The following is a 144,179-nucleotide window of genomic DNA, read 5'->3' as shown; positions in this document are numbered from 1 at the left end:
AGATACCCCCTGATGTCATCCCACTGTCCCACATTGTCACCCTGTCCAACCTTTAACTGCCCCTGCTCCATCCTCCCACAGGCATATGGACAATGCACCTGTGAGACTGAGAACTGGACTCTGCCATGGACATTACTCCACCCCCACCCATCACCGTTTTACTATCATGTACCTATATGTAGCACTTGAAATAAATCACGTATTGCACGTACAATAACAGGAGTCTGCTTATATTTTACTATTATGTATCACACATAACGGTGCTATTATGTTCTGTGACATTGTGATGACAACATACCAATGACAACAAGGTGTAGTCCATGAGCAAACAAAGCAGAAGTCACGCAGTTGGTCAAACAGCTCTGAAAAGTGAATGGAAAGTCACAATTCAGTTAAGAGGAAATGGTGGGGAACACAGAAAGTAGAGATGCAGGAGGCCTGAAGTAAATGTAAAATGGCGTGGGTGATTCTTACCTGTGTGCTACTGAAAATACTGTTGTATAACTGTGTCCCTGTTGTCCGTGTCGTCCCCGTCGTCTTCCTCCTCTTCACTCTCCACAGGCTCCACAGCTGGTACAACACCACCATCTGGACCATCCTCCTGCAGGAAAGGCACATGGCGTCGCAATACAAGATTGTGAAGCATACAGCAGGCCACGATGATCTGGCACACCTTCTTTGGTGAGTACATTAGGGATCCACCTGTCATATGCAGGCACCTAAACCTGGCCTTCAGGACCCCGAAGGTCCTTTCTATTATCCTCCTAGTTCGCCCATGGGCCTCATTGTACCGTTCCTCTGCCCTGGTCCGGGGATTCCTCACTGGGGTCAGTAGCCACAACAGGTTGGGGTAACCAGAGTCACCTAATAACCACACACGGTGTCTCTGTAGCTGTTCCATCACATAAGGGATGCTGCTATTTCGCATAACATACGCGTCATGCACTGACCCAGGGAACTTGGCATTTACATGGGAGATGTACTGGTCTGCCAAACAGACCACCTGGACATTCATCGAATGATAACTTTTTCTGTTTCTGTACACCTGTTCACTGTCTTTGGGGGGAACCAAAGCCACATGGGTCCCATCAATGGCACCAATGATGTTGGGGATATGTCCAAGGGCATAGAAATCACCCTTCACTCTAGCCAATTCATCCTCCTCAGGGAAAACAATGTAGCTCCGCATGTATTTCATCAGGGCAGACAACACTCTGGACAAAACCTTAGAAAACATAGGCTGAGACATCCCTGATGACATGGCCACTGTTGTCTGAAAAGACCCACTTGCTAAAAAATAAAGTACTGACAGAACCTGCACCAGAGGGAGAATCCCTGTGGGTTGGCGGATGGGGGACATCAGGTCTGGCTCCAGCTGGGCACACAGTTCATGTATAGTGGCTCTGTCAAGTCGGTATCGAAGTATAATATGTCGTTCTTCCATTGTCGACAGGTCCACCAGCGGTCGGTACACGGGAGGATTCATCCTTCTCCTCGCAAGTCCCAGTGGACGGTGCCTAGGAAGGACAACATGGAGTACAGAGTCAAGCAACCCACAGGTTTGTTCACACAGCTTGCACAGTATTTGAATCGCTATGCAGTGAAAGGCTTGTATGAGTGGCAATGCAAGGCCTAGGCCTGTGTGATGCAGTAGAAATTAAGCCACGTGGGTCCTTGAAATGGCGGCTGCCTGACCTGAGAAGTGTGACAGTGGGATGTGAGGTCAATGCGCTGGCGTGGCACACCGTGGCGGTAGGCGGCCGAAGACCGCGGTGCGAAGGCGCATTGGTTAACATTGAACCCTATGGGTTTCATTAGCCAATGACGATGTGCGCCGGCGGTCGCGGTACGCACCGCGGCGGTACGCACCGCCGCGGGCGTGACCGCCATTTTCCATCTGATTAATCACTCGAGACCTGATCATCCACAGGAGAGGACCTATACTGCAAGTGCTGCTGTGACCTCGGTCTGGAAGATACAATGGCTGCTGCGACTGGGGAAAGGGCCCCTGCCTTCACTTCTGAAGAGTTGGAGAAACTTGTGGATGGGGTCCTCCCCCAGTATGTGCTACTCTACGGTCCTCCAGACCAACAGGTAAGTACACTGGGTGCACGTTGAATGGGCTATGCCTGTGTTGAGTAGGGTGGATGTAAGATGGTGGGGAGGGGAGCGAATGAGGAGTGCAACGCACGACAGATGAGAGCATGTGCCACATGGCAAGGTTGGGGAGGGGGGCCTAATCACATCTAACATGCAGAAAACTGATGATATTTCCTTTACCACCCTGTACATGTCAAATAGGTCAGCGCCCATCAGAAAGTCGACATTTGGCGTGCCATCGCCAAGGACGTCCGGGCCCTGGGGGTCCACAACAGACGGGGCACCCACTGCCGAAAGAGGTGGGAGGACATCCGCCGCGGGACCAGGAAGACCGCCGAGTCACTGCTGGGGATGACCTCCCAACGTAGGAGGGGTGCCAGTCGTACCTTGACCCCCCTGATGTCCCGGATCCTGGCGGTGGCCTACCCCGATTTGGATGGGTGCGTGAGGACATCACGGCAGACACAAGGGGGTGAGTATCAGCACATTCTGCTATCTTTGCGCGCAGTGGAGGTGTCTGGGTTGGGGAGGAGGGCTGTGGGTGACTTTAGGCCAGGGCGCTTTCTGTAGTCTAGTCCCCTCCTTTAGGCATGGCCCTGTGCCCCCGCCCCCCACCTCTGTAGGGTGCCAAGTACAGCCATCCATGGTCCGGCCTCACCTATGTGTGCATTTGTCGTCCATAGACCTGTAGGCCTAGTCACAATAACTGAGTAGTGTACCCCGATTGCGCGGCGTAGTGCAGGAGGCTCCTGTGTCTGTCCTCTCCGACAACGGTGTTGACAATGCATGCACTCAACCTGTCTTTATTTCTCCCCCCACCCTTGTTCTTTATCTTCTTGTGCATGTGTGCATTAGCATCATCAGGCGGAGGAGAATTGGCATCGGAGCACGAGGGAGCTGCAACTCACATGGCCCCGGTGGGCCATGCTAAAGACACCGAGGTCACCAGTGATACGGAGGGCGAGGGGAGCTCCACAACGGGGACCCGTGGAGACGTCAGCGACACCGACACGTCCTCAGAAGGGAGCTCCCTTGCGGTGGTGGCAACATCTGTGCCCCCCGCCACAACAGGTACAGCCGCCACCCAGCGCACCAGCCCCGCCCTCCCAGCAGCCCCTCAGCCTTCGCTCCGTGCCCGCTCGCCCAAGAAGGCGGGCATCTCCTTCGCCCCAGGCACCTCAGGCCCTGCCCCAGTTACCCCTGCTGCCCTCAGTGAGGAGGTCATTGACCTCCTCCAGACCATCATTGTTGGGCAGTCTACCCTTTTGAATGCCATCCAGGGTGTAGAAAGGGAGGTGTATCGGAGCAATGCATACCTGGAGGGCATTCATTCGGGTGAGGCTGCCCATCAACGATTGTTCAATGCTCTGGCCTCAGCACTGACGGCAGCCATTGTCCCTGTTTCCAGCCTCCCTCTTCTGACTGCCTCCACCCAGTCCCAGTCTCCTGTTCCTCAGCCTATCCCATCCACACCATCTGACCAGCCTGCACACACCTCAACACCCAAGGGCAGCTCATCCAGACATAAGCACCACAGATCCCACAAGCATTCACCCAAGCAACATCCAGATGCAGACATGCCAACAGTCACTACCACCTCTGTGTCCCCCACCTCCTCGTCTCCCTCCTCCCTCCCTGTGACATCTCCACTCACACCTGCATGCACACCACCATCAGCCAGTTCTTCCATCACCAGCACACCCTCCAGTACAGTCCGCACACGTGCAGTCACCACCCCCACTGCCATTTACACGTCCCCTCTGTCCTCTCCCAGTGTGTCTGTCATCCCCTCTTCCAAAACACACAAACGCAGGCAGCCACCCACCCAACAGCCATCCACCTCACGACAGCCTACGTCACAAGCACCTGCACCCAAAGACAGCACACCTGACTCTCCTACAACCACATCCTCTTCCTCCACTCCCATTACCACTACACCTACCCGTCCCTGTCTTTCCAAATTGATTTTCCTTTCCAACCTTGACCTCTTTCCAACCACTGACCCACCCCCTCCATCTGGTAAGAGTCCTAAGAGCACCTCAGCCACCACCAGCCCTGCATCGAGGGCGAACATTGTGCACGGGTATTGGAGTCCACCTTTTCCCAGTGCAGATACATCGGCCAGCAGCATGGGGACAGCCAGCCCACCCCCTGGGAAGAGAACCCGGAAGACAAAGGGCTGGCGCGAGAAGGCTGACACGGCTGCCACCAAGGAGCGTAGTCGTGGGCCGTCACCTGCCACAACATCAAGGGGAGGCAAGGGCCAGAAAGCCTCATCGAAGGAGGGCAAGGGCAGCAGGGCGGAGAAGTCAGCCAGCAGGCGCGTGGACCAGGAGGGCCCCACCAGCCCCATACCGGGTGTGACGGAGGACACCCACGGGCCCAGGACTCCATCACAGGAGGGGCCAGCAACCGCACGGTCGGAGGGCGACTAAGCAGGGAGTCCTGGCCAGGTCTGGCTCCCTTGAAAGACAGGACAAGCACCTCTGAACAGGGCCCCGCCGTGAAGACAGGCACCGCTGAACAGGGCCCCGCTGTGAAGACAGGCACTGCTGAACAGGGCCCCGCCGTGAAGACAGGCACCGCTGAACAGGGCCCCGCCGTGAAGACAGGCACTGCTGAACAGGGCCCCGCCGTGAAGACAGGCACCGCTGAACAGGGCCCCGCCGTGAAGACAGGCACTGCTGAACAGGGCCCCGCCGTGAAGACAGGCACTGCTGAACAGGGCCCCGCCGTGAAGACAGGCACCGCTGAACAGGGCCCCGCCGTGAAGACAGGCACTGCTGAACAGGGCCCCGCAGTGCAGAAAGGCACCGCTGAACAGGGCCCTGCCGTGAAGAAAGGCACCGCTGAACAGGGCCCCGCCGTGCAGAAAGGCACCGCTGAACAGGGCCCCGCCGTGAAGAAAGGCACCGCTAAACAGGGCCCCGCCGTGAAGAAAGGCACCGCTGAACAGGGCCCTTCCTGTCAAGCACCGCTCCGCTGGGCCCTTCCTGTCAAGCACCGCTCCGCTGGGCCCCGCCGTCTCAAGCACCGCTCCGCTGGGCCCTTCCTGTCAAGCACCGCTCCGCTGGGCCCTTCCTGTCAAGCACCGCTCCACTGGGCCCCGCCGTCTCAAGCACCGCTCTGCTGGGCCCCGACGTCTCAAGCACCGCTCCGCTGGGCCCTTCCTGTCAAGCACCGCTCCGCTGGGCACTTCCTGTCAAGCACCGCTCCGCTGGGCCCTTCCTGTCAAGCACCGCTCCGCTGGGCCCCGCCGTCTCAAGCACCGCTCCTCTGGGCCCTTCCTGTCAAGCACCGCTCCGCTGGGCCCTTCCTGTCAAGCACCGCTCCGCTGGGCCCTTCCTGTCAAGCACCGCTCCGCTGGGCCCCGCCGTCTCAAGCACCGCTCCGCTGGGCCCCGCCGTCTCAAGCACCGCTCCGCTGGGCCCTTCCTGTCAAGCACCGCTCCGCTGGGCCCTTCCTGTCAAGCACCGCTCCGCTGGGCCCCGCCGTCTCAAGCACCGCTCCGCTGGGCCCCGCCGTCTCAAGCACCGCTCCGCTGGGCCCTTCCTGTCAAGCACCGCTCCGCTGGGCACTTCCTGTCAAGCACCGCTCCGCTAGGCCCTTCCTGTCAAGCACCACTCCGCTGGGCCCTGCCGTCTCAAGCACTGCTCCGCTGGGCCCTTCCTGTCAAGCACCGCTCCGCTGGGCCCTTCCTGTCAAGCACCGCTCCGCTGGGCCCTTCCTGTCAAGCACCGCTCCGCTGGGCCCCGCCATCTCAAGCACCGCTCCGCTGGGCCCCGCCGTCTCAAGCACCGCTCCGCTGGGCCCTTCCTGTCAAGCACCGCTCCGCTGGGCCCTTCCTGTCAAGCACCGCTCCGCTGGGCCCCGCCATCTCAAGCACCGCTCCGCTGGGCCCCGCCGTCTCAAGCACCGCTCCGCTGGGCCCTTCCTGTCAAGCACCGCTCCGCTGGGCCCTTCCTGTCAAGCACCGCTCCGCTGGGCCCCGCCGTCTCAAGCACCGCTCCGCTGGGCCCTTCCTGTCAAGCACCGCTCCGCTGGGCCCTTCCTGTCAAGCACCGCTCCGCTGGGCCCCGCCGTCTCAAGCACCGCTCCGCTGGGCCCTTCCTGTCAAGCACCGCTCCGCTAGGCCCCGCCGTCTCAAGCACCGCTCCGCTGGGCCCTTCCTGTCAAGCACTGCTCCCCTGGGCCCTTCCTGTGCAAGCACCGCTCCGCTGGGCCCTTCCTGTCAAGCACCGCTCCGCTGGGCCCTTCCTGTCAAGCACCGCTCCGCTGGGCCCCGCCGTCTCAAGCACCGCTCCGCTGGGCCCCGCCGTCTCAAGCACCGCTCCGCTGGGCCCTTCCTGTCAAGCACCGCTCCGCTGGGCCTTTCCTGTCAAGCACCGCTCCGCTGGGCCCCGCCGTCTCAAGCACCGCTCCGCTGGGCCCTTTCTGTCAAGCACCGCTCCGCTGGGCCCTTCCTGTCAAGCACCGCTCCGCTGGGCCCCGCCGTCTCAAGCACCGCTCCGCTGGGCCACGCCGTCTCAAGCACCGCTCCGCTGGGCCCTTCCTGTCAAGCACCGCTCCGCTGGGCCCTTCCTGTCAAGCACCGCTCCGCTGGGACCCGCCGTCTCAAGCACCGCTCCGCTGGGCCCTTCCTGTCAAGCACTGCTCCGCTGGGCCCTTCCTGTCAAGCACCGCTCCGCTGGGCCCCGCCGTCTCAAGCACCGCTCCGCTGGGCCCTTCCTGTCAAGCACCGCTCCGCTAGGCCCCGCCGTCTCAAGCACCGCTCCGCTGGGCCCTTCCTGTCAAGCACCGCTCCGCTGGGCCCTTCCTGTCAATCACCGCTCCGCTGGGCCCCGCCGTCTCAAGCACCGCTCTGCTGGGCCCTTCCTGTCAAGCACCGCTCCGCTGGGTCCTTCCTGTCAAGCACCGCTCCGCTGGGCCCTTCCTGTCAAGCACCGCTCCGCTGGGCCCTTCCTGTCAAGCACCGCTCCGCTGGGCCCCGCCGTCTCAAGCACCGCTCCGCTGGGCCCCGCCGTCTCAAGCACCGCTCCGCTGGGCCCTTCCTGTCAAGCACCGCTCCGCTGGGCCCTTCCTGTCAAGCACCGCTCCGCTGGGCCCCGCCGTGTCAAGCACCGCTCCGCTGGGCCCCGCCGTCTCAAGCACCGCTCCGCTGGGCCCTTCCTGTCAAGCACCGCTCCGCTGGGCCCTTCCTGTCAAGCACCGCTCCGCTGGGCCCGCCGTCTCAAGCACCGCTCCGCTGGGCCCTTCCTGTCAAGCACCGCTCCGCTGGGCCCCGCCGTTTCAAGCACCGCTCCGCTGGGCCCCGCCGTCTCAAGCACCGCTCCGTTGGGCCCTTCCTGTCAAGCACCGCTCTGCTGGGCCCTTCCTGTCAAGCACCGCTCCGCTGGGCCCCGCCGCTGGGCCCCGCCGTCTCAAGCACCGCTCCGCTGGGCCCTTCCTGTCAAGCACCGCTCTGCTGGGCCCTTCCTGTCAAGCACCGCTCCGCTGGGCCCCGCCGTCTCAAGCACCGCTCCGCTGGGCCCTTCCTGTCAAGCACCGCTCCGCTGGGCCCCTCCGTCTCAAGCACCGCTCCACTGGACCCTTCCTGTCACACACCGCTCCGCTGGGCCCTTCCTGTCAAGCACCGCTGGTCCATTGACAGTGCCGGTTCCGTGTGGTGCTGGTGTTCACGCTGCACTCTGGGCACCCTGCCTCCTCCAAAACCAGTGGAGTCGGGTATCCATCCGATGGACTGTGGCTTTGCACTCCCCAAGATGGCACAGTGGGCAACCCACCCACTGTAGAGACTTGTGAGACTGTGGCTTTGCACTCTCCAGGATGGCACAGTGGGCAATCCACCCACTGTAAAGACTTGAGAGACTGTGGCTTTGCACTCCCCAGGATGGCACAGTGGGCAATCCACCCACTGTAGAGACGTGTGAGACTGTGGCTTTGCACTCCCCAGGATGGTACAGTGGGCATGGAGGCCCCTCGTGGATCTGGCGTTGTGGACTCATGTGGCTGAGGTGCCCCCCCTTCCCTTCCCCCTGAGGTGCCTGTAGTTTTCTCATCTGATGCCCCAGCAGTGTTCTCTCCAACGGAATCTGGTCTCCTGTGTGGGCTTTGCCCATGTGTTTGTGGACATTGGCCCACGGACTGTGGAACTTTGACAAACTGAGCAGGACTTATTGACTATGTATATAGCTTTCGCACTGTTCATATTTTTCATTTTTATATTTCATATAGTTAATTTTCCATGACTTCAATGAACCTATTTTATACATAAATTTAAATTATCATTTTTATTTTGTCTTTGCATTTTTCCAGGGGGTTTGGGGGGTGTCACTCTGAGTTGTTGCTCTGCATTGGTGTGTAGATAGTTGGAGGGAGGTGGGGGGGTGGGTGCATGTGTAGCGTATGTGTGTGCACGTAACCTTTTCTCATCGCCCCCTCCCCTGTGTCGTAGGTGCAGTACTCACCGTTGTCGTCTGCGCCGGAGTTCGTACTCGTGGTAGATGAGCAGGTAGACAATAGCTGGTAGGATGTTCAATTTGGGTTCCATGCTGTCCTCCGTCCTCGTGGAGTGTGTATAGGTGAGCGTTTTCCCGTTCGTAGTCTGTTTCCGCCGTGTTTTTATCGGCAGGGCTCCCGGCCCGGAAAAGGTGGCGGATTGGTGAGTTGTGATAGGGTGGGCGGTACATTGTCTGCCGCCTGCCTGTTGGCGGTGACCGCCGCGCTGTTTGTCTGTCCCGCCGTGGCGGTCGGAGTGTTAAAGTGGCGGGCTGTGTTGGCGGTTCCCTCCAGGGTCACAATTCATTTTTTTTTACTGCCTGCCTGTTGGCGGGTTGGCCGCCGCTTTATCACCGACCGCCAGGGTTGGAATCACCCCCTTTATCTCTTCATGGAACTTCTTGTGCAGCGAAAATCGATTCACAGCCTGCTAGAGACGATGCACAGCCTGCCTTGTGACGATAAAATCTCCATGCAGCCGAACCAGGACAACACAGCCCGACTTCCGAGTGAAGAATCGACACAGCGCCTGTCGTGCCACAGAAAATTAGATGCATCGCCTACCAGATCGACGCAATGTTTGTGACTTCATCCCACACGCACAGGAGTTCCACGCATCGTCCGGGGCATCAAAGAGGAACCCATATCGCAGTGAGGAACTAAGACTGCGCGCCAGAAATCGACGCAAAGCCCCTTGCAGTGTGGAAAGAAACAACCCATTGTGTGTGCTACACCGGGAATTCCGACGCACACACTATTTTTTCACGCATCTCCTCCTCTGTTGTCTCCGTGAGTGTTCTTTTTGACGTAAACCAGAGACAACTGTTGATTTAGAAGATTTAAGACTCATTTTAATCTTGCAAAAATTGTGCTTATTGAATCTTTATCGTTTTGACCTTAATTTAACCAGATAAATATCTGTGGTGTATTTTTGTGATGTTTTCACTGTGTTACTGTATGGTTTATTGCACAAATACTTTACACATTGCCTTCTAAGTTAAACCTGACTGCTGAGTGCCAAGCTAGAGAGGGTGGGCACATGATAATTTGGACTGTATGTGACTTACCCTGATTGTGGTCCAATTTGGACAAAGATGTATACTTCTGCCAACTAGGGTCCCTATTTCGAACAACATCCCTCAAGAAGGTTCCAAAATTCACAGACAGACTCCCGGGAGTAACAATCAGCATGACAGGAAAGATAGATCTGGATGGCTTAGGTATAATCGAGGAGATGCTAAGCCTCCTCAGATGAACATGAAGATGAAGAGGAAGGGAAAAAGGAGGATAGAGCAATCTAATACTATCAAGGCCCTAGCTAAAACACTACCCTGTTAGAAAAACCCTGCATATAGCGAGCCTGAATGGAGAATGACTTAAGTTTAATGATCATGCATGTGGATGTAATGCCTCCTAGACCAAAATCCTCACACCCAACAACCTAAAGTCTACTTAAATCAGAGGCTGGAAGCAAGAAAGCAGCAGAGCCCTGAGATCAAGCTGCACAAGAAGGAACAACTGACTGTAAAGAAGAGCAATACTTCACCAGAGGCAACTACCCAGACAATTCAGATCTACAAATCTCTCCAAGAAGTGTTCACTGCCTTCACACCTGGCAACTACCTGAAGGATGGAACTGCCAACTTGTGATCAAATCCTTCTTGCTGCCATTGCAACAATCACCTGGGCTCACATTCACAAGGATCTAAGACATACTGTGAACACCAGATGATAAGCGTCCTAATGGTGGTCATAAGTATTCTGAGTGGACTGGCCATGTGATTCCTGGAATCAATCCACAATGGGGGGTAAGAGATCCCTAGATGCTGGTTCCCACCTCCCCTCAGACTCCAAACCAACAGAAAGCATGCTGACCTGCGAGAGAAGAGGCCTTTGAGGTGGGTAGGGGACCTGAGGAAATATTCACTCTGGAGCCAGAGCCTTGTATCTTGTCAGAGAAAACCACCCTACGGAGAGACACAGCGGAACTACTAGGTAAGCACCGAAGTCTCCATATGAAACCAAACCAATAGACTATAAATCAGAGGAAAGGGAGTGAGGATAAAGAGCAAAATAGGGCACCAAGCAGAGATTAGGCCATCCATCTCCAAGCCCCCAACTCTAGAAATTGGGACAGGAAGCAGTGTATGAGAGCATTGCAGGGGGTGGCATGTAAGTCCACCAGGAAGGACCCAAACATCCTGCAGACTTCAACAAAATGGTGCAAGCGAGGATAAAGTGGTTGAATGGAGGGTTTCCCTACTCAGATGATCTGCCACCATGTTGTCCACTCCTGAATATGGGAGGGTGACAAGGCCAGCAAGTGGTTTTCTGCCCAGTTCCTTATCTGAAATGGCAGGGAAACCAGAGCTAAAGAGTTTTTCCCTGACTGTTTCTCATATAAGTCTTTGCTATTGTGTATGTGATGTGGATCAAGTTGAACTGGCCCTGTAAATTAAGGGAGCAAACTAAAGCATAACCCATAGAAATGCTGCCAGTTCCCTGTATTTAGAAGAGTAAGGGCACACATACAGGAACCATTGCATCTGTGCTGATGGAGGCCCCAGATTCACACCCATTCCAACTTGATGCAATCTGTAAAAACACAGGAAGGGACAGCAAAACACTTGGCTTAAGGTTAGCAGGAATTAGGGGCTACTGTAAATCTTCTTCTACTGCTGAATGTCTGGGAAGAAGAGTTCCAGTTATTCATGCAGATGCCACACCAGGTAGCCCATTTTACCATGAAGACAGAAATTACCCGGGGAAGGAGCATAACATGAACATAAAGATATTCACACCATGATTGACAAGGTATCCACCAGTGGGCCTCCCCAATCGAAAACTCACCATGCAGACCCTCACTTGGAGTCAATCTCTGGCCAGAATGCAATTCTGAGCCAAAATGGACAGGTGATGCCAAAGTCTCAAGGCTCACGGAATAAGGTCACCTGCTTCCTAGGCATCAGCTTGCTGCTTCAAGCCCTCTAAAGTGGCACACCCTTCCTGCGCTTTGCAGAATTCTTCCCTGGTTGGCCCAACCTCAGCTTACCAACGAGCAAGCTCAGGCAGATCACCTAGGGCAGCAATAACCCCATTGGTTGGCTCAGGAGCATGCTCCTCAGGTGACCAGTCAACCTCTGTTATGCAGTTTCTACTCAGATGATGGTACTGCATGTTTAGGATGGCAGAATGGCTGAGCCTATCCACACCATTAGTAATTGTCAGCCTAACTCCTGGCTAGCTCTCAGTGCCTCACCTGAACTTCCAAATCTACTGGGGTGGCTGGTGATTATGGCAACCTGAACATGACACTCTGACTCCCCAGTGAAGTCATGGAAACAGATCTTACTCTTTTCATAATATCACTCATGCATGACAAGGCGATACACAAAAAGATGGGAGATACATTTTCAATACGTTTATTGAAACAATTGCAACCTGGCATATAGAGAATGAGCTGTGATAGTGAGGCACATGAAACAAAGCAAAGTAATCAGCATGGCAAATGTGGTGAGAAGATAAACAATCCAACCCTGGTTCATGTGATTCTAGATGTTCTGGAGGTTCCTACCTAATCCTAAATCTCCAATGGGAGCATAGCAGGTGTACCCTTCTGCTGGCCCAATCTAAGGGATTAGCCCTAACCCCAGACTTCGAAACAGTGTCAGGAGTCGGTCTATGGTGTAGATGGCAATCCTCTCAGGAGACTAATATGTCATAAAGCATGCATCCCATGATGGTCATGGCCAGAATACCCTGTGCCCCTTTCAAGTCAGTGGACTGTTTATATAATAAAACATACTGTGTTGGAAGGACAGTTCTGATACAATGATATGTCTAGGTGTTAGGAGCTGTATCCTGAATGGGCAACACAAACTAGTATATTTTGTACAGTGTTCTTAGCCTTCAACAGAAAGTACAGATTACATGTTGTGCAAAGGCTAACTAAACAAGCAACTCATACCACAGATTCTTAGAAACCTATCTTGCAAGAAATGCTTGTAAACATCTTTGCTAAAAGCAGCCTGACTAAAATTAATAAAATATTAAAATGTAAATCAAAGCTAAAACAGGGGTGACCAATACGGGTCCAAGAGGTCCTCACCACACCTTGACCATGGAAGCTTCAGGGCTGTTTTGCTGTGGCCCTTGCCCCTCACCTTTTTAATAGCAGTTTGGGTCATTCTTCCAGGCTCCACATGTACTTGACTCACTTCCGAGGCAACCATGGACTATGTAGCCATATAGACTCATTCAGGCAATCCTGAAACCTCCAAGTGTGACCTGAGCTCTTCCTCCTCCCACATAGTGTGCTCCAGGTCTTTACCCAACAATCTACAGGCATGGCAGGGCATGGACAGCTACTTTTAGAGAACCTGAGACCCCCCCCCCAAATGAAAGAGAACCAGAGCCATCAGTAAATGGCACTCACAATTGTCAGGAACTGACTTGGTGGAATGTGTTAGGGAGTACCTGCTCTGAGGACACCAACTGACACCATACAGTAGTCATGCTGGGAAGTGTGTCTCTCAGAGTCTCCACCCATTGCCCATTAATGGTGACCTACTGTGATGCGATTAATTTTGTTTGACCAATGACTTTGTGTTTCACCACTGCGCATATTAGTTGCTTAATGTTCACCAGTAGCACATTGTATGTTTTGTTCAGCCTAGCCGCCTATTGGCTTTGACATTGCATTAGCCATTACATTCTGTATTCTGCCTATTGGCTTTGACATGATATTAGACATTGCATTTTGTATTCAGCTCAGCTGCCTATTGGCTTTGACATGATATTAGACATTGCATTTTGTATTCAGCTCAGCTGCCTATTGGCTTTGACATGACATTATATATTACATTTGATATTTAGGTGAGCTGCCTATTGCCTTTAACGTGGAGTTAGACATTGCAGTTGAGAATCCAAGCTGTATTTTTCCAAGCTGTGTTTTTTCCACAAGATGAACCAAACTGTTTTTCTCACACCAGACTAGACCTGATAAGAGAGGGTACGTTTGGTGTTGTTCCTTTCTGCTCAGGCTTGGGAAGAGGAGGAGTCTAGGAGATCTGGCCAGTCTCCAAAGGCTTGCGTAGTTTTCCCAGGTCTGAGAGGAGGGGGCACGCTTTTGTAACGGATGACTCGGGCTTCAGAGAATTAGATTAGAATCTGCCTGACTTCAGGCTGGAACTTGGTGCCAGTTGCCAGTCTCCCGTGTGGGTAGATAATCTCTTTCTCGCAGTTGACCGGAGTCATCAACTTGCAGACCCCAGAAAGATGAAGCTGTAAACAGTTTCTCACACGGTGAAGTATTTGTTTTGCTTTGCATTCAATATCTTATCAATATCTTATAAATATAACCTGCTGTGTACATTGCAACTGTGATATATTTTGTTTTCATTGAACGTGTGCTTGAGATCTATTAATTCGTCTCTCACGAACTTGTGGGTGGGGAAGAATTAACAACAATAAAAGTCTTCTTTGAACTCAGAAGTGCATTCTTGATATGTTCTGTAAGCTCTGATTACGAGATAAGAAGGAAAGCAGAACATTTTGGTACCAGGAGTGGGGTTAGAGGCGAATTATAGATTTCTACGTGCACAATTTAAAAGTGTAATTGTTTTTTGTTGTTTGGAGAATTACAGAAGCACGGCAGACCATGTTTGAAAATGCATGTGTAGCTAAACTGCCTGATGGTGCTTTGAGAAACATGTTTTGTTGTGATGAAGCATATTTAGAAAATGTGCCTTTTGGAAGTGATGTTCCTTTTGTTTTTGACAGAATGGTTTGGATACTTTTATCTGCTTACAGAGAAATGCAGGAGAAATGTAGGCAGTTGGAACATGAAAATGAGAATTTACGTGAGCAAATTAGCCAGAATACATTAATTCAAGATAATGCTGAAAGTTATAAAAATGCTGTTTTAGAAGAATCTTTCTTTTCCCATTCCAGTAATGAGGGAGTTAAGACAGCTTCGAGCTACTCTGAGCCTCCGTGTGATCCCGGTTTTTTGGCAGTCAAAGTGCATTCCTTAACTGATAACACTGACGAGAACGATAGAGCTCAGAATGTGACTTACGAGTTACCGTTGCAAAATGAAGTAAAACGAAAGATTTGAGAGTTTTTTACTGTTTGTACTAATGCAAGAGACACCGAGTTTCATTAGCTTGTTTGATTTTTGGAAACAGAATAGCCCTCATCTGAGTGAAATCCTAACACTTTGGTATATGGTCACTGGAAAAAATTATATGCAGCTGCGCGCTTGTGATTTGGCAAATGAAATAATTCAGACTTTAGGTTTCTGCGCAGTGCAAAAGGCAAACACTGATGTACATGTAAATCAAGAACAAGGGAAGAAAAGAGTGCCCCTAGCTAGGATCATACACTGGATCTGGTACTTGCAATACAGGGCTAGAGTACCACAGGTAAAAGAGTCACTAGTGAAATTGAGTGCACCATTTGAATTCGTGTCCACTGAAGATAAAAAGCATGTTTGTTTTACTAATGATTCATTGACTGAAATGTTGTTTTATGGCACAGGAGAAGGAACAGCGTTGTACAATGTGTGTCAGATTTTAAAGCAAGAGCTACGTGAGATGTGTCATTTTTACGCTGATTCTTGGTTCATTGCCAATGGTTTAGCCGTTTGGTTTTCCACATGGCTTGCACCTAACTGGTTCAATTCCCTTGTAGATGTTAAAGAGAAAAATTCAGAGAGAGAAGTGTTCACCCAGAATTCTGACTTAGTGGGAATGGCTAAGTGGGTGCACCAGAAATGTGAACAGCTGGGAGAAAAAGCCACTTACAGGTGGGCAGAGAGGAGTGAAATGCACATTCCCCTAGATTTGATAAAAACTGTGCAGCAGGCACAAAAGCAATCTGTCATGCAAGCAGTCACAGAACAGTTGGGGAGAGGAAAGTTACCAGAACAGAAATGGCAAATGGATCAGGTTTTAGGGGGAGTGATTGCTGCAGATTACCAAGGAGAAATCGAAATTATGTTGATAACTAGAAAAGAATCTGATTTATTCATACAAATTGGAGACAGAATGGCCCAACTTGTCAAAAGTGCAGTGAATGGAGGTTTGGTAAAGAATGAGTCTGCCCCAGCCCCTCTGACAGTGCAAGAAAAGAGAAGCTGTGGTGCAGCAGATAAATACCTCTGCGCTGAGGTGTGGGTTAAAGCCCCAGGTGACCCTCCAGAACCTGCAGAAATTATAACAAAGGGCCCTAAAAACGTTCTGCTGATGATAAAACAGGGAAAGGAAGAGGAAGGGTACATTTCAAATGACAAATGTTATTTGCAAGAAAAGTCATACTTGTTTCTTTTGCAGATCCTACCACGTTTCGCCACTGTCCCCTAGTGTGCTGTGTGGTCCCCCTTCGGGTGTGTGCGTGTGGGGTCGGGGAAGGGACCGAACCCCCAACCTGAACCTGGCTGAGTAAAGTGCCAGCACCATGGATCCATTTTGCGCAAATGGCGCCTTCAGTTCAAGTTCAACTTGTTTGATTGCATTCTTCCACTGGAACTAAGCATCCTTAACAGTTACCTGTCTGTGTTTTCTCGTATGGAACTCTGACTTTCACTTACCTTCCAGCAAACCTTTCAGGTGGACCGTGCACCTTTACATGAGTAGAACTCATGCTGCATCAAATTGCTATTTTAGAGACACTATAATCTCATTCAGAGTATAAAAGTTTCAGTCTTTTCTGTGTAGATGTATCTGATGTGAAAGGTTATGAGATCAATGTGTTAATCCACTTCCTTTGCTTTACAGGGATTGCTTTGATCATTCAAATCTGACTTGCTAATAATGTTTTTTTGTTTGTGCTGATGTTTTTTTTAGTTTGAAACAAGAGATATGTGAAACAAAAATTCATTGGTCAAAGGGTGGAATGTGATGCGATTAATTTTGTTTGACCAATGACTTTGTGTTTCACCACTGCGCATATTAGTTGCTTAATGTTCACCAGTAGCACATTGTATGTTTTGTTCAGCCTAGCCGCCTATTGGCTTTGACATTGCATTAGCCATTACATTCTGTATTCTGCCTATTGGCTTTGACATGATATTAGACATTGCATTTTGTATTCAGCTCAGCTGCCTATTGGCTTTGACATGATATTATATATTACATTTGATATTTAGGTTAGCTGCCTATTGCCTTTAACGTGGAGTTAGACATTGCAGTTGAGAATCCAAGCTGTATTTTTCCAAGCTGTGTTTTTTCCACAAGATGAACCAAACTGTTTTTCTCACACCAGACTAGACCTGATAAGAGAGGGTACATTTGGTGTTGTTCCTTTCTGCTCAGGCTTGGGAAGAGGAGGAGTCTAGGAGATCTGGCCAGTCTCCAAAGGCTTGCGTAGTTTTCCCGGGTCTGAGAGGAGGGGGCACGCTTTTATAACGGATGACTCGGGCTTCAGAGAATTAGATTTGAATCTGCCTGACTTCAGGCTGGAACTTGGTGCCAGTTGCCAGTCTCCCGTGTGGGTAGATAATCTCTTTCTCGCAGTTGACCGGAGTCATCAACTTGCAGACCCCAGAAAGATGAAGCTGTAAACAGTTTCTCACACGGTGAAGTATTTGTTTTGCTTTGCATTCAATATCTTATCAATATCTTATAAATATAACCTGCTGTGTACATTGCAACTGTGATATATTTTGTTTTCATTGAACGTGTGCTTGAGATCTATTAATTCGTCTCTCACGAACTTGTGGGTGGGGAAGAATTAACAACAATAAAAGTCTTCTTTGAACTCAAAAGTGCATTCTTGATATGTTCTGTAAGCTCTGATTAAGAGATAAGAAGGAAAGCAGAACACCTACTGCCTACACTTAGAAGTATTGGCAGGCATGTGGGATTTTGGCGTCATCACCGTATCCTCCCAAGAAAACTAGAGTCTCCTCTGTCTGTTTCCCAAAGTTAACTGAGACTACCTCCTCCCCAAGTGTTACATTCACCAACCAAAGTGTCTGCCCACCAGTGGGGGCAGTGCCCTCTTAAGACATTTGGGCCCTCATTATGAACATGGCAGTAAACACCGTCGCCCGCCATGGTGATGGTGAACAGAAGACCGCCATTGGCGGTAAACAGAAACCCACCATATATTGATGTCAAAAACAGAAAATGCCAAAAATTCTGCTACCTGCAGCCACCGCCAGGGCCCTTGACGGCGGAAAGGCTGCACACCCCACCCAACCACTGCAAGCAGACAAATCTCCCACCCTCCAAATGCACAAATCACTGTGGCGGACAGTGGATGTCGAACGACCATTGGCGGTTCGGATCGCCACAGCCAGCAAGTGGACCCAACAGCAAGAAATGCACACATTGGCAAGTTTGAAACCCACACACCTGACACACACATCCACAACACTATAAAACACTTACACCCCCCCCAAAAACCTTTGCATCACCAATAGGACAACTGAGACTGACAACACAACACACATACATTGAATGCAACATCACACAAGTCACACACCCACCATACAATAGCACCCTCACCAAATCCACACAAGACACCACCCATAATACATAACATGGCACCCCCTAAGCACCCACGCTTCACGGATAGGGAGCTAAGAACAATGGTGGATGAAATACTCAAGGTCAAGCCACAAATCTTCGAGCACAGGTCCAGCACACACCCATCACCAGGTAGATGGAGTTATGGCAGACGATTGTCAGTAAGGTCAACGCAGTGGGAAACCATCCATGCATGAGGGATGACATCCGCAAGAGATGGAATGACCTGCGTGGGAAGGTGAGGTCGGTGGCATCCAGGCACAGAAGACTAGGAGAGGACCCCCACCTATAACCCCTGACTACACCAACTGGGAGTAAAAGGTACTGGCCATCCTGCACCCTGAGGGCCTCACTGGACTCACTGGAGGAATGGACTCGGGTAAATCATCTACAATTACTTCATATCCACCAAACCTGCAATGCATGTACCACCCCACCCCTCCAACTACCACCAGGACCACATTACAACACAGACCACAATCAATACATCCAGTCACCCTGCATGACCACAAACCCATTAACAGGCCCACATCCCGCCCCCGTGCACAGCCCCCTACACCTGCAAGGAATCACAATGGCATCACACCACCCACAATGAACCTCCACATCCCATGGAAAATGCAATGGCAACCCCACAACAGGTCCCTGCAAGGCCCAACAGGGGAATAAACTCTCACAAAATAGGGCAGAGCTGTGCATCCTGATTCAAATTAGTACATGTAACATATGTGTCCATTCCCCTACACAGGCACCACCACCCATGCCACCTGGACGGAAATGTCAAGAAGTGCCACCGCCCCACATGGAGACAGAGGACCCACTCATGACACTGGAGAGGGAAGTGTGGACAGTGAGGAATACCCTGGCCCGTCACACAGTCCTGGACTGTCACCCTCCAGCAGCCCTACCCAGGACACCACTGACACCCCTACCAACCGGCCACCAACATCAACCCTGGCCAAACAGCCCCACACCAGTGTCTCCAGGGCACAGACTGGTGGAACACAAGTACATAGGCCAGAGTCTCCACCTATTAACAGGCAGGATGACGATGGCCCCAGTACAAGTGGTACTGCCAGACCTGTGCAGGGAACAAAGGCACAGGAGGCTAGGCCCAATGGGAGGGTATCAGTGGCCCAGGGGGGAGGCTAAAGGATGGTTGCTGCAGCCCAGGAGGTTATCGCTGAGGTCCAGGGAGCATACAACCATACACAAGACAGGATGGGCCAGATCCTGGCCACCCTGGAGCAGAGTCAAAGGCTACAGATGGCCCAACATCAAGAGACCATGGAGAAGTGGAAACAACTCAATGCCACCATGGCAACTATAGCAGGGGTTCTGCAGTACCACTACCTAACCCAGCCTGAGACCCCACAAACCAGGAAGCCCCTACCACTGCCAGGACACAGACCAGCCATCAACATCAGCAGCAGCAACTGGACTGGTGGCACTGGCAGAGGACACACAGGAGACCACCACCCCTACCCATGCAGCACTCAAATGGTCCCTCAGACCCAGATATGGCACAGGAACACCTGCCAAGACCAAGGCCCCCACTAAGAAGTGACTCTGACATGGACTGTCTCCGAAGTATGCCACTATGCCAGCATCCTCACCCGACAATAGCAACATAACAACTTGCAAGGGACAGATGGACCTATACCTACTGCCACAAATCGCTGAGCCCATGTACCTAGTATGGACACCCAGCATTAGCCCACTCCCAATCTCTGTAAATCACACCAATGCATTTAGGACACCAAATAAAACACATGTACACCAATTTGTATGTCACCTCTCATAATGATGAATCATTTGTAAATGTGAATGCATTTGCCAGTAAATTCCATAATCAGACCTTTATTGTAGGAATGGCACCCCATGCACAACATTGTGTGGAGTAAACAGAAATGTACACTATGTTTGTCTCCATGGCACATGCCACCTTATTCTTCAGGTAACAGTGTCAATGACTACAGACCCCACGTCCCCATAGTGAATAAGTCAGACAGACATTATGCATTGCAGACAACATCATCAGTGAACAGTACCTCATAGTCACTGGAAGTATAGTTGGGTCAGCTGGTTCCTGGAGTGGACATCTTCCCCCTCATCATCCTCACCATCACTCTCATCCCCTCTCAGAGGAAGCTGGTCTGGATATACAGCACCTTCCTCCTCCAGTAGGGGGATAGCTTTCTTTACAGCCATGTTGTGCAGCATGCACACCAACACATCTTCTCAGGGACATAGCACAGGGAACCCCCAGAGAGATGGAGGCAACGGAATCTAGCCTTCAGGAGACTTATAGTGCGCTCTATCACCCTCCTCGTACGTCTCTGGGCCTCATTGTAATTCCTCTCTGCATCTGTCCTGCGATTTCTCAGAGGTGTAAGGAGCCATTGCATGTTGGGATATCCAGAATCAGCTGCAAAAGTGTGTGAAACAGGACTGTAACAAACTGCCATTACGTGCAGACAGCTTGGCTGTCAACTATGTACAGATTCAGTATCATACACACTCACCTATGAGCCATCCTCTGTCCCCGTGTAGTTGATCCATCATGTTTGGTAAACTGCTGTTTCTCAGGACAAATGAATCATGGACTGATCCTGGAAACAAGTCAATCACATGTGATATGTGCTGGTCTGCAGTACACACCAATTGAATGTTCTTTGAGTGGAAGTTCTTCCTGTTTCTGTACACCTGTTCACTTAGTCTTGGGGGGATGAGAGCTATGTGGGTGCCATCAATGGCACCTATCACATGGGGAATGTTAGCAAAGGCATAAAAGTCAGACTTGATGGCAAGAAGTTCAGCCCTTTGGGGAAACTTTACATATATCTGCAGGTGTACTACAAATGCATCCAGGAATTTGGACAGGATGAGGCTAAACAATGGCTGTGAGAACCCTGCACCCACGCCCACTGTCACCTGAAATGAGCCCGTGGCCAAAATGTGGAGTACAGAGAGCACTTGCACTTCAGTAGGGATGGCATGCTGATTCTGATTAGCCGGTCTCAGTACAAGATCCAGTAATACACATGGCTCATTGCTTGTTGTATGATTGAGTCTGTTGTTGACAATGATGTGACGTTCCACCATGGTCTCCAAATCAACAAGAGGTCTGTACATAGATGGGGCCCTCCCTCGCCACATGGGTCTGTACCTAGGAGGAGGAGAGAACACATGTGAGGGACACACATACATATGCACAACATGTTGTGTATTAATAACTGCTGTACAATATGAAGGTTACACACACAAGCGATGTATGATGAACAACTGTAGGGACATGTATGATGCAATACGTCTGGACTGTTGTGGGGAACAAATACTCATGTGCGCATGCGACTAAGGGCTGGGGTACATAGTGCCTGAAAGGGGCACATTCCCAGGAAATATCTGCATCGTGCAAGCAAAATGGTAGACTCCTGCCATCCAGATATGTAGGAGTGGAAGTGACCTCATTTCACTGGCGGTTGTTGTTATGGCATAAGGCGGTGTTCACCGCCATGCACCCATTCATTGGTTAACATGGTTGTCAATGGGGAAGCTGGGCCTATCACGATCGCTGTTGGAGGTGACGGTGCACACTGCAGCAGAACGTACGCCATGTCGTCACCCCAAGTTCACTTGACTCCCGGATCCTGTGCATGGAAGTACTCCACTGAGTGTGCTGCTGTGTCCTGACTCTGGTTACTCAAATGGTACGAGTCACAGGGGAAAGGGCCCTGGCCTTCACCACGGAGGTGCTGGAGAAGCTGGTGGATGGGGTCCTACCCCAGTATGCCAAGTTATGTGGGCGACCAGAGGTGCAGGTGAGTAGGCGGATGACGTCCATGAATGCGTGTGATGGTGGCAGTTGCCTGTATGCATGTGTGGTCGGTATGTACCTGCACAGGTGTAGATTGTGTTGCAAGTACCATGAGTGAGGTGGTGAAATGATCTTATGACGTGTCCGTCCCACAGGGGACGTATAGTCAGCTGTATCACATGGCCATTTCCTGAACTCTGTTTTTCTTTTCTGTGTGTCCCATACAGGTCAGCGCCCATCAGAAGAGGGCCTCTAGCAGGCCATCGCCAGGGAGTTACGGACCCTGGGGCTCTACAACCGGCAGATCACCCACTGCAGGAAATGGTGGTAGGACCTGCATCGCTGGGCCAGGAAGATCTGCGAGGCCCAGCTAAGGAAGTCCTCCCAATGAGGAAGGGGTGCCTGTCTGGCTCTGACCCCCCTAATGTGCCACATTCTGGCAGTGACATATCCAGATTTGGATGGACGCTTGAAGGCTGCACAGCAGCCACAAGGGGGTGAGTACCAACACCATTTCATGCCTCCTTGATGGATGTGTTTGGGTGCTGTAGTATGTATGGTGTCTAGTGCCAGGTACTCTGATAGGTGTCTGCAAGCATTCCTGCCCCCATGGGCACAGAGATGATTAGGGGCCGGTCTGCAGTTCATCGGGTCCTTGTGTCATGTGGGAGATGAGTTGTATGCTAGGGTTTTGGCCACTAGTCAGGGGCATAAGCATGACTATTGCTGTAGGTGCTGCGTGTTGGGGTGTAAGCTGGGTGGGAGTGTATGTGCACCAAATATGTACATCCATTCAGGTATTTACAGATATCTCTCATTTTTTGATTCCCAACCCCTGTACTCTTGTGTTGTCTGTGTACATCAGCATCTGGCAAGGGAGCTGTGGCACAGGCGAGTGGGGATGCAGAGGCCCACGGTTCCAAGGAGGCAGAGTCTACAGACGCCAAAGGGACCAGTGGGTTGTATGGCGAGGGGAGTACCACGGGGAGGCTACTACCACTGGCGGTAGTGACTCTGATACCTCCTCCAATGGGAGCTCCCTGGTGGTGGTGGACCCCAGTAGGCCCACCCATTCTGTGTCATTTTCCGCCACCCCCATTCCATCACCGCCATCCAAGTTGCTCCCCACCCAGTTGCCCGTGCCCGCTCACCCAGAACGGTGGGCGTCTCCTTCGCCCCAGGCACCTCATCCCCTGCCCGAGTCAGCCCTGCTGCCCTCACAGAGGAGACTATTGACCTCCTGAGGACCTTCTCTGTAGGACAGACAACCATCGTGAATGCCATCCAGGGGCTAGCAACCCAGATCCAGCAATGCAATGCCTACCTGGAAGGCATTCACGATGCCATGTCTGGCTTACAGACATCTTTTCAGGCTCTGGCCTCCTCTTTGATGGCAGCCAGTGTCCCTGGTCTTTCCGTCCCTTCTCCAACCACCTCTGCCCCTTCCAGTACCCCACTCCCTTCACCCATCCAGAGCACACGTTCAGACAGCCATGCACACACCTCAACACACAAGAAGCACACAGAGAAACACAAGCACCACACAGCCCGCCACAGGCATACAAACAGCCAACATACAAAAGCACACACAACAACATCCACTTCCCCCAGTGTGTCCACCTCTCCTGCCTCCCTGTCTGTCACCTCGAGATGCACACCCAAAAGCATTGCACCCTCAGTCACTGCTTCTGGCCCCATTTTTGCAGTCACCACAACATCAGACATCCAGATGCACCCAAGACACCACAACAACATTGATTGACACATGCAGCACACTTGAGGTACTGGGTTTTTCAGAACCGGTACTGATCCGGTAACCCAGTGGTGCCAGGGTACACCCAAAGACCTCGGGTACTTTCCTGATTCAGACCACAGAAACTCAGAGTCTTCTAGGTGAAGTCAAAGATCGAATTTATTGGCTGCAACCAAGTAACAAGCGTCCTAGCAGTACAACAGCACGGTTTGTATGTTCTCAGGAGACTGTGTGTCAATGCAAAGTCAGGTTTCCTTATATACAGTTTTTTAAGCTTCAGGCAAACATTCTTGACATTTTGGTTGGTCATTCACATGTTTTCACTACAAAGGAAAAAACAGTGTCATGATGAAACCTCATATTTCATGTCATCCAACCCATAATAAATTACCCGGCAAGGCCTAGTATTTTACATCAGATAAGTGTGGACCCCCAATAAAAACTGGCACCTCCCCCTCGTAAAGTAAGAAGAAGAAAAGAGCAGGTGCAGGTGTGAGCAAGATTAGGCAGGGTGTGTGAGTGATAATAAGGGTTTTATGGCATGGTGTGCCTTGATGCTATCTGATTCGGCCACTGGGAGAGAGACTGACCAAACAGGTTTGGCCTGAGGCAATGGTTCCAGCTTGCCCAGGTCAGAGAAAAGTCAATCAAGGTGTACGTGTCCTTGGAATCAAATCTGACTGTATTATAAGCCTATGTGAGGGCAACTTTTAAAAATGGCTGCCGTGTATAAAATGGGAGCCACGAGTGCAGGACGAAAATGGCGATTTCGAGGTGAAAACGCTGCTGGAATTGAGCGAAAATGCTCATGCTTAGTGTACTAGTCATTATCGGTCTTTTGATACTAAAATCGTACTGCTGTGGCAAAGTAAATTACATGGGTCCAGAATTTTTAGAACCACACACTCACCAGACCTGCAGACACCCAGACAACATCCATGTACACTGGCAGCCTGTCTTGTCCCACTGTGTCCACCCCCCTCCTCCCAAAACACTGAAATGTGCCCAGACACCCACCCAACACACATCCACCACACCTCAGCATACTGTACAGGCACCTGCATCCACGTCCAGCACACCTACACCAGTCACAAGCACTCCCTCTACTTCCACTCCCACACCTACCTCCATGTCCACCCCAACTGCCCCTAAAAAACCTTTCCTGTCCAGTGTTGACCTGTTCTAACCCATTGGCCTAGTCCATCCCATCCCTAAATGTGCCCACCTCCTTGCCCCGTCTACTCCTTCCACGTCTAAGTTCACCCCAGTCCACCCTTCCCATTCCTCTGCCCCTTCCCCAGTAAGCAACAAGCCCTGTGCTGGCACAGGTCCATCTGCCACCCCCCTTTCCAAGCCTGCTCCCCCACCTTCCAAGAGCAAACTCAAGCCCCCTCTACCTCCCAAATGTAAGCCCAAGCCCCCTCGGATGTAAGACCCCACCCCCACCACCTCCTGCCCCTGTTCCCTGAGGTGCCTGGCTGCCCCATTGATGTCCCTTTATGGTGGAGTACCATGTGCACATGTGGGAGTCAAGTTCGGGCCATTTGGGCCCTTCCGCCTGTTTCACAGAGAGTGGCCAGTGGCCTTATTTGGACATTACATTTTTCAATATTTATCAAAGTTTGAGTGCCTAGTGTTTCTGTTGGCACAATCTGGAGACGTGCTTCATCGTTTCATTGCAGGGGTGTGGTGTGCACATGTGTGTACTTTGGGCAGGTTGTATTGGCTTTGTGTTGGGTAAGTACCTCCTGTTCTGGTGTGTATGGCTGGTGATGGTGTGAGGGGTTGGAGGTGCGTTGCGGGGTGGGTTGGGTGGGTGGGTGTGTAACTGTGCCCTTTATTCCCTTGTTTAGTAGGTTGCAGTACTTACCATCTTCGTCGGCGGTCATGGTCGGAGAGGTATATGGCAAGGAACAGCACTGGCATGATTTCTAACTCTCTCTCCATGCCTGCTTCGGCATGTTGTGTGTGCCTACGGTGATGGTTTCCTTTTATATTGTTCTTTTCCACCAGGCTTTGCGTGGCGGAGGATCCCGCCACGGAACTGACGGAGGTCTTGTGCTTCATTATTTGTTGGGCAGGTGAGGCCTTTCTGACGGCCTGTGGGTGGCCTCTTTCATCGATGTCAGCACTGCTATGTTGGCGGTGAGTGGTTTTCATGCTGGCTGTTTCTCATGTGCTTCATTATTTGGCGGTCCGGACCGCCAGCCTGTTGGCGGTAGGTACTGGCGCCGCCAGTGGTGCGGTCTTTCCCGCCATGTTTATAATGACCACCTTTGTATCACATTTTGAGTGTCCATACTAGTAGCACTCTGTGCATTGGGCTGCAAATCTTCCTGTCTGATTATCAAAGAACCCCTTTTTTTTAGGCTGATACTGAGACTGGTTACCACTGTTCTCATTGAAATTAGTTTAAGGGCTTTTGAGAACTCTTTTTTCTTAAAGTTTTCTCCCCCCTCTTTCTTCTTGTGGGACCCCTGACGACCCTTGTCGGAGTCCCACCCCAGATACCTTCATGGACACTCTGGTGCTGGCCCTCCAGACACTGCAGGTATGCTGCCACATTCACTGCTGGACCCTGCCTGCTTGGCTTTGAGATCAAGCTCTTTCAAACTCAGTTTGTGAGCCAGTTATAACTTTTGCTCTTACAACTTTCTTTTCCTCCCTGAGCCAGGCCATTTCCAGCTGAACGCTCTTTCTTCCTTCCTCTCCACCAGCTCCTCTAAGCTCCTCCTCAAACTGCGGGAAGATACACTGTACCGTGCCCTGGCATGAAGCTCCAAATTAGGGTTCAAATAATCCCCTTGAGCAGACTATTGGCCCTCTTGACTAAGATCGAATTCCTTTCCTTGACTGTCCATCTCCTTCAGTTGCTGTAGCTAGTGACTGTTGGATTTCCACCCAGGCCCAAAGCACCTTTTGCAATTCCACCTTCTTGGTGATGCTCTTGGTTAGAAGTCACCTTTATAAACAGAACTTTTTGCGCTCAGCCACAGTGTAGGACTCCATGTTTGCCAACTCAAACTCCATGCCTGAAGAGGTGGAATCAGGCACAAAAAACAGAGATAAAAGTTTGAAAAATCAAAAATGCCAACCAGGGAGAATTTAAACTCAAATTGGTCTTTGATATGGGATGGTAGTGTACACCAAATCACTGTATGATGCTGCACATACACAAGACCAATCTTCACTGCTGATCACCTTTGTAAGAAATTGGGTTGTTGATTGACTGTGATGCGGGCATTGGTCAAGTCACAAACACAATCTCTGTCAGGGTAAGGCCCTAGCAAACGTCAAATTAACCTGTGCTTACCCCTGTAGTTTGGCATAGAGCAGTAAGGCTTAATTTAAAGGGAATGTGTAAAATATTTGTGCAGCATTTCAAGCAGCAAAACAGTTAAAACACCACACAAAAATCATCTCACACCAGGTTAAAAAATAGAGCATAATTTAATAAATCAAACAAGAAGCAAATAACAAATATCCAATTAGTAGAACTGGAAATATTGAATTAATTTTTTTTAAATAGAAAATAGCACCAAATGGTGTAAAGCTCCAACTGTGAATATCTAGTTGCGCTGCACCAGGACAACGTCACACGTTCGGGCCATCCGTGATAAAGGCCCATGCTAACTAAAAGGACACAGTTAGGTCTGCTAAACAGAGTACCTTAAATTCTGAGTTGCGGAGCGTGTGTGGATCCAATTCAAAGATGCATAACGCAACCGAGGTGATGCTGTGGCTCTGAGATGCGGCGAGGTTGCAGTGAGAGGTCCACTTGCATCAACATCGAGGATCCCATTGGCAGGCATGCGATGTGAAGTTCAGAGCCTGGGATGCAGCGTGCAGTTGGGGTGCTGTGTTGGTTCCAACAAGCTGCAAGGCATCCAGAGACATCATCCAGGCTGCCATCGACAAGAGATGCAAGGGCATGTACTGAGGATGCAATTAGGAAGATGATGTGGGCTGCGGCGGTGATACAAGTCTTTGTTAAGGGTCCAGTCCACTCAGAAGTGGAGATCCAACAGTTCTGTTCAGCGTTGAGTCATGCATATGCATTGTAGTAATTGTTTTTGAGAGAAAGTGTGTAAGAGATAAGTACTGTGACGAGTAGTTGAAAATTCATATTTTTCAAAAAAAGTTACGATCTTGTAATCTTGCGAGGCTCTCACAGGATCATGAGCAGTAGAAGGGAATAGGTGATCTATGAATACACTGTAGTATGCACACTTCCTACTGCAGGAAAGAGTATTATTAAAGAAGGTGTTTGTCAGAGTGTACTATTTACGCCCATCAGCTTTGTAAGAGTGGTAAGTGTGGATTAGTCTCTTCCCAAATCTTGCTATGCACACCCATTATGAAAGAGAGGGGTGTTAGCAAGAAGGACAGTCCCTGGATACAGCATACTAGACACAAACGAAATTTCATGCCTCCTTGATGGATGTGTTTGGGTGCTGTAGTATGTATGGTGTCTAGTGACAGGTACTCTGATAGGTGTCTGCAAGCATTCCTGCCCCCATGGGCACAGAGATGATTAGGGGCCGGTCTGCTGTTCATCGGGTCCTTGTGTCATGTGGGAGATGAGTTCTATGCTAGGGTTGTGGCCACTAGTCAGGGGCATAAGCATGACTATTGTTGTAGGTGCTGCGTGTTGGGGTGTAAGCTGGGTGGGAGTGTGTGTGCACCAAATATGTACATCCATTCAGGTATTTACAGATATCTCTCATTTTATGATTCCCAACCCCTGTACTCTTGTGTTGTCTGTGTACATCAGCATCTGTCAAGGGAGCTGTGGCACAGGCGAGTGGGGATGCAGAGGCCCACGGTTCCAAGGAGGCAGAGTCTACAGACGCCAAAGGGATCAGTGGGTTGTATGGCCAGGGGAGTACCACGGGGAGGCTGCTACCACTGGCGGTAGTGACTCTGATACCTCCTCCAATGGGAGCTCCCTGGTGGTGGTGGACCCCAGTAGGCCCACCCATTCTGTGTCATTTTCCGCCACCCCCATTCCATCACCGCCATCCAAGTTGCTCCCCACCCAGTTGCCCATGCCCGCTCACCCAGAACGGTGGGCTTCTCCTTCGCCCCAGGCACCTCATCCCCTGCCCGAGTCCGCCCTGCTGCCCTCACAGAGGAGACTATTGACCTCCTGAGGACCTTCTCTGTAGGACAGACAACCATCGTGAATGCCATCCAGGGGCTAGCAACCCAGATCCAGCAATGCAATGCCTACCTGGAAGGCATTCACGATGCCATGTCTGGCTTACAAACATCTTTTCAGGCTCTGGCCTCCTCTTTGACGGCAGCCAGTGTCCCTGGTCTTTCCGTCCCTTCTCCAACCACCTCTGCCCCTTCCAGTACCCCACTCCCTTCACCCATCCAGAGCACACGTTCAGACGGCCATGCACACACCTCAACACACAAGAAGCACACAGACAAACACAAGCACCACACAGCCCACCACAGGCATACAAACAGCCAACATACAAAAGCACACACAACAACATCCACTTCCCCCAGTGTGTCCACCTCTCCTGCCTCCCTGTCCGTCACCTCAAGATGCATACCCAAAAGCATTGCACCCTCAGTCACTGCTTCTGGCCCCATTTTTGCAGTCACCACAACATTAGACATCCAGATGCACCCAAGACACCACAACAACATTGATTGAAACATGCAGCACACTCACCAGACCTGCAGACACCCAGACAACATCCATGTACACTGGCAGCCTGTCTTGTCCCACTGTGTCCACCCCCCTCCTCCCAAAACACTGAAATGTGCCCAGACACCCACCCAACACACATCCACCACACCTCAGCATACTGTACAGGCACCTGCATCCACGTCCAACACACCTACACCAGTCACAAGCACTCCCTCTACTTCCACTCCCACACCTACCTCCATGTCCACCCCAACTGCCCCTAAAAAACCTTTCCTGTCCAGTGTTGACCTGTTCTAACCCATTGGCCTAGCCCGTCCCATCCCTAATTGTGCCCACCTCCTTGCCCTGTCTACTCCTTCCACGTCTAAGTTCACCCCAGTCCGCCCTTCCCATTCCTGTGCCCCTTCCCCAGTAAGCAACAAGCCCTGTGCTGGCACAGGTCCATCTGCCACCCCCCTTTCCAAGCCTGCTCCCCCACCTGCCAAGAGCAAACCCAAGCCCCCTCTACCTCCCAAATGTAAGCCCAAGCCCCCACAGATGTAAGACCCCACCCCCACCACCCCCTGCCCCTGTTCCCTGAGGTGCCTGGCTGCCCCATTGATGTCCCTTTATGGTGGAGTACCATGTGCACATGTGGGAGTCAAGTTCGGGCCATTTGGGCCTTTCCGCCTGTTTCACATAGAGTGGCCAGTGGCCTTATTTGGACATTACATTTTTCAATATTTATCAAAGTTTGAGTGCCTAGTGTTGCTGTTGGCACAATCTGGAGACGTGCTTCATCGTTTCATTGCGGGGGTGTGGTGTGCACATGTATGTACTTTGGGCAGGTTGTATTGGCTTTGTGTTGGGTAAGTACCTCCTGTTCTGGTGTGTATGGCTTGTGATGGTGTGAGGGGTTGGAGGTGCGTTGCGGGGTGGGTTGGGTGGGTGGGTGTGTAACTGTGCCCTTTATTCCCTTGTTTAGTAGGTTGCAGTACTTACCATCTTCGTCGGCGGTCATGGTCGGAGAGGTATATGGCAAGGAACAGCACTGGCATGATTTCTAACTCTCTCTCCATGCCTGCTTCGGCATGTTGTGTGTGCCTACGGTGATGGTTTCCTTTTATATTGTTCTTTTCCACCAGGCTTTGCGTGGCGGAGGATCCCGCCACGGAACTGACGGAGGTCTTGTGCTTCATTATTTGTTGGGCAGGTGGGGCCTTTCTGACGGCCTGTGGGTGGCCTCTTTCATCGATGTCAGCACTGCTATGTTGGCGGTGAGTGGTTTTCATGCTGGCTGTTTCTCATGTGCTTCATTATTTGGCGGTCCGGACCGCCAGCCTGTTGGCGGTAGGTACTGGCGCCGCCAGTGGTGCGGTCTTTCCCGCCATGTTTATAATGACCACCTTTGTATCACATTTGAGTGTCCATACTAGTAGCACTCTGTGCATTGGGGTGCAAATCTTCCTGTCTGATTATCAAAGAAACCCTTTTTTTTAGGCTGATACTGAGACTGGTTACCACTGTTCTCATTGAAATTAGTTTAAGGGCTTTTGAGAACTCTTTTTTTAAAAAAGTTTTCTTCCCCCTCTTTCTTCTTGTGGGACCACTGACGACCCTTGTCGGAGTCCCACCCCAGATACCTTCATGGACACTCTGGTGCTGGCCCTCCAGACACTGCAGGTATGCTGCCACATTCACTGCTGGACCCTGCCTGCTTGGCTTTGAGATCAAGCTCTTTCAAACTCAGTTTGTGAGCCAGTAATAACTTTTGCTCTTCCAACTTTCTTTTCCTCCCTGAGCCAGGCCATTTCCAGCTGAACGCTCTCTCCTCCTTCCTCTCCACCAGCTCCACTAAGCTCCTCCTCAAACTGCGGGAAGATACACTGTACCGTGCCCTGGCATGAAGCTCCAAATTAGGGTTCAAATAATCCCCTTGAGCAGACTATTGGCCCTCTTGACTAAGATCGAATTCCTTTCCTTGACTGTCCATCTCCTTCAGTTGCTGTAGCTAGTGACTGTTGGATTTCCACCCAGGCCCAAAGCACCTTTTGCAATTCCACCTTCTTGGTGATGCTCTTGGTTAGAAGTCACCTTTATACACAGAACTTTTTGCGCTCAGCCACAGTGTAGGACTCCATGTTTGCCAACTCAAACTCCATGCCTGAAGAGGTGGAATCAGGCACAAAAAACAGAGATAAAAGTTTGAAAAATCAAAAATGCCAACCAGGGAGAATTTAAACTCAAATTGGTCTTTGATATGGGATGGTAGTGTACACCAAATCACTGTATGATGCTGCACATACACAAGACCAATCTTCACTGCTGATCACCTTTGTAAGAAATTGGGTTGTTGATTGACTGTGATGCGGGCATTGGTCAAGTCACAAACACAATCTCTGTCAGGGTAAGGCACTAGCAAACGTCAAATTAACCTGTGCTTACCCCTGTAGTTTGGCATAGAGCAGTAAGGCTTAGTTTAAAGGGAATGTGTAAAATATTTGTGCAGCATTTCAAACAGCAAAACAGTTAAAACACCACACAAAAAGCATCTCACACCAGGTTAAAAAATAGAGCATAATTTAATAAATCAAACAAGAAGCAAATAACAAATATCCAATTAGTAGAACTGGAAATATTGAATTACATTTTTTTAATAGAAAATAGCACCAAATGGTGTAAAGCTCCAACTGTGAATATCTAGTTGCGCTGCACCAGGACAACGTCACACGTTCGGGCCGTCCGTGATAAAGGCCCATGCTAACTAAAGGGACACAGTTAGGTCTGCTAAACAGAGTACCTTAAATTCTGAGTTGTGGAGCGTGTGTGGATCCAATTCAAAGATGCATAACGCAACCGAGGTGATGCTGTGGCTCTGAGATGCGGCAAGGTTGCAGTGAGAGGTCCACTTGCATCAACATCAAGTATCCCATCGGCAGGCATGTGATGTGAAGTTCAGAGCCTGGGATGCAGCGTGCAGTTGGGGTGCTGTGTTGGTTCCAACAAGCTGCAAGGCATCCAGAGACATCGTCCAGGCTGCCATCGACAAGAGATGCAAGGGCATGTACTGAGGATGCAATTAGGAAGATGATGTGGGCTGCGGCAGTGATACAAGTCTTTGCTAAGGGTCCAGTCCACTCAGAAGTGGAGATCCAACAGTTCTGTTCAGCGTTGAGCCATGCATATGCATTGTAGTAATTGTTTTTGAGAGAAAGTGTGTAAGAGATAAGTACTGTGACGAGTAGTTGAAAATTCATATTTTTCAAAAAAAGTTACGATCTTGTAATCTTGCGAGGCTCTCACAGGATCATGAGCAGTAGAAGGGAATAGGTGATCTTTGAATACACTGTAGTATGCACACTTCCTACTGCAGGAAGGAGTATTATTAAAGAAGGTGTTTGTCAGAGTGTTCTATTTACACCCATCAGCTTTGTAAGAGTGGTAAGTGCGGATTAGTCTCTTCCCAAATCTTGCTATGCACACCCATTATGAAAGAGAGAGGTGTTAGCAAGAAGGACAGTCCCTATGTACTATGCACAAACGTAATCCAAGAGAGATGTTGGAGCTGAGAGGTCGTTTTTTCTCCACACACCCTACTATGCACTCCCACTATCTGACAGAGAGATGTCTGGAAGGAGAGGGTAGTCCATGTACACATCCTACTATGCATAGCATCATCTGCGAAAGAGGTCTGACAGAAGAGGCCAGTCCATGTCCATACCCTAATACATGTGGGGAGGCAGTCTTTCTCCATACACACTACTATGCAAACCAGTTGTCTTAAGGAGAGGTCTGGAAAGAGATGGCAGCCCATGCGCACACCTTACTATGCAATCATGTTATAGCAAGAAAGAGGTGTGGAAAGAGCTGGCAGTCCATGCAGACACCCTACTACACACACCTCTCATGTATGATAGAGGTCTAAGGGAAGAGGCCAGTCTCTCCCCAGATCCTTCTATGAACACCCATCATCCAAGTCAGGGCTGTCAGTAAAGAGGATAGTCCCTCCATACACACTGCTAAATAAACCTGTCATCTGAGACAGAGGTCTGTGTGGAGAGGCCAGTCTCTTCCCACGTCCTACTATACACACCTGCCATGTAAGAGATAGGTCTCAGTGGAGAGGATACTTAGTCCCACATACATGTATTTCCTTACACTTTTTTTGCTATTCTGCAAGTCTCTTGCAAGAATAGCTTGCAAGCTTCAAGGAGTGGAACTGGTTGCATGGACACATGCAATCGTGTGAGAGACTCACGAGACCCAAGAGGAAATTACTGAGCCTGCCACAAGGTGTTTTACAATCCTAGAGGAGTCTCACAAGATCGTATGGGGGGAAGTAAAAACAAGGGACAAGGCTCAACCAGCAGTTACCATTTTTATTACATGGTTGAAGAAATGCTGTGATTTGATTGGGTGCAGAGCCAGAGATAGTTCAGTTTGTCCTTGATGCTTTGGAGGCAAAGGAAGTCTCTTATAGTTGTGCTGAGCAGAACTGACTTTATGTGGATGTGAAAGAGAGTGGTGTGGTCATTTGCATTTTAGAAAGAATTCCAGGTTCAGGTATTCAGTTCATTAACTGTGTCAGGAAGTGTCAGTAAGTGTACTAATGTTGATAAAGTTCTTGTACACTATGTTTAAAGAGTGAAAAGTTGCTTAGGGAGGTGTAGATGTGTCATAGCTTTTGACAGGTACAGATTAAAATGTAAAGAGATATGAGCAAGGTTTGCAGATTGTGTAAACATTGAAATGTACAAACTATGTATACTTCTAAGTAAATGAAGCAGTGTTTCTCAAATTATAAAACAGGGGATGTAAAAATACAAGCTGTACTGTTGTTATGAACCTCATTGTATTGTACATAGACATTACCCCTAGAAATGTTTGATTGGTGATATTGCTATTTCTAAAGTGAAAAGCTGTGACACTAAAGAAGAATGTGTGACTTTGTAAAGTTGTATGAAATTAGGTTTTATGGCATGTTATAATTAAGTTATAATTATTTGCGTTAAAAAGGTGAACTCAGTGAGTTTGAAATTTTTCAGGAGAAAGGAATAACAAGTTATTGGTACGTTAGATGTAAATATGCAATTCTGGGTGAAAAAAACATACAAAGGTTTATAAAGTTTACTGCTATTAATTATTGACCGCTATGTTGTAACTTTTACCTTTTTTTGTTTTTATAAAAAATTTTTTAGGAAGAAAATGAAAACTTGTCTCTGAGGAAATACTTATCTGCTTATATTAGCAGCAAAAAATACCCTTTTTAAGATAAGCGGGATGTGCTGCTCAGCAATAACTGCTTGTTTACCCAAAGTGTATTCGGGTTGGAAGGATGTGGAGTGCCTGAACAGTTGAGTTCTTCAGCAGCATGAGCTAACTTTGGATGAGCTAAACTTTATGAACTGTACATATCAATATGATGCTTTGCTGAGACTTTACTGACACCTAAACATAACATAGCACAAATCTAAAGACTCTTTGGCAGGCTGAGGTGGATAATAGGTGAAAAAGAAGTGCTTCTTACATAAAAATCCTTTAGAAAAATTAAGTGGAAAAGTGCGTGGGAAGGTTAGGAAGTGCTTAGGAGCCCCAGAATTTTTTTAAATGTATTTTAAAGTAATTTTTATGTTATTGTTGTTTACATTGTTTGTTAATGTAGTTATTGTAGTTTTGTGCTGTTGTTAAATTGTTTTGTTGTAATAAATAAGTTTAAAGTTACTTTGGATTAGTTTCCTTTAACATTCGTTATAAACTTCAAGTTTATTATAGTATTGCAAAATTCAGTAAAACTGGCAGTACCATGTTGAGGGACTGTAAATATGGTTTTACATGTATATGTATGTGAATGGTACTATGCTCATCTTTTACCTACAGAGACTTTGTAATAGAAGAGCCAATTATTTTTCAATGCAGGTACGGTTAGTTGTCATGCAACAGTGAGGTTTTGCATGCTGTAGTGTAGGTAACTGTAATGCAAAAGAGGGATATTCACACAGAGGACAGTGATTGTTTATACTCTAATACACACTGATATCAGCTGCTGTGCACTCCTCATTATGTATCTCCTAATTATGAGAGGCATTTGAAACAGAGGTATGTATGCCTCCACAACAAAATATGGACATGAGTTGTTAAAGACTCAGTTCTGAACAGAGAAGATTCTCCCTTTTATACTGTATTATGGATATCTTTACCTCTTTACCCAGAGCCTACCTTACCCAAATGTTACTTTGGGAAGATGTTTCACCTGAAAGGGTAGTGCCTTTTTTGTAATTTTTAAAGAAGGGAATAGGAAAAAAACAAGAAACTGAGAGTAAAAAAACGAAAACAACCACTCCTTCAAAACAAGGAGAAGAAAACTATAGAATTTCTTTTTTAAAAACTACTGCATAGCATTTATGACCCGGTTCAGCCTCTCCTGTGCAGCTCTACTTGTCTCAGAAGAAAAAAATAAGCTGCTGCATAAGCAGTAAAATAGGGCTTTGTTCAGATATGCAGAGTGGTTATCTGCTTGAGCAATGAGTAACTGGGCAGACACAATGTCACAAAGTTCGAAAGATGTGGACGCCCCCGAGGAGTTATCAAGCTCTGCAGCACGGGCTAACTCAGTCCGAGCAAGGCATTGAGGGTGTGTGGATCTCAAATGTCATCACATTCCAGTGGTACTTATGGAATATTACTTGTTCCCGCTGTTCTTTTTTGCATACGTTGCAAATTACATATTAGGCAAACACTTTCTTCCCACTCATCTGAAACAATTGTCAGACCAAGGACTTCCTGGGGGGCCGAGGTGACTGACTTGCAGGAACAGGAGTTGGGTTCTCACCTGAATCGGATCATGACATTCTGATCACAGAAAATCAGCAAAGTCAGAGGGGTAGCCAAAATAGTGCAATCAAAGAAAAATCCATTAGGCAAATGATGCAACAAGGAAGGAATCTCTCTTTGCTAAATAAATACATCCATATGAGCCAATCACAATCGTTCATCGGGATGTGTTTCCTCCACAAGTGGTCTCTCAAGAGGCTTGCAAGATCATAAAAGCAGCTAACTTTCTTAATATCTGAAATGCAACATTACATCAACTGTTCTTCTACTTTAACAACACTTCTCATGTCTTATTCGTGAATGGATCACAAGAGCCAGAGAGGAAGAACAGCCTACTCATAGTCCACTCAGGGGATTGTGTGTGTTCGTCTTCTGCAATTGTCGCAAGAGAGCAATGAATTTGTAAACAAAATATTTAATACTATATATATATATATATATATATATGTATATATATATATATATATATATATACTGTGCTTACTTTATTATTAAGCATTAGCATTCAATAATAACTGACCAGGTGAAAAAGAACTCTGCAAAGCAGATTAGAACAAAAAATATAACTCTGCAATCTCTCGAGCCTCCCGCAAGAGTGATCACACACCTTAAAAATAGGTGTACATAGTGAAAACACATAGCTTACAGTATAGGAAAAACTGGTCAGTGTCTTTTTGAAATATAAATATGAAGTTTAAGTAAAGATAAATACAAAGGCTATGAAATCTATGCTGGAAATATTTCTGTATATGTGAGTTACAAAAACTAAGAAGTTGAACATTCTTAGCACATAACATTTTTAGAGTAGTTAGGGGGTTATTACAACTTTGGAGGAGGTGTAAATCCGTCCCAAAAGTGACGGTAAAGTGACGGATATACCACCAGCCGTATTATGAGCTCCATAGGATATAATGGACTCGTAATACGGCTGGTGGAATATCCGTCACTTTACCATCAATTTTGGGACGGATTAACACCTCCTCCAAAGTTGTAATAACCCCCTTAGTGTCTTTGTATTTTTAAATATATATATATTTTTTTTTTAAACTACAAATTCAGTGATGTAATTTGAGATGTCATCATTGATGTCATAAATGATGTCATAGAACTTGTCATGAGTGATGTCATGTGTAACGGGCCCAATTTATAGTTCGTACTACGAACTATAACTGCTTAATTTCTGTTAAATTCACCTAACTTGAATGCTACTATAACCTTTGCTTTTTTCAGTGAATATATATATAACCCAGTTGCAGTCACCACTAGGTAGTTATGTTTAGGACCTAGTTTCAATAGAAAAATATGCATATAAAACCTAGTGGCAGTCCCCACTACGTAATTATAATTAGGACCTAGGCCCTCATTATGTACATGGCGTTCAGACTGCCATGCCGGCGACGGTGGAAAATACTGCCACCGGCATGGCGGTCTGAACCGCCATATAAACAACACAGGGAGGGCTGCCTGAGGCCGCCCCCACCACCGCCAGGCTACCGCTGACAGGTAGCCTGATGATGGCGGAGTACATTATCTGACAGGGCACCGCTGCAAGCAGCGCTGCCCTCCAGATAATGTACCCTGATTCCCCCAGCCTTTCCGTGGTGGGTTCACCCGCCACGGAAAGGCTGGCGGAAGGGGTGCTTCAGGGCCCTTCTGGGGGCCCCTGCACTGCCCATGCACTTGGCATGGGCAGAGCATGGGCCCCTGTGCAGTGCCCCGAAGCGCAGGTCACTGCCCAATTTACGGGCAGTGAACTGCGTGATGGGTGTTGCTGCACCTGCCGCACAGCAGCATTGATAGCAATGTACAGGCCATGCATTCTGCTGGGCTGACGGGCGGGAACAATGTTTCCACTGGCCGGCCCAGCAGAATGTTCATTATGCGGCTGGCAGGGTCCCACGGGGGATGGCGGTCAGTGAAATGACCGCCAGCATGAACACAATGGTAAACACCGCCGTGTTCATGACCCCCCTAGTTTCTATAGAAAAAGTGTTTTTTTACTTGCCTGTGTCTTTGGTGCCGGTTGACAAATATTTTTTAGTTTTTTTGTTTTTGCTTGTTTTTGCTCTTGTTTTGTTTTGCCAGTTGACAAATCTTCACAAAACTTTCTCAAAAAATTTGACGCGCAAGTGAGCTGCTGTCTGAAAAACTTTGGGGTGATTCGTCAGGTTGGGCTGAGAAAAAAGGGGAGCCCAAAAGGCTTTTTCCCCTTTCATTTTTCCATAAGGATTCTGAACAGCGATAGAGAAGACACCACTGGATGGAATTACACCAAATTTGTCAGAAAGGTAGGGCCTGGTCCAGAAAGCAACCTTTTGTGATGTGGTATAAATTTGTTCAGTAGTTTTAGAGAAATAAAAACAAATGTACATTTGTATATATAGGGACGCAAAGGCTGCACAAACCCTCCCGATCTCGTGCTGGGATCTGATTGGCTGCTTACTCTTAAACAAGGAAGTGTTGGCAGCCATGTTGGGACTAGGGGTGTGCAGGGTGCTCCACTGAGTTTTCCAAAAAACTCTGTTAGCCCCTCCAGCAGAGCAGAGCTCACCTGGTGCACGCTGCAGCCCAGTTGGGCTGCACAGCGCAAGCGCAGACAGTCTGCACTTGCGCTGTGCAGCCCATAACTGGGCTGCAGTGTGCACCGGAGCAGAAGAGGGAGGCAGCCAATGAAGAGGAGGACTCCCCGGAAGACCCAGGTAAGTCCTCTACTGTCCTCTCTTCTTGGTCATTGATTGTGCACACTTGTGCATAAACAAGGACTGAAATGGCAGTTTTCACTGCCTAGGGCCCTGGCCTGAATTCAGGCCAGGGCCCTAGGCAGTGAAAGCTGCCGTTTGAGGCCTCTTGTGCACAGGCCTGTCCCGTATGCACAGCACACGGGCAGGCCAGTGCACAACAGGCCCAGCAGCTTTGTGCGCTTTTTTCACTGCCAAGACCCTCTCCTGAATGCGTCTGATTTCAGGAGCGCAAAGCAGAGTAGGGCCTTGCTGCCCAGTCCCAACCCTGCTTAGCGCTTCCAATATCTGGTGCATTCACAACTCAGCAGTTCAGGGAACTCCGCCTCTCTGGAATTCAACTGAGTTTTTTTTTTATGCTGCCAAACTCCGAAGAGTCAGACTCTGTGAACTCCGCCCAGGTCTACCGGAAGCCAAGTCCCAGAAAAATTATGTAAATAAACAAAAGGAGCCAGAGTAGGGACACGCTGAACCCTTAGCTCTGGTGCTGTGGTCCCAGAGGAATCCCCCAGGGCTAAGAAGTATTTTGTTTTAAATTTTTACCACAATTTGAGGTGGATCCTTTAATACATTTTTTAAATAAAGAAGCACTGGCTCCCGCACTTGTTTTTTAATAAGCCCCCGGGTGGGCCAAGTCCCGGGGGCATTCCCATTTTGATGAGGGGGGCCTGCCGGTACCCCCTGCCCTGGGGACCTCCACCTCCCTGGGGCAAAAAAACATATGTGTGTGGGGGGCCACTTGGCCCCTTGCAGCTCTGGGGACCACCACCTCCCCGAGCACTAAGTACAATCTATGTGGGGGGCTTTGTGGCCCCAATCTCCCTAGGGCTCAAATCAAATTTAATGCAAGGGGCTGCATGCCCCCGTAGCCTCAGGGACCGCCACCCCTCCCGGGGCACTAAAAATAAACTGTGCGGGGGGCCTCCTGGCCCCCCAGCAGCCCCATGGACCACCACCTCCCTGAGGCCTTAATCAAATTTAACAAGCGCTGCCCCACTTGAGGAGCCAGTGATGGCCCTGGGGACCGCCACCCGCCTAGGTCCAGTTCCTGCTGTGTCCCAGGGTGCCCACCCCCAGAACATAGCTGTTTGCTTTTGCTTGGTGGGAGCTGACAGCTTCCACTAAGAAAAGCAAACAAAGTCCGCTTACTGCAGGAGAGAGCTGTCAAACAGCTCTCCCTTGCAGAAAGAGGAAATATGCATGCGGGGAAGACAGTTTAAAACATTGCTTCCACATGAAGGAAGCTGCTAATCAAAGCAGCTCCCTGCTTGTAGGAGCAATGCCAGCTCCCACAGGATGTGGGGAACAGGCTAGGACCGCGGGGACCTTGAGGCTCCACCCACCGTCCAGTCACTCTCTCTCTCAATCATCCCATCATGGGATGGAAGAGAGAGATAGAGTCATTGCAATGGTCTCTCCATGCAATGACTTCTAAAAAATAAACACGCCACATGAGGAAGTCACCTGTGGCATAATGGTTAAAGTCACAAACCTTCACACTGAAAGTTGAGGGCTCTAGTCCAGGTGTGTCTGCAGTCATTTCCCTACTGTAATTACTTTAAAAGTGTAAGGTTCATACTAAAATGTAATCTCACTCTTTTTTTAATTAACAAATACAATTTGTCCAGAAATATCTCACTTTAAGTATATCATTCACCAGAGCCTAAAAAACTCTCTATCTCTCCCCCTCTCACTCTATTTCTCTCTCTCTCTCTCTCTCTCTCTCTCTCAAATACTGTTTTTCAATCTCTGTCTCCAACTCACACACCCATGCAGACCCACGCATCCACTCACAGACCCACTGAAATCCTCACGCACCCACTCACAGACCCACACAGGCACTGACACACCCAGTAAGACACTGATACACCTATTCTCACATCCAGGCACTCACGCACCTACTCACAGACACACTCACACTCTCACACACCCACTCACAAACCCACTGAAACCCTCACACACACACCCACAGACCCAGACACCGACGCACCCACTAATACATTTATACACCCACTCTCCCACTCAAACAGGCACTCTCACAGCCACTCTCACCCCCAAGTACATCCTCTCACACCTATTCTCACACCCAGAGACACAGGCCACAGGCATCTTCCACCGCACAAGGCCAAAGGGCCATGCGCAGCATGGGTTGGGTGGTTAGGGGGGTTGGCTGCAGTGTCTGGCCACAGGCCAGGCCTTATGGCAATCCACTGCTGCACACGGCCAAGGCCGTGAGCGGAGTTGGTTGGAATAACGTATAGTAATGAAAATTAGTTTGCTTTAGAAAAACCATAGGAAGTCACACAAAAAAAAACAAAAAAAACTAAGGTAATTATAACTTACACCCTCGCCATGCACTGCTAATTACCCTAAAAAATTGCATATGGCTGGATTCAAACTGGGGTGGCATGGTGAACAAAATAATTTATGGATTAAACCCAGATCTGTGACTGGGGGTGAATGTGTGATTGGTTCTGCATTCTGTCCATTATTTGTGTTTGTTTGCTTTTGTTGCCATAAGTGTGCCGGGTACGCCCAGACGTGGGTCCCGGGCTCACTATGCCACTGGATTCAAGCTATCCTTACTGATGAAGGGTGATACCCTGAAACCGGTCCCAGGATGCTTGCTTCCGGTCCAGGTAGGACCTGGCCTAGCAGTTCGGGCTGGACTGTTCCCATGGGGAACAGGGTCAAGACTGATTTGCATATGGCTGGGTCCACATTGGGGTGGCATGTTGAGCCAAATAATTGATGGATTAAACCCAGATCTGTGACTGGGGGTGAATGTTTGATTGGTTCCGCATTCCGTCCATCATATGCGTGTGTTTGCTAAAGTAACTATAACTCATGCCCCCACCATGCACAGTTTTTTTCCGTAAAATTTCCTACTGCAAATATTACATTGATATTATCAATAATGTTATCAAAGATGTCACGAGTGCTGTAATTTGTGGGGTAATTAAAAGTGCATGGCGAGGGCGTGAGTTACACTTACCTTTCTAAGCCCTTTGGAGGTCACTCTGGGACCCCAGCACAAGAACTAAGGGATCAGGGTGAACCAACCCTGGCCTCTTTTTTTATTTTTTAAATTTTTGTCTGGAACTTGCCTGAAGCTGAGTCCCAACATGGCTGCCAAAACTTCCTTGTTGAATTGTTGACAGCCAATCAGATCTCAACACGAAATCAGTAGGGTTTGCGGAGCCTTTGCGTCTCTATATGTACAAATTTGAATTTTCTTTAATTTACTGAATAGATTTACACCACATAACAAAAAGGGTGCTTTTTGGACCAAGAGCTACCTTCCTGCCAAATCTGGTGTAATTCCATCCAGTTGTTCAGGCTGTAGACGGGTTCAAAATCCTTATGGGAATTAACTTTGGAAACAGATCTTTTTAAACTCCCCCTTTTTCTCAGCCTCGCTTGACGGATCACCCCAAAACTTTCCAAACAGCAGCTGACATGATTGTCGAATTATATAATCTAGGTCCTAACTAGATAAAATTATTTGTTTTTTTTTGTATGGAATTTGTAAAAGGTCTCAACTGATGGCATGATTGTTCCTGATTGGCTTATTATTATTACGAGACCAGCTGCTAGACTTTGACTTTATATAGATCCAATTCTTAAATATGAGCCAAGTCAGGTACACTTCCTACCTGTATTGACCAAAGTGATTGTTCATTGATCTATGGAACTGAATGCTTAGTATGGATGACTTCAAGTTATGGTTAGCACATCTAGAATTTATGCTGGCATGTGACCCATAGTTCAGGATAAAGAGACGTGTTGCCTGGTCTTCTGGTGATTGTTTCTTTACCCTCACCTTAAACTGAAATTATTGTGAGGATTAACACTACCCCATTCCCACACCCCACTCCTCCCTTTCTCTCTTACCACTTTCAAACCTCCTCCCATAATTAGTCAAACCTTTACCAAACCTTCATAACCTTGATGTCTGTTACTGAGAATTGTCACAGACCACAGTGGCACTCCTAAGATTTGGGGGCTTATTTACACGCCCCATGGTGCATGGCGGCACAGCAAGTGCTTTGCTCTTCCACCCTGCGCCACTGAAAATGGGCAGAAATGCACTGTATCTATAAGATGTGGCAGTTTTGGTCCTCTCCTTCTGCGCTGGTGCACAATGGGCTGTCTAGAGCAAACGCAGGCACCCTTGCACCATGGTGCAAGGATGCCTGCGATGTGAGGATGATTGTTTTTGTGCAGGGAAGGATACCTTCCTGCACAAAAACAATCACTAAAGGTGTTTTGCTTTTTCTATGTGTGCTGCTTATGCAGCACAAATAGAAAGAGAGAAAAAAGGGAGAAATAAAGATATTTCTCCTCGATGTGTCACTTCGACTCCACCACTGAGGTTACGTAGGAATCTGACGCATTCCCAGACTTGTAAATCTAGGAATGTGTCAGATTCCTTAGCAATCCATGGGTGTTGCTTGGGAACACCCACAGCAACACCCATGGAATGCCCCTTTCACACATATTTCTCTATGAAAAGTGCCCATATTCACATGGCCATGAAAAGCCACGCTAAGTGGCTTTGTGTGGCTTTGTAAGTATGTGATGGCACTCTGCGCTACCGGAGCGTCAAAAACCCTTAAAATGTTGAAAAACAATCGGAGTGTTTGTTAGCATTAGTTGGAGTTACCAAACGTACCTACATTTTTATAATCTTGCTCTAATGATTGCTCAGAACAACAGTGTTGATGAAGCTCTCTTCGACTGTGCATAGCAGGAGTGCTGAGGCCAAGTTAATGAGGGCCTCTTCTAAACATGTTATAGAGTATACTATAATAGCACACCTGTTTAAAGTCAAACTAACTTTCAGGTTGCAGATATAATTTGAATCATTCTCTAGTGTTCGTTTCAGTAGTGGAAAAAAGAAAAGAAAAACACATGGATGCCTCATGTATTAAGACAACATTTAAAATTTTGTAATTCTAATATTTTTGGAACGTTTGAAACACAAGCTGTGCCACCTACTCTTCCTAAATGCAGAGTTTCTTGTTTTGTTGTTATCTGGTCTTCTAGTTTACTTTGGCTTAGAAAGCGATTCTCCAGATTTTGTTATTACATTTATATTCTTGTTCTTCTATAATTGAGCCTTAATTTCTTTTTGAGAACATGCAGTTCCCTGTCCAACCTAAAAAAAATGACATTTTTTGTTACAGCCCAGACTCAATGTTTTGGTGATTTTGGATTATAAGGGACAGATTTGAGAAAAGGGGCACTGCACCCAGTGTACCATCACTTTCTTTGCCCCCTTTAACGTCCCCCTTCCGCCAAAATGTATGTGCCGTATTTAAAATACAAGCTACATACAAGCTACTGTGCAACAAATTGTAAAGTCAATCATAGCAAAGTGTTTTGGCGCAGCTAATGTTGACCGTGTCTTTCTACATTTTAAATTACCCGAAGCCATGATGTGCAGCAGCCCTTGCTGCTGTGCAATATGCCTAAACAAAAACGCCGGAGAGAGGGAGAAGGGCGGGGTGAATTAAAAATAATAGTGGGTGGGAGTTTTGGATTTTTTTAAAAAAGCAACTTAAAAAAAAAAAATACAGATAGTTGGTGAATCTGGATTAGAAATAACCGAGAGCAGGAGGTAGGCGGGGATGGCTTAAAGAACTGAGAGCAGGGGTAAGAGTGGCTAGTAAGCACTCACTAAAACTCCACGTTGAAAAGTAAAAAACAGTGTTATTCAAGGAGCCTGCAGACAGTACAAGGGCAATGGCCACAGAAACTGTACTGGGTACATGCTCCACGGCAGGACAAAGACTCGAACTGCAGGAAGCAGCTGGAGGCAAGGAGGAGGCAGTGTCTGATAGGAAGCAAGGAAATGAGAGTGAGGTAGGAGCCAAGCAATTGTAAGTAAATGTAAGTAATGGGCAGGCTTTAGTCCCCTTTTAAGATTTTTTTTCTTTAGAAGAGACTTTGCAAGCACAACACAAGCACTGTGCAGGCAAATTTAAAAATAATAATTTCCTTGCTGATGAAAATCCAGAAAGGCTTGGACATATTTAGTCACAGTTTGTCAACATGCCCCCATTCTATTTCCCCCTATTAAGTACAATAAAGCTGCTGCACCCTTTGAATCAATGCTTAGTGCTGTGTGAGGAATTGGAATTGTCTATAGTAATTGTTCTTGCAAATCTACCAGGCTGCCATAGCACTGTGCAAGAGTTAGGCCATGCACACCTAGCATGTAGTCAACATTCTTACAGCCCCATTAGCCTTTCAGAGTAATTATTCTGTCTCTCTTTATGCCATCACTTAATAATTTACATGAACATATGGTTCGCTAGACTGTTTTCTGAGGTTGAGGTGTCAGTCAGAACCCATAAAAGAACTCCAAATAAAGAGGTTAAAACATAAAGCTTCAGAATCAAATATCAATTATCAATTAAAGCAGAACTTCCCATAATGAAATGTTCGGGAAACTCAGTAGAGTCTCAGATCAGCATAGATTTGGGCAAAAGGCTGTGTGACAAGGAATGTACATGGAGAAAATCTCCTGCAGAGAGACCTTCTTAGAAAGAATGTCCTAATCGACTCTAGGAAAATGTACCATTATAAAACAACATATCTATATTTTTGCAACATGTTTTTTCTTCTTCCTCTTGTCAGCCAATCAGGAATCAATGACTTCAAGGGAACAGGACCTTTTCGTCATCATTTTACTACAGAAAAACTAGTCCTCAGACAGCAATGTTTTAGAGAATCATTTTGATAAAAACTTTGTTAAATCCCACGTGGGTTCTCATAATTTACTTTCCTTAAGAAACCTGCATTTACATGGTTAGCCTTCTATGTCATTTTATTAAAATGGAAGCTGCCTATTCATGCAATGTACTAAATCTTTGTCTGATTAGAAAAAAAAATCCGATTTAAATTAAACATTTTAATGCATTATTAAATTCAATGAAATATATGTCTAAGGGAAGGTCAAAGACTAACTTCTTTTACATTAAGTTATTGTTTTTCACAGCATGTCAGCTTTTTTCAAAAATTTTACGTTTCACATTCTTAACCTAGGTCAGCTTTGTAAGAAAATGTGGTTTCAGCCATTCAAGCCTAATACATCAAATGTGACAGCCTAGTGCTTTAACTTAAATTAAAAGGCTTTGTGTATCAACTATGGTCTAGATGGTAATGTAGACTTCCCCAGTAAGTTATGAAGGAAACTCTTAATTTTATTAAAGATACAGAGGCGAGTATTATGCCTTTCTTTTCTTGTTTATTAAAATAGAAGCACAGTCAAGAAACTACAAATCGCAAAAGGCGAACAACGGTAGCCAATGGTAAAGAAAATGCAGTACAATGAAACCCACCAACCACCAACCAGACAAACCCCCTAGTAGTTTTCTTGTCTATGAACAGCCCTCTTTTCTTGTGCGAGTGATTAAAAGGTAAAGACTATAGGAACAATAGATAAAATGATACAACAAGCCATCAGAACCGAAAATGTTCTTAGAAAAAGTTCACAAGTTTATGTAGACTTTGAAAGGTATCAACAGTTTCTGGAACAGAGTTGAGGAGGCAATCTCATAAAGGCGTATAGATCCGTCTCTGGAAATGAAGAGGGATGTTATCCTTGAGATGAAGATTGTGCCGTAGTAGATAATGCTGTTAGGGAGGGAGAAAAACATAAAGTAAGTACAATGAGGTGTAATAATGCTCGCCTACGTATCTTAAATACAATTAAGAATTTCCTCCATAACTTACTAGGAAAAGGTACATTTTATGGCAAAAACTGAGGCTCTTATTTTGCTTGTTCAAAGCAAATTAATCACCATTAAATAAGCATGTTGTTCAGGTTTTCAAGAAAATGCTTTAAAAACATAGTCATTTGACCAGCCCAAAATGCCTTAGAAGCCATAGCTCCTCTGGACGAATGTGCTCCAAAAGAGGAAGTATCAATGCCCTCTAAAGCTATAACCCAACGAGCGAGGGAAGGAGATGAAACGGGCTTAAAAGGTTCCCTAAAGGAAATGAGGAGTGGGGATGCTGAGGATGATCTCATATCGACTGTCTTTTGTTCATAAACCTTTAAGCATTGCCCTACACATAACTTAGGATGGTCAGGGAAATAGGGATAAAACACTGTAGACAAATTAGTTTTGGTACATCTATGAGCTGTCAATAAAACACCTGAAGGAGTAAATTGGCGAGCAGTAACATCGAGTGCTTTAACAGCTGAAAGCCGTTTGATAAAAAGCAGGCATAACATAGTAAGTTTTGCAGACAACATTTTCAATGAAAGAACTGCATTATCAGGCCACGATAAAAAGAGGTTTAGTACTAGATTAACATCCCACACAGAACTATACTTTGGTAGAGGAGCATTACAAAATGTTACTCCCTTTAATAGACAGCAGATTAAAGGGTGTTCTCCCGCTGGGTTTCCATTGATGTAAGGTGGGAAGAGGAAATAACAGATCTATATAAGTTAATGGTGCGATAAGTTTTACCTTTGCTAGCTTTTGCGGCCAGAAATTTAACTATAGAGGTTACATCCAGCTGAAAAGGAATCAATATGTTTTCCCATGCACCAGCTATCCCATAAGGACCATGCGGACCTGTATGCCTTTTTTGTTCCTGGAGCCCATGATTGGTTAATGAAGTTTGAAGCTTCTGTCGAAATAGGCAAGATTGAATGGCAATCCCTGAGATTTTCCAAGCTGAGAGAGTAAGAAGATTATCAGTCATAAGGCTGTTTAGAAGACCTTGAGGATTGGAAAGAAGATATGGGAATGAAGGAAGAAGAAATGGGGATTCTATTGAGATTTTCAGAAGAGTAGGGAACCACACCTGAGATTGCCAGAAAGGGGCTACCAGAATCAGTACTGCTCCTTATCTTCTTACCTGGGCCAATAATCTGCTGATCATAATGAACGGAGGGAAATCATAATTGAGAGAGGTTGACCAATCCAGAGAAAAAGCATTGGATGCTAAGGCTAATGCATCTGGACGCCAACTGAAGAACTGGGGAAGTTGGGCATTGAGAGGAGAAGCAAAAAGATATATTTGGAAAGGACCCCATTTGCGATGAATAGAGTTTAATATGTTGTGATGGAGCTTCCAATCGCTTGAGTCTTGGAAATGACAAGAGTGCCATTCCGCCACTGCATTTAGGTCACCGGGTAAATAGTCTGCATGTACCGATATTCTGTTATGCAGGCAAAAGTCCCAGATCCGCCAAAGGTTTGGATTTTGTGCCTCCCAAATGGTTGATGTAACGGACCACCAAAATGTTGTCCATCCTGAGAAGGCTAGAACAACAGCCTCTGTCTTTTGCAAGGCTTTTGACTGCGAAGGAGCTGGCAAGCATCTCTAAACAATTGATCTGCAACCTGTACTCCTCTAGTGACCATGTACCTCCAGTCGAAAACGCGGCCACACCGGGCACCCCAACCCGAACGACTTGCGTCCGATTCCAATACAAGATCTAGGGCTGATGCAAAAATGGTTCTGCCGTTCCAGGCGTCCAAACGGTCTATCTACCATTGCAAATCTATTCAAGATTCTTGATCTAGGGAAATAACTTCTGAATAGGCAAGACCTTTCAGAAGGTGCCAAATCTTGATTCTTTGAAGAGCCCAATATTGAAGAGGGTCTGGAAAAATAGCTCGAATCGAAGAGGAGAGAAGACCGACTTTCCTTGCTATAGCTCTCAGAGAAAACTGAGCTGTGCACAAAATATGAAGGATTTTGGATTTGATAGACTTTACTTTTGCTGAGGGCAATTGAAGAGTAGCAGAGATGGAGTCTATGAGAAAGCCTAGAAATTCTTTTTGCTGTACTGGAATTAAGGAAGATGCTTTTAGATTGATGATGAACCTGAGGTCTAAAAGGAGCAAACAAGTTAAACGGACCTGAGATTGGAGGGAGGGAAGATTCTGATTCACAACCAGAATGTTGTCCAAGTAAATGATAAGTCTGATTCCCTGAGCTATGAGAAAAGCTACCACCGGTTTCATGAGTTTTGTAAAACACCATTGAGCGGAAGATAGGCCAAAGGGAAGAGAGGAAAAATGAAAAGTCTGGTTTAGCCATTGGAATTGTATGAACTTTCTTGATTGAGGATGAATGGTTACGGTGAGATACACATCCTGAAGATCCAAATGAACCATACAGTCTCCTTGTAAGAGAGAATCTCTGAGGTGTAAGATAGTGTCCATTTTGAAATGGTGATAAACAACAAAGTGAATGAATTGTTTTAAATTGATTACCAGACACATCTTTTTGTTTTTCTTTTGAACCAGTAATACTGAACTGAGAACTGACCTCCAACTAAATTAGATTTGTCATTTCTGCAGAAAACTGTGGAGGATGAGGGAGCGTCAACTGAAAAGGTTCTGAATAGAGTTCTATAACATAACCCTGAACGGTTTTCAATACCCACAGATCTGCAGTAATCACCTGTCATTTTGGAAGAAAAAGTTTTAGTCGACTTCCTACAACAGAAAGGTCAGAAGGGTGACTCACCTGCTTGAGAGGTATATCTGGAACCTCTGTTTCCTCTGCCATGAAATCCACGACTTCTCTGTGAGTACAATTGAGGTCTGTATCACTGGAATGAGGATTAGGGAGCAGCACAGGAACATTGGACGTTGTACAAGCAGCCGGCAAAGCAGTTCCTACCTCTGCCAGCCCTGGAGAAAACCCGACCAGAAAACATCTTCTTCAAAGATTGTTGTGCTTTATCCAGAGACACTAAAGTAGCTACATACGTCCTTAATAAAGGAGTCTCCAAACAGAAGGCCCTCCACCTTGATACCTGGATCTTAGACTACCAGTTTCACCAACTTGGGATCCAGTTTGAGTAGGAGCCCCTTCCTGTGCTCATGCGTTATTGCAGCATTAGCGTTGCCTAGCAGACAGACAGCATGTTGAACCCATAAAGATAACTCATCTGGGTCAACAAAGGCATGTTCCAACCCAGCTGATTCAGCTAAGTCAAAAATGTGTGTTAACGGCCCACATCTAAGAGTTTATCTTGGCATGTGGACCATGATTTATCCACTCCTTTGCGTGGATCCTTGCCAAATTTAGTGAACAAAGTAAGGAGTGAAGGGTCAATAGTAGGTGTTACAGAATCTTTAGAGTGAAGAGATGGCCGAGGACATTCGGAACGTAATTTTGCCCTAGTCTGTTTATCCAGAGGGGTGCGCAGATGTGAGGCAACATATTCTCCAACATGGTCTGCTGGAAACCATTCTGTTGAGTGAGGGTGATGGATTATGTTTGGGTCGAACATAGGGAACCCTTGAGAGTCAGAAACTGTGACAGCTTTAGCAGCTTCTGAAGATGAAGGTTTGGACTTCTTTGAAGGAGGGTCAGGCAAAGGATCCTCATTGTCCTCATCGGACTTACCAGCGTCCGAGACTGCATCTCCCAAGTCGTCATCAGTGTCTAGTATCTTTGAAATAATTATAGGGGACAATATATCTTTGGGCTTCTTAGTACTTTTAAGAGAAGATTTTGGGGGTCATTACAACATTGGCGGTAAAAGGCGCTTACTGCCGTGCAGAAGACCGCCAATACACCGCCGCGGCCGCGGAAGTTCGCCACAGCTATTATGACCCACATCTCGGAATCCGCCGAAATTCAGACACCCACACAAGTCCGCCACACCAAAGGTCAGTGTTAAACTGGCGAAAACAAAACCTCCACCATCACGCCAACAGAAACACGCCCATGCTATTACGACCCATTAATCCACGCAGAAGTCTTTCAACCGCGGTATTCCATTGGCGGTACACACCGCAGCGCTCAAAATACACACACATCTCCAAAACACCGCCACATTGGACAATTCCAAATACACACACCTGAGACACATACAAACACCACTCCCACACACCCAATTCAATATAAAACACATACCCACATCACCCACAAACCCCTACGACCAGAAAGTTTGAGGAAGACGAGAGACAGAGAGCACAGAAATTGAGAACCCCACCACACAGAGGCACACAACACCATCACCCATACAACATTCCACGCACAAAACACAACACACCACTACACATCACCACACACATCAACACTTACACCACCCCACACATCACCCACACCACCCCATGTCACGCCAAAGACACCCCAGGTTTTCCGAGGAGAAGCTCAGGGTCATGGTGGAGGAAATCCTACGGGTAGAGCCACAGCTATTTGGCTCACAGGTGCAGCACACCTCCATAGCCAGGAAGATGGAGCTATGGCACAGAATCGTGGACAGGGTCAACGCTGTGGGACAGCATCCAAGAAATCGGGAGGACATCAGGAAGAGGTGGAACAACCTACGGGGGAAGGTGCGTTCAGTGGTCTCCAGGCACAACATCGCGGTACAGCGGACTGGCGGCGGACCCCCACCAACCCCCACAACTAACAACATGGGAGGAGCAGGTCTTGACCATCATGCATCCTGAGGGCCTCGAAGGAGTCAGTGGAGGAATGGACACTGGTAAGTCAAATCTTAACTATCATATCCCCCACCCTACCTGCATGCTATCACACACCCCCACCCTCACCCCCTCCCCTATCACTACAACTCCTCACTAATGTACTAATAACACAAACCACCCATCCCAACACCAAGCCCTGCATGACACAACTAAGCATGGACACCCATCACTAAAGCATGCTCACTGTACATACCCATACCAACCCCCTAACCATCATCACACAAACCCACACACAGGAATGCTTGCACTGGGGTACACACACCCACCCACCCATTGCACACCATTACACACACACATGCAATAATCATGCTCTTATACCCCTGCAGGACCACTACCCAACGTCACCACACAGGAGGGTCCAGACATCTCCACTCCACTCACAGAAGAGGCCCACAGTGACGACAGCAGCTCTGCCCTACTGGATCCTGATGACCAGCCCGGACCATCGTGGGCATCGGGACAGTCGGTTCCTCTTGCACAGGCACAGCCCAACACTGACCTTCCACCCTCTGGTAACACCAGCACAGCACCCACCCAGCGGGCCCATACCTCCATACCCAGGACACGTCTATCAGCGGTGTGTCCACCACTACAAGGAACCCAGGATAACCCACTACCCCAACCACAACAGGGACCTGGGGGCAGTGGTAGTGGGCACACGGTCCAGGGGACAGAGGCACAGGAACACAGGGGAACTGGGAGGGCTGCTGTGCGACAGGGGGCGGACAGGCCAAGGGAACCCACCCTCCACGAGGCCCTCATCTCCATCATGGGAGCATACCACCACTCCCAGGAGACCATGGCTACGGTCCTGGCCAAGTTTCAGGAGACCCAGCGCCTGCAGGACGAACAGTATTTGGGCTTCAGGGAGGAGCTCAGAACCATCAGCTCCGCCCTGGGCACCATCGTAGGGGTGCTGAAGGACATACAAAAGACCATTAGGGACACCGTGGCACTCCAAAGGGCCCCTGACACTAGCCTGGATGATGAACTGCCCACCACCTCTGCCGGCGCTAGTGGACAGGACGCCCGCCACAGGACCACCACACCAGCACCCCACCCCCTGCAGATGGAGAACCACCCCGCAAGCGGTCCCTGAGATCCAGGAACAGGACAGAGCAAGATGGCAAGACCCCCGCCAGGAAATGAGACCACCCTGATTGTCATCCCACTGTCCTTCTTTGTTACCCTGTCCATACTGAACATGCCCCCGCTCCACTTCCTATGCCCATATGGGCAGTGCACCTGTGTGACCAATAGACTGGACTCTGCCATGGACATTCCTCCACCGTCCCCCATCATCATTTTACAACCCCCCTCCATTTTTGAGCACTTAAATAAACACCCTTGAAGCACAAAACAATCTGGAGTCAGTCTGTGATTTGGTAAATCTGTATTATCAATGACAGTGTCAAAATGCGTACTCAGTTGTAAAGCCAACATACCTATGTCACACATCACAAGTCCATGAAGGATGCAAGCAGATGACACATGTTGGTAACCACACCTGTGAAACCGTAATGGAAAGGTACAACTCAGTTACCAAATACTGCTACTAAATGACAGACAGGATAGAGGTAGAAGTGTGAAAGTGAATGTGATAGTAAAATAAAATGTTCTCACCTGTGTGTCACTGGAAATATTGCTGTATGACTGACTCCCTGTTGTCTATGTCTTCTTCCTCAGCTTCCTCCTCATCACTGTTCACAGGCTCCACAGCTGCCACAACACCGCCATCTGGACCATCCTCCTGCAGAAAAGGCACCTGGCGTCGCAAAGCAAGATTGTGAAGCATCGAGCAGGCGATGATGATCTGGCACACCTTCCTTGGTGAGTAGAATAGGGAACCACCTGTCCTATGGAGGCACCTGAACCTGGCCTTCAGGAGGCCGAAGGTCCGTTTGATCACCCTCCTAGTCCGCCCATGGGCCTCATTGAGCGTTCCTCTGCCCTGGTCCTGGGATTCCTCACTGGGGTCAATAGCCAGGACAGGTTAGGGTAACCAGAATCCCTTAATAGCCACACACGGTGCCTCTGGAGTTGACCCATCACATATGGGATACTGCTATTCCGCAGGATGTAGGTGTCATGCACAGAGCCAGGAAACATAGCATTTACCTGGGAGATGTACTGGTCTGCCAAACATACCATCTGTACATTCATGGAATGATAACTCTTCCGGTTCCTGTACACCTGTTCACTCCTGTGGGGGGGGACCAGAGCTACATGGGTTCCATCAATAGCACCTATGACATTGGGGATATGTCCAAGGGCATAGAAGTCACCTTTGACTGTAGCCAAATCCTCCACCTGAGGGAAAATGATGTAGCTCCTTACGTGTTTCAGCAGGGCAGACAACACTCTGGACAACACGTTGGAAAACATAGGCTGGGACATCCCTGATGCCATGGCCACTGTTGTCTGAAAAGACCCACTTGCAAGGAAATGGAGCACTGACAGCACCTGCACGTCAGGGGGGATTCCAGTGGGATGGCGGATTGGTGACATCAGGTCTGGCTCCAACTGGGTACATAGTTCCTGGATAGTGGCACGGTCAAACCTGTAGGTGATGATCAAATGTCGCTCCTCCATTGTCAACAGGTCCACCAGCGGTCAGTACACCAGAGGATTCCGCCATCTTCTCAAATGTCCCAGCTGACGGTGTCTAGGAAGGACAACAGCGACCACAGAGTCAACAAATTCCCAGATATGTACCCACAGATACACAGAACACTACACAAAACACAAAACTGTTCCTGTATGTGTGTTGAGTGTAGGCCTAGGTATGTGTGACGCAGTAGTAAATGAAGCCATGTGGGCCCCTGAAATGGAGGCTGCCTGACCTCTAAACTGGGACAATGGGATGTGAGGTATCTGCGCTGGCGTAGTACACCGTCGCGGTAGGCAGTCGTAGACCACGGCTCAGTGCTGCATTGGTTAACATTGGACCCTATGGGTCCCAGGAGCCAATGATGAAGTGCGCCGGCGGTGATGACACGCAACGCCGTGGACGTCACCGCCGCAGACGTGACCGCCATTTTCTATCTGTTCAATCACTCGATACCTGATCTTCGACAGGAGAAGACCTATACTGCAAGTGCTGCTGTGACCTCGGTCTGGAAGAGACAATGGCTGCTGCGTCTGGGGAAAGGGCCCCTGCCTTCACTGCTCAGGAGTTGGAAAAGCTAGTCGACGGGGTCCTCCCCCAGTACACGCTACTCTACGGTCCTCCAGGCCAACAGGTAAGTACACAGGGAGCACGTTGTATGGGCTATGCCAGGGTGGAGAGGGCTGGATGTGAGTTGGAAGGTGGCAGAGTTCAGGGAACATCAAGGAGTGTGAATGCATGTGCCACATGCCAAGGGTAGGGATGGGGGCCACTCACATCGATGGTGCAATTGGTAATGACTTCTCTTCTTCCCCTGTGCATGTTATGTAGGTCAGCGCCCACCAGAAGAAGGACATTTGGCGTGCCATCGCCAAGGACGTCCGGACCCGGGGGGTCCACCAGAGACGGGGCACCCACTGCCGGAAAAGATGGGAGGACATTCGCCGCTGGAGCAAGAAGACGGCGGAGGCTCAGCAGGGGATGGCCTCCCAACGTGGGAGGGGTGCCCGTCGCACCAGGACCCCCCTGATGTTCCGGATCCTGGCGGTGGCCTACCCGGAGTTGGATGGGCGCTTGAGGGCATACAGAAGACACAAGGGGGTGAGTACACACTCATTCTGGGGACTTTGCACGCAGTGGAGGGGTCTGGGTGGGGGAGGAGGGCTGTGGGTTTCCCTAGGCCAGGGCGAGTTACGTTGGCTAGGCCCCTCCGTAATGCAGGCCATGTGTCACTCCATCCGACCTCAGTAGAGTGCCAAATATAGGTATACATGCCCCTGTGGCATCTATGTGTGCAGATGTCCACCATAGCCATGTTGTCCAGATCCCATGAATTGCATCTGTAGAGGCCAAGCTCACGGCGTAGTGCAGGGGGCTGCTGTGTCTGTATTGTCCGCCAACGGTAGCGGTAAGCCATGCACTCAACCTGTCTTTCTTCTGTCGTCCCCCCCCCCTTTTTCTCCTCTCCCTGTTCTTTTGTGCATCAGCATCATCAGGCGGAGGTACAGTGGCACCGGAGCACGAGGGAGCTGCATCCCACATGGCCATGGAGGGCCACACCACAGACTCTGAATACACCAGTGGGACGGAGGGCGAGGGGAGCTTCATGTCGGTCACAGGATCACCAAACAGCGACACGGACTCGTCCGCCGATGGGAGCTCCCTTGGGGTGGTGGCAACATCTGTGCCCCCCACTTCTATAGGTACAGCCACCACCTCCCCTACCAGCACCGCCCTCCCAGCAGCCCCTCAGCGTTCGCCCCGTGCCCGCTCACCCAGGAGGGTGGGCATCACCTTCGCCCCAGGCACCTCAGGCCCTGCCCCAGTCACCACTGCTGCCCTCAGTGAGGAGGCCATTGACCTCCTCAGGTCACTCACTTTTGGGCAGTCTACCATTGTGAATGCCATCCATGGTGTAGAAAGGGAGTTGCAACACGGTAATGCATTCCTGGAGGGCATTCATTCTGGTCAGGCTGCCCTTCATCGAACCCTGCAATCTCTGGCTTCAGCACTGATGGCAGCCATTGTCCGGTTGTCTAGCCTCCCCCCTCCAACTTCCTCCACCCAGACCCAATCCCCTGTACCCCAGCCTATCCCAAGCGCACCATCAGACAAGCATGCATACACCTCAACACACACAAGTACCTCAGGCAAACATAAGCACCACACAACCCACAGGCACTCACACAAGCATCACCCACATACAGACACAGCAACATCCACTGCCTCCACTGTGTCCCCCTCCTCGTCGTCTCCCTCCTCCCTCCCAGTGTCGTCTACACTCTCACCTGCATGCACTGCATCTACAGGCACTAGGACTCACACCAGAACACCCAGAACCACACCCCGCTCACCTGCACTCACCACCCCCACTACCATTTACACGTCCCCTGTGTCCACCCCCAGTGTGTCTGTGACGCCCCCTCCCAAAGTACACAAACGCGGTCACTCACACACCCAACATCCATCCACCTCACGACAGCCTCCAGTACCTGCACCCAAATCACCTAAAGTTACACCTCCTACAACCACCTCCTCTTCCTCCACTCCCAGACCCCCTCCAGCTACCCATCCCAGTCTTCGACAGCAACTCTTGCTCAGCAATGTTGACCTCTTTGCCCCCACCCCACACCTCCAATTGATAGGTCCCGTAGTAGCACCTCAACCAAAAAAAGTCCAGTACCAGTGGTGCGTGTCAAAGGTGTGTGGAGTGCACCGGCCACCAGGGCATTCAGTGTGACACAGAGCCAAAGCACTGCCAGTCCACCCCCTGTAAAGCACCTCAAGTTTGAAAGGGGCTGACGGGACAGCGTGAAGACTTTCTGGCGGAAAACCTGCTCACAAGGGACCCAGGGGGAGTGCTGAGTCAGCTGTGACTCCTCCAAAGGTGGTGAAGGGCCAGAGGAAGTCTGCACAGTCTGGGAAGAGCAGCACGGCGGAGAAGGCCGCCATCCTTCCAGGCGGCCGGGACGCCACCGCCAGCACTGTCGTCACTGGTCCTGAGACCACCGCCAGAGTCAGTGCCCAGGAGGGCAGCAGTATCGTCACTGGTCAGGAGACCACAGCCAGAGTCAGGTCCCTGGAGAGCAGCAGCATCGTCACTGGTCAGGAGACCACCAGCGGAGTCAGTGCCCAGGAGGGCAGCAGTATCGTCACTTGTCAGGAGACCACCGCCAGAGTCAGTGCCCAGGAGGGCCCTGGCAGCCACAGCCCCGCTGGGCAATGAGGGACCGTCATGCCACACACCAATGCACAGGTCAGAGACCGCCATGGCAAAGCACCGCTGAACAGGGAAAAGACCGCCATGGTGAAGACCGATGAACAGGGCAAAGCACCGCTGAACAGGGCAAAGCACAGCTGAACAAGTCAGAGACCGCCATGGCAAAGCACCGCTGAACCGGGAAAAGACCGCCATGGTGAAGACCGCTGAACAGGGCAAAGCATCGCTGAACAGGTCAGAGACCGCCATGGCAAAGCACCGCTGAACAGGGAAAAGACCGCCATGGTGAAGACCGCTGAACAGGGCAAAGCACCGCTGAACAGGTCAGAGACCGCCATGGCAAAGCACCGCTGAACAGGGAAAAGACCGCCGTGGTGAAGACCGCTGAACAGGGCAAAGCACCGCTGAACAGGTCAGAGACCGCCATGGCAAGGCACCGCTGAACAGGGAAAAAACCGCCACATCAAGCATCGTTATCCCATGTGCAGCTGGGACAGTGACGGGACAGGAACCGTCACGGGGAGCCTGATGCAGTCTGGGCACCATTCCCCCTCCAGAACCAGTGGAGACATGCATCCACTCCGTCTGTCCTTAAAAGGATGAAGCACTCTGGGCACCAGTCCCCCTCCAGAACCAGTGGAGACTGTTATCCACTTGAGACACTGTGGCTTTGTACTCCCCAGGATACAGCAGTGGGCAAACCACTCACTGTAGAGACTTGATAGACTGTGGTTTTGCACTCCCCAGGATGGTACAGTGGGCAAACCACCCACTGTAGAGACTTGAGATACTGTGGCTTTGCACTCCCCGGGATGGTACAGTGGGCAAATAACCCACTGTAGAGACTTGAGAGACTGTGGCTTTGCACTCCCCAGGATGGTACAGTGGGCAAATCACCCACTGTAGAGACTTGAGAGACTGTGGCTTTGCACTCCCCAGGATGGTACAGTGGGCAAACCACCCACTGTAGAGACTTGAGAGACTGTGGCTTTGCACTCCCCAGGATACATCAATGGGCATGGAGCCCCCTCGTGGATCTGGCGTGGTGCACTCATCCGGCTGAGGTGCCCCCCCTTCCTTTCCCCCTGAGGTGCCTGTTGTATTTCTATCTGATGCCCCTGCAGGGTTCTCTCCGTTTGTGGACAGGTATCTAGTGTGCGCCTCACCAATGCATGTTGGGCCCAGTGGTGCACGGACATTGATATGTGCATACCTGCACTACTTCTCGTAATGTATAATATTTTGATTGTGTATATATATCTGTATATATTTGGTAACTGTATTTTGATACATTACAAAGTTTGAACTGATTTCCTTTTGTCTTTGCATTCTTCTAGGGGGGTTGTGGGTTGTTACTGTGATGTTTGGAAATTCATTGGTGTGTGTGTTGTAATGTGCGGGGGTGGGAGTTTTGCGTGTGTGTCCCCCTGACTTTTGCCTCCCCCCTCTCCTATGTCGTAGGTGCAGTACTCACCGTTGTCTTCGGCGCCGCCGTTGCTGGTGTTCGTAGATGAGCAGGAAGAAAAGGGCAGGGAGTATTTGTAGTTCGGGCTCCATGGTGTCCTCCTTCCTCGTGGAGTGTGTTAAGGTGAGCATTTACCCATTGCAAAAGCTGCTTCCGCCGTGTTTTTATCCACTGTGAATCCGCCCCGGAAAAGGTGGCGGATTGGCGGGTTGTAATACTGTGGGCGGTACTTTGTCTTCCGCCTGCCTGTTGGCGGTGACCTCCACGCTGCTTGTCTGTACCGCCGTGGCGGTCGGAGTGTTAAAGTGGCTGTCTTTGTTGGCGGTTTCCGCCACGGTAATAATTCTCTTTTTTTTCCGCCGTCCTGTTTGTGGTATTACCGCAGCTTTAACACCGTCCGCCAGGGTTGTAATGACCCTCTTTATGTTTGTAATCCCTGCCCTCAAAGGAGGCCTGTGAGAAGCCACGTCCTCCACCTACCGTGAGGAATTCTCACCAACCAACAGCTCCACTTTTGAGGTATTTTTGGGAAGAGGACGCTTTCTGCCATACCCCGCAGACTGGGCCAAAATCGTCTTAGATACCAGGTTAAACACTGATTTTTCAAATTATTTTATAGTTCGTTCATAGAGGCAGAAACTGCCTGTTCCACTGAGACTTGATTAAAGTCACGCAAATTGTCCTTGATGGACTCCTCCTCATCATCCAAATTATGAGAAATAGGAGAACTATCAATCTCTATTGTAAAATCTATAGGAAATGATGACTGAAACAAAGCGGTACAGAAGGGTTAAATTTGTGAGCTTGAAGGCACAGAAAAGCTCAACTCTGCCTATGGGTGGGGAAAAGGGAACCGGAAGCAGGAAAATCCCTTTGGAAATTAAGAAGCAGTCTTAAGGACACACGAGGGAAAAAACAGCTGCAGAAACAAAGAAACGCTCTGGAAATATGCCCAAATGAAGTAGTAGCAGGTAAGGAAACACAACGTCCATCTCAACTGTGATCTAAAATGGCAACCACGAGTTGAGGAGAACGTCGCAATAGGAATCAAAAGCATGAGCGAAGTGCAGCGGTGAAAATCAAGCATGCGGCTACAAGCCGACTGGGAAGAATGCGCACGTCTCGAAAAGCAGCGCTCAGTAATGCATATGCACAGAATTACAACAATATGACAATGTGATTGAAAATATTGAGGAACGTTATGAAAGTGCTTATCTTGACCGTGAGCAGCAAGAAAAGAGGGCTGTTCACGGACAAGATAACTACGGGGGGGTTGTCTGGTTGGTCATTGGTGGGTTTCATTGGACTATGTATTGTTTCCCATTGGCTGCCTTTGTTCGCCTTTGGGGATTTGAAGTTTCTTGACTGTGCTGCTATTTTAATAAACAAGAAAAGAAAGGCATAATGAGAGCCTCCCTTCTTGCCATAAAATTATACACGTTATTGCAATTGTTTTCATTATTTTAAAACACTTTTGCAACCTTCCCCCACTGATGGTTTATAACCATCATAAATTCTTCTAAATTAATCTCTAAAGGTCAATCTCGTCTTCAGTTGAGTCTTCTATTTTTTCAAACTCTCAGATTCTTTCAGCTTTTCATACTCCCTAGTGATGTGCTCAATTAACTCTAATTCTCGCTTTTTCTGTCCGATTCTTTCTCTTTTTTTTCATTTCTCCAGAATATATTTGTGAGCTTTATAAACTCCCAATGAGGTCAGGAAGCAAACAACTAATATTAGTATGGGTGCTATTATTCCTCCAGCTGTTGCAAACATTTGGAAAATTGCAGAAAAAACTTTTGGCAAAACTTCCCATAGCATTAGTGGTTTCCAATTATTCTAATTCAGGTTTCAGGTCAATAATATGTTTTTTGTATTCCAGTCTTACTTTGGTCTGGAATGTAAGTGCAGCAAAGCTTAACTTTCAGCATCTTGCAGACTCCACCTTTTCTGCCACTAAAATGTCTAATGCCAATCAATTTTGTAAAATCTTGATCGAATTGCCACAAATTCTGTGCTAACCACCTGTATGGCTTCAGAAGCATTAGTTGAAATGTGTCCACTACTGTGAAAGTAGTGGATACATTTCCAACTATTGCTTTCTAATCTTTTCATCATTTGAAATCACTGCTACTTGTGAAATGATTGCAACAAAAATATCTCCTGCTAATTGTGTTCCATCATTATTACTATGTGTCATTGTTAGTACTGGTGTCATTGTTACAGCACCTATACTGTATACATGAAACATATTTGTAAAAAGTAAAGCAGAATTGTAAATGCCCTCCCAATCATCAGGTAATTTTAAATATGTGTCATGTCAACAAATGAAATAAACTCCTGGAGTAACTGGTTTGTCACCTTGTAAAATGTACCATGTACTCCCTGATAATTCAAATGTGTATTCACAATTACTATTTCTTACAGGTCTCTTTCTAATTTGGTCTCTCCTTCTAAAGAACATATTTACCCCTTCTGCCTTTTGACTAATTTCAATTTTGGAAACATCGTTTTTCTTCTTTATTCTTCTTCATCTTTTTTTCCAAACATTTACAAAAACATCTTCATGCCTGTTTTCACTGTATGCAATGTGTGATCTCCTTTTTTCTAACATCACAATAAATGTCTTCTCTAATTGTCTCATTAAACATTTCAAATTCTTTTTGTATGCCTTAATGGTGTTTATAGAAAGAAAAGGTGTAAAGTAATTCCAAGCTGTTTCCATTTCTTTTGCTTGTGGTTGTAAGTTCATACTCTTCTGTAAAGAAACTTTTGAAAGAATCATGTCAAAGTTAGAATAATAGTTTTCAAAGTGTTGTTGCCTATAACCTAAGCTAAGTAAAATACTACCTATAATAGCATACAGCAATGGCATGGGATCGTGGGCTACCTCCCCCGCAGCTGATGAAGGTAGGTGTGCACACACATCCTTTGCATGTATACCTTGTGTATGTTCTTGAACTAATGTAGAATAAACATTTGTTGTGTAGTCTCTTTCATGTAATGTGCAATGAGGCTTTCAAGTTATCCTCCTCTATGGCTTATGCAGATGTCATGCCAGTAAATGACAATACAGATTATTCTTTCCCTGGTGTAAAGTGTATCACTATAATAATGCTATAGCTTCTCATACTACTACTAAAAATGTAACTCTCATAATAATCTTGGTTAGGAAACACATATTTATCTAAAGTCAGATCCTTTTTAAATGAAAAGTGTAGCAGTAAAAATGTTAAATTTTCCATTTTCAAAGTTAATCATTGCAAAAACAGTTAACAATTTTTGTCTTTTCTTTTACTTCTGTTAGTTCCTTCAGCTTTATTTATGGCAGACTTCATATAGTCATCCTTAACCCTATTCCGTCTTCATCTAAAATATTACCCCTACTCTTTTACTGAAACCTTGGGCCTAGGTAAATCAAGTTTTTCAGGCAGCTTTTGTTTCTTTCAGAAACCTTTTACAGCAGTTTCTCCCAATTGTAGACTGAATATGACATAAAGGTGGTTTGGCAGCTCTTTACTCAAATAAAGCAGATCTGATATTGGAACACTTAGCACTAGGTGTTGAATATCTCCGACAAGGCACTCTTGCTCTTTTTGATCTCCCGGGTGCCTGTTGATCTTCTCCTTCTGTGTCACTTATACTGTTGGATTCTGTATTCTCAGCAGTTGTTGGCGGTATGCGTTTAACTGACACAATTGGTTTCAATTAGTTTCAACCATGGGTCCTTGGCCATTCAGCATTGTAAGTAACTCTACTTGATCCAATCCTTATTCCTTCACCTGGATCTTCTAGTTATTCTGGCGTATGTTCAGCTGTCACTTCTGGTTCAGCTTATGTTTTTCTTTCTTCTTCCCCAGAAACTTCAATGCCACTTTCAATGCTGGATTGATGTACCTGTTTGTGGTTCTTCACCCCTTTCTCATCCTTGCTGTTGTGCCTCTTTAGATATTGCTCCTTGTTCTTGTACATCTTGAGATGGTACTGTCATCAGTGCTCTCAGCTCTGGCTCAAAGAACACTATTTCTGCATATGGATCTCTAGTTCTCTGGGTATGTGATGCATGCACCCAGTTTAGTACTCTCGCTCACTCGACAGCAGTATGCGTGATTAAAATCATCTGGTAGGGGTCTTGCTACTTCGGCTCCAGACAGGACTTCCTTGCATGCTTTTTTATCAGCTCTCAGTTACTGGGGCTGAGGTCTCGACATTGATCGGATGCAGACTTGCAGTAACACCTTGAACCTGTTGAGAAACAGAATGCACCACATCAGCCAATCCTTTCTAGTAATCAAATATCGTATCATCTTTAATGTTTACAAGTGCATTTGCAGATACAGCGGGCAATCTCATTGCATGCCCCATCAATATCATGCAGCGATAATCCTGTCTTCCTGTCAGGTATACTTTGAAAGCTCAACACCACCAAGGAAAAAGCATCAAGCCATTTAAGTGAAGTAGATGCATAGACTTTTGCCAATTCGGATGTTATTGTTCAATTAAGCAGCTCAACTACTCCAGATGTCTCTGAACAATAGCTGCAATGTAGTTTCTGCTCCACTTGTAATGCTGCACACAACATTCTAAGGATCTTGTTGTTGAAATGAGTCCCACGATTCGACTCCAGAGAAACTGACATTGCGTACCTTGGTAATAACTCCCTCAACAGAAGTTTAGCTACAGTGAGACTGTAATTTCTTTAAAATGGGTAGGCTTTCACTCATTGAGGGAAAATGCATAATCAATCAATTAGTATTTGTATAGCGCTGCTTGTCAGCCATGAGGGTGCTTGGTGCGGGTCTCAGTCAAAGCTCCAGTTCTTAAGCCTCTTCTTCAAGCCATTGAGCAAGGGTGCAGTGCAGAGTTCCAGGTTTTTGGGGCGAGGTGAGAGAAGGAATGTTCTCCGGTGCGGCTGTGGCAAATGCAAGAGATCACTGCAAGGGCTAGGTGGGCGAAAGCGAAGGCTCCTGGATGGTCAGTGGAAGTGCAGGTGGTGGTTCATGTAGGTGGATCCTAGGTCATGGATGGCTTTGTAGGCATGTGTCAGGAGCTTGAATTTGCATCTCTTCTGAACTAGGAGCCAATGGAGGTCCTTCAGGTGCTGGTTTCATGGTTAGTTCACTGTTGAGGATGATGCTAAGGTTACGGGCTTGATCTTTTAGAGTGGGGGCAGGTCCATGCTCTGATGGCCACCGGGAGTCGTTCCAGAGGGTGTTGTGTTTGACAATAATGAGAACTTTTGTCTTAAGGCAGTTGTTTCTCACCCAGGCTGAGGTGTCCTTTATGCAGTTGTAGAAGTTGATCCTCATCGAGGTGGGGTCAGCTGAGAGTGACAGGATGAGCTGGGTGTCATTGGCATTGAAGATGATGTTGATGTTGAGAGATCTGAAAACTTCTGCAAGGGGTGTCATGTAAATGTTGAAGAGGGTTGGGCTGAGGGATGATCCTTGTGTGTTTGGGTTGTAGTTTGGGTTGTAATGTGAAGGGAGGCAGTCGGACTTTGCATCCCATGAAGAAGGATGCCATCCATCTGAGTGCGTTGTCTGTGATGCCTATCTAGTTTAGGCAGCTGGTGACTGTATGGTCGGAGACGGTGTCAAAAGCTGCGGAGAGGCTGAAAAAGATCAGGGCGGCTGACTCTCCTCTGTCGAGTAGGATGCAGATGGCGTCTGTTGCGGTGATCATGGCTGTCTTAGTGGTGTGGTTGTGTCTGATGCCTGATTAGGAGTGGTCCAGTAGGTTGTTTCTTTCCAAGTGTTTGGTGAGTTGGAGGTTGGTGGCCTTCTCCAGGACTTTGGCTAGGAATGGGAGCAGCAAGATGGGCCAGCAGTTCTGGAGCTCACTGGGGTCTGCTGATGGTTTCTTGAGGAGTGGTCTGAACTCGGCATGTTTCCAAGCATTGGGGAAGGTGGCCATGATTATCACGGTGTTTGGGAGGGTGGTGAGATGGCGGCTGATCTCATGACTTCCAAGGTTGAAGAGTATGTGAAGGCAGGGGTCGCTGGGTGTTCCTGAGTGGATGTCATTCATCAGAGTGGTTGTGTTTGGCATGGTGAGTTGTTCCCATGCTGCAAGCTGGTGCTTGGTGTTGGTGGTTGATCGGTGGCTGAGGAGGTAGGGAGATTGGAGGTTGACATTTTTGTAGATGATTACAATCTTGTTGTGGAAGTGGTTGACGAGAGCAGCACAGTTATTGTGATGCGGGGATAACATGTTCTGTGGCTGAAGGGCAAGTGAACTCTCTGATGATGGTAAAGAGTTTTTTGGTTTGGTTGGTGCTTGTGTCAATCCGTTGGGTTAGGGTCTCTTTTTTTAACATCTTTGACCTGTCTGTGGTAGTCATTGAGTGCTGCTTTGAAGATGGCTCTGTCAGTGGGGTTCCTGCTGGTGTGCCATCTTCTTTCTACCTGTTTGCATCTGCATTTCGATTGGCAGAGCTCCTGGGTGAACCAGCTGGCCTGCTAAGAAAGTCTATGCCTTTTGACAGGTTTGGTGGGGATGACTTGGTCGGTGGCACTGGTAATCCAGTTATTCAAGTTCTATACTGCCTGGCTCACATTGGTGGCATTTTTGGGCTGTGTGGTGTTGAGGGCATCTGTCCATTGTTGCTGAGTGACCCTAGACCAGTTTCGGAAGGGGGTACTGTGTCCATGGTGGTGGGTGTCAGCAGGTCCGGCAATTGTGAAGTTTATGATGCAGTGGCCTGACTAGGTACATTCAAGGCGTGGCTATATTTGATTATGATGCTGGATGTGAAGATGGGGTCCACTTTATGCCCTGCTTTGTGCCCAGGGTCCGTGACTAACACCTTGAGGCCAATGTTGTCCAGCATTTCTAGGAGGTCATGGAGCTGGTGTTGTTTTTGTCATCCAGGTGGAAATTGAGGTCTCCCAGGGAAACGTAGTGTTCGGATTCGATAGCAAGTATGGTGATGAGTTCAATGATGACATCGCTTAGGCTGGATCATTGCCCCGGCAGTCTGTATGTAAGGGTGCCTTGATGGTGGTGTTAACGTCGGTGCAGAGCTGAAAATTCATATGTTCCATGATCAGCGTGGTTTCGTCATTGGAGATGGTGCAGGTGATCAATTCCTTGTGTATGCCACCTCTGTGTCTGTTGGTGCAGCCTCAGTGTTGCATTTTGTAGATTGTGGGAGTAGCTGTAACTGGGGTTATCCAGGTTTGGATGCTGGGGTGAGTCAGGTGACAGTAATGAAGGTTACATCTGGGGTGAGGGTGGAGATGGTGTCCCAAACGTCTAAGGCATGCATGCAGAGAGATTTGGCATTGAGCAAAAGTCAGGTGAAATGTCCCAGGGGGGCTTTGTCTTCAGGTGTTGATGTGGTGCTGGATGTTTTGGTGGTATTCGGTGTTGGGGTTGAGGTGAAGTGGCAGTGGAGGCAGCAGAAAGGTCTCACTGTGGCATGGGGGATGCAAGGTAGCAGTTGTTGTTGTGTCCGGGGTCCAGGGCACAAAGATCTGTGGTAGAGTATCAGTGGGTGTTCCAAAGGCCAGCGTTTCTGGTGCTGGGTGCAGTCCGGGTGTGGATGGGAGCATACAGGCTTGCCTTTGGCATGCCTTTAGCACGTCAGTGGCACAGCCGCGCAGTGGCCTCCATAAAGTAGTCCTGGTTGAGAGGCAGGTGAAGATGGCCGGAGTGGGGAGAGCGCAAAAATGCTGGTAAGAGGCAGCAGTGGTGCAGGAGGAGACCAGACAGCTAAACTAGCACTAAAACAGTTAACACAGTGTTAATTAAGTGAACAATAAATTCTCAGTACAAAAATCCCAAAAATAAAAATAAATGCAATGAGAAACTTAAAAATTATCAAGGTGGCTAATTAGCGGGAGGCAGAGGGTGGAAGGTGGGCTTCAACAGGGGGCTGAGGGTCAGAGAGGCAAGTCCTGGTAATGAGGAACAGGCAGTGGGAGTGGTGCAAGAGACTAGAGGTCACACTACAACTTAGACACTTGTTATACAAAGGCAACTGAATCTTGTTAAAGGGACCGCCTGATCCTTCTACATGGTTCAGTGTGACTGTTCTTTGCCCTACATCCATCTGTTGACATGTTAGACAAGGTGACACAATTCTGCAAGCATCCTTAATCTAGGGTTTAATCAGTTTTGTCTAAACAATCTCACCATTGAATCCCTCCCTAAATGTATTGGGCTATAGAAATGTTGTGTCAAGGAAGACAGTTAACTGTCTGGTGACATTGTCTCCCATCTGCTGAAATCCAAAAGTCATTTGCATCTTTCTCACATCCTGCACTGACCCAGCCCTGCTATTATGCATCTGAAACATTTTCCTGCAATCTCTTGAGTCCTTCCCATGTATCACCTACAGAATTCAACATTGAAAAGACAGTGTCCTCTCCAGATTCGTCCTTGTATGTTCCAGTAAATGTGCAGGCCACAAGTATGTAATAATGTGCAACTTCTTCAGTGTATTTATTTCATGCTGTAACATATCTACTGCCACTTCTCTGAGCTGCACATTTAACAACCCTAATTTCAGTTGGAAGCTGCCATCTTTTTACATGTTCACCAGATGAAGTCATGAAACCTCTTCCTGACCATAACTGTCAAAGACCATGGACCACACCAAAGCCATACTAACTATGTCTATATATGGTCACTCTCATTTGATCTGTTAGACTGCAAGCTCTAGTAAGGCCACTCAGTTCTGCACCTTTTAATGAGGTAACACCTTGAATTGTACAGACAGCATAAGCTGTTCTCAGGATAGCTTAATTGGTTCTTAGACATGAGCCATCCACACAAATTACATAATCAATCTCAAACAATTGGTATGTCTTTCATGTCTGACCTTGACTTGATGCATAAATCCGTGAAATCTAGACAATCATGCTCAAAGTCATCATCATTTACATCACTGGGGCAAAGGTAGCAAAGGAGATGGAGTTAAAATCTTGCATCTTTTTGAAGTAATACTTTCCAAAGCAAGGATTTGCTGCTCTTATTTAGTAATTAAGGAGTTTGTCAAGTACTGTGTTTTTGATCTGGTAAGCCCACTTTCCACTAAGCGTGGGACTATAACAGTTAAAGGATGTTCCATCACTATGTTTCACTCCTCTCTATGCTGACGCCAACCACCGCCACCGATTGATGACAACTGGTAAATTACAAGGCCTCCCAATGTTCTCTTAAATTCCCTTTTCTCAACATATCCTCAATTATTGGTGTTGTTCCTGCCACTGTTTCTGGGATCAAATTGTATGATAGTGTTCTTTGAAAAACTGCATTGGGCTTAACTGTAATATGGACTGGTTCCACACCTTTGATTATCCTCATGTCTTTTCCTATAATGTCTCATACTTCTGGGTTCACTGTCTCTCTCAGCTCAGGAGACAACTCTTCTGCTATTCTCATGTGATACAGCACTACAGTATCTTTTTGTACCAATTAAATTCCACATCCTGATAATGGGTCTGTAATTCAACTCCATTTGGTGTGCAATAGATCATGCAATTTAACTTGCACAACAAAATCTGATCCTAGCAGATTTACAGAACTTGAATCACACACAACAAACTGATGTTTCTCTTCAAAGGAGCCTATTTTTACAGGTGCTTCTTTTGAAACTGGATTTGTAATCTATTTATTAGTAGTGCCTACTAGATGGATCTTCTTTCAAGAGAGGAGTAGGTCTGGGACTTCCACTCTTCAAACAGTGGAACTGGTAGCTCCGGTGCCAAGAAGAAATGACACTTGGTGGCCATTTACCTCACCTTCTACAAATGGTCTGCTCTGATCTACCTCTAAGACTGTGCCAATTATGGAGGCGCCATAATTTTGAATTGTCAGATCCAAAGCTCTTACTGTCCAATATAGGGAACTGTTGAAATGGGTTCTGGATCTGGGTGTGGAATGGATTTTTATTTTCTCTGAGTGTTACAAATGGGGTCTTTCGTTGGCAGTCAGGTTACCCCCTGTCCAGGAAAGGACCCTCACTCTAGTCAGGGTAAGTCACACGCAATCCAAATTATCCTGTGCCCACACTCTGGCTGCTTGGCACTGAGCAGTCAGGCTTAACTTAGAAGGCAATTTGTAAAGTATTTGTGCAAGAAATCATACAATACCACTATATAGCACCACAAAAATACACCACACAGTGTTTAGAAAAATATAAAATATTTACTTGGATAAATGCAGGTCAAAACGATCAAAGAAGCAATAAGTAAATGTAGAGATATCACTGAAAAGTGATATAAAGGGCCTGATTCCGAGTGAGGCGGGCGGCGGTAGCCGCCCGCCTCGCGGGAACCGCCATATGGCCGCTCCGCGGTCGAAAGACATGGGGGATTCCAAGGGCAGCGGAAAACCGGCGGGAGACTGCCGGTTTTCCTTGTCTGACCGCGGCCAAACCGCCGCGGTCAGAATGCCAGGCGGGGCACCGCCGGTCTGTCGGCGGTGCTCCTGCCGACCCTGGCCCCGGCGGTCTGAGACCGCCGGGGTCAGAATGACCCCCAAAGTGTCTTAAGTCTCTTAAAAGCAAACAAAGTCTCTTTCAAGCACAAAGTACCTGGTTCACGTGACAAATCTCTACAAAGAACCGCAGAGGAGGAGAACTGTGGAAACAAAGGGGTGTGCGTCAATTTCTCGGACTGCACATGGTGATGCGTTGTTTAGTTTCTAGGCCGGGGCGGCTGTGCATCGATTTCTGGTGCTCGTCATGGATCCTCTTCGGGTTGCGGGGTCTTCAGACACTCCAGGGACAGTGCGTGGATTTCCTGAGCTGAGCTAGCAGGACAAAGTCACAGGAGCTGCGTCGATCTGGTTGGCGTTGCATCAAATTTTCTACCACACGGCAGGCGCTGTGTCGATTCCTCTCTGGAAGTCGGGATACCTCGTTCCGGTTCGGCATGCGGTGAAATTTTCACCATGGTGCAGGCTGTGCATAATTTCTGGCAGGCTGTGCTTCGAATTTCGCTGCACAAGGAGTACTTCTTGAAGAGATTAAGGCCCTCATTCTGACCCTGGCGGTTTGAAACCGCCAGGGTGGAGGGCAACGGAAGCACCGCCAACAGGCTGGCGGTGCTTCCTGGGCTATTCTGACCGCGGCGGTAAAGCCGCGGTCAGAAAAGAGGAACCAGCGGTTTCCCGACGGTTTACCCCTGGCCCAGGGAATCCTCCATGGGGATTCCGACCCCCTTCCCGCCACCCTGTTTCTGGTGGTTTACACCGCCAGGAACAGGATGGCGGGAACGGGTGTCGTGGGGCCCTTGGGGGCCTCTGCACTGCCCATGCCACTGGCATGGGCAGTGCAGGGGCCCCCTAACAGGGCCCCACAAAGATTTTCACTGTCTGCTTAGCAGACAGTGAAAATCATGACGGGTGCTACTGCACCCGTCGCACCCCTGCAACTCCGCCGGCTCCATTCGGAGCCGGCTTCCTCGTTGCAGGGTCTTTCCCGCTGGGCCGGCGGGCGCTCCTTTGGCGGGCGCCCGCCGGCCCAGCCGGAAAGCCAGAATGGCCGCCGCGGTCTTTTGACCACGGTGCGGTCATTCGGCGGTGACGGCATGGCGGGCGGTGACCGCCGCCCGCTGCGGTCACAATGACCGCCTAAGTCTTTTTGGTCCTGAGACTGCAGGGAACCGGAGGCAAGCTCTATCCAAACCCTTGGAGAGCACTTCTTCACCTTAGCCAGAGAGCAGCAAGGCAGCAGGGAAACAGCAAGGGAGCAGTCCTTCACAGAAAGCAGTCAGGTGAGTCCTTTTGGCAGCCAGGCAGTTCTTCTTGTCAGGATGCAGGTTCTGGTGACAAGTTTCTTCTCCAGGGAGTGTCTGAGTTGGTAGGGGCAGATGCCCTGTTTATATACCCAAATGTGCCTTTGAAGTGGGGGAGACTTCAAAGAGTGGCTTAGAAGTGCACCAGGCCCCCTTTCAGTTCAATCCTGTCTGCCAGGGTCCCAATAGGGGGTGTGGCAGTCCTTTGTGGGAGAGCAGGCCCTCCATCCTCCCAGCCTAGGAAGACACATTCAAAATGTAGATGTGTGCAAGTGAGGCTCAGTATCCTGTGTTTGGAGTGTGTCTTAGTGAATGCACAAGGAGCTGTCAACTAAACCCAGCCTGACGTGGAATGTAAGGCACAGAAAGATTTAAGTGCAGAGAAATGCACACTTTCTAAAAGTGGCATTTCTAAAATAGTAATATTAAATCCAACTTCACCAGTCAGCAGGATTTTATATCACCATTCTGGCCGTACTAAATATGACCTTCCTACTCCTTTCAGATCAGCATCTACCACTCAAACAATGTATGAGTGCGGCCCCAATGTTAGCCTATGAAGGGAGCAGGCCTCACAGCAGTGTAAAAACAAATTAAGGAGTTTTACAGTACCAGGACATGTAAACTACCTAGGTACAAGACCTGCCTTTTGTCTTCACAGCACCCTGCCCTATGGGCTACCTAGGGCATACCATAGGGGTGTCCTATATGTAGAAAAATGGGGGCTTTAGGTTTGGCAAGTACTTTTAAATGGTAAGTCAAATTGGCAGTGAAACTGCACACACAGGCCTTGCAATGGCAGGCCTGAGAGACAAGGTTAAGGGGCTACTGAAGTGGGTGGCACAATCAGTGCTACAGGGCCACTAGTAGCATTTAATCTACAGGCCATGGGCACATATAGTGCACTTTACTAGGGACTTATAAGTAAATTAAATAGTCCAATTGGGTATGATCCAATGTTACCATGTTTAAAGGGAAAGAGCATATACACTTTAGCACTGGTTATCAGTGGTAAAGTGTGCAGAGTCTAAAAACCAGAAAAAAACAGTATCTAAAAAGTGGAGGGAGGCAGTCAGGCAAAAAGTTAGGGGTGACCACCGTAAGGCTGTCAGGTCTAACACTGAGCATCTGATTCATATTAAATCTGGGGTTTCTCATATTTTGAGGAGTCATTGAGGCTTGTGGGACCTGCATCATTGTAACCTGTGTCTGCACTGGCACCTGTATTTGCTGAACGGGGGCATTCTGCATCTGCATCTGAGTTCCTCCTTGCATTTGGCTATTACCACTCATTCTATCTGGATTCAGCCTACACTTCCTCTTCCATTGAACGATCTTGTTATAGAAGTGAAAAGAAGTCATTTTCTTCAACGTTGCAACATTTATACCAGAATTTGGATCAATCGGAACTCCTCGACCTTGTGAGCGCTCAAATTAGCATTAATGATTTTTACATGTATTCCTATATTTGACTTCACATATAAGATGTAATTAGAATAGAAAATAACGTGTGACTCAAAGGTCTTCATTACGACTGCAGGCGACACAATACCGTCAGTGCTGGCAGTATTGGTGACTCCCAATTTTGACATTTCCGCTGGGCCAGTGGACGGAAACAGTGTTTCCACCCACTGGCCCAGCGGAAATGTTGCATCAACATTGCAGCCGGCTCATAATAGAGCTGGTGCCAATGTTGATGTGGAGCTGGTGCAGCAGCACCCATCGTGCATTTCACTGCCTGAAATTCTGGCAGTGAAATGCGCAATGGGGCTGTGCCTGGGGGCCCCTGCACTGCCCATGCAGGGGCCCCGAGGGGAACCCTGAGTCCCCGTTACCTCCAGCCTTTCCGTGGCTAATGCGCCACGGTCATAATACACTGGTGGAACACCGCCAGCCTCTTGGCGGTGTGACCGCCAGTATTTCGCCGGCTGCCAGGGTCGTAATCAATCAATCAATCAATCACGATACTTATAAAGCGCGCTACGTACCCGATAGGGTTTCAAGGCGCTGAGGGGAGGGGGGGGCTGCTATTGGTCGAAGACCCAGGTCTTGAGGAGTCTCCTGAAGGTGAGAAGGTCCTGGGTCTGTCGCAGGGTGGTCGGGATGGAGTTCCAGGTTTTGGTGGCGAGGTAGGAGAAGGATCTGCTGCCGGAAGTCTTGCGTTGGAAGCGGGGAATGATGGCGAGGGAGAGGTTGGCAGAGCGGAGTTGGCGGGAGGGGACGTAGAAGTTGAGTCTGTTGTTCAGGTAGGCGGGTCCGGTGTTGTGGAGTGCCTTGTGTGCGTGGGTGAGGATCTTAAAGGTGATCCTCTTGTCCACCGGGAGCCAGTGGAGGTCCTTCAGGTGGTGGGAGATGTGGCATTGGCGGGGTACGTCGAGGACCAAGCGGGAGGAGGCGTTCTGGATGCGTTGGAGTCGTTGGATGTCTTTTGCTGGGATGCCTGTGTAGAGTGCGTTGCCGTAGTTGAGTCTGCTACTGACGAGGGCCCGGGTTACAGTTTTTCTGGTTTCCGTCGGGATCCATTTGTAGATTCTATGGAGCATGCGGAGGGTGTTGTAGCAGGAGGATGAAACTGCGTTGACCTGTTTGGACATGGTGAGGGCGGAGTCGAGGATCAAGCCGAGGATGCGTGCGTGGTTGGCTGGTGTTGGGGGGGTCCCAGCGCGGTGGGCCACCAGGAGTCGTCCCAGGCCGAGGGCGTGCGTCCGAGGATGAGGACCTCCGTCTTGTCGGAGTTCAATTTCAGGCGGCTGATTCTCATCCACTCGGCGATGGATTTCAATCCCTCATGGAGATTGGCTTTGGCGGTGTGTGGGTCTTTAGTGAGGGAGAGGATGAGCTGGGTGTCGTCGGTGTAGGAGAGAATGCCGAGATTGTGCTGACGGGCCAGTTGTGCGAGAGGGGCCATGTAGACGTTGAACAGCGTCGGGCTTAGCGAGGAGCCTTGGGGGACGCCGCAGATGAGGTTAGTGGCTTCGGAGCGGAAGGGTGAGAGTCGGACTCTCTGGGTTCTGCCGGAGAGGAATGAGGAGATCCAGTTGAGGGCTTTGTCTTGTATTCCGGCTTCGTGGAGGCGTGTTAGTAGGGTGCGGTGGCAGACGGTGTCGAAGGCAGCGGAAAGGTCCAGGATGATGAGGGCTGAAGTTTCGCCGTTGTCCATTTGCTGTCTGATGTCATCTGTGGCGGCGAGGAGCGCCGTCTCAGTGCTGTGGTTGCGTCTGAAGCCGGATTGGGAGGGGTCCAGGATGGAGTTGTCCTCGAGGTAGTGGGAGAGCTGGGTGTTGACGATCTTCTCGATGACCTTCGCTGGGAAAGGGAGGAGGGAGATCGGGCGGAAGTTTTTGAGGTCGTTGGGGTTGGCCTTGGGTTTCTTGAGGAGGGCTTGGATATCGGCGTGCTTCCAGCTGTCCGGGAAAGTCGCGGTTTCAAAGGATAGGGTTAATGATCTTTCGAAGTTGGGGGGCGATGGTGGAGTTGGCTTTGTTGTAGATGTGGTGTGGGCAAGGGTCTGAAGGGGATCCTGAGTGGATGAAGTTCATGATCTTGCGAGTTTCGGCGTCGTGTACCTGGGTCCAGGTGGTGAGGCGGTTGGCGTAGGTGGAGTTGTCGGGGGTGGGGTCTGGCGGCGGTGTGGTGTTGAGGCTGTCGTGGATGATGGCGATCTTCTGATAGAAGAAGGTGGAGAGTGCGTCGCAGAGTTTCTGGGATGGTGGGACGTCGTTGACGTTGGCGCTGGGGTTGGAGAGCTCCTTCACGATGCAGAAGAGCTCCTTGCTGTCGTGTGCGTTGTTGTTTAGCCGTTCTGTGAAGTGGGATCGTTTGGCGAGTCGGATTAGATGGTGGTGCTTGCGGGTGGCTTCCTTGTGGGTTGCCAGGCTGTCGGGTGTGCGTTCGAGAAGTCATTTCTTCTTAAGTTTCTTGCAGGTGCGTTTGGAGGTGATGAGTTCGTCTGTGAACCAGGCTGCTTTTTTCTTTTCTTGGTTGACGGTGGGACTCTTGAGTGGTGCGAGGGTGTTTGCGCAGTTGAGGATCCACTGATGGAGGTTGACGGCGGCGGTGTCCGGGTCGGTAGAGTTGGTAGGCGGGTTCTGGGCGAGGGTGCTGGTTAGTTGGCTTCGGAGACTTTGCTCCAGCGGCGGTGAGGCGGTAGTGGGGTGCGGTGGTGCTCGGTGTGTTTCTTGAATGTGAAGTGGACGCAGTGGTGGTCGGTCCAGTGGAGTTCGGAGGTGTGGCTGAAGGTGACGTGGTTGCTTGTGGAGAAGACCGGATCAAGCGTGTGGCAGGCGATGTGGGTGGGTGTGTTAACCAGTTGTCTGAGTCCGAGGTTGGAGAGGTTGAGGGTCAGTGATGCGGTGTTGGCGTCGTTGTTGTTCTCCAGGTGGAAGTTGAGGTCTCCAAGGAGGATGTAGGCCGTGGAGGCGAGGGCGTGGGTGCTCGCGAGGTCAGCAATGGTGTCACTGAAGGGGGCTCTTGGTCCTGGTGGTCAGTAGATGAGTGTACCTCTAAGGGTGGTGTTGGGGTCCGTGTGGATCCGGAAGTGAAGGTGTTCAGCTGTCTTGAGGGTGTTGTCTGTGTGGGTGTGGATCTTGAGGGTGGATTTGTGGACGATGGCTATTCCTCCTCCGATTCCGTTGTGCGGTCTCTTCTGGTGATCTTGTAGCCGTCAGGGATGGCGATGGCGATGTCCGGGGCTGAGGAGTCATTCCACCAGGTTTCGGTCAGGAAGGCTACGTCTGGGGAGGTGGTGTCGAGCAGGTCCCAGAGCTCGATGGCGTGCTTTCGTGCGGAGCGTGTGTTGGGGAGAATGCAGTGGAGGTGGTTGGTGTTGGTTGTTGCAGCGTTCCTTGTTCTGTTGCAGGTGAAGTTGCAGGGGCGGCAGGAGAAGGGGCCTTTGATGTGTTTCGTAGTGGCCTGGAAGCAGGCTGTGGAGGAGCCGGGGTTGAGGGCGCGGAGTTCGCTGGCTGAGTAGCGAAGTCTGGTGGTGCGAGGGTGTGCAGACCAGGGGGGGTGGCGCTGGGCGCGGTCCAGGCGTGGATGGGCGCAGACGGGCTTGCCTTTGCCACGCCTCTGGCACGCCGGCGGCGCACCTGCTGCGCGCGGACGCGCAGCGCCAGACATTAAGGAGGGAGGGGGAGGGGAAAGGGAGGAGCAGCTGGGAGGCGGGAGGGAGCGGCGAATGGGGGCACGAGGGGGCGGGCGCACGGAGGCAGCGGCAGGGAGAAACGGCAAGGGGGAGCGCCCAAGAGGCGAAAACAAGCGGAAAAAGGCACAAAAGTGGAAAAAAGCACAAGGCAATCACAAATTACGGAATACAGTCACAAATGCGGTAAACGGCACAACACAAGCGGAATACAGCAGTCAGAAAAAGGCACAAATGGGGGCAAGAGCGCAAGTAGGCAGGAGCTGAAAACAAAAGGCACTTAACAAAATACGGTAAACGGCACAATGCACAAGCGGAGTACAGCAATCAGAAAGGGGCACAGATGAGGGGCAAGAGCGCAAGGAGGCAAGGCGCAGAAAAAATAAAAACACTCACAGATACGGCGAAAGCGGCACAATGCACACGGGTCTAGCGACGCTTACCAGAAGCCCACTAGACACCGGGGATGAGGCGCAGGAGGATGCCTGCGGGTGGAGGAGGGCCTCGAACTCGCTAGCAGCAGCGTGGGCGGGGATCAGGGACACAAGACAGCAAGGTGGTGCTGCGGACGTGGGGTGCGAGCTCTTGACCAAAAACACGTCAGAGGTCGCCCATAATGTGCCTACTTCACTGGCCACCATTGTGGGATTTTTAGTTGGTGAAAATGGATTACTCTGTTATACTTGCATCTAAATATTATGAACTTTGCTTAAGCTAATTGAAAAGGCCTCACGTATTAACAGGGCCATGGTCAAATTGAGTATCTACCCAAAGCACTATAAGTTGTTACTTTAGTAGAACGATCTCACGTCCGCTGCATAACAAGTCCTTTGTCTGACTCAGAAACTTGTTTGGGTTTGTATTAATAAAATGTATTTCTTTTGAGGAAAAGTTGGATAACCCTAGAATGTTTCTACATCACTGTAACTGTTGACTCGTAGCATATTTGGGAATGGAGAAGAACAATGAACTCTCTGATGATGAACAGAAGGATCCACAAGTTGATTCTTATTGTATCAACTAGATGTACGCAAATGGAGAAGAACCAATCATCGACTTGCAGATGTCTGTCTAACATATTTTTCTGATATGTAGTAATCTGTAATTGGAAAATCTTCATCACAAGATGCCACTCACCAATGACAATGTGAGATAGATTTAATTTAATGGCTCTACATTTAGAGTTAGAGGCTTCGTTCAGCCTATTCTGATGTAAACCTATGACAACCAGCCACTTTGACTCTCTGTCATTTTGACTCTTGCCAGCCTGTCTACTGACATTCTGGTACTTTATTATTTTGAGGTATTTCCTATGCGCAATGCAATGATGCTGGTGCTTACTTTAGCTCTCAATGCTTAAAGTCTGTAGCGTGTTGCTGTCTGTCTCTGATCATTTAATGGTTCAGAGAAACTTAGAGTCCAAAATTCTGAATCGTCCCCTTTCCTAAATTCTCTGTCCTGATACTGATGCTGTTGTCCTCCTGAAGAAGCTTAAGCTGTTTTGCTGATGAATAACCTGTGCATTGTTGTTTGTCTTTTGTTTTTCAGGTACCAACTGCTGTTTTCGATAGTGCCATAGCTAGATGTCTAAATTTGTGTTGCCAAAACGTTTGCATGAAGCCCAACATGCCAATGCTAATCTGTTGTTAGTGATGTGTTACCTTCCTCATTTCTGACTTGATGCTATTCTGTTGCTGAACAAATGTATGCCATTTCTCTTGCTCAGATATAGTTGTTATTAATTTGTGTGATCTCTATTGAAATCATTGTGATTATAGCTCTGTTTAAATTGAGACTCTTTAGGTGATTTGGTCAGCCTGTGTTATTGCTTTACATGTAACAATTGGTTTTCAGACTAACGTTTGTGACCTTAGTATTCTTAATATAGAGAAATAACCAGTTTAATTGATAATCAAATGGTGTGGTTATTCATGACCAAAGGGATCATGGTGCATTTTTTACTGACTCTCTTATGACTTTTATTCTTTATTATTAATGACTTCTATGTGCTACATAAGTATGATCATCTTAAATGAGTCAAAAGGTTCATTGGCCTTGAGGACGCGTCTGTGTTAAGTTACTGTACCTAAACAGATAAACCTGGGTGCGCTCACAAGCTCTATCCTGATTACCAGCCATACATCCTTGAATACCTTAAAGTCCAGCTTAAAACCCAAATCCTTGCATGTCATTCTGAAAACCAACACCTTGCATTGCACCAACATTTCCAACAAACAGCTGATTCTGAAAACCTTTCAGCTCCATCTTCGTCTAAACTAACATGAACTTTTCCATAAGCTTCTTTTGCTTCGCTTCCTGTTTAGATATTTCAGAATCTCATCAAACGACTTGGTCTGCCAGTAAAGCACATTCTGTTGTATGTGATAACTAATCTGAGGTCTCAATCCGATAACGAACTGTGAAATAAAGAAGTCCATATTGTGCGGCTCAAGATGTGATTGGCCAGTGTGCTGCTGGATTACCTTCAACCACGTTCATAATATTCATGCACTGTTTTGCCTCTTGCTGAATTCTATATAGCTTCATATAATCCAGATCTTTTGGAGGAATTCTGCCCTTCAAGAAGGTAATCACCTCATTATACTTATTCATCACAATAGGGGATGGTGCATTAGTGTGAAAATTTCTCTGTAGCTCTGAGCTTTGCCAATGTACAGAAATGTTACATTCAGCCCAAAAAACATTTGGAACAACAATGTCAAAAAAGTATTTGAATCAATCCACAGCACTTTCAAAATTTTAATAATTCCTTCAATTTTCATATACCACTGCATAGGGTTCTGTCTCAATTTTGGAAAATTATTTGTAAATGCTGCATGATCTTCCCTACTCCATGGCACATGAACATACCCTCAACCTGGTACCTCTCTTAATGGATAAGTCTAAGTTTGTTCTTTATTCAGGGGACCTGGAGGTGACTTTCCTCTTAGTTCAGCCGCCTCTGATTGCTTCTTTTCTTTTTCATGTTTCTTTGCCCATTTGTTCTGTAATTTCTCTAAATCACTCAATTTACAAATGCATTTGACTTATTCAGTAATGTGTAATCGAATTAGTGAAGAACACATTGTATCAATTGCTTCATCATTTAATTGTACCCTGACACTTTTCTGCAAGGAAACACTTTTTGGAAGTTCAGCTTCCTATTTTCTAGCCTATCCAGTCAATTTATAATGTGTACCTGCTGTATACCTAGTAATTTCTTTGCTCAAATAGATTAATTATTTTTCCTGATATTGATTCACATGTTCAATATCTAAACAACCACTAAATATTTATTTTATTTCTATTTTTAATTTTGGGACATTTAATGGTCTTTCTTTCTCTGTACTTGGGCTACTCTAGAGTAAGCCATTATTTTTTCAAGCACTTAATTTTTCAAGGTGTAGGAGGTGGATTCATTTCACAAAATTTGGCTCTTAGTCTGTCAATAATTCGCAATTTGAATGTACTCCATCTAGAAAAACTCAATGGACCTTCTTTCTCAGTGATCTTGCACCACTGACAAAGCCATAAACAGTTATGTAACCATTCCTCAATCATCATATGTTAAGCAGACGTACCCTCAGGAGGTGCCATCAACCTTCCCATACTACAATTGTCACATCACCTCCTCAATATATTTTTAGCATCTTTGAAAAATGGTATACTTTCAAATTAAATCAACAAACAGCAAACTACATAATTTAATATTTGAATGTTTTGAATCTCTTCTGTATACATCAATGTCTCAGAAAGCTCATTTCACAATCTCAGGGCAGCTCCACTAATCCACCAATCCACTAATCACTATGTGACTCTTCACACAGGCCAACCAATCACTGTACAGCATTTCACACCAATCAACTAATCTCAGCGCAGCACAATATGACAGAACATGCTCTTTGAAGCGGTTCACCGTCCTTTGCAATTTTTTCATACACACACAATGCTAAAGTTCTATAACTCTATGTAACATTAAAAAAACTGTCTTTTGGCTTGATTTAGATGTTGGCAGTAACAGTCTTGCCATTGACTTTTCAACTGGAAAACAGTCCACCTCCAAGACAGTCCACCTGCCGTATTTAGATGGTGGTGGTCCCATTGATTAAAGACCACATTTAAATTGCTGTCTCTGCAAAGAAACACCACCCACTTTGAGGGTGGTAAAGGTAAAAGGGGATGAGGGCAGGACTGCAGCCAGCCTTCCCGCAGTGCACATTTGGATGTGCCCGACCGCCAAGGAAAAAGTGGTGGTCCAAACTCCATTTCTTACTTGGAGAATTGGGGGGAAAAGCGGTGAAAACTCACCTTTTCTCACTTTCCACCCCTGTTTTCGACTGGATAGAACTGGGCAACACCTGCCATCACTGCCACATTGCCAGGGAACATTGGTTGGGCACTGCACAGGAGGTGGGGACCACTGGAGACACATACATATCACAGTGATTTATTTTCATCACTGTGACAAGCATCTGTCAGGGACACAAGTGGATCAGGCGTGGGTAGGGACACACTGGTACACAACACATATCTTACACATACACAACTGTCATTATGGTACCAGTATTCATTGGCAAATTAATGAAAGTACATTCACACCTGTCAACTGTGTCCATGTGTGCACATTGCCAGGGGACCTGTACATGTTATGTTGTATTGTGAGTTGTGTGTGTGAGTCAGTATCTGTATGTGTGTACGTTGAGCGATTGGCTGGTTGAGTAGAGGGGAGCGACTATGGATGATGCGGTTGTGTCTGTACGTGTTTTACTTGCATGTGAGACCGATGTGGTTCTCTATGTTGTGTTGCCATGAGTAACATTCAGGTGAGTGTGGTTGTTGTGTAGTGGTTGTTGTGATGTTTGTAGTTGTGCATGTGTGTGCCTATGTTTGTGTAGCTGAGTGTGTAGTTTTGTTGTTTGTTGTGGTTATGGCGTGTGAGTGGGTGCAGTGTCCATGGCGTCTGTATGTTGTATCATGGGTGCATGTTGATGTGTGTGTTTGGCATGTACGGGTTGTGTTGTGTCAGAATAGTAATGGCTTATTGTGTGAATGTGTTGTGTTGTGTAGTGTGTAGTAAGGGGGTACACCTATGGATAAGGGACAGTGCGTATGTGTATGTCACTCAAGTCTCTTCCATAGCCCCTGTCATTGTACAAAGTCCATTGAGTCCTGCTGCCGCCTCCCACTTTCAGCGAACCGCCGCCATTCAGACCATCTTCTGAACTGTAACATCTAAGCATGGTGGGTGGAAGACTATCGACTTGACAGTGTTCTCAGGTCCGCACCCGATGGAGCTTGTCTTGTGACTGCCAACATCTAAATCAGCCTCTAAGAGGAAAAAAATATCAATTCATCAACCAGAATATTCCGGTTTTTACAACCTCCGACTTATCTCATTAAAAAAAAAATGTTCTCACATGCAAATGAAATCTTGACCAGCGGGAAATCACCCTAATCAATGCAGTGTTACACTGATATTAACCAATATTAATAAATTTACAACAAGTTGTTACAGTCCCTATCTCAATTGTGCAAATGACGGTACCTCACGACCTGCACCACGAATCTTTAGCAGACAAGAAAACTAAAAATGAACTCTTATTTCTCTATCCTGGGGTCTTTGACTACTTCTTAGTACGATAACCTCTGCAGTCTCTCGATAACAAGCACATAAGCATCAACAATTCATTCAACGCACATACAACAATAACAATACTTGAATAAGTACACAATAATCAAAAGCATTGTGATGCATAAACCTATTAATAGTCACACCTCCAATTCTGCAATCGCCTTAGAAACTGCACACCGTCAGATTTCAAAATTCAGGCTTTGGGCTATGGAACATGGGTATCTCTCTATATCAGGGCAATTAATTACAGCTCCTGTTTCTCATTATGTAAACCATCCTCTCCTTACCAACTTTGGTGGAGCAGGAATTTCAGTTAAATATCGGTTTATAAAGTAAGTATTACCAACACATCAGGGTAGAAATCTCTGAATCACAGGCTGACGGACCTTGGATGTAGTTTAGATTAACCAGGAGCTGCACATCAATTAAATAATCATCACAATTTCAATTTTTATTCTCAGTCAATAATGAGAGTTGATGTGAGTTCAAAAACTTGATTTATACGTTTTTTAAATTGCATAGAATGTCATCAGTATGAGTCAATAATTAGTAAATCAGAATAATCAATTAATATCAGAATAAATGCATTAAGTGTGTTCAATGAAGGAATTATTCCCTAGTCTAAGATGAAGAATGGACTTGGGGAGGATGTGAATAGGTGTCCTTCAGAACCCCTAAAGAGATCCAAATAGAGCAGTTAAAACATAAATGCCCTCATTCCAACCCTGGCGGTTTGAAACTGCCAGGGCGGAGGGCAGCGGAAGTACCGCCAACAGGCTGGCGGTGCTTCCAGGGCTATTCTGACCGCAGCGGTAAAGCCGTGGTCAGAAAAGGGGAACCGGCGGTTTCCCGCCGGTTTTCCCCTGGCCCAGGGAATCCTCCATGGCGGCGCTGCTTGCAGCGCCGCCATGGGGATTCCGACCCCCTTCCCGCCAGCCTGTTTCTGGCGGTTTTCACCGCCAGAACCAGGATGGTGGGAACAGGTGTTGTGGGGCCCCTAGGGGCCCACTAACAGGGCCCCACAAAGATTTTCACTGTCTGCTTAGCAGACAGTGAAAAGCGCGATGGGTGCCACTGCACCCGTCGCACCCCTGAAACTCCGCCGGCTCCATTCGGAGCCGGCTTCATGGTTGCAGGGGCTTTCCCGCTGGGCCGGCTGGTGCTCTTTTGGAGGGCACCCGCCGGCTCAGCGGGAAAGTTGGAATGGCCGGTGCGGTCATTCGGCGGTGACCGGATGGCGGGCGGCGACCGCCGCCCGCCGCGGTCTGAATGACCGCCAAAGTGTCAGAATCAAATATCAATTATTAGTCAAAGCAGAACTTCCCATAAAGAGTGGTTCAGGAAACTCAGTACAGTCTCAGAGCAGCATAGATTCTGGGAAAGGCTGTGTGTCAAAGAATGAGCATTGAGAATACCTCCTGCAGAGAGAGAGTCTGGGAAAAAATGTCATAATCTACTCTAGGAACACACACTATTATAAAACAACATATCTAGACTATTGCAACATGTTTCTTTTTCTTCCTCTTGTCGGCCAACCAGCAATGGTGTCTTCATTGCAACAGCAACATTGCAGCATCATCTTATCATGGAAACAATAGTTCTCAGACAGCAAGGTTCTAGTGAAGCGTTTTTATCAAATACTTTGTATAAATCCACAAGTTCAGAAAACTGCAATTTCATTGCCAGGCTTCTACATCATTTTATTAAAATACAAACTTCCTTTTCAAGCAATGTACTGAGCCTTTGTATGATTAGAAACATTTTTCAAAGTTAAATGAAAAATGTTAATACAGTATTCTACTCAACAAAAATATGTCTATGGGAAGGCCAAAGACTAGCTTTTTCACATTGTCATCATTTTTCACAGCTTGTCAGAAATATAATATATCACATTTTTCAACTAGGTCAACTTTTTAAGAAAATGTGGTTTTAGACCTTCAAGCCTGATATGTGTACGTGTGAAGGCCCTCATGTTATCTCTACACTTTATTGCATTAATTTTCATTATTTTAAAATCCTCCTCACTAGCAAAGAGTAACACTCAATACTTACTCTTGGAGAGCAGTGTCAGGTATATATGTAGGTATTTATGCGTTATCCCTATCATGCAAACCTAGCCAAAATGCAGTTGTGCACAGTACATGATCAAAGGCAAGCCTATAGTCATAGAGCAATAGGCGAGGAAGGTGAGTTGTGGTTTTTTAATGCATTCTGACTCAGTGTTCTTTAAAGAGGTGAGTCTTCAACTCCTTCCTAAATTTGACCAGCTTTGGGGCAGTCCAGATGGATATGGGGATGATGTTCAATATTTTGGGTACATAAATGGAAAAGGTCTAGTGTCTTGTTTTATCTCTTTTTACGCTGCTTTGTCTTCCATCTGATGGTGTCCTGGCTGCATTGGACCACCAGAGATGGTGTGCTTGTCTGCGAGATAAGCAGAAGTGTTGGTTGTGATAGCTTTGCATATGATGCAGCTGGTTTTGAAGATGTTTCAGGCTGCCAATGGGAGCCAATGGTGTTCCATTAGAATGACGGTCCTATTATCATATTTCTTCAGGTCTTGAACAAGACACACTTTAGCATGCAGGATGATTCTAAGAGGTGTTAGTGTGCAATATGGGAGGCAATAAGTACGTTATTGCCGCCATCCAGGTGCAAGAATGCAAGAGTTTGAACAACAATTCAGAAGTTGCTTTCTGAAAGAAGCAGTTTGACTTTCATTAGAGAGAGCTAATACCAGACCATCGTTGTTTTCTTGGCAATGTATTCATTTAGGGAGAAGATGGTAGCAAGGGTGAATCCAAATTATTTGGAATTCCGTGAGAGTTTGAAGCAGTCAAGGTTCATGCCATTGAGTTAGGTTTGTACTCTATATTGTTTGTTTTTCTTGGAAAACAATAAGAATTCATGGGCTCTTTATGAGGCTGGCGGTCCTAGCCCCACTGTGGCGGTTAGACCTCTATGGCTGTGGAGGTCCTACCACCACATTACAAGACTGGAGGGCAAACCTGCCCAAAGACTGCCATCCCTACCAGGATCAAAGATCCCAATGGAGTGACGGCAGTCGGACTTGTAACCAGCCATGGCGCTGCTGAATTCAGTGCCGCCTGGCTGATTACCACTCCTCTCTCCACCAACCTTTTCAAGACAGGAAGTCCACCATAAAATGGCTGGCGCAACCCCAGTGCCTGGGGCTACAGCGTTTGGAACATTGGATGTCTGAAGCAGCAGAGACTTTCAAGTAGAGTTGTCTATCATCTGCAAGTTGATGATTTTTGATGTTGTTATCTGTGAAAAGTGGCTCTATGTATGGAATGATAGTGACAGAAAACAGTAGAAAACCCTGGGGGACTCTGCATGTTATAGGGAAATTTTGGGATCTGGACGTGCCCATGTGAACAAACTAATGTTATTTGAAAAGGTAGGAGGATAACCATTGAAGAACATTGCTGGTGAATCCCATTCAGGACTTGAGGGTAAAATGACTAGTTCAGCTATCAAATGTATCACTTGTAATAAATATAATCTCCAAGCAGCGCTATTATTATGTCAAAAAGAGCTACCAATGTTGAGTCAATATGTTCAGTAACTAGAGGCTTCATTCAAATGAATCAGAAACAGATCACACTTTATACTTCTTAAGAGCTTAGCAGATCAAGAGAGCTGTATGCTGGGGAATCACAATTAGCCTGAACAACTGATGTCTCTACTCTGGGGCACTGTTTCAATGTATATATCTTACTGTTTTTGCTCTCTGTTGTGAGTTTCCAAGGTCTGTGCAGGGTGGCCAGGATAAGTAAAGACGCTCATGCTATTTGGAATGGATGCTGGCTAGCTGCAATTGAAGAGGGTTTTTTCAGTTTTTTATAGCTGGGCCAAGGACATTAGAGAGCACTGCAACAAGAATCTGTTGTTACAGATTTGTTTATTTCTTTTTTTAGGATCAGGGAAATTAAATGATTTACCCAGTGTCACAAGATGTTGACTGACACCAGGATTTGGACTTGGTTCCCCATGTTCCAAACTCAGCCACTCTAACCAGAGAACGTCCTTCAATGCCGTGCAGGTCTTGGGAACAACTGCATGTGTGCTGGAGGGATGCAGTGCTTTCTCTGGTGGCTCAGGGTCGTTACAATGCAATGCAGGTACACTGTGGTTTTACATGAGCTCATGTGCTTACAGTGGTGGCATGCCACCTTTGAGAGTGCTTTGATGGAGTCAGGCATGGTGACTATATGCCTTCACATGGGGGTGCCTGCTGATAGAAGGCTCATACTAGGGAAGCAAAGACTCGCAAAGGTACCCACCTTTGGGGCCAACACTGTAACACTTGTCAGCCCGGCATCTGCAATGGGATACTTCTCAGAACTAGCAGACAGACTTGTTTGAAAATAAGTTATGTCTTGACTATTATTCTTCCTTTGTCAGTGGAAAATGTCTATTGAGGTATCTTGAAATCTGCCGTACATATGAAAAACCGTTTCTAAAAAAAAAAATGTTTTATGTATTATTTCCTAATGCAGCCACAGTATGAGATAGCACTCCAGCTTGTCTTGCATTATCTACTCAATGATCATTTCAATATCCTGTAGGAATTTTACACATTCTTACATTAGATAAAGTATATTTTTACTTTGCATATTATAATGTGTGACTGGATTATTATTATCTTCAAAATGTCTTTATTACTTTCTGGTACTATGCATTCATTTGTCTTATTTGGTTCCTTAGCCTTCCCATTTTTATTTGGATATATTAGACGTTTGACATGAATTCTAATAAACAACATAAATGTAATTACAGAATAGAGTGCTAGCCTTGGTAAGAATTCACATTTCTCACTTATAATCATAATGATATTACAGTGAATTAGGAATGACTGCACAGTTAGGCTACAGCATGCTACAGTATATATTTTTTGTGAATATTATCTGTTAGACCTGGCAGCTTTTTGGGGTATCTCCCCTGTCTTTTTGCCTTCTGACCTCCTGATTCTATGGTATACTGGACTCTGTTTTTGCTGATTTATTGTCTCTGCCCACTTTACCCCTGCCCATCGGTGCTAAAGTACACGTGCTCCCTAAAGAAATTGTACTGTTGATTCGCTTATCCATGATTGGCATATCTGATTTTCTGGTAAGTCCCTTGTAAAATGCACTAGAGGTGCCCACGGCCTGTAAATCAAATGCTACTAGTGTGCCTGTAGCACTGGTTGTGCCACCCACATAAGTAGCCTTGTAAACATAGCTCCGACCTGCCACTGCACTGTCTGTGTGTGCTGTTTTAAACTGCTAATTCGACTTGGCAAGTGTACCCACTTGCCAGTCCTAAACCTTCCATTTTACTACATGTAAGACACCCCTATGGTAGGCCCTAGGGAGCCCCCTGGGCAGGGTGCAATGTATGTTAAAGTAGGGACATGTACTTATGTGTGTTACATGTCCTAACAGTGAAATAGTGCTGAATTCAGTTTTTGCTGTGCAAGGCCTATCTATCTCATAGGTTAACATGGGGGCTGCCTTTAAATATCATTAAAGTGAAGATTCCCTTTGAGAGCAGATAGAAATGTGGAGTTTATGGTCTCTGAACTTACAATTTAAAAATACTTATTTTGTTAAGGGTTGTTTTTAAATTGTGTGTTTGAAAATGACACTTTTATAAAGTAGACATTTTCTTGCTTAAACCATTCTGTGACTCTGCCTCTTTGTGGATTCCCTATCTGGGTCAGTTTGACAGTTGGGCTGTTTGCACCTCTCTCTAGACAGTGACATACAGGGGGCAGGGGTGTAATCTGCATATCCTGATGAGCCATCTGAGCTAGAGTGGGGAGAGGAGTGGTCACTTACACCTGAAAGGATTGTGCCTGTCCTCACACAGTGCAGTCTCCAACCTCCTGATGTGTCTGGGGATTGGCCTGGGAAAGGAAGGATCTTGCAAACACTTGAGACTTTGCTTTGACGTTTGCCAACTTCAAAGGCAGAAAGGGATCTAAGCAGTGGACCCAAAATCCCAAACTTTTAGAATTTTCAGGAATCTAGAGGAGCCCCTGCCAAGGAGAAGAGCTGAAGAGCTGGAGGAGGAGTACTGTCCCTTTGCTGTGTTGCTTTGCTGGATTGTCCTGCAGTTGCTTCTTCTGCCTTAAAAGAGAGCAAAGGGTGATCTTTGCCATGTGTCCTGCTTGAGAAAGTTCTCCAAGGGCTTGGAGTAGAGCTTGCCTCCTGTTGGAAGTCTCAGGGACACCAAAGACTTTGGTTTCCTCGACCTGCAGCACTGGGAACTGTGTGCTTTGTGCTGTTCAAGAGGAGAAACCACTGCGATGCCATTAACGACGCCGCTGGCCTGCACCGTTACCTAACGACGCCACACAGAGCTGCACTGCCATGCTTCGCACTGCGACCCTGGTTTCACTGACGCCGTCATCAAACGACTTCACGAGTTGCTGCTTACACCTCAACCTGTGGGTCCTGCACTCCGGCATCACCTGCTTACACCACAGCCTGGGCATCCCTGACGCCACTGCTCTTGCTGACACCGACGCGCTGGCTGCAAAGTGGCCTGTGGATACCACTCATGAGGAGCACGAAGCACTGTCCTGCCCCTCACTGCAGCCCCAGTCCACAGACGCCAGCACCATTCGACTCGAGTGTCATCAACAGATGCCCCTGTCTGCACCGCGATGCGTAGATGCTGCCTCAAAGCCTCCCGCACTGCACCACTGATGACAGCGCTTCAGTAACGATGATGCTGCTGCCTGCACCGTGACCTGGTGACACCTCATGTCGCACTGCCCCGCTTCACACCGCAGCCCTGGTCTCACCAACCCCGCTGGATGCCATCACTGAGCCGCTGCCTGCATCGTGACCTGTGGGCAGCAGGTCGCATCATCCCGTTTCGCACTGCAGCCCCGACGCCATCCATGCCAGCACTCCTGACTTCATCAGCCCGGAGTGCGATCTGCAACGCATGTTACTTCAAGGCCCGACAACCCGCGCACAGATTCCAGAACCAACACCGTGATGCCAGTGACGCCGCTATCCGGAGCTCACCGGGAGGATCGCGATGCCCTGCAAATCCAAGGTACTGTTTGCGGCTCTTCCCGACACTGTAGCTGGGCTGAAATGTTGGTTTTGTTGATCCCCATGCCGTGCTAGCCCCAGGTGGAGCTATCGACTTCAATGAACTGTATTTCTGAGTAATTGTTGCAGAATTCATATTTTTATTACTGTATGTTGGATTTTTATCATATTTGATCTTATTTTATATCGATAAATATTGGTTATTTTTCTAAAACTGGTGTGGTGTCCTTTTGTAGTGTTTTTACTGTGTTACTGTGTGTTGTGTGCAAATGCTTTACACATTGCTTCTGAGATAAGCCTGACTGCTTGTGTCAAACTACCAAGGGGGTGGGCAGGGGTTATCTGAGCGGGTATCTCCATTATCCTGACTAGAGAGAGGGTCCCTACTTGGACAGGGTGCAAACGGATTGCCAGCTAGAGACCCCATTTCTGACATTATCCTACATTATTTTAAAGGTAAGCTATACAGTCAAGAAATTATGCTCTCAACTCCTGTCTCTAACGCATGAAATATATTGGCTATCGAAACAAACCCAGTCTCTTCACTTTAACCCAATCTCTTACATTTTTTAAATGGTCTATCCACTGTAATTTTGCAGTATAGTATATCCCACTAATATTTCAAATTTAACATATCTGTTTTAAAATGAACGTGGAATAAATTGCCTTCTCTTTTATCACAGCTCCATCTGTTCATACCTTCTTCTATGATAAAAATGTACCTATTTATAAGGACTGTGCGAAAGAACATTTTCAGCATTTAGTCATATGTTGTACTCTATCCACCTGTCTCATTGTGGTAAGAGTAAAGGTTTCCTGAGTTATATCAATATAAGTCATTTGTGGGTGAACATTCTTTACTGGTATACAGAGCTGGATAGTCACTGCTTTCAGAAACAGAAAAGAACGTCATTTTTTACATCTTTTATCGAATTTGCAATATTAAGACCCAACCCAATCAAGGAGTAGAGGAAGACAAACAAGGCCAATGAGGCATATATGCACACACAGGAGTAAATTCCACCGAACAATTGCTGATGTTTCAAACGAACGGGCAACAATAGTCATATTTTTAAGGTGTTCATTATTTTGCCCCTTTAGCAATCTGCTGTAACTTGAAAGTTAAATCGAGTAACTGAAATGAAATGTCTTCCCCTTGTCCTTAAATGTCGCCTTTTTTTAGATAGACCGACACTCGATACTCCATAAAGCAAGTCGTAATTAGACAAATGTATCAATTAATCTTTTTCTCATTCCACTTTCCTATTACTAAATTTCCCGCTCAAGTTTCTGTAACCTCAGCTGTGAGAAAAAATGTTTTTTATGTGTCGCACTCTTTTTTATGCACATTTTATGATCGTTGTTGGTAATGCATCGTATTGTGCTTGCCACATTTTCCCCCCTAACAGCTGACAACTTTTCTAGAATTAGAATTTACATGATTTCACAATTCCGTTCAGAGTGAACCCACTAAACACGAACCGGCTCCTCTGTGTCACTTATTAACCTCCAGTCCACAGTGACTTTGTCTCACATTGTGCTGTTTTTCGGTGCCATACACAAAGTTTACTCGGTGCCTTTAATCAAGTAATGCATTGCCGGCATTCGGAGTATGGTGGCCCCCATTGTAAGTCAAACTCTTTTGTATTAATATCTGTGCCTCAACAGAGCTCCCTTCAGGAATTCTGGGATTTTTATCTTTTATTGCAGTACTAAAAACGATAAATATTGCTGCCTATAAGAATGCAATATTGTGTCTTAATCGAAGTTGATCACGCCCAAGAAACTCCAAATTTCTCTTGTAAATCCGCCATTCCCCAAAATGATTTAATTTATGTGGGGTTCATATCAGCAAAACATGGAAAGTTTAATAATCTTGTTACACCAACCCCTGGAAAACTTGTTCCGCTCGTTTTAGTTTTAGTTGACCATAAAAATATAAATGTAAATAGTTTATGCAACAACTCAAGGTAGAGAAACTATCACTGTGGAGGTGTGAAATAATTTTAAGGAAAATATATAAGCAGCAGAATAGTCTCTAAAGGCCAGACAAATGAGAAGATACCACAATAAAACAATACTTTTTGAGGTAAATTAATTCTGCTAAGAACGGTTAAATTGAAATTCATTAAAGTTTAGAAAGCGCAGTCAACCAACAGCATCTATTAAATCTAACATCCTCAAAGGGGAGACAAAATAATTTCAGACGTACATCCATTCCGCGCATGTGGCTGGATTCTCATGTTTTTTCAGAACTTTCATTGTTTTGTTTTAACTTGTTCCAGCGCTCTGAATTGGCTTAGACGATATGTAACAGAACTGCGTGTCCCGATATGACCAGCAAGCATTTACATCTGGTATGAATGAGGACTTTTTGAAAGATTTATAACGGTAGAAGGGGAGCATTGGGATGGACAAGCACTGAGTGTGAAGACCTCTGCCTTCACTGTTTATTTTTATCAAACTCATTCCATCATAAATAATAGTAATGATAGATACTAAAAAATAATATTAAATAGTAATATAATGTATGATAATATATAGTAATAAAAATGATATCGTAATAAAATATTTTACCTTATACTACAAAATAATCAGCAGTATATTGCGGCGTAGTTAAGGAAATTAAATTATACTTCAGTTTTATGAAGGCGTCTGTGCAGTTTCTCACTGCAAAACGTATATAAACAATTGGGATGTATTACAGTTTCCTGAAAAGTTCACATCTACAGTTCAGTCATTTCTAATGCACATTGAAGAACGGAAGGAAGAGCTGGGATACACCCAAGATGGCCTCTCCTTGTTAGAGCTCTGCAAGGCGATGTGATTCCTGCCCAGTTACATTGCACTTAGGGCTCATATTGGCACCACCAAAGTCCAAATGGACAGCTGTTGGTCCCCGGAACCAGAGAAGACCTCTACTGCCTGCAGAACTGAAGAGGTTCAACCACGATGGACAACATCATCATCAGCTTCTGCTCTTTATACTAGCTGCGACAGCCGCAATGGCCCGGACTACAAAGAGAGTGCAGTGGCCAGGAAGCATGTAGAGCACAACATGGCAACTGTGCCTTGGTCAATACTCAGAACAGGGAGCAGACAGCTGCTCTGAAGTAGAATTAGCCATAGAGAAAAACTGCAATCCTAAGTGGCATGAACTGGATCCTTAAATGGGGTGAACAGCCTAAGAGGAGCTGTGAAGCCATACAGCTGATAATTGTGATCGGAAGGAACAGAATTGACAAGCTGGCTTTATTTTTTTAGATGCTATTTCCTACAGTTGTGGTATGCATTATATACTTTATATTTTGCAGATTAACACTCCTTGGGCCATCTGTATGATAATTTTTAGCGGTCACAAATGGAGAATCAAGCCGTTTGCGGCTGCTAAAAAGGATTGTACCATGTATCATACCTATTTTGCAAGTCGGTAACCTGTTACCGACTCGCAAATTAGGTGGATGTACTATTGTTTTGCGACCAGGAATACCATCGCAAAACAATTGCAGTTACCACCAAACAGGAACGACTCCCCAAGGGACCCCTTTCCCTTTGTGAATGGGGGTGCCAACATTTTTTCAGAGCAGGCAGTGGTTCCACGGACCACTGCCTACTCCGAACAAATGAAAACAAAACTTTTTTTTATTTTTTTTATTTTGTAGTGCATCCTGTTTTCCTTCAAGGATGCTTTAAAACAAAAACTGCTTTATTGAAAAAGCAGTCACAGACATGGTGGTCTGCTCACCCTAGCAGGCCACCACCCCTGTGAGTGCTGGTCATTCCACAATGGGTCGCAAATTGCAAATCTCATCAGCATTTGCAACTCACAAATTATGAGTCACAAAAAATCGTTATTTGCAAGTTGCAAAAGCTGATTATCATGCATCTGACCCCTTAATTTTTTGTCTTTGATTGACTTCAGCATCGCAGCCAATAAAGTCTACTGAAGAGAGCTGTCCCAATTCTCTGCTTAGGACTACTCTTTTTTAAAATAAAGATATTTTTTACTGAATTTCCAACAGACAAGAACAATGCACATCAACATGGCTGGAATAGTAAATTCACAATACAATGACATTAAGTGGGACTTCACAGTGCATTTCGGGCAGGTGGAGGATCGCCTGGGATCGAATTTGGCCAGTGCAGTGGGTGTCATGTAGATTCTGTGAATTAATTTGTAATAGAGCAATTTATATCAATGATTTGGGGATACAGTGCAGGTCACAGAGCAGCACGCATACCAAACCCTGTTGGGTAACGACCATCCCAGCTCCATTTCCCAGGCACCTCCTGGTTGCGGACCAGGAGCAGGCATGATAACATTTGGAGACCAAATTGCGGCTCGGGTCAGCAGTGATCAGAAGAATGAGGGGCTTTAAGTCAGCTGTCACCAGCAGCTAGGTGGCAATCTGCGCGCTCAACATACTCTGCAGGCAACTGAGGACGTAGTGGTCCATCGTGGTCACGCTATGAAACATGAGCGTCAAGTGTGAGAGGTAGCCACGCATTGTCCTTTAAAGGATGGGCAGGAGAATTGAGCATGATTCCCTCCAGGAGGTGCACCAGCCTGCGCCATGCCCAACATGTTGTGGCTAAGGGTTGAATGTCAGTGGGGTACGGGTCGGGAGCAGAGTTTTTAGACGAGTGGGATATACTGGGTCTCTTTCCGGGATTGTGTAGGGCAGTCACAAGTCGGGATGATATCAGTAATAAGTGTAGTGGCTTTGAGCCACAGCCCGCACACTCATATGGGAGCATCAAAATGTCCCATTGGATGCCCTCCCGCCCAGACCAATTGTGTCAAGGATGTCCATAAGTTGCAAAGAAGCAATTTGCGAGGGGAATGGGGATGTTTGAGAACAGATGTAAAAAACGTGGGAGTACTACCATTTTGATCAGGTCTATGCAGCCCGCCATAGACAGAGGGAGGCAGATCCAGTGGTCTATTAGGACATTCAGCTTATGCAGTGCTGCACCATAATTAAGGCGTATTACCTTCTTGCGGTCCCTGTGAATACAAACTCCCAGGTATTGGACCAGGTCGTCACACCAATAGAGTGCATATTCTCATGTAACAGGGGAAGTGGCTGCAATGAGGGGTAACAGTTTGGACTAGCCTCAGTTTATCTTGAGGTCAGAGTATGTTCCAAATCTCATTATCTCTCAGAGCTCTGGGTCGAGGGTGCCTGCAGGGTGGCGAAGGAACAGGAGAATGTTGTCTGCATAGAGAGAGATCAACAAGGCCCCTGTTTTGAACTGTAATCCTTAGTGGAGGTGTTTGTCTTGTAGATTTTGTACGAGGGGGTCCATCGCAAGTATGAAGAGCAAGTGGGAGAGGGGACAACCCTGTCTTGTCCCCCTAGAAATGGGGAATTGCACTGTTAAGGTGCCATTTACCCCGCGGCAAGCAGTTGGGAAAGAGTATAGTAGCATAATTAGGGATGTGAAACCACTGGGCACTCCAAGCATACAGAGTACAGCCTCAAAGATGGGCCATTCCAGAGAGTCGAATGCCTTCTCCCTTGCGGCAGGGATGGTAGGTGAAACTCTGGGTAAGGTGGCAAAAACAGTCCGAATGTCAATGGACGTTGATCTACGCGGCACGAATTCTGATTGTGATGGCAAAATGATTTCTTCAAGCAGTAATGATAGTCGGGTGACTAGGAGTTTCACCAGTATTTTGTTATCAAAACTGAGAATGGATAGTGGCCTGTAAGATCCGCATAGCACTGGATCTTTACCCAGTTGAAGTAATAGAGAAATCACTGCTTCGCTGACAGTGGGCAGCAACACTCCAATTTCTAAGGCTTCCTGGTACATCTCGAGTAGATGAGGGGCCAAGAGGGTTTTGTATGTCTTGTAAAAGATACTATGAACCTGACTAGCCCTGCTGCTCTGAAGCCGACCAGTGCATCTTTCGGCAATGATCTCCTCCACAGTAAAAGGTGCACCAAGGAACTGCTGCTGCACTAAGCTCAATCACACTATAGCCACCTCCTTGAGGTATTTCAGCAACTCGGGAGAGCAAGAGGGAGTTTGGGTAGTATGGAGGCAGGTGTGGTAGTCAAGAAGATGGGCCTGGACAGCAGATGCTCCGATGCAATAGCGCCGGGAGCTGCATCTTGGGGATGTATGACAGTGACCTGGGGTGCCGAAGGATGCAGGCCAGTGTACGACCGGGACTTTTGACAGTGCAATGTTAGTGGCACATGTGTTTCTTGGAGGCAAATAATCTGCACTCCATGTCTATTCAAGTACTGAAGAACAAGTTTCACTTTGTGTGGATAATTAAGGCCATGAATGTTCTAGGATAGGAGCGTGATACCCAGAGTAGGGCGTAGAGTTGAATGAGTGTCAGACATGTGGCGGTGTGGAAAGTATGAGTTGCATTGAGTGTTAGTAAAGATGGTGATGTACATACCAAGAAGATTAAAGATCAGTACTAAAACATGTGGCATACAAACAGTTCCAATTCGCCCACCCACACCTGACAAGACAGTTGCCGGTGACATCCCCAACCTTACTAAAAAAAGAAAAACAAATAAACCACAAGGCACAGTGTAGCGTGGTATCAAGCGTGGAGGAGTGGCAATGCTGCCGCAGATAGGACCCATTGTTGAGCTGTGGGTCCACTGATAGCTATGCAATAGAGAAACCCGGTACAGTGTCATCAACCAGGGGGATAGATCAAATAACCAATGTGTCATTACAAGAAAATGTGTCCCCAAGGGAGGAAGCCTCCTACCCATTGGAATGTGGGAGTAATGCGCCATATGCTCCGTGCAGGTAATGTGTTCACTGTGAACTCAGGGCAAGGAAAAAGGATTCTGGGTAGAGGCGCTGCAGGGCGAACGATTCAGCGTCAGGGGTCCCCTGCTGGGGATAGTCTATTGTACATTTTGCAAAAATCAAGCACATCCGCTGGCTTTTCAAAAAAGCATGGTTTGCCCTGAACATCCACACAGAGTCTGGCAGGGTACAATATGCCATATCGCAGCCCTATTTTCCGGAGGGCGGATTTAGCATCCTGGAATCTTTGCTTGTGTCCTGTACCACAAAGGTGTTGTCAGGTTAGATGGAGAGTGTGGAGCATTGATATTGAATGAGGGCCTGCTCCCAGGCCAGACAGATCACAGTGTCACAGTTTCATCATGATCGTGACCACAGTAGTGGACGTATCAGTGTCGTCCCCCTTGTGGATACCCATCTCCATTCCAGCAAGCGTCTCCCGGTGTGATGTTTGCTTTCTCTTAGAATCACCCTTCCCCATCATTTATGCAACATGAGCCCACAACAGACCCAAAGTATGCGACTGGGGCAGCAGCAGGAAGGGTGTGTCCCAGAGCAAATCTTCTTTGTCGGCTGTAGCGTAGGCCATTCCGCCAGGCAGCACATTAAGCAATTTAGGGTATAGGTAGGAGGGGGTCAGGGTCAGTGGGTGGGATGACAGGCAGACGTAGGGTGTGTGGCCCCACGAGTGCCGATCGCTGTGAACGCAAGGGCTGTCAGGAAAACTATTGCCAGTGTTGTTAAGTTCTTCCCTCAGCAAAAACGATTCCCCTTTTCCTTGTACCCGCGTTGGTTGCAGCAGGGTCTTCACTCCCGGTGGCTCTTGCGGAGTCTGTTCTTAGAACAAGCTTCTTCAGGTTTAACTGCCACTCAAAACGGTGGCTTCAAATCTTTCTGAGGTCAGTGCTCTAGTGTTTCTACCTTAGTCTTGTGCTGAAACATCCTTCCAGCTGTTTCTCTCTGGGAGCTGTGCTTTTCAACTGTCATCCTGAGGACGAATGAGCAGTATTCCTGAGGCACTTTGTTTCATAGAGAATTCTTCCAGTTTTGAATAATTAATTCTTCTTTTTGTTATGGTGTGCACACCAGCTACTTTTTCCCATGTGGAGAAGCTGAATTTCTTCCTTCTTCCAACAACTGGCTATCGGCTTTCTTAGGAGAATTTGTTTTGGCTTAACAGAACTTCAAGAAACTGCAGTAAGGAATCCTTTTGTATGATTTCCAGACTTGTCAATATATAAATGTACATATATGTTCAAAAACTCTTCGCCTTACAGACTTGCCAGTCTTAGAGACAAACCTCAGTGCTCAGACTAATTCCTAGAGACAGTGATTGACAAAACTGAACCTTGAGAAGGAGTTTTCGTTTCCTGTAAAATACATTAGTAGATTGTATATTTGTGAACCTTTGAACTGTTCTCCAGGGAATCTTAGATACCTCGGACTCCTGAAGAAAAGAAGATATTAAGTTAACATTGTTCTCTTAGAGAGAGGCTAGTCTCTCAAAAGATCCAGGTTAGGGGAACAATAGAAGTGGGTGAATGTCTGAACAGTTGAATGCGCAGTAGGAATGTACTTATCTATGCTCTTATCACCCGACTGCAGGTCCTTCCTTTAAAGAAATCCCAATAAGAAGAAAGGTGCATGTTACAGAAGCACACACTGAATATCCTATCTTCAACTGGGAAACACATGCTAGAACTGGATCTGGAGGCAGTCTCTCTTTTCTATTCCCATTCCCCTTTCCCCCTAGCAGATGCAGGGTTCAGATAATCAGTAAAGTCTGAGCACGCATCTGCTGTAGGGAGTTGGGTAAAAGGCATCTGCTCCTGTGGAAGTTTGATTTAATGGGTAATCTCCTGAGAAGGGCAATGCGCCACACAGGGTGGTCCCAGCAGGAGGCTGCATCACCTAGGCCCCAGTGCCCAATGCATAGCTGCAACAGCGTGAGGACGGTGGTTGCAGGCCAGCCCAAGGCTAACAACAGTGCTGCATACCTAGAAATGCAGGATTTTTTGTGAGGCCTCAAATCATGCGCTGCGGGCCCAGGTGCCGTCCCATGGCCACAGGTGCTTTGGCAGACCCTGGGCAATGGTGAACCCCACTCTGAATTGGCCGTGGTGAATGGTGCCTTTCTGTGTCACCACCGGGGCGGCCGCACCTCACAATGTAGGTTCAGGCGGTGTCCAGTCATCAGTCCTCCATGTGCCTGCAGAAGGTGAGGGAGGCAGGCAGCGAAGAGCGATCTGTGACCCATGCCTCAAGCCCACCCACAGCCCCTGTAGCTGCTGGGCTTCCGAGGGCAGGGGCCGGTGCACAGGACACTCTTCAAGTGTGGCGCATCCCTGCTTTGATGGGGCATGCAATTGGAACCACCGCCTACCCCAGGGGCTCTAAAGTCTAGTTGGTATGTGGCTTGGCATTGGAGAGTGTGGGCTCTGGGCTCCACTGAAAAAGGCTCCAGTCCGGCAAGAGCTCTTACGACACACAGACATTTTGGTCACTGGCATAGCGACGCCTCCCCTTAGGACTACTCTAATCATTGTACTGTGCAACCTTACCCTTCAGCAGCCTTGTAAGAATGAGCGAATATCAACAATGGGATGAAATAATATGAGTCAAACTTGAATGAACAATAGTGGTGCAACCCTGACTTGACGCTAATACTAAGGCAGTATTTTTACTGTCGAGCAACAAAATAGGCACTGCTACAGACCTCTATTACCGGTCTTTAAACTGCATTGATAAACCTGATGTCCTTTTTCCATTGCCAGTAGAAACAATAGATACATATTTTGGTCAGAGCACTCTGGCTATTCCAGTGTATGTGTGTAATTTGGTACTAACATCTCAGTGTTTTTGCTGCTCCCTGAAACAGATCATAGTGGTAAAGATTTTCGTGTGATGGCTTTACACAACGATCGATCTCTTAGGTTGACCAGTTTGACTTGACCATACCTTCGTCATGCCCCGCATGACAGATTTTGTTCTCTGATGCACTGTCTGGAACCAAATCAACACCACAACTGAAAGTGATGAAAATGGCAGAGTCAGTTTTGGACAACATTCTGGAAGTCATTTTTGTGATCGTTCTATGCGTTACAAATTGGACAGTAGATTGACTGAATTATCTGTAGAAAGGATGTCAGTACGCTCTGACATTTCAGCATTTCAGATGTGACACTATATTTTTGAGAAAAGACTTCTGGATCATGAATCTAGAAAAGAATGTACTCTTGGATTGGGTCCAAGATACTAAACCCTCAAACTTAAGATAATGTATTTGGAAGAGCAACCCAAAAGGGAACATATTCACAATCATTGCAGTTCAGAAAAGGCAGCAAAAGAGGAAATAATTGGATTCCTGACTAATTTTATTCCACGACTCCTCCCAATACAGTTTAGAAATCCATGGTGCCTACCGAATCAAAAATAGGAATCTGAACAGTAAGTGTAGAACAGTGCACAATTTGAGCCAGTTGTTGTTCCTGGCGGAGTGGCCACCAATACTCATTTTTGGTGACCAGCAATTATTTTTCCACATCTGACATTTACAAGAGCAAGATGCAAAAAATAATCAAAACGGATGGAAGGTGGAAGATAAAGACAGAAAAACGTCACAAAGGAAGTAATCAGGTCCGGCTGGAGTGACATAAAGGTGCAGGAGTGTCTGGTAGTGGCACACGTTGGAATAAAGGCTACCAGCATTGGTATTGGGCATACCAACTTTTAATTGCACTGGGTGTGGGCTGCTGAACAGAGCTTTGGTCACGGCACTCATTCTTTTACACATTAAGCACTGGGGCAGACCCTTCCAACAATTGCTTGTGTGCAGAATCATCTAAACGCCAAATTCATCCTTGAGGCAGCCAAGGAAAAAATGGTTCAGTTTTGTTGGTAGGCAGTTCCACTTTCTTTCTGTTTGATCATTGTCGGACTCCAATGTTAAATGGAAGAAATGTTTGCCATTTCATCCTACATTATGTCAATGAGACATTACAAGTAGCCTGCAGGGTTTGGCATTGGATGGAAAGGTGCGAATTCATGGATCGGCGGTCCTCCGGGATGTCCAGGACTTGTATGAGGATTCAGAAATGGACATTAACGCTATGGGTATCTGCTTGTGGAAACACACGAGACAAGGCCCTACCCTTTTATTGTAGGAATGTGAATTTTAATGATTCACTTATGACTGTACATAGGGAGTTGGATCGGGCCATTACACCAGATTGTGGAATCGCTGTCTAATGACAGAAATAAGTATGACTCACCTTTGAAAGCAGACCTACAATACTGTGATAAATGACCAATAGAATTGATCGCTGGTTTTGATGTAGAAGGGGATTATATATTTTCAATACTATTCTCACCACCCCCAAGAAACAAAAGATGATGATGATCAGTTACGTGGTCCCACTCAAATACATATAACAAGTAAATGTGCTTTTCTGTCAGCTTATTGTGCTACGACAAGCACTGAATTTTACTTTTGTCACTCATTCGCATGTCATTTTAATGACATTATTCTATGTTTAATTTTAGTTCTGATTTATCCACAGTCGATGTTGTGGCTTCTCACTGGGACCTGGCCCTTCTGCTTACATACAGAAATAGAGTAGAGTTCTGGGTAATGAACATCATAATATAAATATTGAATGGCATTGCTTTACGGGATGGTACATTTTCTGCAAGCATACTTCTAGGTCAAAAAAATACGTTTCTAAAATGTGCTAAGGCCCTCAGTGCAGCCAATTGCTGTTGTAATGTAGAGTTTTTCACCAGGGTCGCATTTGGAAAGAATGATAGGCATGCATAGTATGTATACCTCTTTTTGTGTCCAGCGAGTAAGGCGAGCACCTGCTCAGGAAAAACGGTTTACCTCCAGCGCCAAGGCAGCCTTCGACTTCTCGTAGAAACAACAGATGTACTCCGTAAACTCCAAAAGGAAAATAAAAAACGCCTTAAAGAAATCAAACCGTGCGGTTTTGTAGTCAATGGGGTCAAACTTCCGTTTTTAATAGTACTGCAGGAAAGCGTATTTTGTTACATTTATTCATCAATTTCGTTTCACGGTCTAACGTAAAAGTGCACATTTGAGGATTAAAGTGGCTTTCAGGTGAAGGAACAATACTTTTCTGGCGAGAAAAACAAAGGAGGTTTAGCCCCGCTTCCATCCTACACACAAAGGCCGCATTGAAAGAGGGGTCCAGCAGTAGACAGGATGCTTACAGGCCTCCATTTTATTTTTACTCTTCGAGCTCATGGGAGTCAAAAATTATCTACTGCTTTCTCTCGTCTGACAAGAGCAGAAACCATTTTGGAGCTAGCCGCCGGTTTATTTTTATAGAAAGGGGCCTACCTGAGTTGTTTTTGGTGGATTTCTCGCCAGTTTTCGTCAATGATGTTGCATTTAGTTAGTATATTCTCTGGCATCGTTTGCTAGTGACACATAATCTATATCAAGGAAACGTTGCTGTTGTATATAATTGGCGTAAAGGCGGTCCTGAAAAACCCAGCAAAATAATTTTACACCCGGCTGCTCTGTATATAGGTGACGACGGATATTTTCGAATATTCAAGATCTCTAACGTATATATCGTGCTAAACTAATGAGCAGTTCTTACTTTCATATTTTCAGTTTTCACAAGTCTACTTTGAATGATTTTCTATGCTTACAAGCTTGTTTACGCTCACACATTTTTAATATTTAATACTTCAGAATAGGGACGTCAAGATATGCAATGTGTTGTTTCAAGCCTGTGTTTGCTGGACTACATGAAAGTGTCACTCGGGGGTAGGTTCTAAACAGGTCACAAAAAGTTAGTAGTAAGTGAAGTCACTTGGACATGTCCCTTTTTTGTACTCAACTGAGTGGGTTCAATACTTGAATTACGGCTCCCAGCGTAAGAAAAAATGGATCAAGAAACTTGGGTGCTAATTTAGAGTTTAGCGGATAGGATACACATTCACAAAATTGATAGATGGAGTATACGCCCTATTGCCTGTGCATTATATCCTGTGGCACTTGCAATAAGGCTGACCGTCTGTGATGGAGTAATGGAGAAGGTGAACTACGCAGATCTGTAGCTGCTTTACCATGAAACAAAAAACTACTTTCCTTCATTGTAATTGACTATTTGTGTCATTCTTGATGTGATGTCTAAGTGGCCTGTTCAAAAAGCAAGCTACTTTTATGCACTAGTAAGGCGTTGGCACATTTTAGGAATAAAGGTGTGAGCATTTCAGTTAAACTAATTTGTGAAACACAAAACAAAAGACGTTGTATTCCGGGCCGGAGATCCTGCAGTTTGGCTTGAAGTCAAATCAGGAAACGATGACATTCAGCAAACGATAGAAGGGCCTCAATAATGACCTCTTCTTCTTTTGTAGGTGCGAAAGAGTTTCACCTAGAATATAGCCACTTTGCAGGCTCAATCAACAGTACATAACATTTCCAGTCCTGAACTTTAATTTGCCACTCTAAAGATTTCTGGAGTTTGCAGTCAATTTCGCTTCCATTGAATAAATAGGCCTAATCCACATGGCATTATGTAGTGTGTTCTGCTTCTTAGCTGGAATGCTCTCAGATGCTGACCTAGGGAGATTCCACGTTCTAGTACGTGAGTCTCCTGAAGTCAGTTGAGCCTGAGCTTCTTCCTTCAACGGACCTGTTCCTTTCACCTCTTCCTTCAATAAAACGTGTATCTCCTACCTGGTCTGCAGTGCGTCATCACTTCAATTTGGCGACGTAGGAGTTGACTTCGACGAACCTTCGTCCGATTTCCCGTTTTCAGCTGGTCTTGTGCACTCGTTACACTGCTCGCTTTGCTGTGCTTATCCTGAGGTGCTGGTGCCTGCTGACCTGATCTGCCGTCGCGGGACTTTCTGGTGAAGTTTCTTTTTTTTTCGTATTTTTTTTTTTCCTGTTTCTCAGTTTTTTTCAAGCACGGTCACTGCCATTAAAGCGGAGCGCGCGTAGCTTCTGTCGAGCGTCTCCTTGGCAACGGACACTCTGAGGAGACTGACGCGGCTTCCACTAGCGTCTCACGTGCATCTCCTTAGCAATGCACACGCTGTGGAGATTGACGCCGCTTCCGCTAGCGTCTCCTAGGAGACGGAGACGCTAGCTCTTAAGAAATTAACCTCGAGGAGACGCAGAGCACGGATGCTGCTTCCGCTAGCGTCTCCTAGGCGACGGAGATGCTAACACTGGCGTGCACTTCCTCGAGCGTCCTCGAGCGTTCCTTTTGGATTCACAGAGACACGAAGACGGACTCCTCTCTTGCCGCTTCAGTTTTGATCGATTCTGTGTTCACAAGGAAGTGACGTGTGTTGTTCTGGACACAAAGCAAACAATAAAAGAGGAAAAAAGAAGAAAGAAGTAAGACAACATTAAAAAAAAAAAAAAAAGGAGGCTTATCTTACTTGAAGGGCTGTACTCTATATATTGTGAACAGGTCCGGGAAGGGAGGAGTTGATTTCTAGTTAGTTAGTTAGTTAGCGCCTTAAGTTACCGCGTGTACCTTATATTTGGCCTCTGATATGGCGCAAGCCAATTTTACCATCGTTCCCCGGCAAGTATTTTGGGCCATGGGTAATTCACCACCCATCAAGTGGCTGGAGTGGAAGGACTATTTTTTAAATTATTTAGGCGCTATTGACATTGATAACAAGATGTCCACAGAACAGAAAAAGAGGATTCTATTGCATTCCTTGGGTCCAATGGGCCTAAAAACATATAATAAGATGTCCAAAAACCCTGTAAGTGGTGATATTTGTGCTTTTAATGCTGCGATGCTATATCTCGACAAATATTTTGCTCCAAAAGTTTGTATGGGAATTGTCCGTTAGAAGTTTTTCCAAAGAAAACAAGAAAAAAGTGAGCTGGTGGATGACTACGTTGCGGACTTAAAGAAACTGGCTCTTGACTGTAAATTTGGGGCAATTCATGACAAACTTATTAGAGATCAAGTAGTCATGCATTGCAATGATCAATCCATTCAGGAAAGACTTTGGATAAATGGTGACTATCCTCTGGAAGAAATTTTAGCCATAGTAAGGAAGGCAGAGATCTCTGAAAGATGTTTTTCAGAACTAAAATCTACTGGAAAAAATGAGGATGGCATTTATAAAGTTACTAATGGCAACACTGGGAGGGGCTTACAGAGTGGGGAACCTGAAAGAAGATGTTACAGATGTGATAACAAGGACCACTTGGCTCACTCCAAGTCATGCCCGGCTTTAAAATTGAAGTGCAACAAATATAATGGAGGCAAACACCAAGGATAAACCCATATGCAACATGGAAATTGGTGGAGTACCAATTACAATGTATGCTGACTCAGGCTCACCCTTCACAATAGTGAATGAGGATGAGTGGAACAAATCTTTCATGGAAAAAATTGGCAAACAGCTTGCTCCACCAGACATTCAACCAGAAAGTTACACAGGAGAAAAGATTGATCTGTTAAGTTTTAGATGGTTGGCATTCTCATTCAAGAACAGGAACGCCAGAGGAAAATTATGTGGCTAAAAAAGCGCCGTCAGTTCTGGGTTGGAAGGATCAAGGACGGTTGCAAATGATCCTGGATCCAAACGGCAAAGAAAAAGGTTTTAATGGTGAATGATGAATGTTCTTTGACCTCCAAGATAGAAACTAAATTCCCAAAGGCTTTTAGCAAGGGTTTGGGAAAACTTACTGGTTTCGAGCACAAAATCATATTAAAGAGGGAGGCTGTACCAAAAATTCATAAGGTCAGAACTGTGCCGATCATGATCAGAGAAGAAGTTTCCAAGGAGCTAGATAAATTAGTATTAATGGATGTGATAGAGCGAATTGAAAGCTCGGAATGGATTTCGCCTGTAGTAATAGCTCGGCGCAGCAACGGGAAAATCCGCTTATGTGTGGACTTAAGATACTTAAATAATAATATTCTGATTGATCGGTTTCCCCTACCCAAGATTATGGAAATGGTTTCTAGTTTTGAGGGAGCATGCTGGTTTTCTACTATTGATCTGTCGGTTGCTTATCATCAGATTCCCTTATCTGAAGATTCCAAAGGACTAACAGCCTTCATCACACCCTTTGGATGCTTCCAATACAAGAGGATGCCCTTTGGTCTTGCGTCTGCAGCAGCTGTTTTTCAACGTCTAATGCACAAACTTTTTTGGGAAAATCAAATGGGTCATGTGCTTCCAAGATGACATATTAATCTTTGGGAAAGATGAGAGCATGCATGATGAGCGGTTGGAACATGTGTTGGAAGTGATAGGTGATAAAGGGTTAACTGTGGAACTGAGTAAGTGCGAGTTTGCGAAAAGGAGTGTGGAGTATTTGGGACATGAGATAAGTGGTGAGGGTGTTAAACCTAAGGCATCCTTGGTGAATGCTATAGTGGGGGTGTCACCTCCTATATCTAAGGATGAGGTAAGATAATTTTTGGGCATGGCGGAGTTTTGTGCCAAATTTATTCCGAACTTTGCCAGCAAGGTTTATAACTTAAGGGCGTTACTCAAAAAGAACTCTCCATTCACGTGGAGTGAGGCATGCAATCAGGAGTTTGAGAACGTGAAAAGGGATTTAAGCAAGGTAGCATGTTTGGAAAGTTTTGACCCTAAGTTAGATACCTTTGTTACCACAGATGCTAGTAATAAGGGCCTAGGTACTGTGCTGTCTCAAAAGGATTGTAATGGTAAGGAAAGGATTATACTTTTTGCTTCCAGGTCATTGTCCCCATCAGAAGAGAAGTACTCGGTTATAGAGAAGGAAGCCTTAGCCTGTGCTTGGGCTTTGGAGCACTTCCGAGCATTTGTGTGGGGAAAGGACATAACTATTTGGTGCGACCACAAACCTTTAATTAAACTTCTTACAAGTGAAGGAAGTGTACTAGCTTCGGCTAGGATCTCAAGGTTGTCCATGTGCTTAAAGGATTACACTTATCGTATTGTGCATGTACCTGGCAAGAGTAATGTAATGGCGGATTGCCTTTCCAGATTACCTAATTTGCTGGAAAGATGTGTTGATGACCCGTGGTATGAGTGGAGTGTGGCTCTTGTACAAGATTCTGGTAGCCCTGCACTTAGTGAAGATAGTTGGGGGAAGGAAATAGAGGTAGACACCAATTTACTGTCTGTTTTTAAATACGTTTTAGAAGGATGGCCTAAGAAGGATCAGCTGTCTGAACAATGCAGGAGTTTTTGGGAGGTTAGGAACAAACTCTCTGTTGTGAGCAATGTTCTTTGGAGAGGTGATAGAATAATTCCCCCATCTGGTATAAGAGAAGCAATTTTAGAATTATGTCATGAGGGCCATTTTGGCATCGTTAGAACTAAGTCTGTGGTTAAGGAGTTGTTTTGGTGGCCAGGTGTTGAAAAATCAGTGGAAAGATTTGTCAGAACTTGTCATGTGTGTTATTCTGCTGACAAGAGTTTGTGTACCCTTAGACCACCTATGCAGCAAACGTTCATACCTAGGCAACCATGGGAATATGTCGCTATTGATCTCTTGGGTCCGGTGGGTAGCTCTCAAGAGTTTGTAATAGTTATGATTGATTTGTTCTCTAAATGGCCTGAAATTGGTATTTTGGAAAGAGCAGATACTACCAGTTTGTTTGAGTTTTTGGATAAGGTTTTCCTTGCTGAAGGCATTCCTTCTAAATTATTAAGTGATAATGGTGTACAGATTATGTCAGATGCTGCTAAAAAGTATTTTAGGAGAGTGGGGATTGAGCATAAAACCACTTCATTGTAAAATCCCAGTGGCAATGGCGCAGTAGAAAGGTTCAACAGAGTCATTAAAGGCATAATTCAGGGTGCGATGGATGGTGGAGAGGATTGGCACATTGCCGTCTTTAAAGCAGTGTGGGCTTATAGGATTACTGAGAATGTTACTACTGGACCCAGCCCTTTCATTGTTATGAGGGGTAGAAGTCCGAGAAGCAAACATAACCCAGCTTGGTTGGTTAAGACTGGTATCCAACACTGGTCTATGGAGAAAGTAAGGGATAATTTGGATAAGTCTCTAGAGAAATCGAAGTCTTATTATGACAAGCTCCATCATGTCAAGTCAGTGGTAATCAATGTTGGAGATTGGGTTAGAGTTAAAAAAACCTTATAAGGTAAGGAAGGGTGAGAGCCAGTACCTTAATCCTGAGCGAGTTATGGAGGTTTTACATAATGCCGTAAAACTGAGTGATGGTAGGGTGTGGAATCTTAAGTGCATTGTCCTACTCAGGAATGGACAGGAATCTGGATGTGGCGGTGTTCACATTAACAGTAGGAGGTGCGAGAAGGGAAGAGCAGAATGGTTGGAGGATGAGGTTACTATTCACGATGCGTGAAATAGGGATGCGTCTCCACACGTGCTAGATGATTGTGCTTTGAGTGAGGAGGAGGATGTGACGAGTGACTCAGTAGCCGACTCTGAGAATGGGGATTTGAGTTTATCTGATCGTGTGCAGCAGTGTGACTCTGTAGAAGGGAAAAGGAAAGTGACACCTCCTGGTTGGTTAAAGGATTACGTGTTAGGATACATAGCTAACTTTTCTGATTTTCATGTTCCATGTTTGTAAGTATTTTTGCCTTGAATTTTATTTTTGTTTTTTGTTATTTTTTTTATTTTCTTTGTTGTGGGAAAAGAAGGGGGATATGTAGTGTGTTCTACTTCTTAGCTGGAATGCTCTCAGATGCTGACCTAGGGAGATTCCATATTCTAGTACGTGAGTCTCCTGAAGTCAGTTGAGCCTGAGCTTCTTCCCTCAAAGGACGTGTTCCTTTCACCTCTTCCTTCAATAAAACGTGTATCTCCTACCTGGTCTGCAGTGCGTCATCACTTCACATTAAAGCACAGATGTTGCAGAAAAACCCTCAGTCGTAAAAAAATTCTCCAGCCGCCTAGACAGAGCAGTAGCCTTTGGAAACAAGTATTTGCAATGCAATGGGTCTCGCATTTGCTTGAGTTATAGCGATTAGCGTTGTAAATTCATAATTTTACGTTTCTTGCCAAATAAATTGAAAATGAAAAGCAAAACAGTTGACAGAAGTGAGCTGATTTAAAGCGCCCAGGCCATCGTGAGCGTGAAGGAGAGACACAAAAGGAAAAAGAAGTTTGCTCGCAATCAAACGAATCTGAAAACATGCAATTATCCATATCCATGTAACAGGAACTATGGCCCAGGCGGTAACAAAATCGCCTAAAGGAGGGACAAACGTAAAGCATTTACCAATGATAACAAAGGATTTTGGAAAGGCAAGCCCATGAAGGAGTGATAGTGATGGGCGTATTTAAAAGCACACATAGATACCAACACGTCGGAAAAGCAGTGCATGCGCGCTGCTATGCTCGACCTAAAAGTAGATAAAAAGTGTAACCTAGCCCAGTTACCAGTGAATTGCAAGCAGTAGAAAAGCGGTAAAAAAAGGTGTGGGAATGAACATGAAGTATTACTGAGCAAAGTATGGTAATAGTTGGTATTTGATTGGAGTATGAGGAATATGAGGGCATTGCTTTGCCTATCATGGGTGTTTGTGGGCATTTCATGGCAATGTGATAAGAGGTTTGAGATAGTCCATTTACAAAACGTGGGATGGATGGATGGTTAACTTTCTGAAATAATTAATTGGGTTTAGTAAATTACCAAAAATGTCTCACCGTCATGGGGGTGTGAGTTACGTTTACTTTAGGGCACGAGTTATAGTTACTTAAAATAACTATAACAGTGAATTTCAGTTGTTATGTCGATTTAAAACATTACGGTTTCACTGACATTTTTACCTAACTATAACCTCCCTTAAACTGTTGTTTTTTTCAGTGAATATATCTGTCTAGATTTTTTTCTATCTCTCTCTCTCCATATATATATAATAACAAAATCACTTACTAACACTACTTTAACTTTTCAGTGAATTTTGTTTTTTCATGATATCCAAGTTTGAGCATATACCCAATACCCCGAGCAGCCTGCAGCCAGCACCTTCATTGGGCACAGCCATCAAAATGGTATCATAGTCCCACAGCTTGGCTCTCTCTTAGAACTCTGCTATTCAGATTCGGGTCGGAGACTGCTTAAATGTAATATGGCTACTCAGGAACATATTAATGTTTGGTCAGGGCTGTGTATCCCAGAAGCAAATATTTCACTTTGTTCATTTGCATGGGCAATACCAACCTTTTATGCCTCACAATATTTTTTTGTACTCTAAGATAGGATCCAAGGATATTTGCAGATGCTGCACATTGGCACACACATTTCATTTAAGTAAGGATATCATAATACATGGATCTAGGTGCCACAAATTATCCTTTGGATAAGTTTATTGTTTAAATGTATTAAACTCCAGTCTGCCAGGTCTATGGATCTGGAGATAAGATAATTCAAGAACAAGAGGCAAATATATATTAAGTTTAACTCATCAGAGTCCTCCTGACAGTTTAGTGTAATGCAAATATCCCACAAATTACTGACGAAAGCCTCAAAAAGGCTCTCTCTGCACTGAGTGAGGTTGTACTTCTAGTTTCATGCAATTCCATTCAGCTTTTTTTTTCTGTACTAGAGACAAAGAACTCAGTATTTGTCAACCGGTTATTTTAGTAATATGCATTCTCATTAAATAAAAACGTGTGAACTCTGTGAAAGAAATCCTATGAATAGACCAGTTTTTGTAAACCTCCATTTTTAGCAACATCAATAAAAGCATTTTGCTTTCCAATGTATTGTATTTTATTGTGCTGTTTTGCGTATACTGCTTCTGACTTTATATTCAAATTAGTTACACGAGCCCAGAGCCCAGCACTCTTAGAGGTGGCTGGAGGCCCATAAAGTGAAAAGTAAATAGTTGGTAACACACTGTCATGATAATAATAATAAGCTATAGGTTTCCTCCAGATGTAACAAATTCCGAAGTAATTTGAATTACTATCTCACAATACCTATTGCATGTAAACATACATTTCGCTTATTGTTTAAAGTAAAGTGAGAACTTTTTGTGACATGTTTTGCCTAAGAAGACAAACATTTCTTACTTGCTTAAATTTTTTAACGTTAATTACGGTATGCCTATAGCTCTCATCGGTGTATTCAGCATTACGTTACCGAACTTTGTAAACGCTTTTAGAAATTATTAGGTGTTTATAAAGATTTCAATGAACATACCTATCTTTCATTTCCAATCTTTTTAGGCCTTTAAGCACCGTATGCACCAATTTTAGAAACGATTGCAAATTAAGCAAAAATACTTTTTAGTCTAGTCTTGAGCTGTTAAAAACGTAAGAATCTCTTTTTCGGATGAAACACCAGATTCCCATTAAAATAATGAGCTGTTTTTCTGAAAGACCTCTTTGAGCAGAAACAGAGTAGCCTTAATGATATATTAATTCTAAAGCAAAAATTAACCTGCCTATTGCACAATATAATTTATCAGAGGTAATGTACAACGTTCTATCACCTGACACACAGTGGCACTCTTCATTTATTAAAAGTGTATGTATGATTTGCTTCCATCTTGCATGTTATAAGAATGTTTTTATAAATTTCAGTTTAACTCCACTCTTTATCTTCAATTTAAATGGATCAAGGATTATCTGTGTTTTTGGTTTTTATAATTTAAATTATTAAATAATTACAATATGATCTTTGCTGTGCAGGATAGGAATGTGGCTGACCACACTGGGGGTTGGACGTTACTGGGACTTACAAGGAGCGATCAGAGCGGTCATGGCACTGTAATACGCGTTGGACTTTTTGCCTCCTGCCTCCTTTTTTTCCTGACCTGTTTTTGTTGGCTTTTGAACTCTGAGCACTTTACCACTGCTAACCAGTGCTAAAGTGCATATGTGCTCTGTGTAAATTGTATTGTTGATTGGTTTATCCATGATTGGCATATCTAATTTACTAGTAAGTCCCTAGTAAAGTGCACTAGAAGTGCCAGGGCCTGTAAATCAAATGCTACTAGTGGGCCTGCAGCACTGGTTATGCCACCCACATAAGTAGCTCTGTAATCATGTCTCAGACCTGCCATTGCAGTGTCTGTGGGTGAAGTTTCAACTGTAAATTCGACTTGGTAAGTGTACCCACTTGCCAGGCCTCAACCATCACTTTTCTTACATGCCAGACACCCCTAAGGTAGGCCCTAGGTAGCCCAAAGGGCAGGGTGCAGTGTATGGTTAAGGTAGGACATATAGTAATGTGTTTTATATGTCCTGACAGTGAAATATTGTTAAATTGGTTTTTAAACTGTTGCAAGGCCTGTCCCTCATAGGTTAACATGGGGGCTACCTTTAAATCTGATTAAAGTGTAGTTTGCCTATGGGAGTGGATGGACATATGGAGTTTGGGGTCTCTGAGCTCACAATTTAAAAATACATCTTTAAGTAAAGTTGATTTTAAGATTGTGTGTTTGAAAATGCCACTTTTAGAAAGTGAGTATTTTCTTGCTTATACCGTTTCTGTGACTCTGCCTGTTTGTGTATTCCCTGTCTGGGTCAGTTTGACAGTTGGGCTGGTTGCACCTCACACTAGACAGTGACACAACCCTTTATGTCACTGTCCCTAGCTGGGGTGTAGTCTGCATTTCCTGATGAGCATCTGTGCTAGGAGGGAGGGGAGGAGTGGTCACTTACACCTGAAAGGGCTGTGCCTGCCCTCACACAATGCAGTCTCTGACCCCATGGTGAGTGTCTGGGGCCTGGCCTGAGCAAGGCAGGATTTCACGTTCAAAAGAGACTTTACTTTGAAGTAGGCCTACTTCAAAGGAGAAATTGGGTATAAGAAGGGCACCCAAAACCACAGACTTTAGAAACCCTTCTGGAAACAAGAGGAACCTCTGCCTGGAGAAGAGCTGAAGAGCTGAGGAAGAAGAGCTGCCCTGCCTGTGCTTTGTGGAGCTATCCTGCAGTTGCTGCTTCTGCCAGAGTAAGAGGGCAAAGACTGGACTTTGTGTGCCTTCCATCTTGAGAAGAAATCTCCAAGGGCTTGATCTAGAGCTTTCCTCCTGTTGTTTGAAGTCTCAGGGACAGCAAAGACTTCTCTCTGCCAGCACCTGGAGCCTCTGGAGAGACTCCTACTCTGCCTGTGGTACCCATCCAGCTCCTGGGACCCTGAAAGGAGAAGCTGGCAGCCTAAAGACAATGAAATCCAGGCACAGAGTGACGTGCGGGGAAAAGATTGACGCAACTCCGATCTGCGGCTGAAGAAATGACGCGCCACCGCCTCCGGAGGTGAGAAACGACGCTCACAGGAAACGCGACCAAAGAATTGACGCACGGAGCAGGAGAACGATGCACAGCATTGCTGACAGAGGCTGGGAGATCACCACTCGTGCTGCGGGGTTTTCAGATCCTCGTGCGGCTGGATTTCCGATTCAAGTAGCGTTGTGCGTTGAAAAACAACGCAAGGCCTGCCCGACCCGAGAGTGCTGACCGGATTTAAGAAACGACACGCCCGATCCGGCGAAAGGAGAAACGACGCACGGTTCCACTCGTGAGTGGAATCAAAGCATCACAATCCCTTTTTGACACGCACTCGCCTGTGCAGGGTTGTTTTTGACGCGCCCAAGGTACTTTTTCACGCTGACAGCGTTAGTGTGTGTTTAAAACTACTTAAAGACTCTTTTTGATTTTTAATTGATAACTTGACTTTTGTATTGTGGATTTTTGTCGTTTTTGTCTTGTTTTGTTTAGATAAATATTTCCTATTCTTCTAAACTGGCGTTGTGTCATTTTGTAGTGTTTTCATTGAGTTACTGTGTGTGTTGGTACAAGTACTTTACACCTAGCACTCTGAAGTTAAGCCTACTGCTCTGCCAAGCTACCAAGGGGGTAAGCATGGGTTAGCTGAGGGTGATTCTCTTTTACCCTGACAAGAGTGAGGGTCCTTGCTTGAACAGGGGGTAACCTGACTGTCAACCAAAGACCCAATTTCTAACAATACCCTATTGACCATTGTATATTTGTTGTGTTTTGGAAGATGACCTCTGGGCTAGAGAAGTTTACCTGTTTTAGATTTCTGTTCCTCTGCTGATTGTTTTGTTTTAACAAAACGCCATGTTGAGTGTAGTGCTTACTTCACACTAGCATATTTTCTGTCCTTTTTACCCATCTCTGTCAGAGTATGCCATTGTTCTCATCTGCTGACATATTCTCTGGGTCTCAGCAGATCTGTAAGGTGTACACATTGGCAAATATTAGTCACAAGGATAAGAGTCAATCATTTGGCAATAGCTTTGGTGTTAATGGAGCTTGCTGTCACACTAGGTCTGACAGGTAGTACAATCTGGTGTGAAACATCAAGGGACATATTTAACGAACTTTCAGGTAGCACAGTGCAGCAAGCCACCTCTGTCTCTAATAAAATCCTTAACGTACTTCCCAAATGGAAATTCCCTTGTATGGCCTGATGGGTCATACTGTCATTTTAAATTGTCATTTGAGTTTTGATGCCTAACCTTTCTACCCCACTATGCAGGGTGAAACGACCCATTGACCTTGTTAAAAGCAAACTGTGCTTTCAACTGATTCACATCTACATTGTAGCCTCATTTATATTCTGTCAGGAAATATTGTCTGTTGCTGGGAAATCTGGGCTTGTGGAATTTGCATCAACTGTCTCTGGGGCACATTTGAATTTTGATTTAAGGGTCTCTCAACTCTCTGCATTAGAACCTGAATATTGCCTTGTGTTTGTCTCATTACATCACTCTGATTATTATTTGCATTAAGAGGACACTCTCTCTTCCAATGGCACAACTTTCCACACTTGTGACACAGATTAGTTCAAAGTCAGCACATCCACAACTCCACTCTGATCTGAAGGAACACCACAACCTCTACTTTGCTACTGGAAATTATTACCTCCCAGTTATTGTACTCCTTGCATACCACCAGTATTTCCTGCAAACTGTTGATTCTGACTAGTTTCTATGCAACTTTCATTTGCATCCCCATCAGCTTCTCCTTCAACCTTATCTGCCTTAATTCCACTTCATCATTGCAGTATTTTGCATACCGTAGGATTTCATCAATTAGTTTGTTCTGCCAAGAAATAAAATGCTGCTAAATCATGTTATTTATCTCAGACTTCAATCCCTGTAGAAATCTGAACACAAAATGACACGTCTAGTCGTAGTACCACTGAAATACTTTGAAGCCTGCAGCAATCGCTCATCATGGGAATGTATTGACTCCTTAGATTCCTGAGTCATTCTGTCAATGCACAATCAATCAATATCTTTAGAGGACACCATATTTCCAAAAGCCAATTACCTTATGATACCTCTTCAGACAGCACATTTGTCACTGGATCTCATGGAGGTTTACTGTCAGTCCAATCAACAGAAACCTTGCATTCAGTCCACGAGTCCCTTGGAACCACAATGTCAAACAATGTATTCAAATCTTCGCACAGGCATTTTGATAGTTTCACAAATCGTTCTGCTTGCTTACACCACTCGACAGGTTTTCTTCTCAATTTCGGGTAATAATTTGTGAAGGACAAAATATCACTTATACTCCAAGGTACATGATCATATCCTCCACCACTAATTACTCTCATGGGAAGTATCTTCACATTCTCCTCAGCGCATTTGTCTCAACTTAACTTGCTTCTGCCAGAAGAAAATTTGTTATTACTTTCTTCTGCTCTCTTTTATTTTCCCATCTTCCTTCACACTTGCCTAATGCCCCCTATTTCTGAATTTAAATACTCACCATATGTAATCTGTAATCTCTTTCTAGGGGGTCTCATTTTTAATATATCCTTGTCATTAAAGTTTAATCTGTAATTTTCTTCACGGTTTTGACTTCTCCAAATCAACATCATATGTCACAGGTACTTCAGCTAATCTCTCATAGGCTTGTCCTGTGTGTTTTGTAATGTCTTTGCATGCACACAGCAGTTCCTCTTCAGTGTAAACATCTAATTAAACTGTGTCAACATTTCTCAATATCTCATTTAATTCTTATTTCAATGTGGATATAACCAATGAGATCGCTCTCTTTGGGATGTTTTCTTTTCTTACACTGCAACTCGTTCCTCCTGTTGCACATACAGACTCAAATTATTCAGCCAATCATTTAATTGCTGAGCAGTAAAACCTCACACGCTTATTGGAGTATTCAACACTGCTTCTGCTCCTGAAGAACCTGCATCTAACACATCTGGGGTATTCGCAATAGACATGTTCTCTCCTGAATTGTTGAAGGGTAATTTCCTATTCGGAGTACTGGATCAATGTTCGTTGTCTGTTCTTGTCTGGGCACAAAATATGGTGAGGAGCTCTGAGGAAACCTTGCATCAGGGGTAAATCCTGTCTGACTTTTCAGCAAAGTCGGATCGGAAACACGTGTATGAGTCAATGGACTTGGAAGAGAATACATTTTCAAACAACTGGGGTATTCTGGACATTCTGAACATTTTGAACATTCTGTATATTTATTGTGTATGGATTATTCCCAGTCATGCCTAGAGCATACAAAGGAACAACTGGACCTATTGTCACAGGAACTGCCAACGCATCTGGGTTCATGAAATTCATTGTATTCTGAGGAACTGCTATTCCAACACTCTGTCGAGTCACAGTAGTGTTTAAGACTTGTCCTGTTTGATTCAGGGAAAACTTCTGCACAGGTTGATATAGACTTAAATTCTGTACAAACTGACTCTAATTAAAATTCTGTGGTGGTTGATACATGTTAGAACTCTGCATTGACTGATTTGTGGTAAAGCTCTGAACTGGTTGATTTGCATTGGTATTTTATTGTATCACAAACAAACTTTTCTCTTGCCTCCTGATTTTGTAATCAGAAAGCTTATTATTCACAAAGTAATATGTTTTGCAACTGTAAAATCAGGAGTTCCAATGTACTAAATGTAAGTTGTGATCCATTAGAAAAACCTAAGAAAAAGGGTCTTGAAAGGGGTGCCCATCCTGTTTATGAGCTGGAATGCTGTGTGTCAATGACTTGTGACAAAAATCACAGTTACAATCCATTTAATTAATGCTATAATCTGACTCAAGGTGCTATATGATTCCTGAAGTGGAAACTGTCCCAGTGGAACAGACCTAATTTGTAAATGTTGGCAGAAGGCTTCTGGGGGAGCAGACAGTGGTCAAGGGACATCTTGAGGTGTGAGGCACCAGAAATGTTATTGCTACTCTGGTGTCACAATAATCATGTATACATGACCATCTTTGTGTTTTCTTATATGAAGTCTTACAAATTAACTGTAGAAATGGTACACTGAAAGCCTATATTAAAGTGCATTCACTGTAGAATAGTGATTTTAAGTGATGTGGTACAGCCCCAAAACCTCATGTATGATTAATTAATTCAACTGCATGTGTTTCCTTCTTATGTAAATTAATAGTTTTCTCTAAATTGATATGAATTTCTAAAAATAAATGTTTTAAATATTACATGAAAAAATGTTGAACATGTAGCTCTTTATACCTCTTGAAATGTATTCACTGAGTTATTTCATTTTAAATTTACTGTAACATGAACAATGACATAGCTTATTAATGATAAATTATAATTCTGAACGTTATGTGTGCCCTGTTTGATATAAATTAATGTGTCATTTTATTTACCTTTAGTTAGTCTATGTGACGTCTGCAAAGCCCTGTTTCATAACTGTGCAGAAAAATGTTCAGTCATTCTTGGTAGCTTGTCATTATTTTCAGACTTCATTCCCATGAAAAGTTAGCTTGGAAATAGATGTCCTATTGTTTTACCCATAGTGAGCCTGAGAAAGTAACCTTGAACCAAGTACATAGAGGAACTGTGAAATGGATGATATACAATTGTTTCAAACCATGCAGATGAGCTAAGATAGATGCCTTTCTGATATTGGTATTGGGAATCTTTCCTGATGTTTTAAATGACTGTTATACAATGGATTTTGATAGGACAGCGAAGTTGTCTGATTGATGTCATGTAGCTGATAGACCGACCATCAGTCACTTTGGACTTTAATATACCATTCCCCATTTGGATTAGCAGCATTCTTTTTGCCCTTCCCTTTAGGATCAGATTCCTTGGGACTTTGAGAGGTACAGACCTTTCTACCCTTACCCTTCATTTTCAATGCTTTGCTGAGACTTGGAATTTTTCCCCTAACCCAAGAAGAAGTATCCTGACTGAGCTTCTGAAATACTGATGCCCTCCCTTTTTACCTACTTTTTGCCAACTTTGGTTAGTCACATTTTGCCATAGATGTCATTTTTTCAAATTCTTTTTGTCTTCTAGTATCTTTTTACTTTTTGCTTGCATGAGTTGTAGCACATGCTAACTTGTGACTTGCTAATCTGTAGGGATTTCCCTTGCTCTAGCTAGCTAACTTAGATGACTCTCAAATTGCCTTCATGCTTAAAAAGAACTGAATAGTGCTTGTTTCTAAATCCTCAGATAAATCTGTTGATGTTTTGTATTGCTATTGTGAAGTGTTTTGTCCTTTTGATGTTAGTTTGATTTAACCTTTTTAAACGCCTGGGACCACCCATGGTGATTCTGTACCTTTATAGTTTGGTTTGAGAATCATTTACATAAATTTGAGAATGAGTCTGTAATAAAATCATTAACTTTATTCCTGACTGGAGTTTGCCTGGTTAAAAGACCCATTGGCCTCATTAAAAGCATATGTGGAAAATGCTTTACCAGGTATGTCAAGATTTCTTTTGAAAGCAGTCCATTTCAATGTAAGGAAAGGCAAGCAGAGAGTGCTGCTGTACCTCGTAGATGTACATCCCTTGAATTTGCAGGTTTTCACAAGTGGGGGTCATGAAATGCCTGCTACATGGGAGGTTTTGCAACTTCTAATGGATGTGCATTTTGCAATTCATACATCAGTCATGTAGCAAAAACAAAACCGGTTGCAACAGCTTCCATTCAGACTGGTTTGCAACCTGGCTTTGATTTGTTTAGTGGTTGATGTGGGCATCTCAAAGAACATCGGGCCCTTATTTCATATGGCTGTGCCAGGATTATTTTGACTGCTTTTGAGCCTTCCATAGTAATCGGCCAAAGCATCAACAAATTATACAGTATACTAGAAAATTGCTGACCCACAATTGGCAAAATAGCTGATCTGCACTGCATTGTTAATTCTTGTGGTTCCTATTGGGCCTACTCTGCAAAATAGTTAAAAGCCGTTTTGCCGCAGCTTGGACTGTAAAAACAAATTATCCCTTCCAAACCTAAGATTCCACTAGTCATTCGATATAATCTCACACATCGATAGGTTCTCAAGTTCTGTAGCATTAACTTAATTTAGCAAAGAAAAGAGAACTATACATACTTTCCGATGCTGATGGTCAACTTTGGCCAATGAATAAAGATGAATGTCACCTCTGGCATCATCGCATATCAATGTTGAGTAGATGTATTTGCCCATAAACATAAGGAGTTCTGCTACCTTAGTAGATATGCATTGAAGAGTACCAATATACATAATAAGGCAGTAAAATAGCAAGGACATACATTTATTAATTCCTGTATCTCTTGGAAGACAAGAATTGCTTGGTTACTACATCAATGACAGGTATGACTCCTGTATCTCATGTCTCATAGGAGAAATAAACTACCCAGTACTTTTGTCACTATGGGCCTCATTACGAGGCTGGCAGTCCTCGCAGTGATGGTCAGACCGCCGCAACTGTGGTGGTCCGACCGCCACATTATGACCCTGGTGATCAGACTTCCAGAGGACCCACAGGGAACATGGTTCCCAATTGTTCAACAGCGGTCTGAGTTGTACTCAGCCAGGTGGCACTGAGTTCAGCACCACCTGGCTGATTACAACTCTACTGACTGCCAGCCTTTCCATGGCAGTGTGACCGCCAGGGAAAGGCTGGTGGTAAGCCAGTGGGGAGGGCCACAGGAGGTCCCTGCATTTCCCATGCCTATTCGGAGGGTGCTGGGGGCCCTCTGTGCAATGCCACTGGCCTTGGCTCCATGTGGAGCCGAGACCAATGTCACAGCACAGTTTTCACTGGGCTGGCCGTCAGAAACCTTGGTTTCTGCCGGTCAGCCCAGTGGAAATCTTGTAATGGGGCTGGTGAGCTTGTCTGACCACCAGACTCATAATGAGGGCCTTTATGTTTACTGGGATAACTCATTTTGCATAACTTCGCAACATTATTGTTTACTTTTTCTCTGTTTGCTGAAAGCAAATCGTAGGCTTTTATTAACAGAACCCATTATCCACTCACATTGATTTGTGTTTGGAACCAATGTAGCACAAGCCTAGCAATGACACAGAAAAATGGTGCTCAAGCAGGGAAGGCATGACATGTGGCTGCATCTATCTGCTCACGAGCTATTGTGCATGCATAGTTGTTCTCTTCACTGTGCGTTCCTGTGAAATGTATTGTGACACTGTTTATCCTATTTTATCCTTCTATTTTATTTTTACAGCTTCTTGTGGCGCCAAGAATTTAATTATTCCTCACTCCTTGAGCAGAACCCATATTAATTATCATAATGTGTATGCCACAAATCCTTTGGCCACCAGGGATGGTAACATCCTTCTAGTGGTGGCTTGTAGACTGAAGCACTTACATGCTCTACCCATTAATGGTAGTCTTGTGCACGTTAATATGTGTATTTAAGAAAGCTCTATATCTTATTCTTATTTAAAAGTTTTTCGATAGTGTCATGTGTCACCTTTCAGCCACAAGAGTCCTGAAAGCCAACGCATGGAATCTAGCTTGTTGTAGAGTGTTACTAATCTATTGGTACTCTTGTTGACACAAGTGTTTAAAGGAACAACAATCTAATGAGCTCTGTCATCAGGTGTTTTCTGAGCTGAGCTCAAAATGAATTGCTATTTGACTGAAAAGTGAGGCATTCCAAAGTTGAGGGCCCTGGGCACCCATAGGCTTTCTTCTTGTTTTGCTATTTAAAGGTTTATTGCTCGAAAAGGTGCAGATTCAATGGTTCTTAGATGGAATGAAGGATGGAGCCAGGTCAATTTTTCAGGTAGACCATGTAAATGATACAAAGTAATTGAACCTGGAATTCACTAGGAGACAATAAAGGATTTTTGAGCTAGGTTTTCGATGATCGTTTTAATAGAGACTGAGGCAGACTCTGTCTGCATGATTTTGAAGTCTTTGCAATTTGTCTTTTGAAAGCAGAGTACAGACCAGATTACAATAGTCATCACATTATTTGGATTTTTAGCATCAATATTGAATCACTACCTGTGAAGTAGCAAAATGACCTTACTGAACATGGACAATTCTAACTTTATGCAACCGATTACAGAGTTAGCCTAATTTGTGGAATACAGATAGTGTGCTTTCCAACCTTTTGGACCACTCAAATGTGGTTCCATCTTGTCCTGTGCTCCCAGTAGCAGATTTTCTATTTTAACTCTATTTGTGATGTGGTCTAGGGATTGAGTGTTATCTATCTCTCAGTTGTATAATCGGCTGCGGATTTGATGTCATCAGCCTACATCTGGAAATGTACCTGATGATTCTCTCATATATGTGCAAGATTGAACATTCATATGATGAGCAGTAGGATGGAGTAGGGGTACCGCATGGGCCCTTTGCATTGCTCTTTGCAATATTGATACCTGTGATGTAATGGCTTAATGGTGCATTAATGGACCTCGGAAGATAACACTTGAGAATTAAGACCATGCAGGAAGAAAATAAATAGACTCTTGACCTTTACTGGTTTCCAAAATATTTATAGAAAGATCCTGCCTAACATCTTCCATGTATGAAGTCCTAGTTGCACAGATTGCTGGACACCGATTGCCTAACTACTGTTTTCTACCTGAGGAAGCCATATTTATGGATTTATATCATTTTTCATAAACCCTAATGTGTCAAAAGGATTGATTTATGCAGGTTTTTGCATAATGAAACATTCTACCATTGCAATATATCAGAGAAATGGAGAGCACTGCTGATAACTTAGTGGGTTATCGACAGTCTGCAAATTCTGAAATAGTAGACTCTCCTCAGAGACAGATTGACAGTGTGCTCCATGCTTTCTACTTGCACAAATACAGAGCCCTTATGTAAACACATAGTCCAGATTGTATTTAACACTTTGGCCACTGAGACATATCACACACAAGCAATGACAAAGACACAAGCAATAAATAAAAAAAGAAAATATGTTCAGCTCCTAACTCATTTTGTTCCTATTGTGATATAACCAATGATAGGGAAAGGCAGTGAACTTTATGACAATTTTAAAAAGAAGTGGGGCTGCTGAAGCAGGTTTTAGGATGTATACTTATCGAGTGTTTTAACATTCAGCCACAGATTTCAAAGCAGTGGTCTCTCTTTAGTTCTTTAACAGGCCACTGTCATATCCCCTAAGTCCTACTTCAACCTCATGAAGGTCATTCATCAAAGGAAAGCCAAAAACTAAACCTATGTTATATTTCCTGCCTTCCCTGTACTATCGTCTCTTCCACCCCTAGATCTATGGCCTTCAAAAGAACGGTCTATTCATGTCTGCCTCAGCAGAAAATATCAGTGGATCACAAAAGTAGCCCTTGTCTATTTTAGTAAAATATTTTCTATGAGGCGGGAAATGGTAGCCAGCACTAGGTGGTGCCACATGTTGCAGTTACTCTAAACGTTTCATGGACATTGACATTGTTTCTATATTGGATAAAGTTCTTGTGCTACAGGAAAATCAAAGCAGGGCTAATGTGAAGTTTGTGACATAAGTTTAAAAAAAACATCTGTTAGGTGTACACTGACCAGAAAGTGTATCAAATCTTTTGTCCCATGTTTGTGAAGATTAATGATTAAATTAGATATTACTTGCATTAGGACTGTTTTGAATTAGGGGATACTCACAATTTGGTAATTGGATTAAGCAATACTTAGAACTTGCTTGGTAATTGACAAAAGGGCATTTGGTAGAATATTAGATAAATTGTTCAGCAGCACTAGTGTGGATGATTTGTGGACTGTAATGTGTCTCTTAAATTGCCATCCTCGTTTATATACATCATTGCTGTATAGAGGTCTTTAAACCTTTTAATGTGGCACCCCTCTCAGTGAAAAGAAAATAATTGGGCACCCTCTGAATTTTTCACAATTATTCCATTAATTTTGCAATGTTTAAATATGTCTAGACTTATTTTAACATTGCATTTAAATTCTGTTACTGTTTTAAAAATGCAATCAAGTACATGATGCCAAATATACTATTTTGGTCAGCAAGCATTGTGTAAAAGTATCTACAGTGTGATTATTAGAAGTGGGGGTTGGGTGTGGGTTTTGAAGAGTATTTGGAGTCCCTTCCCTTTTGACACATACTCCCAACTTGTATGTAAATGACAACAAATTTTAGTGATGGCCCATTACAGAGCAGTTTACTGCTGCTTATTGTCTTCAGCTTAAAACAAAGCCCTTTTATCAGCATAATGCTTCTCTTGGCAAGTACCGGCTCCCCCTGGGATGATATGAGGACCCCCTTAGAGGGGCCAAGCCCCCAGTTTGAAGACCTCTGCACCAGAGGTGGCCGACATAAATTAACAGTGGTGAGTCGGGTGGAGGGAGCCTGGGGGGAGGGCAGAAGGGGAGGATGAGGGGGGGGGGAACATTTACCTGGTGCTGCCGGCCACCTCGCTCTCCACTGCTTTCTGTTCCCAGCATCAAAGACTCCCTGTACAATCCCTGCACTGCTCTCATGCCATTACCTAGCATGAGAGCAGCGAGGGGATGGGCCTGAGTGGACTAGTTTGCCACTCACTCAGGCACAGGGTGTCAGTGCTCTTTCTCCTACCCGACTGTCAAATACAGCTGGGTTGGAGAAAACTAACTGAGCACAGCCAGCCAAACAGACATGCACAGTTAAGGACACAATCCACTCCCTCCCATGACCCGGCCCCCCCTTCCCTGCACAGGCTGGCTCAGCCACCAGCAGGAACATAGAATGATAGTGAAATATTGTTTTATTTTTCTGCTGCTGGCTCTGCGCAGGAGTTGCCACTGCTCGGCACTAGAATTTCCCAGGAGCACTTTATCCATTGCTATTGGAGGCGGCATTCCCAGGATGCACGTTGTGATGAGATTATATTACTTGTTCTCCGTTCATGGAAATGTGTGTGGCAAACACTTGATGAGGCATGTGCTGCAAAGGGAAGAGGAGTTGGTCAAACGTAATCGAGAAGGTGGTTGCAGGAGGATACAATGTTTCTTATGAGGTGTTGTGCTATAGGTCTAAAAACCATGAAGTTAGAGATGCAGGTTAAGGGGCGGAGGCAAAGGATATCCTTGTATGCACCGATTGTTCAAGAGTCTAATGATAGGAAAAGTGTTGTGCTAGTCAATTTTCTCATGTGAGGGCTTGTCACAGACTATAACTCCAAAGAGGGCAGCCACATCTTTATCTTTATACAAAAGTCAGATGATCTTGATGGTTTCTGGCGCAGCCTGGTTGAGAGGTCCGTAGCTATGCTGCTTCTCCAGAGAAAGGAAGGAGTCTAAGGGGTGATCTTTATTGATTGTAGGCGCCATTGAAGAGTTGTGCCATTTTCGCAGCTAAAGGGCTCATCAACATGATCAAGGAGTACCAAGTGTAGGGTAGTGCAGTCATCGTTCCTGTTCATTCTCATAAGAAGGTTGTGTGGAAGAGATTACAGTAACAGCGGACTGACTATGATGAGGTGAATCTGGTCTAAAAAAGAAAACCTCACTTCTTGAATAATTCTGTCACCAGACAGGTCTAGTATGTTTTCATTTTCTGAGGTCTTTCCGCGGTGTGTTTTACAACATCTGGGGCAACTGTACCTATTCAGAATAGCATGTAGACTGATTGGCGAATACATTCTGATGCCAATTAAAATGACAACAGTCTTCTCTCGTGCACAATGAAAGATATGTACATCAAATGATCCTATTGTGGCATCCAAAGCAAAGACAGAGGTAGAGGAAGAGAGAGAGAGCGAGAGAGAGAAGGTGTGTGTGTGTGAGCGAGAGACAGAGAGAGAGATTGTTCCACCTGCATGCAGACGCAGACTTTAAGGGGTTTTGTTTGCCCCCCTACATTGGTATGTAGACACGGAAATTCACATGAAAGGCAGAACCACAGAAAGCAAAGATTTGATCTAATACAGGTTTGCACAAATTAAGGCCTATAATAATCCTCTGGCCTGCTGGAGTCTAAAAAGAGAATTAGAAATGGGGAACGATATTTCTGTACCAACAGCCTCACAACCTGGGCAATTTGCGAAACGCAGTGAACAGATATGACCTTCACGTTTGCAGTGGCACTGTGGAAAACGACGTTAACGCATTATGAAATGCCCCATATAAAACTGTTGCATGTGGCATACGACATTGTGACTTCTAAGAAGTTAACTCTTCTTGGAAATCTTTCACTTTCAGAAACACCTTAGCGGAGGTGCGGTCTTCAACGGAGCAGAGATCACGCCCCAACATTGTCTATTTGTCAATGACATTTACTTTGCTGTCTGCTGTTACAACTACTCTCATGCTAAAGGTGAAACCCTTGAACTTTCTATCACTCTGGCACTGCCTCTTACATGAACATTCTCTAATCAGTGTTAGTGAAAAATTGTTGTTGTTTACATAACTATTCAGTCATATGCTTTCACAAAGGTAAACCAACGTGGTAACGGGGAGATACGAATTGTTCCGCCCCTGCTCTCTAATCTGTCTGTATACACAAAAAAGACCACGGTAAAAAATACCTTTTGTTTAACCCTGACATGTTTAAAAGCAAGAAGGGATCGGATTGTCCGGCTACTGTATCGAGTCAAGTCAAGCATGGCCGAACTAAAACTGAACTGGGGGCGCTGTTCAGTTAATGGCAACTGAGAAGTTTTCAAAAGAGGATGCTTGCTTTCCATGATTTTTCAATCAATTTCTTAGAAAAGGCGTCACGTTTTTAGAACATCCAGAAACTTTTTACAAGAACACTACGGGGCAGTGAAATATAAAGTGATGTGTCTGTGGTTTTAAAGAAAGTTACCTAATCATCTGCTGGGGATCGTAAAATGTGCTCAGCCATGTGCTGGGGCTCGCCGATCAGACAAGGGCTCATGCCAGAAAACAGAAATTCCAAATGGTTTGCATCAACAGCTGAAAAACAACTTTATTTCATATGTACACTAACCTTGTTTTTATTTCGATATTCACATTACTCTTTATCTCATGTTGATAGTATATGATTTTTGTTTTGACCAAATTGTATTCCACATTTTCACCCTATTAACTCCAGAGTCTGCCTCAGTTTACACGAAAGTACATTTATCTCACGTTCTCACTTTGGTGGTATAATGTTGGATCATTGTAGAATAAATGCCTGGTCTAAGCCTGTCCTTTTTTACATTACCTATTGACTTTAAACTATCATTATATTCATCTTTTCCCCAACTGCAGGATTAACTATGTTTGTTAATCGATGGATGTAATTCAATGAAATGATTATCGAGGTACTGAAGTCAATTATACGTTTTTCTATATAAAATAGCTAATGGCTCAGTTGGTGATATAAAGCAATCTGACATATCACTACCAGAAGGAGAGAACGAACACATTTTATTTGATATTATGTTACATTATATTACATATTTTTGCACGGAGATTTAAAGAGTGTCAGGACATTCATTCACCAGGCTCCTTTTCAGTGTTGCATATTTAGAAAAAAAAGGGGTAAATATTTCAAAAACAAAGATAAGCGTTCTCCTGCAGAGAAGTACTTTCTCATCTGGAGTGACCTAACATTAAATTTTAAAAGCCTCTGCAAATGATCAAGAAAAAAGATTCTGTGCAAAAGCTTGGTCTTTAAAGCAGATTTAGAGATCAAACAACTGAAGTCATAATGGTGTTATTAGCGTTTTAGTTACAACGTTCAGTCCAAGTAACTATCCTTGTGTCTGTAGCAGGCACTAAGAACAAGCTCAATAAATCTGCATTGAACTTATGTGCCTGAGGAATTTATGGTCCATTAAAATTCACTTTCTGGCCTATATGAGGGTTTTGTGGATCATACTGTGCTCTAAGTTGGTGAGATAAGTGCTCTGTGCTAACATGGTGAGGCCTGAAAACATGATCTTCGTAATACTAAAGGGGAACCAGCATTTTATCCTTCTCAGACTGACAAAAAGGGCCTATCCACAAAAGTAATTTACACTTTTGAGTAGGCTACACATGTTTATTTACTCTGACACTTTATTCATTTAGGCTATTCACCTTTTATGAGTGTAGACTTACATGTCTCCTCCCCTTGGAATAGTAGCTGGGCCAAATTTACAAGTCACATTCACAAGTTACTAATTCCAAAAAGGAACATTAGTAAGTCAACCATCACATATGGCCAAACACTGATGCTGCAACACCCTCCAATGGATAATAATGGTGATAGGGACTTAAAATAGAACGCCATACCAAGAAATGGTAAATTAAATTAATTTATTTTGATTTTCCAATTTCAGTGGTGGAGATCTCTAAACAATAAAGTATAGGCAAAAGTAAAAAAGTTAATTACATTTGAAAACCTAAAGTTAAAACATTTTAATGATAAATGTGAATGTAAATGAATTGTATATATTTACTTTAAATAAATGTAATTCAAAATAAAATGTGATAAAACATCAAAATAATGCTACAACACGTGTAACTTAATTTTGAAAGAAATATTTAATGAACCTAAATATCATACTTTAAATAAGAATATATTTCTGAAGTTTAAATGAAGAAACTCCCACCTAAAGAGGAAATTCGTTTTTAACTATGTATTGATAATTAATAAAACTGATTCATAGATTAAATCAAAAGTAATTAATGCAATAATATTTTAATTAAAGGCTTATTGAAATATTTTGTTTGATTATTTTGTTTAAACATTAAATTAAATGTATGCATATCTTTAAGTAGTTTAAATAATTTAATTGAATTTAAGATTATTTCCTACAGCATTTTATTTTAAGTCCTCACCTCCATTGATTTCTGTGGGAGGGTGTTGCAGTACCAGTATTTGGGCATGTGAGGTGCTGGACTTGCTGGAGTACATTTCAACTGCTGCAGATCTTTTTTTTGTCTGTAGTAATTTTAGGAGTGCAGTTTGTGAAGAGGAACAAGTTTACTCTTTTGTAGGTGGATGTCTGTCCCTCCCTAAACCCCCTACTTAACCCTTTGCTGAACCTTTCCTTACTCCTCCTCAAACCTCACCTATTTTGTAGTAAGTACACCCCATTTCTGAACCAGTCCCCTGACACCTCCCACATTTATTAATAAGTAGTACATTTACATGTGTGGGGATCTCTCAATTGAAAAGATAGGAGAAGTGGAGGTGGGAGAGGAGGGGGAGATTTACGCTTGTTGGTTTGAGAATACAATTTTCTATGTTTAGTAGTATTATTGTAATACTACTAAGCATACTACAAAATACTGTTCGTGAATAGGACCCGCTAAGCACTGTTAATTAGGTAATAGTAACATCTGGTGTAGTCCAGGAAATAGTAAAACTGTGCCAATCAGTTTAAAATGTTGACCATATTATATCAGTGCATGGATATAACCTTTATCGTGACTTAGAATTTAGGAGTTTCATTTACCATTGCCTAGACGAACAAGCAATTAGATAGAGTGTCAAAAAATGTGTTCACCTCTCAGTACAAGAGGGAGATACCGCAGCAGAGCGCTCCAACCCATCAACCATAATTGCAATGTAGCAGAACCATAATATTAAAATGAAATGATGACATGAAGTTACATTTATGTTAGAACCAGAAAATGCTCAGAATTAACCACTATTATGTCAATATTTTGTGACTCTGGAACCACAGATGGTTGGTTGGTTGGTTGGTAAAGGTAATGTTGAGAGATGTGGAAGGAAGTGTCAAAGTCATTTTGATTTACAGAATGAACTTGCATACAGAGCATTTACTAATGATGAAAATAGCCTGCTAGAGTGTGTGTGTGACTGTGGTTAAGAAGGCCATAGATCTAACTCAGCAAACTTAGGTTCTCGAGGTGGTGAATAGCTTGCTCTAGGTGATACATAGATCCCTATTTGTGGAGTATACTTTCCGCAAATGCTCATAGGGCCAGATATCCAAAAAATTTGTCGCAAAATACTGGTCACAAATTTCAAACAATATTTTTGCAACCAGTTTTGTAAACTGACCTATGTACTAATGGGTTGGCTCACAAAAGTCTGAATAATAGTGGGTTTTAATCCGACCTACCTCACCAGTTTTCATGAGGTAGGTCACAAATTACAACTCACTATGATTGCTCGTGTTGGAGTGTAGCTTTTAGAACCGAAAATTAACATGAACTGCTTGCAACATAATGTGTAATGAAGCTGCGTAGAAAACGCACTAAAATGTTTCTAATGTACGTGTTTGAAATGTGCCCATGGGGAGTGGCCACCAGTGTATACGATGACTAAAGAAATTGATTAATAATGAATTATTAATGTACTAATGTATGATTCTGTTTTAGCATTAAGAGTTATATGTTAAGGTTTTGCTGAATAAATCATTAGACCTTAGTTAGCAAGAGTCTGGGCCTAGCTGCCTGGTCTCATATTAAATGTGTTTTTCTAACGTGCACTGTGCTGTCTTCCTGAAGGACATAAAGCTGTACTTTTCCAGAAGTTAGAGATATGTGTAGCCGTAGTAAATTCTTTCTCATGAGACTCGACTTGCTCAAGGAGAGATTCTTGTTTAATGCAACAGTGTAATTCGCAACAGGTACAAGGTCGAATGAACTAGTAAAGACAATGGGGCTACTGACTGAAGTCGTGCGTGTAACTTTTCCTACCTGCCATCTCACCCGATGAAGAAGTAAATCACAGGAGCCAATGAACTGTATGAGAACTGCCTTAGAGGAAAATTCTAGTAAGGTGACCACTTAACCATTGGATAGAGATAGTGGTGCACCAAATACCGACCAATGGAAAATTAGAGACTTGTCTGGCAAATTCAATTAAACGTTGTGTCACAAGGAGACATCAGCCATTAGAGGGACACCCCTGCTGTTACTCTGGCATTCCGTCTTTACCCTCGCTACTTTGATTCTACAAACCATCCTCACCTTGTCTTGCCCGATATCTAGCTCTTCTCCTCCTTAAGAGGTAAGAACTTTCTGCCCTAGTTTCTGAGATTTTGCTGTTCTATCCTGGCTGATGGCGAATCGACTACTGTCCTAAGGGCGAAGACTGACTCTGTATGCTGACCCATTACGGAGGGCAACTATATGATAATGAAATTGTAATTGTCTGCTTGCCTTTCCTTTCTAGGTACCAACTGCTTTTGACAGAGACCATAGTTAGATGTTCTCCAAATTTGTGTTACTAAATTGTTTTGCATGAAGCCCAACATGCTGATGCAAATTCGAGGTTAGTCAAGGAGTTCACTAATATTGGGTGCAAACAGACAAAATGACTGAATCTTTGCTGTGTTGAATAGATGCGCTAATGATACTTTGCTAAATTGATACATGTTGACGGCGTGTTTTGCTCTAATGTTTACAATCTTCGCTTTTCTCAAATCTTACTCGAGTTGCCACATTATAACACTGTTGATGTGTTTTCTGGTGTTGAGACTAATAAACTTGCTAGTAGAGTGTAACCAATAGGGAATAAATATCATAAAATTTACTAAATTTGTGTGGTTATTCATGGCTGAAAGGTCATGTTGCGTTTCAAATTCATATTGATGTGATTAACTAATTCGATTGATTTGCTGTTGTGAATATTGATGAGACTATTGATCTATTGATTGACATGCTGGACAGGGATCTCGTCTTAAGGTGTCTCCAATCAGGGTCAAAAGATTCATTGGCCTAAAACGAGTCCCAGACTAAGTAAATTACCTAGGGCGGGACGCGTTATCACTGGCCAGCACAGAGATAGTGGCCTTCTCCGGTCAGCAGAACATCATGTCTGCGGTCACTTTCGGACGGTAGGTAGAGGTCCCCTGTGCCTCTCCCACGCTTAGTAAATGGCGAAATACTGCTTAATTAAAGCTCAAAATTGATGTGAACTGTTAAAACTGTTAGACTTGAATTTGAATTAAGGAATCTGTTACCGAACTGAAACTGCACTCTGCATTGGTGTATTCGAAGGAGCTAGACGCTCGTTTTTATTAGAATCTTATCCCGTTTTTATTGCCGCCATTTTGGGGGGTTAGCACTCCAGCTTCTAGTGCTGGAGGGCTATTTTAGCCACACTATGAGCGCGGCGCGCAGCGGACGGTAGGTAGAAGTCCCCTGTGCCTCTCCCACGCTTAGTAAACGGCGAAATACTGCTTAATTAAAGCTCAAAATTGATGTGAACTGTTAAAACTGTTAGACTTGAATTTGAATTAAGGAATCTGTTACCGAACTGAAACTGCACTCTGCATTGGTGTATTCGAAGGAGCTAGACGCTAGTTTTTATTAGAATCTTATCCCGTTTTTATTGCCGCCATTTTGGGGGGTTAGCACTCCAGCTTCTAGTGCTGGAGGGCTATTTTAGCCACACTATGAGCGTGGCGCGCAGCGGGCGCGCCGATGGCGCGCCAAAGGCAAGCCCGTCTGCGCCCGTCCGCGCCAGAACGAGCCAAGAGCCTAGAAATTATGCCCGTGTTTTAACTGGAGAGATAGGTATCACTTATTCTAGTGAGGAACTACTTCTCCTTAACAAAAAATCCTCTGCCCTATGTTACAACAGTCTAGACCCACACAAGGTTAATATTAGTTGCCCCAGTTGTGCCTGGTCACCTAGAGCATCCACAGACCATCGACAAGCGGAGAATCGTGATAAATTTCCCATATGTCTAATTAATTGTCGTTCACTAGGAGCTCATACAAGGGACATTCATCTCCTAATAGAACAAATTGAACCCCTGGCCTTGTTTCTAACAGAAACATGGCTGGATGAAAGCTCTGGACCAGATATTGTTATGGCCCTCCCCTCAGGTTATAAAATCAGTAGAGTGGACAGACCTAGCAGAGGGGGAGGCATTGCAGTCATTCTTAGAGACACATGTAAGATCAATTCTGCTCCGGCCCTAATCAAAGGCTGCGAAAGCATGTTGTTCGCGATCAACGTAAACCCGCATTACACACTTTCTGGTGTTTTGATCTATCCTGGTCCCATGGGAGATTTTATAATGTCACTGGCAGAACACACTTCACAAGTAACACACACTAAACCCAATTTTTTAGTGCTGGGTGACTTTAACCTTCATGCAGAAAATATAGATACTGCATCCTCTAAGATGTTGATAGCAGATATGAATGCTTGTGATCTAAACCAACTTATTCATGGCCCCACCAGTGTTAAGGGCCATACACTTCATTTGGCTTTTTCTAATAACCCAAATCTAAAATTTCCATCATCTTCCCCTCTAGCATGGTCAGACCATTTCCTTGTAGAAATGGAATTACATCTTACTCACTACAAGATCCCATATATGGGGGCACTCCCACGCAGAAGGAAATGGCACAGATTAAAATCCTCAGATTTTGTCTCCGCCCTGGAGAAAAATAGACCAGGAAGTATAAATACAAATAATATAACAGATTTTTCGCATTCTGTTAATAAATGGATAGAGAACAGCCTAGAGGAAACCATACCTCTCTCCTCGTCTAAAGGCACCCGGCGTAAGAAGTCGGCTCCATGGTACAATGCAGACCTATTAGAGAAGAAAAGAGAGTGTAGGAAACTAGAGAGGAGATGGCGCTGCACAAAAGATGAATCCATGAAAAGGGATTATAAAAAATTGATTCAAGAGTATCACCTGGAAATTAAAAAAGCTCAGGCAATCTATTACGCAGGAAAAATTGAAGCGGCTGCCAACTCACCCAAGGAGATCTTTAATGCCCTAAAAGATCTTATCCATCCTAGAGAGGAAGCAGAAACTAGGGATTCCCCCCAACAACATGTAGAAGATCTGGCTAGTTTTTTCCTGGATAAAATCCAGAATATTTACCTAGCCTTTCCTAATACCCCTAATATAGGGCAGAAGAGAATAAGCCAAGAGGTTGGGGAGGCAATCCTTTTTACAAACTTTACTCCTATTAGTTTGGATGGAGTTACCAATCTATTGAGATCAACAAAATCGGGCTCCCCACTTGACCCTGCCCCCCCCCCAGATCCTATCCTTGGGAATCTCAGCATTAGGGCCGATAATAAAGAATCTTATTAATACCTCTCTGAGTGATGGCACAGTGCCTGATCATTGGAAATAAGCCATTGTCAAGCCACTCTTGAAGAAATCCAGCCTAGATCCTAAGATCCTGAGCAACTATAGACCAATTTCATTACTGCCCCTAATTGCCAAACTGGCGGAGAAACATGTACACTCTCAGTTATCCACATTCCTGGAAGAAAAGAATCTTATACATCCTACCCAGATGGGTTTTAGACCTAAACATGGCACAGAAACTGCCCTGATCGCCATAACAGAAGAGGCAAGGAAGAGGATGGATTTAGGTATGGAAACCGCGATTATCCTCCTTGACCTAAGTGCGGCCTTTGATACAGTTGACTTAAAAATCCTCATAGAAAGGGTACAAGGATGTGGAATTGCCGGTTCCGCGTTAGACTGGATTTGCTCCTTTTTATATGGGAGGTCATTTCAGGTACTCGATAGAGAGTATATCTCTAGGAGCACCTTCAGTAGTTGTGGTGTTCCTCAGGGCTCGGCCTTAAGTCCATTACTTTTCAACATCTACATGAGGCCATTAGCAGGCATAGTTGAGCCTTTTGGACTGAACCTAGTTTCATATGCTGATGATACGCAGCTGATAGTCTCCTTCTCTAATTCCCATCCAGATATGGGGTCAGCTCTAGGTCCATGTATGAAAGCAGTTGCTACTTGGATGGCTGATAGTAAACTAAAGCTTAACGATGACAAAACGGAGGTTATGTTTTTTGGAAATAAAATTCCCCCTTTAAACTCTAGCCTACTGAGAGGAGTATCAACCCTCCCCCCCCTAAAGGACTTATTAAAAGCCTAGGGGTATGGCTGGACCCCCTTCTCTCAATGGCCCAACATGCGAATAGAATAGCAGGAACTGCTTTTGCTTTGCTAAGGACCCTGAGGAAGGTTTTAACTATTTTACCTTTCCCAGCAAGAAGAGTAGTTGTCCAGGCACTGATTGGTGCTCGGATTGACTATGGTAATGCTTTGTTTATTGGCTCCCCGAAATATGTAATTCAGAGACTGCAAAGGGTACAAAATGCAGCGGCTCGTCTGCTACTAAACATTCCTAAACAATATTCAATAAGGCCAGGAATCGTTTCCCTACACTGGCTCCCGGTAGCGGAAAGGATTCAGTTCAAGACCCTATGCCACTTTCATAGATCCATATTTGATAGGGGACCTGAAATGCTGAAAACTCTTGCTCAGGCTTATATTCCAGCTAGGCCACTTAGATCCTCCTCAGCTAACCTGGCTATAATTCCAACCATGAGGAAAGCCAGGTGGGGAGGAAGATCGGTAGCATATCAAGGCACTCTGCTTTGGAATAACCTTCCTCTCAAGATGAGAGCTAACCCTCAAGAGATGTCGTTCAGAAAGGAACTGAAGACCTGGCTATTTAAAACTTAAATCCTTCGAATAAATTTAAGCAGTATGTCATCATTATGGCTGTATAAGCGCTACGAGGCCGCTGGCAGTTGGGCACTATATAAACCTCTATAACATAACATAACTTTCTAAATACATTTTTTAGAATGCAGAATATTTTCCTTAAAGGAAATGTGGCTGTGTTAAAAAAAAAAAAGGTGTGTTAGAGAGTAGGGAGTGGTTCCCTGGACAATTGCCTACTCCCCAACAATCTTTCTTTATTTACACTCACAAAGGTAAGACCCCTTCCTGTTTGTGAATGACATTTCTCTATGTTGAGATTCTGTAAAATTGCAATGTTTTGAATTTTAGTCACAAAACATTGATACGTATAACAACAAATCACTATTTGTAAGGAACACCCTAAATATGCCCCTTCCAAATAGTAACTCTTCATGCCCTTCTAAACCCACTTTGCAATTTCGTAACCTGTTACTAGCTCGCAAAATGGGTCTAGTACATGCCAAAATACCATTTAACTGTGCCAAATACTTTAATATACCATATCACAGGGTTTGCAACCAATAAATGGCTTTGTAAATATGGCTCATGTTTCCATGGTGATATCTCAACAGGGAAAAACATCAGATTTCTTATTTGTGAGTCGCGTCATCACCTGGGCGTACAGCCCCATCATATGCCAAGATGTTTTCAGGAATGGTAGAGGGGCCAATTTCCCTTAGTTCTCACAGTCCAAAGGATGTTATTATGATTGAAGCAGCACAAATTCATGCCATCATAAGAGTGTGAGTTAAAAACTAATTTTATTTTAATTTGACGGCTGGGTATGTTTAGTAGAAATGTAGGGCCTGATTTAAGAAAAGTGGCGCTCCACCCTGTGGAGCGCCACTTATCTTGCACCGCCTAGTGCCACCCTAATGCCACTAAGTGTGCATTGTTTCAAAAATACTGCACACCATGGCAGTAGTTAGGGAACTCGCATCAGAATGTTTGACACTAGTTTTGAACTTTGCAGGATTACCATCAAAAAAGTTGCCACTAATCCTGCAAAGCCCATTGAGGCCCATTGTAAACAATGGTGTACCTCTTTTGAATGCCTGCTCTGAGCAGGCATTGAAAGTGCTGAAAAAAAAGATGCAAAGAAATCTCACAGATTTCTTTGCGCTATTTTTTCAGCCCACCCTAATGGGGGTACACACCGTTTGCCTACATTATGCCTGGCGCAGGCATAATGTAGCGCAAAGTGTTTAAAAGTGGGGCAATACATCCATTGTGCCACTTTGTACGTTTGGCGTGGTGATTTTGGCCTCGTTGCACCACATTAGCATAAAAAAGGGCACTAATGTGACGCAAGGAGGCGCCAGGGGCTCTTAAATCTTCCCCTTAGTGTGCATTCCTGGCCTGTTCAAATTCACACCTAAACTCTCAGGCGATTGGTTGGAATAAAATTGAAAAATATTTTTTCTCTGCCTTTTCCCTCTCTGCACTTTACCTCACCTCTCCTACCTAATTTCTAACTATTTACCTTTCTTTCTATCTCTACGTCTCTATGTACCTAATTACACACTTCCGCTCTATCTCAACTCTCTACACATAACATAACATAACATTGTGTTATGTTATGTTATCTCAACTCTCTACACATCACCTAGGTATATTTCCCCCTCTCTCATTATATTTCTCTCTACTTCACTTCTCTCTTATGACCTTGCCTCTCTCTTTCCCACTCTCTGTTTACCTTAATATTTGTCTCTCTCAATCCACTAACCCTACCTTAACTCTCTGTCGCTTACTCATCCCTTTCTCTATATCTCACTGCTCTGTTCACATCTGTCCTCTCTGTATCACTCCTCCATCTACTTCAGCTGTCTCCCAAATGTATCTCTCTCTTTATCCCACCTCTCTATCTCTTGCCATCTCTCTAGTATACAGACTCTCTCTATCTCACTCAGCCCGCTCTCTACCTCACCAACCCCCCTCACTTCTGTATCTCAGTTCTATCCACATCTCACATATCTATCACAACCTCATCTCTTCCTACTGCTCTGGTCTATTTATTACAGTCTAACTGTAGGAACCTATGTTCTGGTTGAAGAATCCCCCACCCTACTTTTTGCCTGGCTTCTGGTGAAACTTTGACTGAAGTGCACTTGGTTCCTGCTAACCAGGTCCCCAGTACCAGTATTCCTTCCCCAAAAAACAAGACCACTGGTCACTTGGTCCCAAATGACCAGGCCTTTAGCACCTTTTGTAAGTCCCTAGTAATTGGTACCTCTGGTACATAGGGCATAGTTACTAAAGATGGTCCCTAAGAGATGCCGCATAACATGTGCCACTTTAATGGAACCAGCACCAAACTCATACAGACTACCACTGCAGACTGCATTACAATGTCCCAAAAAGTGAAAATATGACATGGCGCACAGTCTGTATGCCATGTCCCCAAACTCTGCATGCAATATATGTAAGTCACCCCTACAACAGGGGGCATTATATTACATGTGAGGGCATATGTGCAGGAACAGACATGCCCATGCTATGTCTTTGTTGATTCTCAGACATAGTGAGTGACAGGGAAACCATTTTAAGTACATGTGCTGGACACTGGTCAGTATGAGTTCCCCAGCCACATGATGGCTTCACTAAAAACAGGATGTTTGGTATCAAACATCTTGTATTAATCAACCCCACTGATGCCAGTGATGAATTCAATAATACAGGCACCCAGAGAGCACCTTAGACGTGCCCCCTGAAAACCTACCCTCTCCCCCTGTGCTGGCTGACTAGTTTTAACTAGCCTGCCACCAACAGACAGGTTTCTGACCCCCAAGGGTGCACACCTTTTCCCTCAGGTGATCTGGAGCAAAGCATGCTTTGGCAGGGGTGTTAACACACCCCTCCCAACAAGATGACATGCAAATCTGCATTCCAATGCAGGGGGCTACAAAGAAGCCCACCACCCTTTGTATGCAGATCTGACTTCCCTCTAAAGGGAGATGCCAACCCCCCTACCCAGAGCCCATTTGGCACCTGGACAGAGAGGTGTGTCCACCCCTCAGGTCAGTCCCACCCCTTAGGTGAGCTGCCTAATGTGTAAACAACTTTTAGAAATCTGCCTTCTTGGTGTTGGCAGATTTAGGAACTCTGGGAGAGGGTTATGACCACCTCCCACAATAAGTGGTCATATAGGGGGTATCGTAGTCTTTTGGCTACTAACCTATACTCTCTCAAATGCCCCCTAATTGCAGTATTTAGGGAAGCCCCTGGCACAAGGAAATCAGATTCCTGCTAAACTAAGAAGAAGGACACTGAAGAACCGTGAAAGCAAAAGAAGAAGCACCTGACCTGAACCCAGCCCTGCCGGCCTCTCTGCTCCTCCTACAGAATTGCACCAAAGTTGTCTTATCCTCCAAACTGCTGTGCCTCCAAAAGCCTACCTTTAATAAAGACCCAGGAACTCCTGTGGAACAGCAGAAATGCATCCCTGCATTTTGCAGGTGCCCCAAGACAACTGCGAGGACTCTGGACTGTAGAAAACCTTACACCTGAAAGCACCACTGTACCCGTGCCTCCTAGCCCAAGCTGAAGTGGGTTGATGGTGCCACTATGGTCCCCCATAGACAAAGCCCACCTTGTACTTGCCCACTGTGCACTCACCGACAATGTCTGTAGCCTAAATTTTCAGGCCTTCTCAGCTGCGAGTGTTCCCGGTGATTAAAATCCAACCCCTCAAGACACCTCTGCACCAGTCTCCCTGGGCCCATGGTGAAGAGGACCTAAGGTGCCCCCACATCCTTGAGCATAATGACAACTGAGCCCCCTTGCTGAATCAGCCTGACTGGCCTCCCAGTCCAAACCTGCAGCCTCTTTCTAACTGGACTGATCCATGTTGACTAACATTGGGCACCCGACGCTGAAAATCACCTCTGCACCCGGCAGCTCCAGTGCTGCTCAAGGTGACCTGTTGGTGCTGGTTTGGACCTTGCCCCATACTTACCTTAAGTCCAAGAGATTGGTCCCATAAGTCATAGTGAAGTGCCCGAATGCAGTACATGTTTTTCTCCAACAGGATAAGGTTGAGCACCCAGCGCTGAAAAGCATCTCGGTACCCGCCCGTCCCAGTGCCGCCCACGGTGACCTGATGCTACTGACTTGGACCTTGCCCTACTCTTACCTTAAGTCCAGGAAATTGGTCCAGTAAGTAGCTATGAAGTGCCTGAATACAGTACTTGTTTTTCTCCCATAGGATAACATTGGGCACCAGTTGCTGAAAAGCAGCTCTGCGCCTGGCTGCCCCAGTGCCGCCCGAGGGGACCTATTGATGCCACTTTGGTTGACATTTCCCACTGCACTGTTGAAACCTGAAAGTATTTCTCTTGCAAAATGTACTTACCTGATCATATAGATTATGGTGCCTAAATATATATAAAGATACTTGTTATTTTTGTAAATTGGGCTGGACATCCTTACTGAGATGTGTGTCTCATTTATTGACTGTGTGCTATGATAAATGTCTAGCACTCCTCTCTGATAAGCCTAAGGCTGCTCGACCACACTACCCACTAACAGAGCTCCTTGGGATTGCTAGAGCAAGCTCCTGTCCACTAGTAAGGAAACCCCTGGACTTGTTGCACAGTATACATCATTTTGGTATACCATATAAAGAGCCAGCTTCCTACAATAACCTCCTACTTTACCTCATCAATATTTCACTTCTTCACCCCCATTTCTCTCTTTCAACATCTTTTCCTCTACGTCACCACTTTAACTACTTTACTTCTTTCTGTCTACCACACTCTTGCTACCTTTTTCTCTATCATTATCCCTTCTCTTTCTTGCTTTGTCTCTGTCACTCACATATTTCCCTGCACTTCCCTCTTCATTTCACTTCAGCCTCTTAACCTCACTTATCTCTCTCCACCTCTCTCTTTCTACAACTTTCTTCCCCACCATGTCTACCTCTCTGTCTAACTCACATCTTTTTCTGTACTTGATCATTGTCTCTCAAACTCTACACTTCAATTCTCTTTCTTCATGTCAGTTCTCCCTGTACCATTCTCTATGTCCCTCTACTCATCTTACCTGACACATTTTTTCTATAACTCTTTTCATTTTGCTCTTTTCACTGCCTCAAGTCTGTCTTCATGTTCACCTCCGCCTGTCTCTGCCTTCCCAACTCTAGAACTCACCTCCCTTCCTACATTACCTCCCTCTACACCTTATTATACCCCAATCATCTACCTCTCTAGATTTCACACTCTACCTCTAGCTCTCACTACCTCTCTGCATTAGTATAAAAATGTACCTATCTCTCGACATACTGGGAATTACCAGTCTCCCAGATTAGATTTGTTTAATCTGGGCTCCAGTTATTAGTGGAGGGGATACATGATAAAAGAGGGGACATGCAGGTTGATGACGGCGCATTTATCAGTCAATGGCATAAGTAGAGTTCCCTAAAGAGACATATCTTGATGATGGGCAGTCAACAAGGAGATTTCGGGTGATGAGAGATTCTAAACTGGTAATGATCACTCGGCTGCAGCATTCTTTCTGAATGTGTTAAATGCTTGGCAAGAATAGTCCGACTTATTTTAATAAACTAAGCAACTATGAATGAACGTTTGAACACTTCTCTGATAGTGAGCGCTAAGAAGAGGCATGACTTCCCAACAGTCTTGAAGACGAAAAAACAGATATTGGAAAGTTTGTTGATGTGCAGGGAAAAAGAAGATTTCAAAAGTTTAAAAAATTGCTACATTTAGAATCACTGGATCCTACCGTAGTTTGATTGGTCACTTTTATATACTGTTGTTTCAAAGAAATATCGTTTTTTGGTAAAATTCAGGCTGAAACCTAAGTCATTAAAAAAATTCAAAAGTACGTTATTTTGAAGTCATAATACACTATTCCCAAGTGAAATTGTCCTACTTAACCTTACTTAAATGTTACTTTGCCACGTGACTCGCTGAAGAATCTCTATAAAGGTGAAAATTATCCATAGCATGATGCAATGGGCCTCATCTACAAGGAAATGGCGCAGAGCGGTGGCGCAAGCATTCTTGCTGCACCGAGCTGCATCATTTCCAAAACGCAGGGATGCACTGTGTTTAAAAAAATATGGCGCATCCCTGTGTTTCCCCCTACGCTAAATTAGCTGCCTAGCGCCAACGCAGCCACCCTTGCACCATGGTGCAAGGGTGGCTGCGTTGCGAGGAAGATTGTTTTTGTGCAGGAAGGGACACCTTGATGCACAAAAACAATCTTTAATGGTGATTTGCTATTGCAGCACACATAAAAAGATCAAAAAATGAGGAAAAATATAAGTATTTCTCCTCGTTGCACTACTCTAACGCCGCCCCTGGGGAGCCATTCATTTTTGGAGCTGCCTCAGGTTTATGATTTCTCGTAAATCTCAGGTACTGTCAAAAAGCAATAGGTGTTCCATGGGTACGCCCACAGTAACACCCATTGCACGCCCCTTACTCACAGAAAACTGTCGGGCGGCCAATACTACAAGGCTGTGCTAAGCCAGGAAAAGTGGCTTAATGCCACCTTGTAGATATGGTGCACTGACCAGCACCACCTGAGCTTGGCAAAAAGAGATACTCTAGTGGCTCTAGAAGCCTCGGAAATGAGGCCCAAAAATTGGTGAATTATTCCACATGCATGTCAAGTATAGCTAAACTAAAAATAAAAAATGAATTACATTTCGATTTTGAGCAAACAATGATGTGATAGTTTCATTACAGTAATCCAGCGGCCTCTTGAAAGAACATTTATTTGATATTCATTTGAGCAAGCTATGACTAATATGCGTCGTGTGCATATTGTAATGGATATACAGGAGCGAATAATATTAATACGTTAATTATCAGAGTCATGTCTATCCATGCTCTGTCCATATACATTTGAACTATTAAAGGGCTCTATACATAGTCCACTATTTTCACACATCAATGTCTTGTACTGTATCGCAATGTTTCTTCCATTCACTACTTGGTTGGTAATTCTATATTTTTGGGCCGATTGTGAAGGTAGCTGCGAAACCCATACCCTGGCGAATTTCGAGGATTTTTAGGTTCCATGAGCCATAAATGAAGTTTAAATATGTCATTTTTAGGGCGATGGGTGGATGGATCACCACATTCATTTACACTCTCTGCAAAATGCATGGAATGTTCATCCTGAAACGCCATGTGCGTTTTTCCTTACATAAATAACTATTATAATTGAGAATATTTTCTAATGCACTAGTATTGTGAACATTTCATCACGTTTAACGGTGCTTAATTGTTGCAGGTGTGTTTACTGGCCTCAGATTTTGGGGACCAAGGCTTTTTATCATCAAACTGACCCAGAGCAAGAAAGCACGAGGCAGAGAAGAGAGACAGAAGAAGGAATGGTAGGATGGCAAATAATTACCAAGGAACGAAGAATGCACGAAAAAGAACTTGCAAGAGTGAGATAAATAGACAAGATGCCTAGGGGAAAGAAAGACAGAGGCATGAGATAGCACCAGGTCTAGCCAGCTTATTTAGTGTCCTGGCATTCGGTTGAAGTTGCAATTGGCGCTAAGAAAATCTTTAGCACTGAAACTCGACACTAATAATATACTTTGTTTTTGTTTTTATTTAAATGATTCGTAATGCGTGTGGCCCTCTGATCCTTATCAAGTAAGGGTAATCAGGCAGTCTTTAAAAGGAAGAGTTAATGTTGTGCCGGACAAAGATCTCTGATCATGGTAGGGAGAGCAGGCCAGAAAGTGTCAAATATTGCTCTAGTTAGTCAGGGTAACCAATGGTTTTTCTCCTAATGCTACTCAGTGGTCTACTTGCGTTAGTTTTCTGGACAGTTTGTCATTCACCTGTGTCACCGGCGCTACTCCAGTGAATGTCTTTGTCACATCACTGCTCCTTATATTTACGTATCAAGTTCAGTACTTCTGGAGATAGATATTAATATCTCACTTGTTGTTCACAGTCATGTTCAGTTCCAGCAGTGCCAAATGCCGTGTTTTGGGGACTTCTTGTCACTCATATCAGCTGAGAGCACTTATCAGCATGTTTCGCTTGCGATGTCAGGTATTGAGCACTGGGTTCATCATCACAGTTTTAACATGCTTCTCATCAAAGATACCCTATTGTTTCCCAGCCCCAGGGGCATTGAGGAGGCTAGGACCCCCTTCAAAATCCAGCATGCCCATCATAACCTATGAATGTAATATATGTCTCTTAGGGCCAGATGTACAAACCAGTTTGCATGATGCACATTCCCATTTTGCGAGTCGGTACTGACTCGCAAAATGGGAACGCGACTCGCAAATAGAAAGGGGTGTTCCCTTCGTATTTGCGACCCGCATCGCGATGCAGAATTGCTTTGTGACCGCGAAAGCGGTCGCAAAGCAATTCGCAGTTAGCACCCACTTGAAGTGGGTGCTAACTCATTTGCAAAAAGGAAGGGGTCCCCATGGGACCCCTTCCCCTTTGTGAATGTCACACAAAATGTTTTTTCAGATCAGGCAGTGATCCAATAGACCACTCCCTACTCTGAAAAACGAAACCAAATGGTTTCATTTTTTCTTTTGTATTGCAACTCGTTTTCCTTAAAGGAAAACGAGTTGCAATACAAAAAAAAAAAAACTGCTTTATTGAAAAAGCTGTCACAGGCATGGAGATCTGCTGTCTCCAGCAGGTCACCATCCCTGTGAGTGCAGGGAATCACAAGGGGGTTGCAAATTGCGACCCACCTCATTAATATTAATGTTAATAGGTGAGTCTTTGTGACCCTTGCGACTCGCAGAAGGTGTATGAGACACCATTCTGCATATGCTCTTGCGACTCAGAAATTGCAAGTCGTACCGACTCGCAATTTCCGAGTCGCAAAAGCATTTCTTGCTACATCTGGCCATTAGTGTCCAAGTCACATATTCAATCTATGCAAGCACTGCAGGCCGCTGCCATATTGTGTCATATTTCCTATGCCACTTGCAGCGCATCTGGTCTTCCCCTACATCTGGTTCCATCTCATGGCCTCCGATGTTTGCATTTGCTTCATCTTCCTGGTGAGCTGTCATTCTATCAGGTCAGTTTTATAGCCCAGTCCTGCTGCAATTGTCCAAATGCCATGAAGTACAATGGAACCTTCCCCACTGCATTTACATTTATTGCTAAGAAACCAGGGCAGTCACTGAAGCACAGGTGGTGTGTCCGCTTTAACCTCATGTAGCAAGGGTGCTGACCATGGCCTCTAAGATGGTCCAATAATAGTTACAGGAACCATCGATCTCACTAGCAGTTAACGGAAGGCAATGAAGTACTCTTCATCATCATTGAAAGTACTCCTCGATCTTCGGTTATTTACCACCCTCATTACCTGCTGCTACGGCGATTACATTCATTGTCCTTTTCAAATAGTCTTTTTTCGCGACGCTAAATCCACACTGCCCCTAAAATTTAGTACTTGCTGACTTATTGGTGTATTTTTCTTGCAACATGTTCTAAATATGCCCCAAATCTTAACATGCATTACTTTGAAAGACGCCAGGATCCTCTACTGTGTTTGTTCTGCAATATTAGTTTTAGGAATGAGAAGAGTGGACATTAAACCTTCTTCTTATAGACATGTTTGTCAAAGGATCATCATAAAGAATTTCAATTATTTCCACTTATGTCTGGGGATATTGATCCAGAGTAAGTCCCGAGCACTGCCAAGAAGCATGAATAATCAATATGGCTTGAGCTTTTCCCGTCCAAAAGTTAAAAGGTATCCAGCTATTCCTCGGAGGAAGCCCTCACAGAGGAAGCAACACACAGTAGGCATCCTCTTTCAAACGTGCCTATTTATAGCACATCCATAGAAAGATACTATTCCATTCTCTCAGGGATTGCCTGGTTTGGGGCTTTAGAAAATATCCCTGAGAGTGAATAATCTGTACAAAAAATGTTTTTTAAAACGTGAAAGACCTTACTAATGCCATTGTTTCTTACACTTGTTCACCTCATCGAGTAGTTGCGTCTACTCTGACGTTTTTCCACGACAAGCGCTATGCTGTGTTTTAGATATCATTAAAAACAACATGGACACCTGCGTTATTATTTAAAGCTCACATTAGAGATTGTGCAGTTCCATTCCCCAGTGCAGTTCTAAATCGTTGACCCGTGATGTCAGCTGAATACTTTCATTGAAGCATGAGAAGCGCTGCCTTGTAGCTCTATCATGAACCATGCGTGTGCCTCCTAGGGGTAACAGTGCGCTTGGCTGCTAGCCCATGGTGCTCACCAAGAAACAAGCCTCAATGTGCATCTGTTGATGTTTAATCAGGCATGCTGTACCTTCTACTTTACCTATCCAAGCCCCTTTGTTAGCTTGGCTTGCACCAATGATCAGGACACCAGTGATGCAAAAGTGAACACAAAGGAAGGATTACAGAATTTAACTCTCCAACACCAGTCGTATTGGAATGGGCAAAAACTGCCTATCTGCTATGCATTTTTGGAAATCCATGCACTGCCACCAAAGGCCATATGCAGCAGGGGTTGGTCACCCAAGGGAGTTGGATGCAGCGGCTGGTCGGAGGCAAGGCCCTTCGCTTAACCGAGCTGCAGATGCTGTCAAGGGTTGGACACATCATCAATGTGCACTGCTACAGGATCAGAATCCAGAACCCCAACAACAGCCAAGCAAATGTAGTACTCATGACCTTTCTCTTTCAGAAACAGATGCAAATCCAAATGTTGTAAATTATCTTACAGATGAGATTACTTATCACATTAACCTTATTACTCTGACCGTAATGGCTATGGATGCAGCCACATAAAGTTGTTGGATTATGTTTTACTTTTTAATTACATTTTACTTTTAGTTGTTGTTGTTTATAAGAATATTTTGTAAGTTAATATTTGCCTGGGTGTTGTGCAAATTATGGGCCCTGGTCTTGACCATAACTTTCAAATGTTTTTCCTCACTTTTCATTCAGAACCATATATGCATGTTAAATTAGGGTACATTTATGTGTTTTTAACATACAATATGGTATTATAACAAGTATAATAACTTCACTCTTGCTTTTTTCAGTGAATGTCTGTTTTTTAGAAATTGTATTCTACAACCAGGAGTTTCCTGTGCCCAACTGTCTGCAGGCAGTCAGTTCACTCTGAGCACAGCCAAAAGGATAGCTCACCACCCTCCATGGGAGGCCAACCCTCAGCAGACAGCAAACACTGCTGTGCAAATCCTGAAAATGGGGACTGGCCGCAGGATCTGGTTTATGGCAGCCCATTTTTTTGTTAGTTCATTTTTAGGTCAAGTGCACAAGCACGTTGACCTGTTGTTAGTATTTTTGGGCTTTTAACCATGCTCATCTGCCCATCACTTTCACTCCTTCGTGGGCTTGCTGTTCAAAAATCACTTGGTCGTATTGGTAAATGCTTTACATTTGTCCCGCCTTGAGGCAGTTTTTTTCACGCTTTGCAGACCGCCCCTTTTACATGGATTATTGCAATGATTGCCGATATACTTCAGCGTGGGCAAACTATTTCTTTTGTCTCTCTCCTTCGTGCTGCATGGTGGCCA

This window comes from Pleurodeles waltl, chromosome 4_2, assembly GCF_031143425.1.
Source record: "Pleurodeles waltl isolate 20211129_DDA chromosome 4_2, aPleWal1.hap1.20221129, whole genome shotgun sequence".
In the NCBI taxonomy this organism is placed as follows: Eukaryota; Metazoa; Chordata; class Amphibia; order Caudata; family Salamandridae; genus Pleurodeles; species Pleurodeles waltl.
This window is presented reverse-complemented; position numbering follows the sequence as displayed.